Genomic DNA, 144,179 nt, shown 5'->3' with positions numbered 1-144,179 from the left:
GCGCGGCGAACACGGCCGGGTCGTGCGAGTCGAAGCTGAAGCGGTGCTGGTAGTGCTCGATCCTGGCGTGCAGCGAGCGGCCATACTTGCGGAACGACACAGAAAACAGGTGGTCTTCCTGCGCAGAGTCGCGGAGGAGGAATGTGCCTGTGAAAAGGTAATACGTTTTTGGCAAAAATTTCATTTTTGGTACACGCTTTTATCGCTGACTGTACTTTTCTTACGACAGACAACTAATGAGTATTAGTTGTCTGTCGTAGACAATTCTAAAAACCCCTAACACGATTAGGTTGCGTTGTTTCATCACAGAGTTCCTATGGCCGCCTCCTGTCTCCATCATCAGATCAGCTCGATGGTACCATAATATTGCATTGTCACCACATGTGTGTGCAAAGTATCAGCTCAATCGGAAACCGGGAAGTGGATCAAATTTAACTTGCAAGATTCCATTGTATGTTAGTTACATACAGGTCGACCTAATAAAAGCGTGTTAAAAATAAGGTAACCTCCTGAGACCCGGAAGCATTTGTTTTGTTTTTGAATTTGGAACTAACTCAATGAAAGTGTAAAATAATTTTTGGAATATGTACAAAAATTTGTACGCAGGGAGGTTAAGGTGTATTGGGGTTATTCCGAAGAAAAATTGTGCCTCCGAGTTTGCCAGCTAAAGTAGATGGCAGTGTACGAGGCCATTCGTTTTTCTGGTAAATCAAGACTTCACCGCATTATACAGCGCCATCAATTTCAGTTGTCAAACTCGGGGCATAACTTTGATCGACTTTACACATCTTACGATTAAACCAGTGGTTCCTAACCTGTGGGTAATTACCCCCGTGGGGGTAAAACTGGTATATTACGGGGGTAATAAGCTAACCTAATATAACAATACAACAAACGTACACGTTTTATTTTTTATTACCATTGGGAGGAGGGGTAAAATCAGGTTCCCTAGTTAGTCATAGGGGTAACCGAACTGAAAAGGTTAGGAACCACTGGATTAAACATTTTATTTTGGTTTATAGATAATATAAGTATGAACATACCTTCAGGTTTATTGTCCAATAGTCGTTCTGCTTCGTACCGGTCCATCTTGCCCCAGTAGAAAGAACAGGCTGTGATCTGTTGAAGGTCTGGTACTAGGCAATGTATGTAGTCCACCTGAGAAAATAGGGATGATGACACATGTTGAATTTTATAACAAAATCTAGTAAAATAGATAGCAAACGAGCAATTTATCACAATAATGTGGATATTAAAATAAAATATTGAAAAATTACAAAAATACAGGACCTGAAAGTTTCAAAATTTAAGTTTTTTTTTAACTTCCAAAAATGATAAAAGTAAGGGTACCATTCGATTCCTTACATTTCATCCAAAAAAATATTGTTTGGCAACTATATACATAAACGCAATATTTCACCGACAAAAACGCAATTTTCTTGTTTTGTCCATACTACAAGATGGGCTCCCCAGAGACCTTGACGTCACGTTCCCTTATCGTTTTGTATAGGGCGTTTCGCGAGTGAAGTGCGACTGTCGGCCTTTGACTACAATTTCTGACTTTTGTGTTACTTTAATGCAATGGGTCCCATATAGACATTTGATCCTAAAAACAAACCCGATCGATTGATACCATAAATGAAAATTAGTCATGTAGCCTATAATGGAATATATTAATAAATATTATAGGACATTCTTACACAGATTGACTAAGTCCCACAGTAAGCTCAAGAAGGCTTGTGTTGTGGGTACTCGGACAACGATATATATAATACTAGCGACCCGCCCTGGCTACGCACGGGTTAACAAATTATACATAAACCTTCCTCTTGAATCACTCTATCTATTAAAAAAAAACCACATCAAAATCCGTTGCGTAGTTTTAAAGATCTAAGCGTACATAGGGACAGACAGCGGGAAGCGACTTTGTTTTATACTATGTAGTGATAGTGAAGTGAATTATTCATTATTTGATGATTCCGATATAATGGAACAGATGGCGTTGTAATCCATACTCCCCCCTCTCATAATTTGTAATGTAATCGTTCGTTACCTGCGTGTGGACTTTAGTAGGTATAGGTTGAGCGGCGTGCGGCCCGGGCCCGGGCGGGTTCCCGGCCGCCAGCGGAGCCCGGAGCAGCAGCGCGCGCAGCTCCCCACCACACACCACCTGGGGACATACAGCTCATTACAATCTGCACAGGGTATACGCTGACAACTCTTCTTCCTCGCGTTGTCCCGGCATTTTGCCACGGCTCATGGGAGCCTGGGGTCCGCTTGGCAACTAATCCCAGTAATTGGCGTGGGCACTAGTTTTTACGAAAGCGACTGCCATCTGACCTTCCAACCCGGAGGGGAAACTAGGCCCGTATTGGGATTAGTCCGGTTTCCTCACGATGTTTTCCTTAACCGAAAAGCGACTGGTAAATTATCAAATGATATTTCGTACGTAAGTTCCGAAAAACTCATTGGTACGAGCCGGGGTTCGAACCCGCGACCTCCGGATTGCAAGCAAGCTCTTACCGCTAGGCCACCAGCGCTTCCAGTTCAGTTTATGATATAATTTTTTTTTTTTTTGTTCTATGATATAAATAAACACATTAATATCTACCTGGAAATGTGGATGTAATCGTATGGAGCCATCACTAGCTTGTGTGAGCTCACTCCTTCTGCCTTCTTGTGAGGACTCTGAGTCGCTACAAACAAATACAACTGTGTAAGTTTTCGATATTATTATGATTACTATTATTTATTTTATTTCCTTATTGGATTGCAAAGACATCAGAGTTGCGTCGTAAAAAAACCGGCCAAGTGCGAGTCGGACTCGCGCACGGAGGGTTCCGCACCATCAACAAAAAATAGAGCAAAACAAGCAAAAAAACGGTCACCCATCCAAGTACTGACCCCGCCCGACGTTGCTTAACTTCGTCAAAAATCACGTTTGTTGTATGGGAGCCCCACTTAAATCTTTATTTTATTCTGTTTTTAGTATTTGTTGTTATAGCGGCAACAGAAATACATCATCTGTGAAAATTTCAACTGTCTAGCTATCACGGTTCGTGAGATACAGCCTGGTGACGGACGGACGGACGGACGGACAGCGGAGTCTTAGTAATAGGGTCCCGTTTTTACCCTTTGGGTACGGAACCCTAAAAAACAGCCGTATTATTTTTAAGTTAACTTAGAAGTTTGATTTTTTCACAGCTTCAAGGGACTGTAGACCTAGATATATAGTTTTAATTTCAACTCGATACCTCCACGCGTTCCCGAGACAAAGGGTATTGACAGACAGACGGACGGACAACAAAGTGATCCTATAAGGGTCCCGTTTTTTCCCCTTGAGGTAAGGAACCCTAAAAATAATACTATGTTATAATAAAAATAAATAAATAAATATTATATTAGAAAGATAGTTTAGTTACTAGAATAAGTGTGAATATTTGTATGTCTCTACTGACAAAGCATGTGGAACTTAATACCTCTGTATACCTTTGTACTGACCGTGTTTTAAGCAAATAAATTTCTGATTTCTGATTTAGAATATAATATCTTACACAAATTGACTAAGTCCCACAGTAAGCTCAAGAAGGCTTGTGTTGTGGGTACTCAGACAACGATATATATAATATACACATACATAAATACATAGAAAACACCCAAGACTCCGGAACAAATATCTGTGCTCATCACACAAATAAATGCCCTTACCGGGATTCGAACCCAGGGCCGCGGCTTCGCAGGCAGGGTCACTACCCACTAGGCCGGACCGGTCGTCAATGTGTAGAATATTATGATACTTACGACCTGGGAGCCACTGAGAGAACGTAAACCTCAGCAGTAGAGTTGTCTGTTGGGTTGTCGCCTTCTGTAAAAAAAAAAAACAAATAAGAAATGTATATGTATAGTCTGTCAAGCAGGATATGTCAGTAGCAATGTAAAGCAAACTAAAGTATGGTATCCCTGGGAAACGAACAAAAAGCAGCAATGTACATCGAACAACGATGAAATGTAAACAAAACAGTTCCACTACCAGATAAGATATAAATGACACGCGATTTTCGAACAATTCAAACGTAGTCAGTAGTCAATAGTCAAAATATACTTTATTCATGTAGGCCTAGCAAGAAGCACTTATGAATCGTAACATACTTATAAATTATCTTAAGCTAATTATCAGAGCAATTTATTGATGTTATTATTCCATAATAATATTGGATTATTATACAAATCAAACTTAACACAAATTTAAGAATTTCACAAAAGGATCGTCAAACATGAAAAAAAATTGTATAAAAAAATACTATACTTCGTTTTTTTTTGGATTAGAAATTTGGTAAACAATCTTGACGTGTCTTTTAATTGAAAAACACATTTTAAAAATAAGTTACGGTAAATATGTAACAATTATGAATCTATTACGATCTTTTTTCTACTCCAGCACTTAAATGTGTCAATTAAATGACTGACAGTGATATCTAAAGCAATGTCATTTGAATGCTTTGTCTATAGGCTCATAAGATGACTGCTAGCAGTCATCTTATGAGTATAATACAACTGCTTTATTTTTTTTAAAGATACAAGTTCCGATCATCTTGATTGAAAGAGGTATGTTTTCATTTACAATAATAACTCTTTTTTTTTTAAATAATAACTCAAATTTTTTTAAATAATAACTCTTTTTTTTTTAATAATAACTCTTTTTTTTAATAATAACTCTTTTTTTTTTAATAATAACTCTTTTTTTTAATAATAACTATTTTTTTTTTTTTTTTTTTTTTTTTTTTTTTTTTTTTTTTTTTTTTTTTTTTTTGCTGCAGTTGTCATAGAAAAAGTAATGTATGCAACAGCTCATAATTGGTTCTTAAAATTCAAGGGTCTTTTTTTTTTTTTTTTTGCTGCAGCTGTCATAGAAAAAGTAATGTATGCAACAGCTCATAATTGGTTCTTAAAATTCTCGGGTCTTTTTTTACAAAACTCGACTACGTCTCGTTTTGTAACTTCGACCCTTGAATTTTAAGAACCCTTATTATATCACTGTTGCATAAACTACTATTATAGTCTTCTGCTTTCATTAGTAATAGTTATTGATTTTTAAAAAGTGTTTTTCAATTAAGACACATCAAGATTGTCTACCAAATTTCTAATCCTAAAAAAAACGAAGTATAGTCTAGAATGTTTTAGTGTTGCTAACCCGCGATTTTTCAAATTTGCCGCCTTTTTCTACTGACAATATTTGCTTAACCAAGTATAATTTATTTTTAATGTTTTTCTTATAGACTACTGTTATGGCCCAGCCAGACTCAGGTAGACTTTGGTAGCTTAGATTTAGATGGTTATAACGACTTAAGCTCACAGAGGCACTAGATTAAAAACATTAGGATAGAAGTTGCTGAGCGGGCGAGGTGTTCTAAATTACCTTGACACGCTCTTATTCTCTTAATAAAGTCGCGTCAAGATAATTTTGACCAACGGGCCAGTTTGGTTGGCTTAGCAACTTCTGCTGCTGACTGTATTCAATCTGTGTTACCCGTTCAACCGTTAACCCAGTGTCAAATTGTACTGGTAACCATGGTAACTCCAGGTTTAACCGGTTAACCCCGGGTTAGTGGAATGGTGCAAGTGGGCCTTAGAAGGTATAATTGTCATACCTCGGTTTAAGACGATGGTGTCGAGTTCTCTGCGTAGATCCCTAGCGCCGAGCGTTATAACTGCCGCCAACCTGATAGAATAAATAATACATATACTTGGTCAACCAGATCTTGACAGTAGAAAAAGGCGGCAAATTTGAAAAATGTAGGCGCGAAGGGATATCGTCCCATAGAAAATTTGAATTTCGCACCTTTTTTACTGACAAGATTTGGTTGACCAGCTATATTAACATAATTATAAGGATATCGTTCCTATGCTAAGGGGCTGTTCATAAATTACGTCATCTATTTTTGACGATTTTGACCCCCCCCCCCCCTCCCTAAAATCATCGAACAATCATTTTATTTTATTTTATTTATTCAAACAGAATGTATACAGTCTGACAGTATAAACCAAATCACTGTACAATTTAGAGTTACTTATACGCTACGGTACACAACACTACAAAAACAGTTTTATAAAATACCACTACCATCCAAAGCCTCGCAATACTTCAGACAGATACTACATACACTTGCCCATCGACTTGCAAACAAATCACTTTCAGGAGCCCATGACAGAAGCGCGTTCAGAAATTTTTGAGCGCGAATAAGAGGAGATTTTAGGTGTGCTGCAGTACGCGTTGCTGGAACTGCAAGGTTATGGTGTCTAGACCTAAGTTCCTGCTTGGATAGGAAAGGCACAGAGACCCTCACTATTTGTGCCACTAGGTCAGGGCAGTCGGAATCTCCGCGCAATGTTCTACAAGCCACTACCAGAAGATTATGGTTACGCCTCACTTGCAGAGAGTTGAATCCCAGGGATCCTAACAAAAATTTTGTAGGGTATAAAAATGGATAGAACTTGTAAACATTTTTGTACAGGAATCTTAGGAATGCCTTCTGTACCTTTTCTAGAAGCAAGGCATACGTACTTTCAGCGGGACTCCAAACAATGCTAGCGGCTTCGAGTTTATATCATATATCATGCTTCGAATGAGCCCGTTTCCTTCTACGTCATGCTACCATCATCCGATGTCCAGACCCCCCCTCCCTAATTTAAATTGACGTAATTTATGAATAGCCCCTAATCTATAAAGCAGATTGGGGATTTTATGTCATAACTAATATCTGGGAGACCGAGCTTTGCTCGGAAAACATATAAAAACTCAGAAATGAATAAGACCTAGCTAGATCGATTTTTCACCGCCGAAAACCCCCATATAGCAAATTTCATCGAAATCGTTAGTGTAAGGCCTGAGTGGACGCTCGAGTTGTGCGTGCAGCGGGGCGGGGCGTGCGGCGTGCATGTTAAACAAATGCAAGCGTGTAGGAGCGGCCTTAGTGCACGCTGCTCACATCACGCTTGAGCCCACAGCCACGCTGCACGCCCCGCCGAACGCTCCGCTTCGAGCGTCCACTCAGGCCTTAAGGCCGAGCCACACCGGCTGCGTGTGCAGCACACTGCGTGGCGTGCGCTGCGTGACGTGCGCAGCACCCCTGTCACACCGGGTGACGCGCACGTCACGCAGCGCACACCACGCAGTGTGCTGCACACGCCACGCAGGTGCACGCTGCAGCTCAGTCATGCGTGCAGTAAAATAAAATACTCCTGCGACAGTACCTACATCATGTTATTATAACTCCCGTTGCAAATGGAAGCAGCTCACCTAATGCCGCCATTGCAATTATTACACATATAACATGCCTGGTTAATACCTAACATCGATTTGTTCCTACAGGCCAAATTAAATTTATATAAGACGTATTTTTTTGTAATCTTTGTGCTATGTTGTAAATATACATGTATACAATGTACTGACGAACGATTTTAATTAGTTTTTCTTTTATCACTGAATCCATATTAAAAACCAGCACGCGCACCGACCGAGTTGTAAATAAATACAAGCGAGCTGCGCGTGTACACGCACAGCACCTATGCAGCACCGAGCTGTGCGTGTCCGAACCTGCTCGGTTCGCCCTCTCATAGGGAACGCAGTTAAACACAACGTCATCACTGCACGCAACGAAGCGACGTTGCCGCTCCGCTGCGTGGACGCGTGCACGCAGTACGCAGCCGGTTTGTCTCGTCGGAGCTGCGTTGCGTGCAAGCCACGCGTACGCGCACGTCACGCACACGTCACGCAAGCGGTGTGTCCTCTCTTATGAGTTTTCGTATTCTACAACGCAGCGGGACGCGTACGTGCACGTGCACGTCTACGCACACGCATCCGGTGTGGCTTGGCCTTTACACTTAGAGCCGTTTCCGAGATCCCACTACCGCTGACAGGGGAGTACTCACCGGTCGTCGGCGATGGCGTCGGCGACGCTGACGCGGCGGTACGCGGTGCACACGCACGCCGGCCGCCGCCCGCGCCGCCGGCACGAGCACTCGCGGGCCGACCATCTGCAACCAAACATGTAACGTTAACTGTCTTTTTCTCAAAAATGGACGGCAAAGTCGACGTTGCCGGTTAAAAAATAGGTCGCGAAGTGCGTAGTTTATGGTCATTCAAAAAATTAAAAAGTTAAAAACATTGCAGTCTCGATTTCGGGACTGCAATGTTGCATACAAATTCCATTATTTAACGAGTTCCAAACTTTAAAAGTTGAAATGGCCATATCAAATGAAGGCATAGGTCCAATTAAACAGCCAAACAGATGATCAGCACTTATTATTATAATGTTGGTACCGCGACTATTTAGGTGTCTCAAATACGTTGGCGTATTTTCAGCAGAAAAATACACTTCTTTTTTTTTTAAAGGCGGCAACCAAATCTTTTAATGGTTTTACTTTTTTCTGTGAAAATTAGAACGTTGCTTCTGTAAAATATTTCTATTTCTTGCACCATTTTTGAGAAAAGCACTATACAGGGTGGTCCAAACCTTGACGTCAAAAAATTTTTTTTAGATTCCTCTAGTCGTGGGCTATCAGAATATACCCCATGTATATTAGCCGATTTTTTGTAGTTTTCGAGTTATGAATTTTTGAAGTTTTTTTTGGTGAAAATTTTGGGGGTGAAGTAATTTACTCATAAAAAAAAACTATTAGATTTTTTAAGATGTTTCTTCTTGTAGCATACTCCTTAATAAATGACGTAATTATTAAAAAAAAAATCAGCGTCCTCACGTTGATACAAGTTGTAAAAAAACATGACAGAAATAATTTTTTTACACTCAGGCATGTCAAGCTTAGATTTTGCGCTTAAATAAAAAAAAATACAAGCTGTTACAAGGACTTCTGCTGATTTTAAAAACTGATAGACCCTAAGTGTTTTACAAAAAGGTAAAAAAAAGTGACACTTAATAGTCGAAATTTGACAGAATCGGCACTCAAAGGAGCTGAGGTCGAAAGTTCCCAAATTAGTGAAACACAAAAAAATACGGTTTTATTATTCCTAACTTTAATAAAACACAGAAATGACCACGATGCATCAATGTTGTGACATGCGATAAGCGAATCATCATTTGGGTAAGCTTAATCATTATCTTAACTGGACCGGTGTCGCGGCGGGTTGTTATCTACAAAGGGTTCATTTTTACCTGCTCCCACCCCGCCGACTACTGTCTCCATACACACTATTGTTTAATAAGTTCACCTCTTTACACACCCACACACACAAAACACACACACATAAACCCACCCACACACACACACACACACGCACACACACACGCGCACACGCACACCCACCCACACACACACGCGCACATGTACACACGCACACGCATTAAAGTGCGTGCGTGTGTGTGTGTGTGTGTGTGTGTGTGTGTGTGTGGGTGGGTGTTCGGGTGGGTGTGTGTGTGTGTGTTTTGTGTGTGTGGGTGTGTAAAGAGGTGAACTTATTAAACAATAGTGTGTATGGAGACAGTAGTCGGCGGGGTGGGAGCAGGTAAAAATGAACCCTTTGTAGATAACAACCCGCCGCGACACCGGTCCAGTTAAGATAATGATTAAGCTTACCCAAATGATGATTCGCTTATCGCATGTCACAACATTGATGCATCGTGGTCATTTCTGTGTTTTATTAAAGTTAGGAATAATAAAACCGTATTTTTTTGTGTTTCACTAATTTGGGAACTTTCGACCTCAGCTCCTTTGAGTGCCGATTCTGTCAAATTTCGACTATTAAGTGTCACTTTTTTTTACCTTTTTGTAAAACACTTAGGGTCTATCAGTTTTTAAAATCAGCAGAAGTCCTTGTAACAGCTTGTATTTTTTTTTATTTAAGCGCAAAATCTAAGCTTGACATGCCTGAGTGTAAAAAAATTATTTCTGTCATGTTTTTTTACAACTTGTATCAACGTGAGGACGCTGATTTTTTTTTTAATAATTACGTCATTTATTAAGGAGTATGCTACAAGAAGAAACATCTTAAAAAATCTAATAGTTTTTTTTTATGAGTAAATTACTTCACCCCCAAAATTTTCACCAAAAAAAACTTCAAAAATTCATAACTCGAAAACTACAAAAAATCGGCTAATATACATGGGGTATATTCTGATAGCCCACGACTAGAGGAATCTAAAAAAAATTTTTGGACGTCAAGGTTTGGACCACCCTGTATATGACTCGGCTGGAAGGCTACTTGCTGGCTTCGGATTCAATTAAACGGACTCCCAAGGTCGTCCGTTTAAAACGAATCCTCAGCCTGCAAGTAGCTACTTCCGAACCTCGACAATAATGTACTATTCCATTTCACCCTCTCGTATGCCATATCCTAAACCAGACACGAATTTCTGTATTTTATTACCACTCCCCCACTCCTTGTCACACTTGGTCACATTTGGCAAACCCCTGGTGGACGACACATTTTTTCTACGAAATTGGCCCATCGAATTAAGTATTATTAATATTTCATCAAAATATTCTTGACTAAAGAATCCCTTTTTCTACCCTTTTTGTATCCTTTTTCTGCAAATAATAGATTATTTCTATTTCTATAACCTAAAATCCTAAAATAAATATAATTATTTTTATAACCCAAAATTTATTAGGAAAGAAAATTAAACCATCGTTCCAAAAACTTGTTATTTAACTCTAACTGTACAGTACAACGAATCTTAGATGACGTTAGATGTCGACTACGAAATAACTCGCGTTTTGGTAAGAAATCTGATGTATGGAGTTACCACTCTTTCTATACTTATTTCTCTATGGCGTTACCCACAGACAAGACATCCTCTAGACTGAGCATAGTAACGCTACCCCCCCTGCCACTATATACGGTAGTTTTACTCCATCTTCGAGTCAAAGTGTCAGAATCCCGTGCCGTGATTGGTCCGTGTCTTTGAAAGGACCAATCACGGCACGGGACTCGCTCACCTCGTCCCCCGCACCCCAGTATTTTTGGCAGCATCGGTTTCATGAAATAATTGCTCTAAACTCCGTCTAGAGGATTCCTAGTCTATGGTGTTACCTGTCCGTGACAGCGCTGACGTATCTCTGCACGCTGCTCGGAGACTCCGCGTACCGCCGGCGCTCAAAGCCGCAGCCGCAAGAGCACTCGCCGCCTGTCACAGTCAACACAAACGTCAAAATGGTCTAGACCAGCAGTCGGCAACCTTTTAGCAGCGAAGGGCCACATAGTAGTTAACGAAGTTCACGCGTGCCGCACTTTGTTAATATGTTTGCCTATATCAGACATAGTCGTTTGTCAATATTACATACAAAATAGCCAGGGAGGCTCGCCGGCTGCAAGTGACAGGTTCACGGGCCGCAGGTTGCCGACCGCTGGTCTACTTACAGCGTTATTCATGGACGTCTGCTAAGTTAATCAGCTGATGATCGTCGTTTGTCCCTCTCTATGGCATAACGATAGATAGGGACAAACGACAGTCATCAACTGATTAAGTTAACAGCCGTTTATGAATAACCACTAATTTATATCCACCGGGATATGAACCCCTTTGACATCCTTTGGGTAAGGAACCCTAAAAATGGTTACAGTATAGGTAATAATAATAATAATATAGTTAGGACTTACTCTTCCTTGAAGTTTGCTGTCCCATGGTTCTGTCCTATTTTCACGATGGGGGGTTCGGCCAGCGAACTATCATCTGAAAATTAAATTATTACCTTTTTAAGTAAACATAAGGTAAAAAAGCAATAAGGATAAGGCTATACATGTGTTGACAGATTTATGTATATCATCTTCACTTTTGACAAATGTATTTTTGCGGATCCCCGGATTTGACATAATGATTGAAAGTCATCATAATGTAATGATTGTCAGATTATCATTAGTCATAATTCTGAAATCGTTAACTTTTCAGATGTTCGTAAGGTCATCCTATAGATAGGTTAGGTTAGGTTAGGTTTGTTTTATGGCAATCCTGAAAAGTTACGCGTTTCTGAGAAAAACCAAATTATGACTAACGAATATGCGGACAAACAATACATTATGACTTAAAAATTTATGGGAAACAATAGAGACCCGTATTTTTGATTCAAATCTTATACTTAATTAACCTGTCCTATCCCAAGGGCTCAAATATGAGCCGTAAATAAATTTTCCAGATTTCCCACAATTTTCAAAACCTCCCACTTCAACTCCCACGGCTCAAATGGTGAGCCATACTGGGAGTACTGGGAGACAACGACAAAATTAGTTTTCGGGTTGTGGGATCGGACGAGTTAAACCCATAACCCATTGTTTTGACTTGTCTTAGTTGGTCATATCATAAACCATAAAGGCAGGACATATTTGCATGAACGAATGAGTCAAAAGATGAGTCAAATTACTCTTCTAAGTTAATTGGAGAGTTGCCCATGGTATTAATTAACTGTTTGGCTGCGGCAACTAACCTAAATGGGTTAAATACTGACTCATCTTTGTTCACAAGCACTGCCACACACACCCTCATCATTGATTTGTGTATGGGAATTGCTATTGTGGCTACAGTTGTTATATGGAAAAAAAGTAAAAGCAAAAATATGACTGGAAAAAATGTGTGACAGATCCTAAACAAACAGACAAAATGTTAAAGAGGTCATCCATTAATTACATCACACAAAAGTTAGATTTTTTTTATGACTATACCTTTTGCAGACACTTGATAAATTGATAGATCTGTTAACTTGTAACTACATGAGGTAAGGTAATTGTACATGTATGTACACTTAGCACTGGTGTACATGACTAAATTGTTGACATTATTATATTTACTTAATGCGAAAGGATGTAATTCATAGCCTTATGTGCCATGGCATGTGTGTGTAACTTTGTTAAACAGTAAAAGTTAGAAAATGTCTCTTCAGTTGCTGACCAACTTTTTTTAACCAAATACAAGTTTGAACAAGTTCAATAACCTCTGACATACTACTACAGAAGCTTTCTTTGTGCTCCAAACTATATAAAAACATATATTAGCGTGCGCAAATGTCACCCAAACCGTAATAAAAGTCCAAAATTAGACTATAAATAGATAAACAAATCAAAGAAGTGTGTCCGCCATCTTGATTTTAAGTACTTAGCACGATTACTAAACTCGAAAGAATTCATTACTTACCTCTTATAAAACGGGACGATCTGAAGACGCGTCGTGTTCGAAATGTTTAATTAATATGAATTATTAATTAATTCGGTGGTTGTATTAGTCGTTCGTTTCTTCTTATAATAATATAAATAGTCCATTTTAAAGTACACTATGCCATGCGCGTACTAGAACAAAATCGTTATATCTATGCAACTAACACCATTATTGATATTATTTACATCACAAATTTACAAATATTTGAATAATCAGACACTCAAAATAGAAATACGCAGTTTTGTGACTGCTGCAATCTGACATTTTTGTTATGTTACATTCCTTCATACAGTTTAATTTCTGCAAGTTAAGAAAAACTAAACCTTTATACAATTTAACTTTAATGTAAAAGTGCTAAAATTTTAAATTTTGATGTCTTTTTACAACTAAAATAAGATAAGATTTGTAATTCTTCAGTTCTGAATAAATTTAATTACACAAAAACATTAGACGATAAAAGATCTGCGTGTAAAAAAACGTTATGTCGTGTAAAGCATACACTCGGTTTAGACTCTCGCGCGAGCCACGAGACGAGCCGCGAGCCGCGCCACGAGACGCGAGTCCACCGCATAAGCCCCCTCCAGACTATGCGCGCGAATCGCGGCGCGACTTCGCGGAGCGAACATACCGCGACGTTGACGAATTACTCCACACTCGCACACTTCGCGGTAAATTCGCAGTTTGGTTCGCGCCAAGATGGCGGAAAAGCATCAGCTGATCGAGTTTAACTGTCATTTATCTACGGCATCATACTTGCTGTGGCTATTTTTCCATTTTGTTTTGTTGTAAAACTGTAAATTATAGCCGCTTTATATAATATAATTAATATTTATCTTGTAAAGCTTTGGATTCCTCCGAAAACGGTGCCGTCATATGACGGCCGTCATATAGCGGCAGCAAAAGACGGCCGTCTTTACGGTGGCGACATGTGGAAAGTACCACGGCGTCATAACACACCGTCATCCACCAAGGTCAAAGCGGCAAATTTGAAAAATGTAGGCGCGATGGGATAACGTCCCATAGAAAATTTGAATTTCGCGCCTTTTCCTACTGACAAGATTTGCTTGATCATCTATAATTTACTTGGAGGATGAAATATCATCAGAAGAGGAAAATAATCGTAGTACGGAATCATTTATTCAAATCTCGTGTCATTTATTCAAAATGGCGTCACCGCTATCTAATAAAACGTTCACGAAACTATCGACAAGGTCATGACGGCCGTCATCTTACGTTACGTTGACAATCAACGTAACGTAACGCCGTCTAGGAAACCGCGCCATCTTGTTTACATAGACAACGTTCTAGTGACGTCAGTCAACGCTATATAGCGGCCGTAATATGACGGCACCGTTTTCGGAGGAATCCAAAGCATAACTGATCAGCCAAAGTAGTGAGTAGTGTGGAGTCTTACTAGTTCGCGCTTCGCGCCTCCTTTGACGCGGGCCGAAAAACCGACAAAAAAAGGGGAACAATGCGCGAAGGCGTGAAGAATCTGCGAAATCGACGCCACACTCGCGTTCGCGGCTTCGCGTCGCGTTTCACGCACGAGTATGGAGGGCCCTTTACACTCTCGTTCGGCTTGTCATTCGGTTATAAACCTTATGCCGTGCCGTTAGTGTTTAAATTATATTAGCTCGACGAGCTTGCGAGCCACGAGACGAGCCGCGAGCCCACCGCTTACACTCGCGTCTCGTGGCGTGGCTCGCGGCTCGTCTCGTGGCTCGCGCGAGAGTCTAAATTGGGGGTTATAAAAAAAGTGTAGTTTTGTCGATGTTGCCTCGTTTCGTGTGTGTCGCCATTTTGTTGGTCCGTGAAATTATTGAGTGGTGAAAAAGAAATTACTGTATTTTTAAACCCCGCGTTTTATGTGTATCGTCTGAAATGTCCAAACGACGAATCGAAGTCATGGACCCCTTCATTAAAAAGAAAAGGTTAGTAGCACGTTTATTTTTCCTGTGCCATGCTCGATTTATCACTTTTTTCCCATGTTTCAAAAGAAATGCAGTCCACAATACAATCATATCGTCTCTTTTTGGACAGGCTACTTATTTGGAATAGATAACTTTAAAAAATCAGTAAATTTGTTTTGTTCTGGCATCGTGTCGTAGGTTTTGATGGCAGCTTGACTCTTTGACCGGTTTGTTTTGTCATTACATCGATCCAACGATTTGTATAATTTTGCGTAAAACACTTTCCTCGATTCGTTTCCGTGTTTTTTCAACAAATCAGTTATACATTTATAACAAAGGCAATCGCTCTGTTCTGTTCCTCTTCTCGCATTGATATACATACTCGCTCCATTTACGTTAGTGCCTATAACATTTTCGTAATGAAATTTCTTTGGATTTTTATTGATGTCATTAATTATCCTTACGAATTTATAGCTAAAGCAGCTTGTTTGACTGTTTTGATAGTTACCTACCGGCCGCACTTCTTATTAAAAATCTGAAATATGCAACTGAATGTTTCAGAGAGGAAAAGGCGGCTGCCGCGGCCGCTAAAGGGGAGAAGGGGGAAAGTTCGGACAGTGGGGCTACACTGGGCTCTGCCATGCCGCCGACTGCCACCAGCACGCCGGGAGTCAATCCGCTTACAGGTAAATTAGTAATATTCTATCCTCCTAAGGCCCAAGGTCCTACCTATAGTACCTCTTCAGTTTGATGGATTTGAATCCTATTTCAATGGAACAGTCACTTTTGCTTTGTTTCGTTAAATTTTCCAACATTGCAAAATCTACTCTATTTTCTACACTAGCGGTTCTCAATCTTTTTTTTCGACGGAACCCTTTTGGAAAGCGAAATATTTGATGGAACCCTACAATACGGTGGCGGCATAGTAAAATTTTATCGAGGCGACGAAAGCATAGTGTTCTAAATTCTTGCGGAACCCCTGCAGGGGAACACACTGTTCTACACTATAGGTTTAAATTTCAATGGCAAATTTGAGTTTTTCATTTGTATGGCTGGGCCTTAAAATCAAAAAATCAAAATCAAATATCATTTATTATCAGGAAACTAAGGCCCATAGATACATACCTTACAAACTAACATACATACAATAATAAAAATCTTACAAGCTAAAAAATATTTCATAAGCCTGTTCCGGTGTAAGAGGTTAGCAATTGGCATGATGGTGCACCTACACCATGTCCTTTTCTTACCAATCCAAAGTAAAATAAAAAAGGTTAAAAGGTTTTTAAAGGGCAACGTGCATGTAACTCCTGTGGAGTAGCAGGCATACATAGGCTATGGTCATTGCAAACATCAGGCGGGCCGTATGCTTGTTTGCCACCAACGTGGTATTACGCCAATACAAAGTCAAAGTAAACTGGTAGGTAGCCATGCCCATAATACAAAATATTAGTCTTCAAAATCCTAAAATTAAGAGAATTCCTTTTTTCAATGGCAAAATGTTGAGACGCCGATCCAATACTATTGCGGCTCTATGCGACGTAAGCGCCAGCCGCCATAAGGTACCTTCTCCCATGGAATGTCACATATTATTATTTCATAACTTTCTGGAAAATTTTGTACTTATGATGCAATGAAAATAAATGTTTTTTATTGGTTGATGATGATGGATGACACAATATTTTATGTATAAAATAAAGCATATATGAAGTTTAATATCACTCACACAAGACATACAATCTTGGACTCTGGTTTTGAAGGGAAAACTTCAATCAAACACCTTTTTTAATTTTAAACTTAATTATAAACAGAAGTATGTTTAATCTGGCTCCACACAAATCATCTCTTCATACAAAAATTAGTTAAATATCTTATGTATTCTACGATAAGCCAACTGTTCGCTAGTTCTAGAAATAAAAAGCGACATTCACCGGGAAATTGAGTGAACACTGCTGTGTTCACTCAATACCCCTGCTGGGATCGAAACCGGTTTTTTACAAAAACTTAGAAATAACCATATCTTTCGAATTATTTTATACTCGAAATGTAGGACTCAGTTGTGTTTTTAGGTTACGACTTCGTATTATTATTGCTCAATTAGAAATAAAGTAATTAGCAAAGAATGAAAAAATACCGTTTCCGTTCCGATACAAAAAATACCGGTATCCGATCCCTGGAACACAGTAAATAAGGCTTTTTATACACACACATACGATGCAATTCTATAAAGTCTAATTAAATCAAGCTCCATTTTCCAACAAATTCTTTTTCCTCAGGTCTCCCCCACTCGCAGCGCTACCATGAGCTTCTTCGGCGCCGGCTCGGGCTCCCTGTGTGGGAGTACAAAAACGACTTCATGAGACTCCTGAACACGCACCAGTGCGTCGTGCTAGTCGGCGAAACTGGCTCCGGCAAGACCACACAAATACCACAGTGGAGCGTTGAGTTTGCAGCCGTCACTGCTGGGAAATCCAAAGGTGTCGCTTGCACACAGCCGAGGAGAGTAGCCGCTATGTCCGTAGCTCAGCGAGTCGCTGAAGAAATGGATGTGGTTCTCGGCCAGCAAGTCGGTTACAGCATCCGTTTCGAAGACTGCTCCGGACCGCACACCTTACTCAAATACATGACAGACGGTATGTTGCTGCGAGAAGCCATGTCAGACCCTATGTTAGATCAATACAGAGTGATTCTACTTGACGAAGCTCACGAAAGGACGCTGGCTACAGATATTTTGATGGGTGTGCTAAAGGAGGTTATTAAACAGCGCACAGATTTGAAGCTAGTTATCATGTCTGCCACGTTAGACGCCGGTAAATTCCAGCAGTACTTCGATAACGCTCCGCTCATGAACGTACCGGGTCGTACTCATCCTGTAGAGATATTCTACACACCGCAGCCTGAACGAGACTATTTAGAAGCAGCCATTCGTACTGTAGTCCAAATTCATATATGCGAAGAGATCGCTGGCGATATACTTCTATTCCTGACTGGACAAGAAGAAATTGAAGACGCTTGCAAGCGAATTAAAAGAGAAATAGACAATTTAGGACCGGATGCTGGAGAGTTGAAATGTATACCGCTATATTCTACCTTGCCGCCGAATCTGCAGCAAAGGATCTTCGAACCAGCGCCTCCGAACAGGTCGAATGGAGCGATAGGACGAAAGGTGGTTGTCTCGACCAATATTGCTGAGACTTCGCTGACAATTGACGGAGTGGTCTTCGTGATTGACCCTGGATTTGCAAAACAGAAGGTGTATAATCCTCGCATCAGAGTGGAGTCTCTATTGGTGTCTCCTATTAGTAAGGTAAGAAGCATCACTTGTTCACTGTTATAGTTTGTAGCTTTCTAATAGACCCCGAAGGCTAATCCTATTGTCTATTGTTAAGAAAAACCGCTCGTGCCACGTGCCACAACCACCTGCATAAAAAATCGGTACTTCGGTTACTGAGTGCCGGCGAGTCGGACGCTACAGAACCAGTCTAAAATGTGTCATCGAGATGCGTAACAAAGGCGCGTTATCGGAGAGCGCACCTACACTGGTTTTTTGAGCGTTGGACTAGCCCGCGCTCAGGTGCCAAATAGAATAATTAGGACCCTTTTTTGCAGGTAAGTAGCACGTGCGGTTTTACTGAACAATAGACAATAGGATAAACCTTCGGGGTCTACTAGAAAGCTACAAACTATACGTAATTATTACGATCGTACAAAATATTTATTTAGTTAAAAAAATCCTTAGAATTTAATGAATTGCACAGGCTAAAAATAAGCTGTAAAGTTCACGTCACATAATTTGTAGTGTTTACAGATTGTGGAAAACAAATTATCATTTAAATTTCAACATTAAATAAAGATAATTTGGCTTTAGGATACGGCTTGGTTCGAACTTAAAGGTACGTCAAAAATTTGCTAAAGATACGACATGGATCGAATATTTCACTGTCAAAAGCGACGTTTTTGCTTTGTTTGAGATATCGTATCTTTAGCAAATTTTTGACGTATCTTAAAGTTCGAATCAGGCCAATAGTCATGGTGTCATGGCACAATTATCCATTGTAGAATTATCGTCAGTTCGGAAAGAGAAGAGTCGTAAAATGTATTGGGCCCCATACATTCCACAACTCTTGTCTTACCGCACAGACTCTACTAAATCCAAAATGGTCTGATATTGAGAGCATGTGATCTCCATGGATGTACACTGCTTACATAGTCATTGTTTGAAAACAGCACATTTCTAGAACATGACGCTGAACAGCGTCTAACAATAACAATATAACTATAATCACTGACAATCCAACCTCTAGACTGAGCTTAGGCCAATTCTTTCATGAAACCGATGCTGCCAAAAATACGGGGGTGCGGGGGGGACGAGGTGAGCGAATCCCGTGCCGTGATTGGTCCGTTCGAAGACACGGACCAATCACGGCACAGGATTGACTCGAAGATGGAGTAAAGCTTTGGATTCCTCCGAAAACGGTGCCGTCATATGACGGCTGTCATATAGCGGCCGCAAAAGACGGCCGTCTTAACGGTGGCGACATGTGGAAAGTACCACGACGTCATAACACACCGTCATCCACCAAGGTCAAAGCGGGAAATTTGAAAAATGTAGGCGCGAAGGGATAACGTCCCATAGAAAATTTGAATTTCGCGCCTTTTTCTACTGACAAGATTTGCTTGACCATCTATAATTTACTTGGAGGATGAAATATCATCAGAAGAGGAAAATAATCGTAGTACGAAATCATTTATTCAAATCTCGTGTCATTTATTCAAAATGGCGTCACCGCTATCTAATAAAACGTTCACGAAACTATCGACACCGTCATGACGGCCGTCATCTTACGTTACGTTGACAGTCAACGTAACGTAACGCCGTCTAGGAAACCGCGCCATCTTGTTTACATAGACAACGTTCTAGTGACGTCATTCAACGCTATATAGCGGCCGTCATATTACGGCACCGTTTTCGGAGGAATCCAAAGCTTAACCCTTAAATGCATGACTTTTTCTTTTAGCCCGAAATTAATATATGTATCACATAATTGTTTGCCGATTCTAGGAAAAATAGTAAAAAAAATATAACTTCGATTTTCACTGCGAAATCAGTGTTAGAAGTTGAATTGGCTTAATCATATTTATGTAAATATGTAATTTTCAGTAATAGATATATGAAATTTTTTACTACCATTAGAAAGGTACACTATTTGTGATATACCTATGATAAAGTTTTTAAATATAAAATAATTACAAACCCCGAAAAATCTGCCCAAAATCACATACTAAAAATCATCAACTTCCAGGTTTTTCCAAGTTTTCCGACATTTCGTCTATAAACAAATGTAACTTTTATAAATTAAAATACTGCGTAAATTTATGTAATAATTCGGAAAATTTATTAGTTTTACTATTGAAATAATATACAAGAACAAATAGAATTTGTTTAATAATGCATAACATTTGATGTTTATGTTGTGTGTATAAATGCATCACTATGCATTTAAGGGTTAACGCTACCGTATGTGTGGCAGAGGGGGTAGGGCGACTATGCTATGTCTAGAGGTTGGATTGTCTGTGACTATAATATAACTGTGTCTGTCCAGGCGTCAGCCCAGCAGCGCGCCGGCCGCGCAGGCCGCACCCGACCCGGCAAGTGCTTCCGTCTCTACACCGAAAAGGCCTACAAAAATGAGATGCAGGACAACACTTACCCGGAGATCTTGAGGTGACTGGGTTGGTAGTAGCGGGGGCTATATTTACCAGGGATGCCGATTTTTTGACATCCGCGGATGCGGATGCGGATTTTTAATGGCTCACATCCGCGGATGTCAAGATAGGTACATAAAAAACGTCAAATATTACATTTTCGTAATTTTTATTTCAAAAAACCGGACTAGTGCGAGTCGGACTCGCGTTCCAAGGGTTCCGTACATTAAGTCCCACTCACGCTTGACTGCTAATTTCTAATAGGTTTTTTTGGCTAATGACTAAATTACCTAGCAGTCTAGCACTTACGCCGATGCTAAGACGTTCCTGTACCGACCTGTTCCACATCCGCATCCGCATTAAATCCGCATCGATTTTATGCGGATGCAGATGCGGATGTTGAAAATAATGCGAAAGTTCCGCGGTTGCGGATGCGGATGCGGATATTCGCAACATCCCTGATATTTACCTAGCTTTTGCCAGCGAAAAATGACAAATTTCATACAATCCCGCACTCGAAAAGTAAGCGGAGGCCTGGCTGTGGCCCTCGGGTCAAAATGATTGGAGATTCCCGGCGTCATAGAGAAAAAAATACATAGAGTGCTCACTCCATACATCAGTTTTAGTAACAAAAAGACTATTAGCATCTAGCATCAAGTAGCGGAACTATCAGTACTGCTACTTGACAATAGATGTAGCACCGACCGGAAAGTCTTATGCTGTTGAGATAAGACTTTCCGGTCGGTGCTACATCTATTGTCAAGTAGCAGTACTGATAGTTCCGCTACTCGATGCTAGATGTAGACACTGAAATTAATAGTCTGAACTGATGTATGGAGTGAGCACTCTTGTCTTTATTTCTCTATGCTAAAATAGTATCCTATGTCCTTCCTTGGGACTCGAACCTTCTTACCAAATTTTCGCCTTGAAACAAAACTATTCGGTAATCACCAGTTTTTTGGTAAACATCGTAAGAAAACCTGCGAATGGTTGACTAGTAGAGAACGCCTTATGGCATTAAGACCGCCTTTTATACTATAAGGTTTTTCTTTTGTGCAATAAAGATTTAATAAATAAATACAAATATTTATAAAGATTAATTAAAAATACTATGGTTTGTAATGAATGGTGTTAGATAACAATGTCTGAACTCTGGGGACTAGCTTAAACCCTAACAATGGGTCATCATAAACTGGTAATTAATTACTATTTTAGACATAATCATCATATATAAGGGGCAACAAAATGTTTTGTAAAAATTAAAAATAATGATATAACATGATAAAAATAAAATTATAGCAATCACGAATTGATGTTGCGTCTAAAAAGAATAGAATACTTTCACTTGATCCAAATTTATGCCTGTAACATGAAGTTTTTTGTTTAATTTAATTATATATTAATTCTATTCTTTTTAGTACCACTTATTAACACCAGTTGCACGAACATTCACTGTATCTCCCCTCTTACAGTTTTTTTTGGTTCTTATTTACTGACAACAAGTTTGACCAACTATAGTGTAAAATTACGCGTAAAAACTTAACTTTCTTAATGATTTATTTGATTTTTAGGGTTCCGTAGCCAAATGGCAAAAAACGGAACCCTTATAGATTCGTCATGTCTGTCTGTCTGTCTGTCTGTCTGTCTGTCTGTCTGTCTGTCTGTCTGTCTGTCTGTCTGTCTGTCTGTCTGTCTGTCTGTCTGTCTGTCTGTCTGTCTGTCTGTCTGTCTGTCTGTCTGTCTGTCTGTCTGTCTGTCTGTCTGTCTGTCTGTCTGTCTGTCTGTCTGTCTGTCTGTCTGTCTGTCTGTCTGTCTGTCTGTCTGTCTGTCTGTCTGTCTGTCTGTCTGTCTGTCTGTCTGTCTGTCTGTCTGTCTGTCTGTCTGTCCGTCCGTCTGTCCGTCCGTATGTCACAGTCACTTTTCTCCGAAACTATAAGAACTATACTGTTGAAACTTGGTAAGTAGATGTATTCTGTGAACCGCATTAAGATTTTCATACAAAAATAGAAAAAAAAACAATAAATGTTTGGGGTTCCCCATATTTAGAACTAAAACTCAATTTTTTTTTTCATCAAACCCATACGTGTGGGGTATCTATGGATAGGTCTTCAAAAATGATATTGGGGTTTCAAATATCATTTTTTTCTAAACTGAATAGTTTGCGCGAGAGACACTTCCAAAGTGGTTAAATGTGTGTCCCCCCCCCCTGTAACTTCTAAAATAACAGAATGATAAAACTAAAAAAATATATATGATGTACATTACCATATAAACTTCCACCGAAAATTGGTTTGAACGAGATCTAGTAAGTAGTTTTTTTTTAATACGTCATAAATCGCCTAAATACGGAACCCTTCATGGGCGAGTCCGACTCGCACTTGGCCGCTTTTTTTATTATAGCTAATGAATGTCCGTGCAACCGGTGTACACGTATCGTATGGTGCAGCGAACTAATGCCACCCGCATTGCCCGTTGCAGATCGAACTTAGGGTCTGTAGTTTTGCAGTTGAAAAAGCTGGGCATAGACGACCTGGTGCATTTTGACTTCATGGACCCGCCTGCCCCGGAGACCCTAATGAGGGCATTGGAGCTTCTCAACTATCTGGCTGCCTTGGGTAAGTTAACTTATCAATACATATTATAAAACAAAGTCCCCTGCCGCGTCGGTCTGTCTGTATGTTCGCGATAAACTCAAAAACTACTGTACGGATTTTTATGCGGTTTTCACCTATTAATAGAGTGATTCTTGAGGAAGGTTTTGGTATATATAGCTGGTCAAGCAGATCTTGTCAGTAGGAAAAGGCGGCAAATTAAAAAATGTGGGCGCTGGGATATCGTCCCATAGAAAATTTGAATTTCGCGCCTTTTTATACTGACAAGATTTGCTTGACCAGCTATAATTTGTAAAGGTGTTGTGTAAATTCGTTGAACTACCCGTGCGAAGCCGGGGCGGGTCGCTAGTAAATTATAAAACAAAGTCCCCCGCCGCGTCTGTCTGTATGTTCGCGATAAACTAAAAAAAAAACTTTCATACGGTTCTTACCTATCAATAGAGTGATTTTTAAAGAAGGTTTAGGTGTATAATTTGTTAAGGTTTACCCGTGCGAAGCCGGGACGAGTCGCTAGTCATTTAATAAATCTTACGAAAATTTTAGAAAGTTTTTTTTCGCAATGAAACAAAATACTCGAAAATATTTTAATCGAAACACGGTAAATTTTCATGGCTAGATCACAGTAATTTTATTATAATTTATAATAATTTTATAATTTACGACACTTTGATACTTGAATCTGTATCTGTTGCTTCCGACTTTTTGATACTTGAATCTGTATCTGTTGCTTCCACAGGCATCTGTCCATCGGGTTTCACGAAGTGATCGTGAACCTTATTCCAACGTGATAAGGTCTGCCAATGATTGCTGTGTTACTGTCAATATATTGTTGACTCCAAGCATAGAGAAAATAATAAAAGTCTTATGTTGTTGAGCATAAGACTTTCCGGTCGGTGCTACATCTATTGTCAAGTAGCAGTATTGATAATTCCGCTACTCGATGCTAGATGTCGACACTGAAAATAATAGTGTTTTTGGTACCAAAACTGATGTATGGAGTGAGCACTCTTGTCTTACTATATTTCTCTATGCTCCAAGCTATATTGCAGCCAAAAGATAGTTAACACAGTGATAATGGGTTTCCAGATGACGACGGCAACCTGACAGACCTCGGCGCGGTGATGGCGGAGTTCCCCCTCGACCCCCAACTGGCTAAAATGCTGATCGCGAGCTGCAACCACAACTGCTCCAACGAGATCCTTTCCATCACAGCCATGCTGTCAGGTAAGTGGAGCCTGTAGTCATATAGCAACCTGACAGACCTCGGTGATGGCGGAGTTCCCTCTGGACCCTCAAACTGGCCAAGATGCTCACAACTGCTCCAATGAGATTCTCTTCATCACAGCCATGCTGTCGGGTGAGTGGAGCCTGTAGACATATAGCAACCTGACAGACCTCGGTGATGGCGGAGTTCCCTCTGGACCCTCAAACTGGCCAAGATGCTCACAACTGCTCCAATGAGATTCTCTTCATCACAGCCATGCTGTCGGGTGAGTGGAGCCTGTAGACATATAGCAACCTGACAGACCTCGGTGATGGCGGAGTTCCCTCTGGACCCTCAAACTGGCCAAGATGCTCACAACTGCTCCAACGAGATCCTCGCCATCACCGCCATGCTGTCGGGTGAGTGGAGCCTGTAGTCATATAGCAACCTGACAGACCTCGGTGATGGCGGAGTTCCCCCTCGACCCTCAAACTAGCCAAGATGCTTACAACTGCTCCAATGAGATCCTCTCCATCACAGCCATGCTGTCAGGTGAGTGGAGCCTGTAGTCATATAGCAACGTGACAGACCTCGGTGATGGCAGAGTTAACCCTCGACCCTCAACCTGGCCAAGATGCTCACAACTGCTCCAATGAGATCCTCTCCATCACAGCCATGCTGTCGGGTGAGTGGAGCCTGTAGTCATATAGCAACCTGACAGACCTCGGTGATGGCGGAGTTCCCTCTGGACCCTCAAACTGGCCAAGATGCTCACAACTGCTCCAATGAGATTCTCTTCATCACAGCCATGCTGTTGGGTAAGTAATGTTAGAGTGAAAACAACATACAGTCAGCAGCAGAAGTTGCTAAGCGGGCGAGGTGTTCAAAATTACCTTGACACGCCCTTATTCTCTTAGAGCGCGGTCACATTAAGCGATTTGCGAGCGAGTTCTTTATTCTTTATTCAGGTAAACACTAAGTATAAGTGTACAGCTATAGCCAAGACACTTATACTGTTAATACATATGTAGTCAGTATCATAAAATTAGTACACTTGTATTACACATATTATCCACTTTTCGAACTATCTCTAGAATTAAACATACATATTATGCATTACTAAGTTACATAGAGATAAAAAAAAAAATCTGATATTAAGTAACATTGGTAGAGTTTAAAAATATCCTGATACTACGTACTAATACTACTATTTCGCTGCGTACTTGTCACACTGGGATGGGAGCGAAATCGCTGCGCGCTCGCCTCGCTTTCAACTCGCTCGCAAATCGCTAATGTGGCGCTCTTAACAATAAAGTCGTGTCAAGATCATTCTGAACACCTCGCCTGCTTAGCAACTATTGCTGCTGACTCTACATTAATGACATCATTAATCCTTGAAGTCTCTCGGACGATATATCGCGTCGGCAAAAAAACCGGCCAAGTGCGAGTCGGACTCGCGCACGGAGGGTTCCGCACCATCAACAAAAAATAGAGCAAAACAAGCAAAAAAACGGTCACCCATCCAAGTACTGACCCCGCCCGACGTTGCTTAACTTCGGTCAAAAATCACGTTTGTTGTATGGGAGCCCCACTTAAATCTTTATTTTATTCTGTTTTTAGTATTTGTTGTTATAGCGGCAACAGAAATACATCATCTGTGAAAATTTCAACTGTCTAGCTATCACAGTTCGTGAGATACAGCCTGGTGACAGACGGACGGACAGCGGAGTCTTAGTAATAGGGTCCCGTTTTTACCCTTTGGGTACGGAACCCTAAAAATTGGGTATAGTAAATACCTTATATTATACCTAGTATTTTTCGGAAATAGTTTTATCCAAGTTGCGATTTCTGCCATTCCCAATTTTTACACTGTAGCTTTCTTTCCCGAAAGCATTTGTATATTTTCTTATCACTACACCTTATAAAACAAAGTCCCACGCCCCGTTTGTCTGTTTGTGTATATGTATGTTCGCTATAAACTCAAAAACTACTGAACGGATTTTTATGCGGTTTTCACCTGTCAATAAAGTGATTCTTGAGGAAGGTTTATTTATATGTATAATTTGTAACGGTTGTGTAACCCTTGCGAAACCGGGGCGGGTCGTTAGTCATATTTATTAGAGATGCACCGGATATCCGGTTACTATCCGGTATCCGGCCTATCCGGCCGTTATTTTAGTATCCGGCCGGATACCGGATAGTGACCTACTATCCGACCGGATACCGGATAGTGACCTACTATCCGGCCGGTTACCGGATAGTAAAATTAACACATTTTGGGGTAAAAAATGGAATCTAAAAAACAGTCACGGTCATAATGCTAACGACACAGTAGATAGAAAGGAATACGTACCTAACCAATGTCACACAGTACACTTATTTGTTTACACAAAAATACGCGCGCGCACTTGTAACTATAAACGAACTTACTACGTAATGACATGATAAAACTCGTTACTATCCTAGAAATGTGTCCGCGCGAACGTTCACTACGAAACAGGTCGAAACCTGCACGACGCGCACCTGCAAAACTCAATATATAGGTATAGTTCCGCCGGCCGAATATCCGGCGGCCGGATACCGGATATTCGGCCAGTGTTCGGGCCGGATATCCGGTATCCGGCCAAACAACTATCCGTTGCATCTCTAATATTTATTTTTCAACTAGCGACCCGCCCCGGCTTCGCTTGGGTGGAACTTTGTTTTATAAGGTGCACAGACTATACATCCTCCAGACTGACCATAATAGCGCTACCCCCTCTGCCACAAATATACGGTAGTTTTACTCCATTTTCGAGTCAAAGTGTCTTTGTGTGACGTCCGTGTGTTTGAACGGACCAATCACGGCACGGGACTCGCTCACCTCGTCCCCCGCACCCCAGTATTTTTGCAGTTTCATGAAATAATTGCTCTAAACCATGAATCTAGTATAACTGGATTGGGCATGAGTGGTGGGGATAACTGACAGAACGGGATAGTCTTATGTATCTTTCAGTAGGAGTAGCAGCGAAAGCGCTATTATTGTTTGTCCTTGTCACAGTCTCACATCTTGTTTTATTCCCCACCGTAAATTGACCACCGTGATTGGTCGAATTCATTTGTTGCCCACCATAATGCGACGCTATGATTGGTCGAATTTATATGTTTTGTCCCTCACGGAGGCACGCGTAGACCACTTCTATAGGATGCTACCTTCTATGCTCTAAACTCAGTTTAGAGGATTCCTAGTCTATGATAAGGTGTATCGATAGCTTAATTATTTTCCTGACGAACCATTTTAGGCCGTTTTTTATTTTACCTTTATCTAGACTTCTAGAGAATTAGAATTATAACTACCTTCAAGAGAACATTATTCATATAATATTTAAAACTTTCGCGTTTTGAACACATATTAACTCGCAAACGAAACGTCGGTAAATAAATGTAATAAAATAAATTCGCGATCGACCCGTGTATAAATAAATATTGGTATATGACTTTCTTACACAGATTGACTAAGTCCCACAGTAAGCTCGAGAAGGCTTGTGTTGTGGGTACTCAGACAACGATATATATAATATATAAATACATAGAAAACACCCAAGACTCAGTAACAAATATCTGTGTTAATCACACAAATAAATGCCCTTACCAGGATTCGAATCCAGGACCGCGGCTTAACAGGCCATAAATAGGCATCAAACAGGCTTAAATAATAAGATTATTTTTAATTTGTATGTTACAGCACAAAACAGATACAGTACAGAAATCAATGTACATACAAAGTGCGCTCGAGCAACGCACACATAGACACTGCTCACAGACACGATATCTCGGACCGGTTGGGACCAGTGCGACCGCGAGTGTCATCCGCTTGAGACACGCGTCTGTGAACTTTTTTGTACAATAATGGAGAAACAAAAAAAAAAGTTATTATAACTGTTGAGTGGACGGTTGTTTAAATTCAACATTAAACGGTGAATTGTCGTTTTTTAAGCTACCAGTGGTTTCAGAGAGGTAAGTAGGTATCTGCTTGTATTTCGATGGTTCGTTTTAACGTCAAACAGAACAGTTAGGTAGGTAGGTAAGCACCCCGCCCCGGCCACTACTAGATACGAGTGCCACTACCACGATAGTTTTTTGTGCATAAATCATAGTTGACAACCCTAGAGCGACCGCCGAGCGTAGGTATGAAAAGTGAAGTACATACATGTGATTGACTTCTGTACTGTATCTATTTTGTGGTTACAGTGCCCCAATGCTTCGTGCGGCCGAACGAGGCGCGGAAGGCTGCGGACGAGGCGAAGATGCGCTTCGCACACATCGACGGGGACCACCTCACGCTCCTCAACGTGTACCACGCTTTCAAGCAGAGTCAGTATCATACCCAATCATCTGTTTAAAATCAAGTTGCGCAGACATCTTTTAGAAAAGTCTTAGCTAAGTCTCATAAAATTTTTAAAGCAGGTATATATTTATTTATATTTATATATATATATATATATATATATATATATATTAGTATATTATGTATGTATAAGTAAGTATATTATAGCAATAATAATATGTATATTTGAAATAGTATGTTGTACAACATAAAAAAATATGTTTAATATTAAACTGTTCGTACTTTTAATTTTTCTTGCACCTATTACTGCTTGCTCTCTGTTTGGCCCGAGGGTTAACTGGTAGAGAATGCCTTCAGGCATTAAGTTCGCCTTTTGTACATTTTTTACTGTGCAATAAAGTTTAAATAAAAATAAATAAATAAATCATACCCCGGTTTTATGGGGGCAATTGGGTACTTTCCTACTAGTCAAATCAGCTTCTTTTTTAGAACTGTCAAAACGATTTGCTAATATGGAATTTATATGAAAACGTGTGTAGTGACGTCACGGTCAACTCACCTACTTTTTATATTTCTATCCGATTTATTAAATAGAAATTGTGTTTAAAAACTGCTATCTATGTTTTTCTAATAATAGGGATGTTGACACATGTTGAATTTTATAACAAAATCTAGTCAAATTGATAGCAAACGAGCAATTTATCACAATAATGTGGATATTAAAATAAAATATTGAAAAATTACAAAAATACAGGAGCTGAAAGTTTCAAAATTTAAGTTTTTTTTTAACTTCCAAAAACGATAAAAGTAAGGGTACCATTCGATTCCTTACATTTCATGCAATAAAATATTGTATAGCAACTATATACATAAACGCAATATTTCACCGACAAAAACGCAATTTTCTTGTTTTGTCCATACTACAAGATGGGCTCCCAGAGACCTTGACGTCACGGCCTCTGGCCGTTTTGTATAGGGCGTTTCGCGAGTGAAGTGCGACTGTCGGCCTTTGACTACAATTCCTGACTTTTGTGTTACTTTAATGCAATGGGTCCCATATAGACATTTGATCCTAAAAACAAACCCGATCGATTGATACCATAAAAAAAATTAGTCATGTAGGCTATTGGGTACTTTCCTACTAGTCAAATCAGCTTCTTTTTTAGAACTGTCAAAACGATTTGCTAATATGGGATTTATATGAAAACGTGTGTAGTGACGTCACGGTCAACGCGCCTACTTTTTATATTTCTATCTGATTTATTAAATATAAATTGTGTTTAAAAATAACATCTATTTATGTTTTTCTAATAATTATCTGGTGCTTTATTTCGTGCACGGTGCGAAATAATTTATTTTATGTAGAGGAAAGTACCCAATTAGGAATATTACTCTACGTACGGGGCGCCACTTCCACAATCCGTCACAATCTGTCTACCGCAAACGAGATAGTCAAAATGTTGTTATCTAACCTCCCTATCACTCTTGCATATTCTAGCGATAAAGAGGCAGATAGCCGAGTTACGATTTGTCACAGTATGTATAAGCATAGAGAAAAAAATACATAGATTTCTAACTCCATACAGGGTGCCCACAAGGAGGCGTTCTATCCCCACTCTTATGGACCCTAGCAGTGGACCAACTTCTTGCAATCATGTCAGGCCAAGACTATGACACACAAGGATATGCCGACGACCTTGTAGTCATCGTCAAAGGCCCTTGCCTCCACACGATATCGAACATAATGCAGGGAGCTCTAAACACCATATTCAAATGGTGTCGAGAGAATGACTTGTCCATTAATCCGAGCAAGACCGTGATAGTACCATTCACAAGAAAACGGAAGCTCGAAAAGCTCACAGAACCAAGACTTAATGGACAAATAATATCATTCTCAGACGAGGTCAAGTACCTAGGGGTCACTTTCGACCAAAAGTTAACTTGGAACCCTCACCTGAGAAACATCATACAAAAAGCGAAAATGGCCATGTGGTCATGCTGTCGCATGGCAGGAGCAAGATGGGGCATAAGACCCAAAATTGCTATGTGGTTATACACAGCTGTAGTGAGGCCAATTATCACCTACGCTTCCGCAGTCTGGTGTAACAAAACCAGCCAAAAGACAGCAATAGACACATTAAACAGCCTGCAACGCACGGCTTGTTTAACAGCAACAGGCGCCTTCTCCTCGACGCCGGGGGCGGCCCTAGATGCACTGCTGGACATTATACCACTCCACTTGCAGGTGCAAAAGGAGGCCAAGCAGTGCATCTACAGTCTGCACGCTAAACAGGCCAAAATGGCGCTCTCAAGCATTAACCAAACTAAAGGCCTGGGTTTTTGCAAATAGAACCCTTAGCATGCCCACAGATGACACGCACACTCAATGTCACTTCACTAAACTGTACACAGTAGAAATACCTCCTAGAGACAAATGGTCTAACGACCAAATGTTCGTCGAAGAGGGAAGCCTCAATTGGTATACGGATGGTTCCAAGAAAGGCAATGATGTAGGATGTGGGATCTATGGTGAGAGACCTAAGCTCAGAGCTAGCGTCAGCATGGGCACACAGGCCTCAATCTTCCAGGCAGAAGTCTTCGCCATCAACAAATGTGCGGAGATCAACCTGGATAGAAACCTGAGACACCAGCATATCTACATCAACTCAGACAGCCAGGCTGCTCTGCTGGCACTAGAATCTCTTGAGTCAAACTCAAAACTAGTCCAGAACTGTAAATCAAACCTAAATGCACTGGCTAACTCCAACAAAGTCATACTTAGATGGGTACCAGGGCACTCCGACATTAACGGAAACTAAGAAGCGGATGAACTTGCTAGGAAGGGCGCAGACACACCCCTGGTCGGCCCAGAACCGTTTTGTGGAATCACAAAACGGGACGCATATTCTCTGCTCAACAACATGGAAAAAGCGAGAGCAATCGATTGGTGGAAGTTCGTTAGAGGACAAGAACACTCGAAAGCTCTAATCAAAGGGTTCAACAGCAAAACTGCTAAGGAGCTTTTAGGGCTCAAAAGACACAAAACTTGCGCGGTGACTAGAATTTTGACTGGACACTGCAAGTTGAACAAACACATGTTCCGAATAGGGAAAAAACAAGATGCGACATGCAGGTTCTGTCAGGAGTCAGAGGAGACTGCTATGCACATTCTCTGTTCCTGCGGACCACTAATGTCCAAAAGAAGTACCTACCTAGGGCGACACATACTGGAACCCTATGAGGTACAGAGCATTACGGCCCAAAGAATCTGGAGCTTCCTGGATTCAACGGGCATCAGTAGTGAACTTTAAAGGGCTGTCACAATAGATCATAGCTTGGTCGAAGCGACACTCAAAGGCCCACAAAACCCCAATAATAATAATAATAATAAACTCCATACATCAGTTTTGGTACATGCACATTGCAGTAATACTCCCTATTTAGTTCGATTAGTCTGCAAACGACGTGAATTGACGCGCGCGGGTACAGACCAATATCAACCTTCGTGCATTCCCACAAGGCTCACGATGACGCGCCGCGCATGATATATTTTTTTATATATCGTGCGCGATTACAATTTATAATTTAATAGTTTTATTTTAATTACTGGTCACTTCAGTATATTAGACTTACAAGATTGAATTTTCGCAATACCTAAACCATACCTACTTACTTTCAGACATGGAAGACCCGCACTGGTGCTACGATAACTTCATAAACTACCGCTCACTGAAGTCTGGAGACAACGTGCGCCAACAACTCTCCAGGATCATGGATAGGTACGCTAGAACATGTGGCGTCTCTACTAGTGTTGCCTATCTAGTATTTTTTTTTATTAGTATTTTTTTTCTACTTTTTTTTTTACTTTTTACTTTACTGTTTACTCATTTCTATTTTATAGAAAGTGGTCGTTTTATAGGTGAACCAGGATCTATTGAGGGTGCGCCATGTTGCGGAATTTCACTGGAACTAATTTTTTCATACTACACTGAATTGTCACCCTATACATGAGAATAACAGCGCCCTCTTGACAATTATCATATATTACTGGTCAGGCTATATATTATATTACTGTTTTATTTTTTAGATTATTATTCAAATTATTATTATTGATATTGTGTTGTGACGATCTTTTTGTGAATGCATTTTATTTTGACATGTAAAATTTAATGTACATTTTCAATAAGAAATAAATTAATCTAATCTAATCTAATCTATCCTCGTGCCGCCCAATGTACATTTAGATGTACACTCAGTTTCGATGGAATCTTCTTCCTCGCGTTATCCCGGCATTTGCCACGGCTCATGGGAGCCTGGGGTCCGCTTGACAACTAATCCCAAGAATTGACGTAGGCTCTAGTTTTTAGCGACTGCCATCTGACCTTCCAACCCAGAGGGGAAACTAGACCTTATTGGGACTAGTCCGGTTTCCTCACGATGTTTTCCTTCACCGAAAAGCGACTGGTAAATATCAAATGATATTTCGTACATAAGTTCCGAAAAACTCATTGGTACGAGCCGGGGTTTGAACCCGCGACCTCCGGATTGAAAGTCGCACGCTCTTAAAGCTAGGCCACCAGCGCTTAGTTTCGATGGAATGTCAACATTAATTTAAAAAAAAGTAGGTAGCTTTACATTAGTCTCGTAAATATTTCGAACAAATTAAATTCAACCTAATTCAAAATACAACAAGGTTCTAATTTCCTTGGCTATATTTTTTATGGTGGTGGGCGGCACGTGGTTAAAACTCGAGTCCTTTGAGTCTGCTTCAAGACTCGACTCAGTATTTCAGACTTATAAGCGCGAGTTCTTTTCATCTAGGAGATGTAAAATTCGTGTACCTAAGTACACATATCATACAATAATGCCTATGTTACTCAAGAAAACCCTATAAAATGGATGATGGCGTCTTTATTCGGAGGCTCGAGTCCTTTTGAGTTGCTCTTAAAAAAGACTCGGTAAAGAACTCGACTCGAGACTTAAAAAACTCAAAAGTTTTTTAAGCGCCGTGTTCAGATATTTATGAACGCCTTGATCGGTCCGATATATCTGATGGCGACTACAATGGGCGTCAAAAGTATCTAACCACCCTGGAATAACAAATATATAGATATATCTCTCCAGTTCGCGTTAAAAAGTATGAAACTTGACTATGACTAACGTTACAAGTGAATGAGTTTGCTAATCACCAACTCATGGAGCCGTACAACGCCATCTATCTAAGCTGCAGACAGTATAAGATATTTAATTACGAGCGATGAGCATAAAAAAAAATAGGCTGTGACAGACAGGCAGCCAGACCCACGAGTGATCCTATAAGGGTTCCGTTTTTTCCTTTTGAGGTACGGAACCCTAAAAAAGTAATGCTAATTTTGTATTATTCATTTTCAGGTTTAATTTGAAGCGGACAAGCACAGAGTTCACAAGCAAAGACTACTACATTAACATAAGGAAAGCGCTCGTCAATGGATTTTTCATGCAGGTAACTGTACCTATATTTGACTGCGCGACCACCGAGGGTTCCGTAACTTTAATTTTTAACAATTTTATAGTTTTCCGATTTTTCCCTGTACTTGTAGTGTAAGAAGATAATGCTTGCCAAATTTCATAGTTCTAGGTCAACGGGAATTACCCTATCAATTTTGATTCCCTTGAGAGTCTCGAAATATACGTTTTTTGCGGCATAAACGGCCGTATCTTTTTTTACGTAAATTAAAAGTATAATTTTTTCACAGCTTCAAGGACCTGTAGACTTTCTAATATATGATTTTAATTTCAACTCGATACCTCCACGCGTTCCCGAGATAAAGACTCTTGACAGACAGATGGACGGACAACAAAGTGATCCTATGAAGGTTCCGTTTTTGTCTTTTGAGCAGCGGTCGGCAACCTTTTAGCAGCCAAGGGCCACAGTAGTTAACGAAGTTGACGCGGGCCGCACTTTGCTAATATTTATGACTTTATCAGACATTGTCGTTTGTCAATATTACATACAAAATAGCCAGGGAGGCTCGCGGGCCGCAAGTGACAGGTTCCCGGGCCGCAGGTTGCCGACCACTGCTTTTGAGGTACGTAGTGATGGGTAGGACATCAATTTAAAATGAGTTTGTATGAGTACCTCATTTTCTAAAATGAGCTGTTACAATGTCTTACTTCAAATGAGGTGAGGTACTAGCATATTTTCAGCGTCGACTATTCCATTAATTCCAACGGCGACAAAAATATTTAATGTATATACATATTTATGTATTCATCACTTCCTTTATAAATAAATAAATAGTAACATTTAATTGGAGTGCAATTCTGGACGTTAAGAATAGAACTTTTAGGAGAAAGATAATTTTAGAATCAAGTAAAATGAATAGAGGAGTGAAGTAAGACATTTTTGCGGTACGAAGTACTGCGACAAATTAACAAAATGAGTGGTACAAATGAGGTGCCTCACGAGTGAGCGACTCAACACTAGAGGTACGGAACCCTAAAAATATCATCAAATTGTCAAAACCCTGTGTCATAACACCAAAGAAATTTATTAGGCAGACAACATTGTTGAATAGCTTTACTTGATAATTTTATAATATATTATTAAATTATTTGTTCTAGGTTGCCCACTTAGAGCGCACGGGGCACTACCTCACCGTGAAGGACAACCAGATAGTCCAGCTACACCCCTCCACGTGCCTCGACCACAAGCCTGACTGGGTCATCTACAACGAGTTCGTGCTCACCACCAAGAACTACATCAGGACAGTCACCGACATCAAGCGTGAGTACTGACAGTGCAGAGAGGGACAGATAGTACAGCTACACCCCTCCACGTGCCTCGACCACAAGCCTGACTGGGTCATCTACAACGAGTTCGTGCTCACCACCAAGAACTACATCAGGACAGTCACCGACATCAAGCGTGAGTACTGACAGTGCAGAGAGGGACAGATAGTACAGCTACACCCCTCCACGTGCCTCGACCACAAGCCTGACTGGGTCATCTACAACGAGTTCGTGCTCACCACCAAGAACTACATCAGGACAGTCACCGACATCAAGCGTGAGTACTGACAGTGCAGAGAGGGACAGATAGTACAGCTACACCCCTCCACGTGCCTCGACCACGAGCCTGACTGGGTCATCTACAACGAGTTCGTGCTCACCACCAAGAACTACATCAGGACAGTCACCGACATCAAGCGTGAGTACTGACAGTGCAGAGAGGGACAGATCGTGCCTCGACCACGAGCCTGACTGGGTCATCTACAACGAGTTCGTGCTCACCACCAAGAACTACATCAGGACAGTCACCGACATCAAGCGTGAGTACTGACAGTGCAGAGAGGGACAGATAGTACAGCTACACCCCTCCACGTGCCTCGACCACAAGCCTGACTGGGTCATCTACAACGAGTTCGTGCTCACCACCAAGAACTACATCAGGACAGTCACCGACATCAAGCGTGAGTACTGACAGTGCAGAGAGGGACAGATAGTACAGCTACACCCCTCCACGTGCCTCGACCACAAGCCTGACTGGGTCATCTACAACGAGTTCGTGCTCACCACCAAGAACTACATCAGGACAGTCACCGAGTTTCCTCACGATGTTTTCCTTCACCGAAAAGCGACTGGTAAATATCAAATGATATTTCGTACATAAGTTCCGAAAAACTCATTGGTACGAGCCGGGGTTCGAACCCGCGACCTCCGGATTGCAAGTCGCACGCTCTTACCGCTAGGCCACCAGCGCTTATAAATATTTATATAACCAAATACATACACAGGGTGGCTAAAAAATAACTGCATTCCCGTTGCCAGGGAGGTTCTGGGATTATACTGACCAACTTTTACTATGGGACCAACCCCCAAATCGCAAAAATCACTCACTCTTCCTTATTAGCGTGACAGTGACAGTTGCGTTTCGTTCGCTACTGAGCGACAGCGATTGGCATGTTGGCTACGGGGCCTGGCGGCCTAGCCAAGGTGACGATCGCTTGCGCTTCGCCATCGAATCGCTGTCTCTCTATCACTCTTCCATATTAGTGCGACAGTGACAGTTGCGTTTCGTTCGCTACGTAGCGTTAGCGATTGGCATCTTGTCTACGGGGCCTGGACTTTTAGAATGTGACATATAGCATAGAGAAATATAGTAAGACAAGAGTGCTCACTCCATACATCAGTTTTGGTACCAAAAAGACTATTAATTTCAGTGTCTACATCTAGCATCGAGTAGCGGAACTATCAGTACTGCTACTTGACAATAGATGTAGCACCGACCGGAAAGTCTTATGCTCAACAACAAAGTCTTATACATGACACCGTAAGATTGTGAACCCGTTAGTTTATAATCTAACGTAGGTTAGGTTAGTTTATAATTTCCCTACCGTCAGTTTATAATTTAACTAGCGAGATTATAATCTGACGAGTGTTTACAATTTTACGGTGACATACACAATAGATGTAGACACTGAAATTAATAGTCTTTTTGGTACCAAAACTGATGTATGGAGTGAGCAACTGAGCAATCTATGTATTTTTAGAAAGTGAAAACTTCTTTAGCGGCGCTGGGCACTTTTTGAGGTGGGGAAAAAATGATAAACTCAAGACAGCGTAAGGCGATCACGTGACCGTACGGGGCGTAAGGCGATCACGTGACCGTAAGCCCCGTAAGGTGGCCACTCATAATTTAGATGGCATTTAAATCAATAAAGAAAAACTCAATGTTATTAGACATTTATGTTGCGGACTCCTTTTCGAGACTCTTTACCTATGTTCAAATAATTTGACGTTGTCATGGCAGTATGTAAATAAACATGTCAATGAAAAAGTGTGATCTTATTTGAGGATGATAATAATATATAATAAATAAATAGAATACCTCCGCTAAACGTATGTATCGTGTTACCGGGCGTCGGTAACATAGTGAGGCGAGTTTTCACTTCTATCTGCACTCCCGGAGTGCAACCGTTGTTGCTTTTTTTCTCTATGCATATACTTAGCTAAGAATATAATTTTCGTTTCCAGCGGAATGGCTCCTAAAGATAGCTCCGCAGTACTACGAGTTAAACAATTTCCCCGTCTGCGAAGCTCGGAGGCAGTTAGAAGTCCTGCAAGCACGGCTGGATTCCAAGCCCTATCAGGACGGGTTCTAGGCTAAGCTAGACCTAGTTGTAATCTAGACCTTAATACACTGACACAGCGAGTGGCCAGAGATGCCTAAAATAGTTTAATACTAAAAATCTATTAAAGTTCTCAAAAACAACACTGTGACATAAGTAGTACACTACGATACAAGTGCGTAATATTCGCACATGTATCGTACAACGCACAGTACATGTGGCCCTTTAAATTTTCGACATAGTTACGTAATGTGCTAATTATCGCACTAGTGCGGAAAAGTAGCACCATATCATATGTACTGTGAACTATCAACAGTTTAACGTAAATAACTACATTTTGGTAGATTTTTGGAATTAAATTCCAAAAAGAACTAAACATTGAAATTTGCAACACATTGCGTACGCAATATTTTGTCGCAATAGTTTATAAACACCACCAAGGATAGTTTTGTCATGAATTTAATTTATAAGACTTATTTTTGTTGGTCAGTAAACAGAGTGAAAGAAGAATATGCAAAATTGCATAGAAATTTATCAGTGTTTAAAAACTATGATAAATATTTTCGTCATAAACTATACAAAATAATCTTACCTTGAAAATGTAATGTAATGTTCGCCCTATATGTTTTAATAAAATACATATTAATGTATTTTATTAAAACATATAATATGTCAGTCTCATATTAATGTGAATTTCATTCTATATGTGATTTTGATTATTAGGAATTATTGGTAATTCGTTATAAATGTTGTAACGCATTTGAAAATGGCAAAATACATTCTTCAGCCTTAGATCGCCTGTAATTTAAAAAAAAGTGTCGAGAGATGTGCTGAAAATAATGAAAATAAAAAATGATGTTGGCGTGTGAGCCATGTTTTTGAATATGAAAACCTTACCCTACAGATGGGTGGATCAACTATATCTTGTTGTTACTCTGTCCGGTCAGCCAAGAGACAATAGTAGCATAGTTTGTTAGAAGACATTGTACACCACCTTCTGACACGCTTGGTAGACGACCCTCAATGGAAAGGGTTTATAAGTATCACAAAAAAGCGTGTTTGGTGAATTTAAATGCCTAAAATTCAGGTTTTAAAGAGTGACCCAGGAGAACGTAACCATGGCAACGAGTCACAAGAAAAAGTTGATATACCCAGATATACAAAATAAAGAAAATACCACTCGTGATGTTATTCGTGTTCGCTAGGTTAGTAGGCGTTAGATATTTGTCTACTATGCGTGTGAGGTCACCAAACCGCACTGGAGCTACGTGGAGCCCTGTGTGCCTTGGTAAGTATAACTATTGATGTCTACTGTCAATTTTATTATTTTTAACAGCTACTGTAGGTACATAAGCTAGATGTATTTGAATGGAGGAATACCATAGTATACAGTCAGCAGCAGAAGTTGCTAAGCGGGCGAGGTGTTCAAAATGATCTTGACGCGACTTTACTGTTAAGAGAATAAGAGCGTGTCCAGGTAATTTTGAACACCTTGCCCGCTTAACAACTTCTGCTGCTGACTGCATAACATAAAAAGACAACTGGTAAAATGACAAGTGTGAAAAATAGTTATTTGTACAACAAGAGATCAAAGTTTGATATTTCTTCGAGTGCTTATTTTGAGTCCCGTGCAAGCGAAAGATTCTATAATAGATTCACGAGCGTAGCGAGTGAATCTAATTTAGAATCTTGAGCGTAGTAAGGGACTCAAAAGCGCACGAGATGTAAATAACTTTGATCTCGTGTAGTACACAACATTTTTCACCTCAGCAGTGAGAACATATTAGAGAACCCGAAAAATGTATTCCTTCTTCATCACTTACCTCTATTCACTCATGTTTTCTTAAGATATACCAACAATTAAATTTTCACCTCAGCAGCTCGAACAAGGGTACTTTGCTACTTAAAAACAGTGAGCAAAATCGCATTTTGCTCATTTTGTCTCTCAGTGAGCAAAATGCGATTTTGCTCACAAAAGAGGAAATTCGAAACGAGTGGCGATAAATTAAAACACGACCGAAGGGAGTGTTTTAAATCGACACGAGTTGCGAATTACCTATTCGCACGTGTATCGAACAACGTTTTACAGTACATATGGCACTTTAAAGTTTCGACATACGCACGAAAAGTGCTATTTTACGCACTAGTGCGGAAAAGTAGCCCCATATGTACTGTAAATAACTATTTGCTAGTTTTTTCATTCCTTTTTTATATGGTTGCCAAATATCTGACGCTCGCTCTGTATGTGGTATAAAAAGCTGTATTTAGGACGGATGTGTGGGCGATCAAAATATACGTTATATTGTAAGGCATTTGTGGTTTTATTCATCCATAATCTCCTTTCCTTTTCGACGCCGTGTCAAACACAAAAGCTGTCACACTGACGCCACGTCCCTGAAGTGTCAAAACTGAAATTGAACTTTATGGATATGCATAGCATATATAAAACAACTCAAAATTTGCATTAGATTACTTTGAATAAAATGCAACTTTGCTATCAGTTTTTGAAGTGCAAAGTAACCCTTTCCGAGCTGGTATGGTGAAAAGAATTTTAACCCAGTTAGCTCTACAATAAAATTGAACAATTTCATTGAAATTCTTTAGGATCTTCTGTTTAAAGATCTTTAGGAAATCTAGGCAGTATGACTGTCCGGGTAACTAGAAATTAGAAATTAAAAAGTGGCAACACTAGTGTCGGCCCTCTCAAATCAATTCAGGAAAACCGAAAAGGAGCTAAATTTTCTAGTAAAGCTAAAGCTAAACTCTAATGAAATATAATATTAATAAGTTGAGTGTTAAAAACTTTGTAGTCTTATTTTTTTCCCCTTATCTTATATTTACCCCACCTGACCCTATCACGTGATCTTAGCTTACTCTTAAATTGTGTTGTTTTTCACTGATTGTATTCGGGAGCCAGTCATTATCACAGCTTCGCACCAGAGAGTCGTGATAAAAAAAAATTAAGACTAACTTATAGGTAGACTACATAGGTTATACTAAATATGAATAGTTATATTGCGTGGGCGCTTTTCGGTGAGTTATACATTTATAAATACAGTAGAGTCCGGTTATAACGACGCCCAAGGGACCGCTGATATTACGTCGTACTAACCGGACGTCGCACTAAACGAACTGCCAATTTTAATATATTTTTTTAATCAAAATAATGACATCATTTTGTATTAATTAATACTTATGCGACAATCAATGAAGAAAAACATTTTAATTAAAATATTCATTTACGTTAGTATTACAACACTTTGTCTTAAATTTAATGCAGAGACTTGTGTGTTTAGAAGAAGCCACTTTTGTAGGTTCGCGTACTCACTCATCATCCGCAAATTACTCGAATCCCGTAAAATAAAAAGTCGTAATTTTTCGGGATCTAATCAAGGTGACAATCGTACATCGACAATCAAAAAATAAATAAGTTTTTTGTCAAACATTTCAATTTTGACTCAAGCCTTTATCGCGGACTGTTTTTTGTTTCAACAAGCAACCTATACTCAATTGAGACAATTCTTACAAACCCAAACTCAATTAGGATGCGTTGTTTTATCAAACAGTTCCTATGGCTCGAAGGTACCAAAATATTTCATTGTCACCCAACTTACATAATTATGTGTGTGAAGTTTAAGCTCAATTGAATAATGCGAATTGGGTTTTATTTAGTTTGCAAGGTTACGAATAGTCACAGTTTTTCATCTTGCTGCGTATAGGCAAAAGGGCGAGGGGAGTTGGGTGCGCGGGACGGAGTAAGCTTCTTACCAACAATTAATTTGTAAAAATTACGTCGCTCGTCGTTGTAACCGGACTTGACGGACGGATTTTGTGTCAATTTCCGTCGTTAAAAGCGGTCGGTCGTTATAAGCGGAGTCGTAATAAACGGTTGTACTTTCATAGTAGCTCATACTAAAACCAAACAAGTGCTTATACTTACGTCGCTATAAGCGGTTGGTTGTTATATGCGAAGTCGTACTAATCGGACTCTACTGTAGTACAGTCAACAGCAGAAGTTGCTAAGCGGGCGAGGTGTTCAAAATTACCTTGACACGCTCTTATTCTTTTAACAATAAAGTCGCGTCAAGATCATTTTGAACACCTAGCCCGCTTAGCAATTTCTGCTGCTGACTGTAATTTACTAATAAATAAAATTTGTAAACGATTCAATAAATTCGTAGTTTTCACCAGGCATTTTTCCTGCCTAATTTTTCATGACAAGTATAGGTACAGTCAGCTATCAAGTCATGGAACAGACTACGTGTCAAAAGTAGTATCTTCCATTCTCTAATAACTTAACAAAAAGAGTTAATATATAACAATGTACCTAGGACAATTAGATTGTGAGAGATAAGTAGGTACTTTTGAAATTGAACTGAAGATAAAGTAGGTACCTGCCACCTTGAAATACTTTTCCAAATAGAGATATGTAGCTGGTCAAGCAAATCTTGTCAGTAAAACAAAGGCGCGAAATTAAAATTTTCTATGGGACGATATCCCTTCGCGCCTACATTTTTCAAATTTGCCGCCTTTTTCTACTTCTTTGTCTTTTTCTGCTTGACCAGCTACATATCTCTATTTGGAAAAGTATTTCAAGGTGGCAGGTACCTACTTTTGGTGCTTTGTTTCAACTGCCACTATTGGCAGTGGGGTGACACTCCTCCTTTCGGGCATTATCGGCACCTTTCGGCTCAGAGGGCCTACCGCGAACCACGTTCGACGTGTTACCTCCCTGTCACACTTACGTACGAATTTACAAGTGCGACAGAGAGGCAACACGTCTAACGTGGTTCGCGGTAGGCGCTCAGCATTGCTCCGAGCAATTATTAGGGTTGACACCACTTGACGTCCTTTTGCGTGCACGACAAAGTGCACGACCACAGATAAGATAATTCTACTTCTCATGCAGAAAATAACTGTAGCACTATCAAATGTCTATAGTTACTTGTGTATAGTGAAAGAACTTATTGTGTACCTATAGTAAGAATAGGTAACATTTTACGTGATTATATAAATACTATTACCTACATAAATACTGATTTACCTACTTGACCTATGACTTGCGTATCGCAAAAGATAACATTGAAATGAAATTCATGTCAACTGCAGTCAGGCGTGGCTCACTCCGCGATTTCGTCGCTTTGCTACAGGTAGCTAAAAGTACATCCGTTCCACACCAATTTTGGGGAAAGCCAATAAGCCGCGCGTGACTCTGTCGCCACCTAGCGGCCATATCTGTTCTGTGCTGATCGTAACAGACGCGTTTTGTTAGAGAGTGAGTCTTCTGTACCTAAAGTCTATTTTTTTATTCGGTAGACTAAAATGACATTTCATAGTATGAGATGACACATGATGTTCATACTATGAAATGTCATTTCAGTCTACGGAATAAAAAAATAGACTTTAGTACTATTATTTATTCTGTGCTGCAGTTCAGTTTCTAGAAAATAATTGTTTACGATTTTACGATACGTATAAAACAAATCAAAAGAAAGGGGTGTTGCTAATAAATAATTTTTAAGAAAAAAAAAACCGACTTCTATGCGGCCCGGTGAAAGATTATTGTAGATGGTGCGCTATGTAGAAAAGGAGGTAAAACCACCCACTTTTCTAGTAGCATTTCGTTTCTGTAAGGCTCGCAGTTCTAACCTAACCTAACCCACTTTTGTTCGGTTCTGTGAGGATAGCAGTTCAAACCTAACCTAACCCACTTAACGGCGCATGCGGTGCGGTGTACGGGGGTTTGAGCGGGAGGGGTTTGGCCTCATCATACTTTATACCTACATTTTATGGTAGGTAATCATAGTAGTTTGTTTAGTTTAGGTATCATAGTGGTTTTCCGGGTCAAGGTCCGGGTCTGTGTCCGAGTCAGGGTCCGGGTCCGAACCGGATCCGGGTACGAGACCGGATCTGGATCCGAGTCCGGGTCCCAGTCCAAGTCAAAGTCGAAATTCGAAATCACCAAACATGTACTATGCGTCGTTGAAGAGTTCTGTTCTGATCATCATCAGCAGTTCCAGTTCATCAAATGCGACAATTTTTAATGTTAATGCTTTATTTTATGATGAAAATACAGAAAATTATATACGTTACGTGTGCCTTTAAGATTTGAGGAGTTCCCTCGATTTCTCATGGATCCCATGTTCAGAACTTGAGCTTGACATAAATATGGCTTAAAAACCTAACTTGCTTAACAAACATAACGAAAAGGAAAAATTGCCAAACGCGAGCTATGCGTCGTTAAAGAGTTTCGTTCTGGTCATCATCAGCAGTTACACTTCCTCAAATGTTACTTATTAAATGTATATGCTTGATTTGTTGATTAAAACACAACAATCACTATATGTATGCCTTTAAGATTTGAAGAGTTCCCTCGATTCCTTATGGATCTCATCATCAGAACTCGAGCTTGACAGAAATGTGGCTTAAAAACTAAACTTGCTTAACAAACATAACGAAGAGGACAAATCGCCAAACGTGAACTATGGGTCGTTGAAGAGTTCTGTTCTGATCATCATCAGCAGTTCCACTTCATCAAATGCGACAGTTTTTAATAAAAACGCTTGATTTTCTGATGAAAATACAAAAATCTCTATACGCACGCCTTTAAGATTTGAGGAGTTCCCTCGATTCCTCATGGATCCCATCATCAGAACTCGAGCTTAACAAAAATGTGGCTTAAAAACTTAACTTGCTTAACAAACATAACGAAGAGGACAAATCGCCAAACGTGAACTATGCGTCGTTGAAGAGTTCCGTTCTGATCATCATCAGCAGTTCCACTTCATCAAATGTCACGTTTCTGAATGTATATGCTTGATTTGTTGATAAAAACACAAAAATCACTATATGTATGCCTTTAAGATTTGAGGAGTTCCCTCGATTCCTCATGGATCCCATCATCAGAACTGGGTTTTGACAAAAACGGGACCAATCTGTATGCATATACATACAATCAAAAAAAGAATTTTCAAAATCGGTCCAGTAATGACAGAGATATGGAGTAACAAACATAAAAAAAAATAAAAAAAAACATACAACCGAATTGATAACCTCCTTCTTTGAGATTTGGAAGTCGGTTAAAAAATATGACGTCTTTCAATTTATAGTTGTATTTGAGTACAGGATGACACGCTAGACCGGGCCGGAGCTTCCGGCGCTTCGTTTTCTATGGAAAGCACCACGTGATCACCGATCAGCCGTCATAGAAAATGACATGTTGGACGCCTCGGCCCGGGCACGGCCCGGTCTAGTGTGAGTCATCCTTATATATTATATCATTAATGTCTTTATTTCAGCCACGGTCTCCTTCGCCACTCTGACGCAGGCAAGCCCTTGCAGGTAATATTATTTTCACCTCAGCAGCTCGAACAAGGGTACTTTGCTACTTAAAAACAGTGAGCAAAATGCGATTTTGCTCACTGTTTTTAAGTAGCAAAGTACCCTTGTTCGAGCTGCTGAGGTGAAAACTTAATTGTTAGTATATCTTAAGAAAACATGAGTGAATAGGTAAGTGATGAAGAAGGAATACATTTTTCGGGTTCTCTAATATGTTCTCACTGCTGAGGTGAAAAGTTTTGTAAACTACACGAGATCAAAGTTATTTACATCTTGTGCGCTTTTGAGTCCCTTACTACGCTCAAGATTCTAAATTAGTATAGAATCTTTCGCTTGCACGGGACTCAAAATAAGCACTCGAAGAAATATCAAACTTTGATCTCTTGTTGTACAAATAACTATTTCACCACACGCTCATAAAGGCTTTCTTTATACTTCAAAAGACGTGGATACGAGAGAGTTTTCACGACCGAAGGGAGTGTTTTAAATCGACACGAGTTGCGAATTACCTTTTCGCACGTGTATTGTACAACGTTTTACAGTAGATTAGTATTTTAAAGTATAGTGGACTGTTGTGTATCGTAAACCGTGTCTTAAGTTTAATAAACTGTTTTTTCTACTCCAGCACTTAAATGTGTCAATTAAATGACTGACAGTGATATCTAAAGCAATGTCATTTGAATGATTTGTCTATAGGCTCATAAGATGACTGCTAGCAGTCATCTTATGAGTATAATACAACTGCTTTATTTTTTTTAAAGATACAAGTTCCGATCATCTTGATTGAAAGAGGTATGTTTTCATTTACAATAATAACTCTTTTTTTTTAAAATAATAACTCAATTTTTTTTAAATAATAACTCTTTTTTTTAAATAATAACTCTTTTTTATTTGCTGCAGCTGTCATAGAAAAAGTAATGTATGCAACAGCTCATAATTGGTTCTTAAAATTCTCGGGTCTTTTTTTACAAAACTCGACTACGTCTCGTTTTGTAACTTCGACCCTTGAATTTTAAGAACCCTTATTATATCACTGTTGCATAAACTACTATAACTTCAGTGCCGATTATTCTTATTATACCTACACCCGCTATAATTTCGATTTATAGGACTCCTAATAATATTAAAATATTATGTATGAATATTCTGATTATAGGGAGGACGAATGGGTATGTCACGACGGCTTCTGCATCCCTTCAGAATGGCGGTGCGACGGCAGAGCCCACTGCAGCGACCGTAGCGACGAATCGCACGCCGTCTGTCACAGGGAATAGTAAGTGGAAACTTAAATAAAATAATTGTAAGTGGAAACTTAAATAAGGTAACACACGTAATGGGTCCAACTATTTACAGTAGGCTACCTGAGACAGTCACCTCAGCTCCTTCATTGATTAGTTTTAAGTCAAAACTAAAAAGTTGGCTTCTTGAGCACACGTTCTATAGTTACGACGAATTTATAAATGTTTAGTTAATTATTTTATTTTATTAACCCATTTACAGTTAATAAATAAATTGTATCATGATTTGACCTGTTATATTGGAAATATAATAAATAATATGACTATGACTAATATATGTAATCCTAACAATTTTAGTATTCTAAACAGAGTTTCATAATCTTTGATAAGTAAGTTAACTACATAGTACCTAAGTAAGGACCATGCACCCTAATGGGAAAGTGCGAAGTCGGTGGAGGGGGAAGTGGCGCTGATCGTCACAAACACAGGTAATCTTATGTAATGTTCGACATTAGTACTAGCGGCAGCCGCTTGAACTAATTTTACTCCATAAGATTTAACGTAGAAAGTTCGACTAAATGAGGGCAGCACCAGTCGTGCATGTGAGAAACATAGTATAAAAACAAAGATCACACTTGCATTTTTACGAAATAGTTCACTTTTGCTAAGGTAATACGTATATGGAAATAATAAGTTAGAACTGCTGTTTAATTACACAACTACCCTCCATGTATATTTCTTGACCATAACTGTCAGAACATTAGTAACGTAAATAAAGTATCTTATAATAATAAGCCATGATATTAAATTCGTATTAATTTGCGATTAATTATTCTATAATAAATTAAATTAAAATGTAGCAAATACATTTGTTAAATTGAATTATTATGATAACCGGATGTGCAGGAAACATCTTACTTGTTATTCCTACCAAGAAGTGGTGGAAGGGGTGAAGTCTGATCGAATATAAGCGGGTGTCTGACAGTTGTGGCTCACTTCTCAGTTGGAGAGCTAACAACGACAAACGAAGCTAAGTATCCATTTTATTGTGTTTTTATGACTTTTATGTTTTCTTTGTGTTATAGTCTGATGGTATGTACGTTACAACCTTTGATGACCTTTTAACAATTGCTATGTAACGTATATTCCAACTGATTACGGTGTAATACATCATGTAGCTTATTGCTAGATCTTTATTACTGTTTTAAATTATGTCAAGTGTGTACGGTAAGGTAGCCAGTACTAACTATAAGCCACCGATATCTATTACGCAGCGTACCTACTTGACTAATTAATTTAGCAATACAATTATTAAGATTTTTGTGAATTATGTGGTAATAAAGCCGATTAATTGTTCAGTAAATTTACAATATACTTTTACTTACAATTTGCTTATATAAATATATTACTTAAATAATGTTTACCATTTTTATATTCTAAACCTTGTAGTTGTCCCTATAATAAATACATTACTTTGTGCAATAACTAACTGATACTGCATTGCATCCTCATTTTATATTTTATTAATGATTATATTAAAGTAAATCTGACATCAGAAGTTGGGATGTTACACACATTCTATGCCTACAAAACTAATGTTTCAGGAGCAGTACGAGTCAACAGCGGGACGCTATCCAACTCCAAACAGACACTGTAAGCCGCGCTATCCTGGACACAAGGACACTGGTGTTTCACTTTCAGTGAAAACCCCAGGTGAAACAAGATATTTGGTATACTAAGCATGATGCTTTTTATGGAGAACAGCAGCAAGCAGCTCAAAAGTACTTCGCGAAACAGAAACTACCGCACCTGTGAGACGCTACGGAGTGGCGCCTGTCTGGAAGGATGACTGATGAATTATGTTGTTTCTGAACACAGTGGTAACTATTGAAAAAAAAAAAAAACACAGTGGTAACTATTAAAAATTTAAAGATCTAATAGTATAATGGCCATTAGGCGTTTCACGATTAGAAATTTCGACCATAAGTATACTGATCATTGCTTATTGGTAAATTAATTTGAGGTGTTTTGTGTAAAAAGTGACCAATATTCATTAAATTTAACTGCTTTCGTGTTAAAATACTACCTAGCTGAAACGATATGCTCAGTTATGATTAGTTGATTACTTAGGTGGAAACTACTAGATGACAAATAAATTTTATGATCGCTTTACAATATTATTTGCCAATTTATTGTTTTAGACGCCAACCTATCACTTTATGTTCCCTATAATTTTTCTGGGTGGCTTGATTTTGCTGCCAGTTTTTTTTTAATAATATGATGCTTATATTTGAGGCAAAAATATTTTTTTTTTTTTTTGGGCGCTAAAATATTAATGCACAGCCAAATTATATTATTATATGCCCAATGAAAGTTCCTGTTTAATATTTTAGTTGCCCGGTTAATAATAAGCCTTTTACATACTTACGAGAATACATAAGACAGCCAATAAAGCCAAACGGAATGTAGATAGGTGAATTACCCTTTTGGTGTCACTGGTTGCTATGTTTACAGTGAGTGAGTGAGTGAGCTATAAAACGATTGTATAATCCTGATACTATAGTATTTAACTTATATGCATTTTTTTAAATTCATACCTAATCTATTGCCATCATGAAGCATGATTGATATAAATAATACGTTTTCAAATGAATTATGCCACTGTTGTCCATCGGACAACGGAATAGCATAACAAACACGAAGGTTGATCGTACCCAGAACATCCTAGACCTCCTAGAGAATAACTTTTGTACGATAAATCCGCCTTTGTACGATAAGTTATTTTGTACAATTAAGATTCAACTAGCAGAATTTGGGTTTAAAGACAGTTACGGTGGAAGCTCTAAAACAACATTTTTATTTACTTACCACCAAAGCTTCAGCTAATTCTGATTAATGACTTTTAGGGTAGTTGTTTTGTGGGATGGCCGAACGGAGGTTAAAATTCTGTTACATTAGGTTTATATAAAAACCATAGGAGTGACCAACCTAGGAAGTTCTAATGGAATTAAAAATGGAAATGAAAAATGTTTATTTCTGTTAAATTTATAAAGGGTAATTTATAAAGGTTGAAATCTCATGGCAGGAGTACAAATTAATTTTTGACATAGGGCTCCCACATTTATTTTCCATTTGTCGCGATCTTGAGCGGTTACTCCAGCTATTTCCAGTCGAGTCCAGTTGAGCCAGCCTCCTTCTTAACTGACCACCTCCATGTTGAACTATGCCTTTCCGACCGTCTACTGCCATCTGAATGCCAAATTAAATCTGTATTAAACGGAAACGTTTGCGAATGATGATATAAAGCTTAGCTAGCTTAGCTTATTTATTGTTGTTGTAAACTTAGTGCACAAGAACTTAGTAAGTTTTACGGGGATTGGAGATCTTGGATCAGTAAATTTCATGTGTTGGCGTTTTTATATGTTAAATTAACTGGAGGACCCGGGTTCGATATCCGGTGGGTACATCTATTTGTGTGTTCATCGGAAGGATTTGTTCCTTAGCCGTGAATGATTTTTATGTATATAAGTATCAATATGTGACATATTATTATGTACATATGCATAAATATATTTATACATGTCTATCATCTTCTAGTGTCCAAAACATAAGCTAGTTGAGCTTGCTATGAAACTAAGAAGTTTTATATACTTAAGGTAATTTATGTATTATAAAGTTTACGTTGCACAGAACCGTGACGATTGGCGAAAATGAGAAAGATAGACATGAGTTGATCATCGATCGATTGAGAACTTCCAGTGATTCCTTCCAGCTAATCTTACAAAATAATAACCGATTAATAATTGCTGGAGTGTAGCCAACCCAGGGCGATACATGCTACCGAGGCTGACTTGATGTGATAAGTGCCCGTAGCATGGTGATTGTAGTAGGATAATTGCTGCCGAGCCTGTGAGCTCTCGCTTGATGTAAGTGAAAAAGTAGCAATATAGGGACCTGCTGCCGAGCTTGCGAGCTCTCATTTGATTAATGTGATATGTGATATAGTATCTGACTAATAAAAAAATAGTCATTGCATATACTAAGTTTAATATGATTGCAGAAATAAGGTACTTCGAGAACGAAGCACCTGTCAGTATGGCCGTGTGAGAAACATAGTATAAAAACAAAGATCACACTTGCATTTTTACGAAATAGTTCACTTTTGCTAAGGTAATACGTATATGGAAATAATAAGTTAGAACTGCTGTTTAATTACACAACTACCCTCCATGTATATTTCTTGACCATAACTGTCAGAACATTAGTAACGTAAATAAAGTATCTTATAATAATAAGCCATGATATTAAATTCGTATTAATTTGCGATTAATTATTCTATAATAAATTAAATTAAAATGTAGCAAATACATTTGTTAAATTGAATTATTATGATAACCGGATGTGCAGGAAACATCTTACTTGTTATTCCTACCAAGAAGTGGTGGAAGGGGTGAAGTCTGATTGAATATAAGCGGGTGTCTGACAGTTGTGGCTCACTTCTCAGTTGGAGAGCTAACAACGACAAACGAAGCTAAGTATCCATTTTATTGTGTTTTTATGACTTTTATGTTTTCTTTGTGTTATAGTCTGATGGTATGTACGTTACAACCTTTGATGACCTTTTAACAATTGCTATGTAACGTATATTCCAACTGATTACGGTGTAATACATCATGTAGCTTATTGCTAGATCTTTATTACTGTTTTAAATTATGTCAAGTGTGTACGGTAAGGTAGCCAGTACTAACTATAAGCCACCGATATCTATTACGCAGCGTACCTACTTGACTAATTAATTTAGCAATACAATTATTAAGATTTTTGTGAATTATGTGGTAATAAAGCCGATTAATTGTTCAGTAAATTTACAATATACTTTTACTTACAATTTGCTTATATAAATATATTACTTAAATAATGTTTACCATTTTTATATTCTAAACCTTGTAGTTGTCCCTATAATAAATACATTACTTTGTGCAATAACTAACTGATACTGCATTGCATCCTCATTTTATATTTTATTAATGATTATATTAAAGTAAATCTGACATGCACATAGCTTGACATAGCGAATTCCTATTAGACCTAAATTACTATACAAACACATTTTATTATAAAAATCTTTCATTTTGTTTGGTACTCAAAATAAACACTCGCAGCAAACCCAACTTTGCTCAGTTGCTTAAATGTGGCATTCCATCACAGAATTGCAATCCTATAGAAGTGGTCTACGCGTGCCTCCGTGAGGGACAAAACATACCTACGCAATATTTGTTGTCCACCATAATCCATACTAATTTATGGTGAGAAATAAAAAAAATGTGAGACTGTGACAAGGACAAACAATAATAGCGCTTTCGCTGCTACTCCTACTGAAAGATACATAAGACTATACCGTTCTGTCAGTTATCCCCACCACTCATTCCCAATCCAGTTTAATACTAGATTCATGGAATTTCTGTTGGAATTTGAGATAGAAAGGACCTTATTGTACTTGAAGCATAAGGTAAGGACCCTACTGTGATGGAAAGCGACAAATGATGTTAGGGTTCCGTACCCAAAGGGTAAAACAGGACCCTATTACTAAGACTCCGCTGTCCGTCCGTCCGTCCGTCCGTCTGTCACCAGGCTGTATCTCATGAACCGTGATAGCTAGAAAGTTGAAATTTTCACAGATGATGTATTTCTGTTGCCGCTATAACAACAAATACTAAAAACAGAATAAAATAAAGATTTAAGTGGGGCTCCCATACAACAAACGTGATTTTTGACCGAAGTTAAGCAACGTCTGGCGGGGTCAATACTTGGATGGGTGACCGTTTTTTTGCTTGTTTTGCTCTATTTTTTGTTGATGGTGCGGAACCCTCCGTGCGCGAGTCCGACTCGCACTTGGCCGGTTTTTTTTATTCTAGTTGCCACAAGAGCCGGTTCCGGTGCCAGTACGGCGCATGCGTGGACAGCGCGGCGTTCTGTGACAGCGTCCCGGACTGTGCAGACGCCTCCGATGAGATCCCACGACGATGCTATAAGGAAACTTTAATACAACAGTAAGTACAGTCACCTGCAATAAAATATTACTCTTCGAAGGCCGCAAAAATATGTCACACGCTATTATGGCTCCACAAATTAAATAAGATAGTGTCAGATATTTTTTTATTGCGGCCTTCGAAGAGTGACATATTATTGCAGGTGCCTAGCTCCTACTACCTGTTTAACAATTACTAGAGTGTAAAAGTAATTTAAATTGTGATGTGTTCGTTTAGCCTGTAGGTAGGTAGTGAACATTTTGAATGCTAATATTTAAAAGCATAAAGGATGCCTCACGCTAGAGCAGCCCGGGTCCGGGCCGGGGCAACCGACACTTCATTATCTATGACAGGTGACCGGTGATGACCTGATGCTTTCTATAGAAAACGAAGAGTCGGACGCCTCGCCCCGGACCCGGGCCGTTCTAAACGCGAGTCATCCTTTAATTTGGATTAGATTTGTAATTTATGTACATTCCTTGCATTGGTGTGGTGAAAGTGTGTTTTACCCTTCAACAAAGTTTCCACTCAATCTCTCGTTGGTGCAATTTTGGAATATTTCCATCTGCTCGAGTCTCAATAACAGTACCTACGGCGGAAAATTTTAACTTTGCTCCCTTAAAAAAAAATATTCTACTACATAGATGTAGTGCATAATTATTTTTCATCGTATTTGTACGGAAACTTACGAACGTGTCTTGCTATTTCAGTCAGTCTCGGTACAAAAAGTGAAAAAGTCATAGAAGGTAGCATAGCATCCTATAGAAGGTAGCATAGCATCCTATAGAAGGTAGCATAGCATCCTATAGAAGTGGTCTACGCGTGCCTCCGTGAGGGACAAAACATATAAATTCGACCAAATGATTGGTCGAATTTATTTGTTATGGTGGGCAACAAATGAATTCGACCAATCACGGTGGTCAATTTACGGTGGGGAATAAAACAAGATGTGAGACTGTGACAAGGACAAACAAAAATAGCGCTTTCGCTTTTACTCCTACTGAAAGATACATAAGACTATCCCGTTCTGTCAGTTATCCCCACCACTCATGCCCAATCCTAACTGGATTCATGGATCTAGGACTGGATCATGGATCAGGGACTAGATTCATGGAAAAAGTACTGAGGTGTCTGAAGTAGCATGACAAATACGAACCTTTCCGAGAAAATACGAAGGAAAACAATTATACATAGTCTACATCTGTATTATTATATTTAGTGACGAGTTCAAGTGCAAGAACGGCCAAGGAATATCAGCTGATCTGCTCTGTGACGGTGCAAAGAACTGCGCAGACGGTTCTGATGAGACGCTGGACGCATGCGCGGGGTGGTACTGCGCACCCAACCACTTCCAGTGCGCGTACGGCGCGTGCGTGAACGCTGACGCCAAATGCAGTGCTGTGAGTTAGAAAGAGCAAGAACATAATTAGAAAATGAAAAAATAATGTAAACAAACCAATTTATAGACTTAAATATTTCATTTGAATCAATTTATTTTTTAAGTATATGTTAATTATTATAAGATTTCAGTGAAAATCACCTACGTAAAAATTTAGGTTATATGTCAAATGCTGACATATTTGTTTACATTATTTGCTATATCTAAGAAACAATAGTTTATCTATATATATAAATGCAAGTGTCCTGACTGACTGACTGACTGACTGACTGACTGACTGATTCATCAACGCAGAGCCGAAACTACAAAAGCTAGAAAGTTGAAATTTGCACACTAGGTTGCATTGATAAAGTGTACAAGAGATAAGAAGCGATTTTGAAAAATTCAACCCCTAAGGGGGTTAAAAAGGGGATGAAAGGTTGTATGGGGTACAAGTTTTATTTTAAGCTAGGAATTTAAAACTTTGTAAAAATGTATTATATTAAAAAACAAGAAAACTAATTTCAGCGTTTTTGAAAATTCATCCCCCAAGGTGGTGAAAAAGGGGTTGAAAGTTTGTATGGAGATCAAATATTTTTGTGAGTGTGGGACTTGAAACTTTGTATATGGGGATATTATTATAAGACAAGAAAAGTAAATTCAGCGTTTTTGAAAATTCATCCCCTAACAGGGTTAAAAAGGGGTTGAAAGATTGAATCCATTACAAATGCTTTGAAACTTCTTAGAAAGGCATAATAGCCGATTACAAAATAAAGTAATTGCGACGTTTTTGGAAATTCAACCCCTAAGGGGGTTAAAAAGGGGATGAAAGTTCGTCTTGGGGTGCAAATTTCATTTTAAGCTAGGAACTTGAAACTTTGCAAATAGATATTAAATTTAAATACAAGAAAACTAATTTCAGCGTTTTTGAAAATTCATCCCCTAAGGTGGTGAAAAAAGGGTTGAAAGTTTGTATGGATATCAAACATTTTTTCGAGCGCGGGACTTGAATCTTTGTATTTGGGGATATTATTAAAAGACAAGAAAAGTAATGTCAGCCTTTTGTAAAATTCATCCCCTAACAGGGTTAAAAAGAGGTTGAAAGTTTGTATGTGGTTCAAATTTTATTTTAAGCTAGGTACTTAAAAGTTCGTAAAAAGATATATTATTAAAATACAAGAAAACTAACTTCAGCGTTTTTGAAAATTCATCCCCTAAGGTGGTGAAAAAAGGGTTGAAAGTTTGTATGGATATCAAACATTTTTTCGAGCGCGGGACTGGAATCTTTGTATTTGGAGATATTATTAAAAGACAGGAAAAGTAATTTCAGCGTTTTGTAAAATTCATCCCCTAACAGGGTTAAAAAGAGGTTGAAAGTTTGTATGTGGTTCAAATTTTATTTTAAGCTAGGTACTTGAAAGTTCGTAAAAAGATATATTATTAAAATGCAAGAAAACTAATTTCAGCGTTTTTGAAAGTTCATCCCCTAAGCTGGTGAAAAAAGGGTTGAAAGTTTGTATGGATATCAAACATTTTTTCGAGCGCGGGACTGGAATCTTTGTATTTGGGGATATTATTAAAAGACAGGAAAAGTAATTTCAGCGTTTTGTAAAATTCATCCCCTAACAGGGTTAAAAAGAGGTTGAAAGTTTGTATGTGGTTCAAATTTTATTTTAAGCTAGGTACTTGAAAGTTCGTAAAAACATATATTATTAAAATACAAGAAAACAAATTTCTGCGTTTTTGAAAATTCATCCCGTAAAGTGGTAAAAAAGGGGTTGAAAGTTTGTATGGATATCAAACATTTTTTCGAACGCGGGACTTGAATCTTTGTATTTGGGGATATTATTAAAAGACAGGAAAGTAATTTCAGCGTTTTGTAAAATTCATCCCCTAACAGGGTTAAAAAGGGGTTAAAAGTTTGAATCCATAACAAATGCTTTGAAACTTCTTAGAAAGGCATAATAGCCGATTACAAAATAAAGTAATTGCAACGTTTTTGGAAGTTCAAACCCCTAAGGGATTTAAAAAGGGGATGAAAGTTCGTCTTGGGGTGCAAATTTTATTTTAAGGTAGGAACTTGAAAATTTGCAAAAAGATATTAAATTTAAACACAAGAAAACTAATTTCAGTGTTTTTGAAAATTCATCCCCTAAGGTGACGAAAAAGGGGTTGAAAGTTTGTATGGATATCAAAAATTTTTTAGAGCGCGGGACTTGAATCTTTGTATTTGGGGATATTGTTAGAAGATAATACAAGTAATTTCAGCGTTTTGTAAAATTCATCCCCTAACAGGTTTAAAAAGGGGTTGAAAGTTTGTACAGGGTACAAATTTTATTTTAAACTAGGAACTTGAAACTTCATAAAAAGGTATTATTTTAAAACGAAAAAAAAATTCAGCGTTTTTGAAAATTTATATCTCAAGGTGTCACCACCGAAAGGGGTTGAAAGTTTGTATGGAGTTCAAACATTTTTGTGAGAACGGGCTTGAATCTTTGTACAGAGGCATATTATTAGAATACAAGAAAAGTAATTTCAGCGTTTTTAAAAATTCATCCCCTAAAATGGTTAAAAAGGGGTTGAAAGTTTATATAGGGTTCAAATTTTATTTACTTCAAACTTCGTAAATAGGTAGTTAGGTAGTAGGTCTTATTAAATAGAGGACATGAAAATCTTCTAAGGGGGTTGAGAGGGATTATGTCGAGAACAATTTTATTTAGTTAGGGGCTAGAAACTTCGTAGGTTGTGAAAGACAAATCTCATGCGTTGTATAATATTAATAATTAACAAATGATTAACCGTCCTACTGCAATATTTTGCTGCATAATGTTCTAAGCTAATGTAGAATATATAACCACCAATATACAAATCCACGCGTACGAAGTCGCGGGCAACAGCTATCTATCTATCTATCTATCTATATATATAAATGCACGTGTCCTGACTGATTGACTGACTGACTGACTCATCAACGCAGAGCCGAAACTACAAATCCTAGAAAGTTGAAATTTGGACACGAGGTTGCATTTGTAAAATGTATAAGAGCTAAGAAGCGATTTTGAGAAATTCTACCCCTAAGGGGGTTAAAAAGGGCATGAAAGTTTGTATGGGGTTCAAGTTTTATTTTGAACTAGGAATTAGAAACTTTATCAAAAGGTATAATATTAAAAAACAAGAAAACTAATTTCAGCGTCTTTGAAAATTCATCCCCTAAGGTGGTGAAAAAGCGGTTGAAAGTTTGTATGGAGAAGAAAAATTTTTTTGATTGCGGGACTTGAAACTTTGTATATGGAGATATTATTAAAATACAAGAAAAGTAATTTCAGCGTTTTTGAAAATTCATCCCCTAAAAGGGATAAAAAGGGGTTGAAAGTTTGAATCCATTACAAATGCTTTGAAACTTCTTAGAAAGGCATAATAGCCGATTACAAAAAAAGCTATGGGACGTTTTTTGGAAATTCAACCCCTAAGGGGGTTAAAAAGGGGATGAAAGTTTGTCTTGGGGTTCAAATTTTATTGTAAGCTAGGAACTTGACACTTCGTAAAAAGGTATTATAATAAAAGAGAAGAAAACTAATTTCAGCGTTTTGGAAAATTCATCCCTCAAGGTGGTGAAAAAGGGGTTGAAAGTTTGTATGCACATCAAATATTTTTTTGAGTTTGGGACTTGAATCTTTGTACAAGGGCATACTATAAGAATACAAGAAAAGTAATTTCAGCGTTTTTAAAAATTCATCCCTTGAAAGGGTTAAATAGGGGTTGAAAGTTTGTACGGAGATCAAACATTTTTTTTTCAGTGCGGGACTTGAATCTTTGTATAAAGGCATATTATTAGAATACAAGAAAACTAATTTCAGCGTTTTGAAAATTCATCCCCCAAGGTGGTGAAAAAGGGGTTGAAAGTTTGTATGCACATCAAATATTTTATTGAGTGCGGGATTTGAATCTTCGTATAAGGGCATATTATAAGAATACAAGAAAACTGATTTTAGCGTTTTTAAAAATTCATCCCTTAAAAGGGTTAAATAGGGGTTGAAAGTTTGTATGGAGATCAAACATTTTTGTGTGCGGGACTTGAATCTTTGTATAAAGATATATTATTAGAATACAAGAAAAGTAATTTCGGCATTTTTGAAAATTCTTCCCTCAAGTTGGTAAAAAAGGGGTTGAAAATTTGTATGGAGGTCAAACATTTTTTTGAGTGCGGGGCTTGAATCGTTGTATAAAGGCATATTATTATAATACATAATAAGTAATTTCAGCTTTTTTAAAAATTCATCCCCTAAAAGGTTTAAGAAGGGGTTGAAAGTTGGTAGAGAGTTCAAATTTTATTTAAAGCTAGGAACTTCAAACTTCGTAAATAGGTAGTTAGGTAGTAGGTTTTACTAAATAGTGGACTTGAAAATATGCTGGGGGTTGAGAGGGATTATATCGAGAACAATTTTATTCAGTTCGGGGCTTGAAACTTCGTAGCCAGGTTGTGTATAATAATTAACAAATGATTAACTGCAGTCCCTACTGCTATCGTTTTCTGCATAATGTTCTAAGCTAATATAGAATATATAACCACCAATATACAAATCCACGCGTACGAAGTCGCGGGCAACAGCTAGTATATTATATACCTACATTTATGTGTGGCCTATGAAACTGTTAGTTTAAGTAAAGTACCTATATAATTAGTTAAATAGGTTAAGTGTATAAAACTGAGCGCATCTCGCCATCAAACGTAACAATTTGGCGTGAATATAAATGTTTAGTAAGATGTAAATTTAAATAATAAAATAAAATAAAGATTGTAATGGCCCCTACACATGTATAGTCTGTCAAGCAAAGTATGTCAGTAGCAATGTACAGCAAAGTGAAGTAAGGCAACACTCAAAGAGCAGTATTGCACTAAGGAAAGCAGCAATGTACATCGAACCAAAACATGTAACTATCAAACCTCAAATTTTACAAATATTTACGATCAACGAGAATGATTGTACATTGTAGGCACCTTGACTGTGCTTAAGTTCATGCACAATCTTATTTAATAATTATATTGGTATTTGATAGCAACGATTCAGAAATCAGAATGTAAACAAACAAGATGGCTATCATTCACGAGCCACATTCCACAGATAAAACACAGATGACACGCGATTTTGGAATTATTCGAAAACAGTGTTGCTTTCAATTTTTTTCAAATTTTCCGCCTTTTGCTACAGACAAGATTTGTTTAACCAAGTATATATACGTTATACCTACGTACATTGACGTGCCCCTCCCCCGCAAAAATCGGCAGACTGTTTATTGTACAGAAAATGATAGACAGGGCGTCTCCAGTTACTAAATGCTCTAAGTGTAAGGCCTAAGTGGACGCTCGGAGCGGAGCGTTCGGCGGGGCGTGCAGCGTGGCTGTGGGCTCACGCGTGACGTGAGCAGCGTGCACTAAGGCCGCTCCTACACGCTTGCATTTGTTTGACATGCACGCCGCACGCCCCGCCCCGCTGCACGCCCAACAAGAGCGTCCACTCAGGCCTTACACTAAGGGTCTTCATTTAATATCTTTTATGTGGCAGGAAGAGCATTGGGACTGTGCTGACGGCTCGGATGAAGATCGCGTTCTTTGCAACAGAACAACCATCCCCAACACGACCCCCGAAAACGAGTGAGTTCGCCATATTTTTAGGTGATTCAAGATATACCTATTAAGGCCCCAGTTAGGGTTGCCAGATGGTCGGGATTCGGCGGGATTCTCCCGATTTTTAGCATGTGTTCCCGATTCCAGACGAAGTGAAAATTATCCCGAAAAACAGCTTCCCGTTATAAAAACAATAATTTCAAGTTCCGAACTGTCGTCGAGCGAGCAAGCGACCCGCGTCGAGCCCGTCAGCGCGCGCGCGGGGCGCGCGTGGCGAGATTGGGCAGAGCAGCTGACGTAGTGCCAATAATGTAAAATATCGTTGTTTTTAATACAATTTTTGATAGGTTTTTTTCCCAACTTAAGGCCCAAAATCCCGAAAAATTGATATTTTTTCCCGATAATAGCGGCTTTCGATCTGGCAACCCTAGCCCCAGCCCAGTACACAGTGGTGAAGGATAGGCCATCCCACGCCGGCGCCATTGTGTACAGGGGGGGCAATGATATACAATGGCGGACGACCGGCCGTCAGTTGACAGCCGTGGTGGACAATCGGGAAGTTGTCGGTTTTTTTGGCACACTTCAAAGGAATCGTGGCGTACCGTGGCCTGTGGTGTTCACACAGTCGCCATTGTTTGTTTAGTTTGACGTAAATACTACTAAATACGCTGCCAGTTTGACAGCTGGCTGGAGAGACCCGCTGTTGTGTATATTGTATGTATATGTATATGCACCATTGTGTGAACACCTACGTGATTTAGCCTACAGTTGCGCATTGCAAAGCATGGCTTGGCATGGACAATTGGACATTCCTTCACCACTGCCATATCTGTGCTGATCGTAACAGACGCGTTTTGTCAGAGAGTGAGTCTTCTGTACTTAGTACTATTATTTATTCTGTGGTATCGTTTGCAAATGTTTCTGTTTATTACAAAACTAATTTCGCGTTGTTCCATTTTCAGTCTGTCCGACATGTGCATAGTACCCGACGACCCCGAGCACGGCAAATACGAAGTACTTGACAGAGATTGGAACACAATTCAAGCGAAACCCGGTGACACGTTAGAGTTTTTTTTTCTACTCGCAGACTGCGATACGACGTACAGTCCTCTTTATCCAGGCGCGGCGTATTGCTCTAAAGGCCGGTCCCGACGCCCTCTGCATGAACAGAAGTGCTTACGTAAGTAAAACCGCGAGTCGGACTCGTCCACCGAGGGTTGCGTTTTTAGGGTTCCGTACCCAAAGGGTAAAAACGGGACCCTATTACTAAGACTCCGCTGTCCGTCCGTCCGTCCGTCTGTCTGTCACCAGGCTGTATCTCACGAACCGTGATAGCTAGACAGTTGAAATTTTCACAGATGATGTATTTCTGTTGCCGCTATAACAACAAATACTAAAAACAGAATAAAATAAAGATTTAAGTGGGGCTCCCATACAACAAACGTGATTTTTGACCGAAGTTAAGCAACGTCGGGCGGGGTCAGTACTTGGATGGGTGACCGTTTTTTTGTTTTTTTGCTTGTTTTGCTCTATTTTTTGTTGATGGTGCGGAACCCTCCGTGCGCGAGTCCGACTCGCACTTGGTCGGTTTTATTAGTTGTTATTGCGGCAACAGTAATACACCATCTGTGAAGATTTCAACTGTCTATTAGCCATCACGGTTGATGAGATACAGCCTGGTGACAGACAGACGGATAGACAGACAAACAGACAGACGGACAGTGGAGTCTAGGGTCCCGATTTTACCCTTAGGGTACCCCTAAAAAAGCGTTTATTACATCAAGTCCTTTTTCAAGTCACTTTAAATTTCATTCGATAGCGTGACGTGACGTACGCGTTTGCCTTAAGTCTCATTTCGTATGGGATTTTGAGTTTCCGTAACGTCCCGCTTGCCGCGCTTTTCGATTGGAGGGTTCCATATATTATGCGTGGCCCGACACGTACCTACTTCGCTTATTATTTTCGTAAATACCTAAATAATAATGCTGCTAATTAAATGATTTTACAGAATTCTGCAATCTGGACCTTCATCCCAGCATAACCTATTTCTGCGGAGAGGAGGAGTGTACCGAGTATCCTCTGCCAAGCGGCTCTGTGGTCCGCCCGCAATGTAAAGAATACTACATCTACCCTGGCGAGCTCAGGAACATGACTTGTATCTCAAACTCTTGGGACTACGTACCAACATGCATACCAGACATGTATAAGACAGTAGAAGGGGATACTATCACTTTACACATTGGCAAAGACCTAAAAATACATTTTAAAGGCTCTCAATACAAGGTGTCAATGGATTATGATAGGAAAACTATTTTGAGCGAAAGTGTGCCTGAAAATATTAAAAGTAGTACGGATAATGTGCCTAATGTACCAGTAAGCGAATCTGGCAGGCTAAATCCGGGTTTTCATCCGAGGTATGACCCGATAGCCTATAAAGAGAGGCAAGAGAAAAAAGAGACGGAAAGAATTGATGGCTAGATAAGAAAGTTAGGAGATTATTTTAATTTTATCGATCGATCATAATATCGCATGCGATTTGTTGCAAGGTCTGTATAGGCCTTTAATCCCATTTTATAAAGCTATATTATATCTTACAAGTTTATATCTTGAGGGTAACGTAGCAGATAACTTTGTAGTGTTTCCTATTTTATTTACATTGATATTGAATTGGTATATTTGAATAAATTCTTAATAAAATTAATTACAAAATACAGGGTGCTTCCTGTAACAGGAGCAATAAATTAAACTGTAGGCTGTACTCCTCAAACTGAAACATTTGTTCAGCAACTTTTGAAAATAACTCATGTTTTGATTTTTAGTACACTTTTAAGTTTATTCTAAGACGCAATGTATTGCAAATTTTGTTATGTTTAAAGCGTGACAAGCAACGTCAAACACACTGATGTCAGCGTACATTGAAGGCAATATTTATTTTGTATGAAAAAGAGGAAGTCTAAAGGATTCATAATTTTTAAAAGTTGCTGAATAAATGTTGGCCAGTTTGAGGAGTACAGCCTTTAGTTTAATTTATTGCTCCTGTTACAGGAAGCACCCTGTATAAGCGTCGTTTCATTCATCATCTTACCTCTACATTCTACTTCCAATTACAAATACAAGCGACTACTACATCTACGTGGTCCTACAAAAATCGATCCAGAAATGACGGAGATATGGAGTAACAAATATTAAAAAAAAACATACAACCGAATTGATAACCTCCTCCTTTTGAGACTTAGAAGTCGGTTAAAAAGTAGAACGGCAAGCTCGATTCTCCATACAAACGTAGTTACGCTATCATTTTAAAACGAGTAGCTAGTTTGCTCTGAAACTTTGTACTTACAGGATAAGGTATATCTATGTCTGTAATTCGTTTATAGCTTCAGATACCATAGGCGCACGAGTGATCCTATAAGGGTTCCATTTTTAGGGAACACTAAAAAAGGAAGGTTAGTCGAGGAAATGAGTCATGGAGTCCGGCCGAGGGCCGCTGGTATATTTTTTTTATAAATGCTTCGCGCGCTTCTGCTGCTAGGGTAAAGGCACCAGTAGTCAGCCTTATAACGACTTTTTTAAGTTTGAACGTTCGGCATTTCTACAGGATTAGTCGGATAATTAAACAAATGACATGGTTAGATCAATTGTTTATCATAGTTTTAAAACAAAATATTTAAAAAAATAACAATCCTCTTTATAATATCTCTAATTAAGTTTAAACAAAAAGTGGCACTTTTCTCCAGTAGTCAGCCTCCAAAATCCAGTAAGCAGCCTCTGTGTACCCAGTACTCAGCCTATATAAACTATTCATAATAATTAGATCAAAATTACTAATATTTATATCAAAATCAACGATATTATAATATACTTTTTTTATAATTTTTGTTATCGTTATTGTAAGGTAAAACACCCAATTATCGACACTTTAACGTCGAGATTCGAGCATTTTTTAAATATCTGGTTTCTTTATGATAATACATGATTCTTTAATGCACTGGGTAAAATTTTAGGGTTCATTCTATATTATTTTAAAGTAAAAAGAAGTGTAATACTAATAACTTAGGAAAAAAAACAAGATAGATTTAGGCTCTTTTTAGCCTAGTTATCGACTGCATAATTCCATATATCGACACCCAGTAATCGACATGTTCCAATAATCGTGATCTAGTAATCAACATGTTCTATTTATCGTCATCCAAATATCGACCTAACCCCAAACACCATTCCCAAAAAAAGTCTTATTCAGTCTTTTAATCGTTTTAATTTGCTAAATAAACAAACAGGGGCATGTTGGCATGTAATGGTTTGGTATCCTATTTCGTTTCTTCTTCTTATTTTCTTTATCTATTAGTCTATTTTGCTTTTTATTTTCCATCTCTCTCTGTTTTAACTGTCTTTTCTCTTCTCTTTCTTGGGCTTTAATTTCTTTTAGTCTTGCTGTTTCTCTTTTTTGTTTCTCTTTCACTTCATGATAATCCCTCCACGTTTTACTTGTGATGGCAGAAGGAACTTATCTCTTAATTTTCTTTTTTTTTCCTTTTTTATCCTCATCTTCTCCGGGCCAAAATAAATTTCGTTTAAATGGCGATGGAATATATGTATTTCCCACTTTATTTGCAACAGATTTTGATGTATTAGGGCTTATCATCTCTTTTAAAGGTGTTTTTTCTGCAGCACTTTGAAGAATACACATTGAAAAAGTTGAAGGTAACTGAAGTAAACCTCTTGCTTGCTTCGATGAACTTGGCTGATTCATGATCAAAGCTTCATTGGACTTTCCTTTGGATTCAGGTGTGAAGTGGTCTCTTTTGAAGATGTTATTTCTACTACAGAATTTTCATTGAGGGTAAATGTTAAAGTGCAGGTATTGGAAGCTGTCTGAAGTGGATTTATTACTTGGTTGGAAGAACTTTGCTCATTAACAATCAACACGTCATTAGACTTTTCTTTTGGTTCGGGTCTGGTCGTCTCTTTTGAAGTTGCGGATTCTGCGGCAGCTGAAGTTGAAGAGCAAGATGTCGAAGGTATTGCAACTGAATCTGTTATGTTGGAGCAACTTGGCTTATCAATAATTGATGTGTTATTTGTTGTTTCTTTTGATTCTTGTCCGCTAGTTAGGTTTGTCAGTATATTCGATGTAATGAATGAAACCACAACATCTAATAATTCGATGTTGTGGTTTCATTTAAAGGAACTGAACTTGTAACATTGTTATCACGATTTTATGCTACATTGGAAACATCTACTTGAATCAAGTCAACTTCAGCTTGCATGGATCGTTTATTAACGTGAACTGTATGTTGAACTCTCTGTTTATTGCTAGCCCATATTATATACAGTGACGTAGTCTTCCTCATTTAACCGAGAATTTAATTCATCTCGACCTTTATAAAAGAGTTCATTGAAAAACTGCAACTTTTCTGTCCCCAACTTTGCCACTATTTCCTTTTCCAATAAATTAAAAAAGAGTGCCTGTTCCGTTGCAACTTGCGGGTTTTGTCGAGTATCTTATCATGTAATGTTATTCTGGGTACACCAAACTTTTTTGCAGCAGTTGCAATTTTCTCTCCTTTTCTGACTGCTCTACCGCCTGTGCCACTTGAAGAGGCGTGTAATTCTTTTTAGGCGCCATGCCTGCAAAAAATGTCGGTTACTGGAACATGTAGACTAACATATAGAATATCCAATCATCGACACATCGGCTGTCGGTCATTGGAACGTATGGGATATCCAATCATAGACACGGCTGTCGATCATTGGAAGCAGTTTGAATATTTAAATGAAAGACCTATATATTTAGAGTGCTGAACAAGCTTAGCTAAATAATATAATAAAGTGCACAAAATAAAATAAAAAAACGTTTCGACATTTGTCGAAGATTGGAAAAAGCAAAAAAAAAATCTCCAATTACCGACAGGCGTGTTTTGGCATTCTAATATAACCTAACCCTTCCAATGAAATTATTAAAAAGTTGTGAATTGCTATCCTAATTTTATAAATAACTAACATTTTCGATAAAGCAAAACAATTAAAAGTTATGGGCAATAAATCTTACTCACCTCCTTAGCGATGTCACTAATAAAACTGGATTTCGTTGGAGATATACCGCGGTCGAAACATATCATTACGCCATTTTGTACAAAATGGCCGAATGTATGAAACGTCATCCGCAATGACAGCTAGATAATCCTCGTCTATTGTTTATGCTTCAAATGCGTTCAGAAATTAGAAAATACTGTTATTTTTTATTGTAAACTTTTTTAATGTCGGACAATGGTGCCTTGTCGAAGATTGGGTGTTTTACCTTAATTAGTTGTAGTTTTTAATTTTAGTTTTTGGTTTTAGTTTATAATTTTTTTGCATATATGTATTACTTACCTACTTGTTTACTTATTTAATAAAAAAAATCGTATAGGTACCTACAATTCTTATGACACGAAATTTGTTGGCCATAGATACTTAATTAACTAACACTATTCTTGCAAACTAAGAATCGCAATATTTATTTTCTAAGAATTAATCCGTCAAAAATTAACGAGGTAAATCAGGTAATATATAATTATGTTCCTAGTAGGTATTCGGTAAAAAAATAATTAATCGAGTCTATGCAGATCTAATTATCATTAATAAACAAAGTCATATACCGACCAGGAAAAAGCAAAATGGTAGTTATGTATAGTTAAAGTCAAAAATATGTATACAGTTTTGAACCTTATTTCAATGAGATAGGGTTTAAAAACGTGGACATATTTTTGGCGGTGACATACCAAGCAAGGTCAATGGCCGAGTACTGGATCCGCGAAACCCAGTGCTCAGCCGCATCAAAACGTTATTTCTAATGCGGCTGACTACTGGGTTTTACTTTAAATTGACTAGGGCATGCCTAACTAAATTTGAAAATGTAAATTTAACGGTCCTAACGGTCGCAATGGCTCGAAAATAATAAAATAAACGAATAACCCAAAGGTCAGCCGTGGGGGGCTGGGCACTGGATTATTTGGAAAAAAGTGTTATCCAGTGGCCAGCCCCCTCAATTTATAAGTGAAATATTGATATTTTCATTCAAATATAATGCAATTTAATAGATAAACTAATAAATAAACCAATGATTAACAAAAACAATAACTTTTAACATTAAAACATAGTTTTTCTTGCCTGTTAAGAGAACACCACGTGCAGTAAAAAATATGGCGGACATGACACTATTGCACTCGTCGACAAACAGCACCTGTATGAACGAGTATATTTCTTCCCCCCGTTCCCTCACCGCATCTGTCGTGTGACGTATTAACCAATAAGGAATCAAAGCTCCTATTTGAGTACTCGCGATTCGTTTAAACGAATATACCAGATATTTATGACCAATAAACGACTCAAAAGGCTGAATACTGGTACCTGGCTGGCCACTGGTGCCGTTACCCTATACACTAAAAAGTTGGGCGATGTCTACATGCCTAACCACTGAAAGGATTTTGATGAAAATTGGTATGGAAATAACTTGAGACCTGGGAAAAGACATAATGGGAAAAAGTTAGTTACTTATATTTAATAAAAAAATATCCCAGCATCTCCACCATTTTTGTAAATCATATAGTTGGTCAAACCAAATTTGTCAGTAAATAAGAACAAAAAAACTATGCTCGTCCTTTTCTTTTGGGTAAGTACTAGTGTAAGACAAAGATAGTATGATTCTCTCTGTCTATGCTTGAAATGAGACAGTCCTTTGACAAACTATAGATGGAGCGACAAAAGTGGTGGAGATGCTGGGATAACCTTTTAGAGAAGTGAAAAATCCTTTAGAATAGAGTCGTTGATTCCGGTAAAGACGTGCAGCGGCGGCTGCCTGCTCGACAGCAGGGCTTGGCGGGTTATTCCCACTAGTTACCACCAAGTTGTTACCCGTAGTAAACTACTGCGAATTTTATTTTCACCTTTTAACACTGCTAACTACTCGGAAAAATAATTCCCAGCAGTTACCACTGGTAGCAACTTGGTGGTAACTAGTGGGAATAACCCGGCTTGGCTCATGGCTTGTGCCCTGGGGAAGCTAGTTCTGCAACTTTGATAAAAAATATAAATAAGTCAGCCCACTGCACAGGACGTGGTATTAAAAAATTACAGAATAAGTGAATGAATTAATCAGTTATTAATTTTTAAAATATTCTTAATTGTTGTGAGTTTAACTTGTATCTTGGTAAACTTTAATTATTTGCATTTTTTCCTTGTACCGATTAAATTCTTAATTTACTGTTAGGTGCTATAATTGGCAATGTTTAACCGTAAGACCTGTCGAGATAAACCCCGTTTGGTGGGCAGACGCCGCACAGTGGATCCAGTAGAACAACCAAATTGGACAAAAAAAATTAGGTTTTTGATTAAGTATGAGCTTATTATGGGTAAACAATAATGTATTATACATATCGTCGGCTAAGAGTGTAAACCTGCTAAATCAATTTTAGAAATTGTTTTATACTTGTATATACTTTAAACTTTTAAAGTATATACAATTACAAGTATTAGGTACAAAATCCTCTATTTTCAAAAATTGATTAATAATGGAAGCAGGTTATATACACTCTTAGCCAAGGAAATTGTTTATTTTGTTTGGTTTGTGTTGTTTGTTTTTAATTAGAGGGAGTAGGGGGATATATGTGGGTAAATAATATAATATTTTGTTGCGTTGAGTCGTTACACTCGACGGTGGTCATTCATAATAATTGAAATCATTCAAAATAGTAATATAATATAGTCTATTCTGGTTCAACTAATGACTAATATTGTATTGTATATTATATTGTACTAAATCAGTTATTAAAATTAGCAAATTAGCACTCACGAAGGGGGGCTTACGACGAAAAGTAGCTAGTATTACTTAATGTATAGCCATTAAGGTAAACGTACTTGTGCTCGACGCGGTACCAGTACATGTCATCTTGAAACTTAAGTCATTGTCAATAGAGGTGACAGCAGGGTGTCATTTATTGGGCATTAGCATGTCGAGCACTAGTACGTTTACCTTAGTAGGTAATGACGTAAAATAAGTAGTTAGTTTTTTGATATTTTGTCCCATTTGCTTGTCCTGCTCGATTCACTGTGCGACGTGTTTCATATTTTCGAGCGAAAAGCGTATACCTATATTGAACAGTTTAAGATAAAATTTATCAAAACATGGACGTGTGTGTGCGTTTCGTGCTCGTTTTGTGTGTGACATGTGTTTTTAGCTTAAACGAAGGTATGTTGTGTATTTTAATGTCATGTTTTTGTTATGAGTGAATTGTACAAAAAATTAACACAAAACAAAACTGACTTAAACTGACTCGGAAACGAAAAATACGCAATTAACTTAATTTCCCAAAATTTTTGATTTTACTGTGTAGAGTTCCATAGTTAACTAGAAAACCTTAATAATGTGTAACTTTACTGAAAAATCAGTAATTTAATTTTGATTTATTATATTATTTTGTTAAGTTGATATATATGCTGATTTAAAATAAATCATCACCAGGCATCGGAGTTTTTGTCGCATGGTAAGACTAATAGCAAGCTATGGAGTCGACATTTGCCATAAATGTAAACTCTTATTCATACTCATACTCATGATTAATTTTATTTAATATGAGAATAGATTACTAAATAGTTACTACGTATATGAGTTTAATTTATTAAACCTCATTTGTTGCAATAGAGCCGAAAGTGAATGAAACTGTCACCTAAGAAAATAACCTTCCGCAATTAAAAAAGTTATGAATTAATTCTATCACTACTGTCATTGATTAGTTGTTTACTTGAAAGATAATTTACGTTTCAACACGTGTCCGTCTATACTTTCATACTTATTTAAACGAGAAATTGGAAAGATTAATCAGATGTGCGATTTGGTCGAATCAATTTTATCAGCGGTCAGTACCTACATAACATTAGGTCTTTCGCAGCGATGTAGTTTGTATAGTTGTATGTTAAAATAGTTGAAGTTATGAATTCATAATGTAATAGAAAGATATTTTTTTTTATATAATTTGACTAAGATAATATACACGACTGACCCCTCTAAAGGCATTTTAAGATAAATTAAATAAATGAGTATGAGTATGAATAAGAGTTTACATTTATGGCAAATGTCGACTCCATAGCTTGCTATTAGTCTTACCATGCGACAAAAACTCCGATGCCTGATCATCACATATTATGAGCGAATTGTACAAAAATTTAACACAATACAAAACTGACTTAAACTGACTCAGAAACGAAAAATTCGCAAATCGCTTAAATTGCCAAATTTTTTGATTTGGATTTATTGATTTATGTTGGAGCATAATTAAGGCTTCGTCATACAGGCGCGTTATCCGGGCGGGGCGTGAGCGGGGCGCGCCGCTTTCACATATAAAACGATCACGCCCGCCCGGAAAACGCCCCTGTGTGACGAAGCCTTTAATTACCCAGCGGGGAGTAACGTATGCAGTTATGCACCTATGTACATTAAGTAGCTATCAGTGTTTGTCTTACCCATCTGACCTTAGGTAAGTATATTTTATCCTTATTGTACAGACACTACAGATTCGACATGAGCAAGAATTCCAATAACAGGAAAAGTCTGTAAACAATCTCAACTAGTATTTATAATTTATTATACTTATATGTTTACGAAACAAAATACTATTTTTAGGGTTCCGTACCCAAAGGGTAAAAAGTACTAAGACTCCTCTGTCCGTCTGTCTGTCACCAGGCTGTTCTCATGAACCGTGATAGCTAGACAGTTGAAATTTTCACAGATGATGTATTGTATTTCTGTTGCCGCTATAACAACAAATACTAAAATAAAAAACGGAATAAAATAAATATTTAAGTGGGGCTCCCATACAACAAACATGTTTTTTTTTTGCCGTTTTTTACGTAATGGTACGGAACCCTTCGTGCGCGATACCGACTCTCACTTGACCGGTTTTTATCTGGGCCCCTATTCGACATGTGCAACTGTCAAATTTCGCGTCATTTGAAATTCAACTGTTGAAGTTCATTTGAAGTTCATCAAGTGCTGAAGTTCATTTGGTACAAACAATAATTTAACAAAAAACAACTTTGTTTTATTATTACTTTAAGGTTTATAATGGTTTGGTTTGGTTGTCACCTAACTGTGGATTGCTAATGTCAAATTTTGACAAGTAATGATTCCAAATGTAGACTTTTTTCTCTATGACCTTCGGCTCCATCTTGGAGTTTTTGACGTGCGAAAGGGTAATTTATAGCAAAGAGTAAAACTTTTTTTTTTCAGTACGTAAGTTTACATGAATTAATGACATCTTGTGAGCGATAGACTAACGAATGCGCTGTAGGCGATGCGGCGGCGAGTAGTGGAACTTACGTGACAATTTCCATCAATCAAAAAGGGGCTACATTGCTGATGGTCGATAAAGGCTATTAATAATTGAATTTTAACAGCAAGAATGCCTTATTGACAAGCGATCTTTTTGTTGAACCCACACCTACACGTCAAATAATGCTTGCTCCACACATTCTCCTATAAACGCTCAAAATTGTAAAAAAATGAAACAATTTACTCATCACCTCTCTCAACTCAAGCTGCCTATTTCTAAACCACGTTAATAAACCACAAGTTGTACCTTAACACATTTCGTAAACCACATATTCAGAAAAGTCCGTATTTTATTACTAAGTGGAACATGAATAGCTTGTATTACTTTTTTGGCATAAAAATAATCTAAATTAGTCAAAATATTTTGACTAAATATTGCGCTACTGCTACCTACTATATAGGTACCTACTACCTTAGTAACTTGGTAACTTTGTCAGTCACCAACTATTTTGATGCTACCTACAAAGAGCATCAAAATAGTTGGTGACTGACAGGTCAGGCTCCGGTCTTGGTAAGTAATATAGTCAAATACAGTAGGTCATAAGACCTAACATTACTACCAAGACCTAAAAGTACCTATTGTTTAATATGTATCTACTCAGAGATGATTTTTAATTAAAGGAGATTAAATACATATATGTTATTCAACTACAAATAAAAAAAATTGATCTATTTCAGTTTACACATTTTTTTTCGTTTAATTTTAATAAAACATTAAAGTTTTTAAGCATTCAACTTTATTTAATTTTCTTCACTTTATTATTTTCTGATATTTAGGTAGGTATGGTGTTTCAGGTTGGTAACAGGAAATAAGAAAACCACACCTCTCCAAAAACTCTGCTGGTGATTCACATCTGTAAGTTTAAATATGAAACATGATAAAAACACTTAAATTAAAAACTTAATGTCTGGGAGACCGAGTTTTGCTCTGGAAACATATAATAACCCAAAAATGCGCGTTTTCCCAGAGATAAAACCTAGCTAGATCGATTTTGCGCCCCCGTAAACCTCCATATAGCAAATTTCATCTAAATCCGTTTAGAGCCGTTCCCGAGATCCCCGAAATATATTATACATATAAATAAATAAATAAATATACAAGAATTGCTCGTTTAAAGGTATTAAAAACTTATAAATAAATTATTAGCCCTAAATCCTGGTAGTGAGTGTAGTGACCTACCAAGTGCGGTAGGGTGCCCTTCTGCAGGCTGGCCGCTTGCCCCGCTGGATAAGAATGCTGATCCGCATCATCAAAAGCATACAGATATAAAGCGCTTTGACAGCTCCTCATAGAGGCAACGCGCGCTAGGCCGCACGCCATAAATCTAAGCTAAAGTCTTAAATTCGAGATCATGAACATGAAATATTGTTCGCTATAATATTAAAATCATAGGTATTAGACCTATGATTTTACTATTATAGCGAAAAGTTAGCAGGAGACGGCCGTGCCGTGGTCGTGATAGGTACAGCATGCGTGGACCAGACAAGCAAACCCTGAATTATGTCCCTACCTATTTTACTATACCTTTGTTCACCATTATGTTCACCTATGTATATTTACTCTTCTTTCCAAGATAATCATCTTTTTCAAAATGTAACCCGTATAATCGGGCTGTATAATTGCCTCAATTTTTTTTACACAAAGTTGTATGTAATCTTAATTCGATAATTAATGATGTTTTACATATTTATCATATACTATTTTGCAAATTTTTCTTGGATATTACGTTATTTCGATTGACGTGTTTATTATTTTCGTTACTATGACAGCGTTTTTTTTTTCTTTTTTGGCATTTACTACAGTAGCCAGTGTCATGTCGATATAAAAACACTTTAAAAATGGAAAGGTTGAGTCCTCAATACAGTGACATTATAACTCAAACAAGAACCATCCAAAGGGGGGTGGGGGAAATTTCGTTATCTGCCTCTCTATCACTCTTGCATATACGAGCGAAATTTAATGGTGGCAGATAACGAAATTGGTTTCGCGGCAGGCCCTCTTTAAACAAACCGCCTTGATTCATCAATGTTATATTTATTAGGAACAAACGTTGACTGCCGACTGTCCTATATATTATACTACTCTTTGCTGCCCACTTCTAGCGCTGACGGTACACCGCGAAAATCAGTAAAATGCTGCAAATGGTGTTAAAGGTCTGAAAATCGGTACGATTGATCTTTAGGACATTTGAAACAATTTGACCCGAAGCGCCAACAAATAAAAAAAAACGAGAGGAGTTATGACGTCATGTTTTTTTGTATGAAATAAAAAAAAATGTTTAGAAACCTATCGTGTATGGTATTAAACGAAAGGGCTTTCTGAGCCAATGCTAAAAATATATCACATAGTTACATTTCATTCATTTTGTTTAAATTATAATAAAAATAGTTTTCAAAACATACCAAGTTTGGGCTTCTCCAGATACAATACCATAATTTTTTTTTGTAAAATATACCTCAAATTATCCCTAATATCCTCATATCTAACCCTAATAAAGCAATTTTGAAATTATTTACATTTAGGTTTTTTTTTTAATTTTTCAATTTTACAAAGTGTAATAATAGCCCTGCCGAATTACTTAATACGAGTAATAATGTCATTCGGGTAAAATAAGAGTATTGAAACTTGCTTTTTCTACTCCCGTACTTTTATTTGTCATTTAAAGGGTCGTGCACACACCTTTAAACTTATAGTTATCAACACAAGTCTTTAGTCTATTCCCCAAAAAAATATTTGTGCATACACGCAGTATCTTTTTGACACTTTTACGATACTTCGTGTAATCACCATTTAAAAAATATTGTATGGAATACATTGTTTCCAACCTAATTTTAGTTGTCATTTCTGACAGATGAGTAAACCATAGACATGTTTTGGTTAATGGTACGATTATTTTCATCTTTATAAAGCTGTATCTCCTAAACCGTGCGTCGTAGCACAAAAATAATCAAATTTTCGTTCCCCTTTGAAACTCCTAAGTAATATTTAGAAAACACGAAAAACAAAAAAAAATAAAGATTTTTTTTTTATAGGGTTGTATCTCCTAAACCGTGCGTCGTAGCGCAAAAATATTAAAATTTTCATTCCTCTGTAAGAAACCCTAATTAATATTTAAAAAAAAAAACACAAAAAAGAGATTAAAAAAAACAAAAAAAACTTTATAATGCTGTATCTCCTAAACCGTGCGTCGTAGCGCAAAAATAATCAAATTTTCGTTCCCCTAAGTAAGATTTAAAAAACACAAAAAAAGAAAAAAAAAGAAAAAGAGGAAGAAAAATATTTATAGGGCTGTATCTCCTAAACCGTGCGTCGTAGCGCAAAAATAATAAAATTTTCGTTCCCCTTAAGAAACCCACGCACTGAACAACCTATCACATTAGGACATGAAACAATCATCATCATCCATTTTTATTATTATTTCATTGCATTTCAAAGTAAGTGCTTGGTCGTAGAAAAAGTATTGTATGCAACGTTGTTTAACCGAGTCAAAAAATACTAGTGGCGTCTTTATTAACAATTTTCGGTTGTTGTTTGTTGTTATTGTTACTGACGCCACTCGCCTTTTTTGACCTCTCTTAAACAACAGTTGCATAAAATACTATTACATGTTCCTTTGGTAATATCTAAGCTTTAAGTAAGAAAAAGTTCTGATGAGTGGGGGGTGGAGAACTCGGGAAAGGGGGGACGTTAAAGGTGAGTTTTTTCGGTTAATTCTTTCTTAATTATTACATAGACAATTTTTACTACGACTTATAGATTCCGAGATATAAGCGACTTTCTGAAAAAAACCGTTATATATTAATTTTATGCTTTCTTTTTAAATATTTAATTGAGAGATTCATAGATCACACTATGTAAAACTGAAAAATAAAAAAAAACCTAAATGTATATAATTTCAAAATTGCTTTATTAGGGTTAGATATGAGGATATTAGGTATAAGATTAGAGGTATATTTTACAAAAAAAATTTTACCGTATTGTATCTGAAGAATCCCAAACTTAATTGGTATGTTTTGAAAATTATTTATATTATAATTAAAAAAAAATACTGAAATGTAATGATGTGATATATGTTTGGAATCGGCTCAGAAAGCCCTTTCGTTTAATACCAAACACGATAGGTTTTTAAACAATATTTTTTTATTCCTTACAAAAAAAGATGACGTCATAACTCCTTTCGTTTTTTTTTTATTTGTTGGTGCTTCGGGTCAAATTGTTTCAAATGTTCTAAAGATCAATCGTACCGATTTTCATACCTTTAACATCATTTGCAGCATTTTACTGAATTTCTCGGTGTACCGCCAGCGCTATATAGGTATACTTGGTCAACCAGATCTTGACAGTAGAAAAAGTCGGCAATTTTGAAAAATGTAGGCGCGAAGGGATATCGTCCCATGGAAGATTTGAATTTCGTGCCTTTTTTGCTGACAAGATTTGGTTGACCAGCTATATACATATTATACTACTCTTTGCCTACGCCTTTCCTTTAAACTTTTTTTAACAAGTTTTCACAAACAATTAATAATTTGACATAGACACATCAAGGCGGTTTGTTTACAAAGGGGCCTATCGGGGAGTGCGAAAATCGAAACTCAGCTATTTGCCTCTTTATCGCTCGAATATGCAAAAGTGATAGAGAGGTTAGATAACAATATTTCTAATTTCTGACTGTATTTTTCTTTAAATATTTTCAAATATAATTAAGTTGCGTTGTTTTATCACAAAGTTAAAAAGACTTAAAAGACCACTGTCTGTATCATCACCATCAGATCAACTCGATGGTAACCATAAAAATATTGTATTGTCACCCATATTACATATTATGTACTTATGTAAATTTTCAGCTTCATTGAACACCCGAGAAGTGGGTCAAATCTAGACACGCGGTAGCGTGTCCAGCCAAGTTCAAAGAAAAAGGAACTGGCGACGCAGCAACCGTGTGTAATATTACACGAACCATTTCGAGCTACTTTTGACCCCTTCACAACTTGAAACCTACTTAACCTACACACATGAAATTTGGCACATGTATTCAAGTCCCTTAGCTTGTTCAAAATACACTATTTCATAAACATAGCTCAAACAGTTATTGATAAATTAACGTTTAAAAACCGGCATTTTTGTGACTGACTGACATATAGATCAAAAACCTAACCCACTTCCAGGTGACCTAGAAACTTGAAATTTGGCATCAAGGTAGACTATTAGGTGTATATAGAAGGAAAAATGTGAAAATTGCAAATGATTGATATTTTGATGGAAAAAAAATAATTAATACTTATAGACCAAAAACCTAACCCACTTCTAGATTACTTAGAAACTTGATATTTGGCATCAAGGTAGAATATTAGGTGCATATAGAGGGAAAAATCTGAAAACTGGAAATTATTGATATATCGATGGAAAAAAACATACTTATAGACCAAAAACCTAACCCACTTCTAGATTACTTAGAAACTTGATATTTGGAATGAAAGTAGACTATAAGGCGTATACACTTTTTGACAATTAACCGCGCGTTAGCGAGGGTCTCCTTTTCAGCTTAGGCAAACTGCTTTCATGATGAATACTATAGTAATTTCTGTACAAAAAGTAATGATATCCCAACAAAAACATAAATGTGAAATGAGAGCCAAGTTCAATATTGAGAATATGTGTCGTTGTTGACTCGCCGACAAAAGAATTGAGATCTATATGGGTGCCAAGTTCTGTGCTGTGTAGAAAATCCTGAAATTATAAAGGATTTGTCTTGGCTAGTTTTTACGTATAGGCATATAGGTAATATATATTTTTCTGTTAGTTTTTCAAAAACTTGGTTTGTTGTTAAAAGGTAGACTATTAGGTGCATATAGAAGGAAAAATGTGAAAACTGGAAATTATTGATATTTCGATGGAAAAAAAATAATTAATACTTATAGACCAAAAACCTAACCCACTTCTAGATGACTTAGAAACTTGATATTTGGCATCAAGGTAGAATATTAGGTGCATATAGAGGGAAAAATCTGAAAACTGGAAATTATTGATATATCGATGGAAAAAAATAACTTATAGACCAAAAACCTAACCCACTTCTAGATTACTTAGAAACTTGATATTTGGAATGAAAGTAGACTATAAAGCGTATACAAAAGAAAAAATGTGAAACTGAAACTTTTTGGCAATTAACCGCGCGTTAGCGAGGGTCTCCTTTTCAGCTTAGGCAAACTGCTTTCATGATGAATACTATAGTAATTTCTGTACAAAAAGGAATGATATCCCAACAAAAACATAAATGTGAAATGAGAGCCAAGTTCAATATTGAGAATATGTGTCGTTGTTGACTCGCCGACAAAAGAATTGAGATCTATATGGGTGCCAAGTTCTGTGCTGTGTAGAAAATCCTGAAATTATAAAGGATTTGTCTTGGCTAGTTTTTACGTATAGGCATATAGGTAATATATATTTTTCTGTTAGTTTTTCAAAAACTTGGTTTGTTGTTAAAAACTAGCCAAGACAAATCCTTTATAATTTCAGGATTTTCTACACAGCACAGAACTAGGCACCCATATAGATCTCAATTCTTTTGTCGGCGAGTCAACAACGACACGTATTCTCAATATTGAACTTGGCTCTCATTTCACATTTATGTTTTTGTTGGGATTTAATTTGCATGATTTGATTGGAACCACATTGGACAGACAGACAACCAACGGGACAGATAAAACTAAGTAAAAGCTTGAAAAAATGTGGCTTTTTCAATTTCTATTGCAACTTCAGATGAAAACGGGGTCTCTATTGTTTCCCAAATAGTTTTAAGCCTAAATGTATTGTTTGCTCGAATTTTCGTTAGTCATAATTCATTTAGTTCAGAAACGCGTCACTTTTCAGGATTGCCATAAAACAAATCTAACCTAACCTAACCTATCTATAGGATAACCTAACTAAAATCTTGAAATGTTAACGGTTTCAGTTTTATGAGTAATGATAATATGACAAACAATACATTATGACTTAAAACTTTATGGGAAACAACGGGACCCCATGAAAACGTCCTTATTGAAGCATAAGGACCCTTAATTTATGGAAAGCCACATATAACAACCAATTCGAGGCTACTAGGTGGCAAAATACGACTCAATACGAGTAGGTAGGTCAAATACACGAGAGTATTAAAATAAGGATTTATATTTGGCCAAATATTCTTGTGACAAAGTTATTCTTCCTCGCGTTATCTCGATTTTGCCACGGATCATGAGAACCTATTGTTCTCTTGACAATTAATCCCAAGGATTGGCGTAGGCACTAGTTTTTCCGAAAGCAACTGCCATCTGACCTCCCAACCCAGAGGGTAAACTAGGCCTTATTGGGATCTGTTAGGCTGTTAAAGTTTAAAGTTACCTACTCGTAAGTCTCGTAACACAACATATAAGTTTCACATAACAAAATTACTTACATATATATATTATGTACCTAAATATATTACTTTTCTAAAAAAAGGACTGAAATCTAATGCTGCGAAGAAACGGTATTTTTGTTCGGCTTTTCTGTTGCTATTTTGGCATATGGATACATGGTAGAAGAAGTAAGTATGGAATCCTCCTCCGTTTTGCGTGGTCCGACGCACCTGGCCGGGTTTTCGCGATTTTCCGTCAATGTCTGTCAATACCTTATTTCTTACGAACACCTAAAATAATAAGTTTAAAATTAATCTCAATGTCTCCAGTTTGCTGTTCATTCAAACTGACAAAATCCAAATTTCTAAGGCAATATACGACCGCTGTCTTATATAAGCCATTAAAATTCATCATGAATAACCCCACGTTGCGTTGTTATAAATTTAATTAAATAAATAATTATTTTATTTAATTTATAACAACTAATTAGGCATAGCGTCCAATTTAGAATATGACACAGGCACTAGTTCTTACGAATTTTACCTTAATTTATTAATCAAAGGACCTGAGGTAAAAGTGAGAAGAGGTTAATAAGCAGATGCACCAGCTAGTCGCCGACGCTCCGCTTCCCCCGGGATTAGCCCTTAAGCCTGCACCTGACTGGCTCATAGGGGGCTATGAGCTTGCTGTTGCGTCAATTTTCATTTTTAGAAAAAAAAACTAGTCTACTAACTACTAACAACACAATAAATGCTTATTTTGCCGCATTCTTCACTATCTCTCCCTATTTCACTGCCATCTAACCCAGAGGACAAAAATATAGCTTATTGTGGCTACTGGCTACTCCGTCTTCCTCATGACTCATGATATTTTACTTCACCATAAAGTAATTGGTGTAATATCAAATGATATTTTTCACACAAGTTACAAGAAGTTCATTGCTAAGAGCCGGGGTTAGGACCCACGACGATTGGTTTAAAATTTAAACTTTATATATAATTTGTTACCTAGTAATTATACTAAATCTGTTTTCTTTTTGACATTTAGTGGTATATGTATTGCTGTATGTTTATTGTCAAGTTTTTTTTAATTCTGGACAATTGTCATATATTCGTTTTCATGATAGATCTACACCAACGCAACTGCATGTCATGTTCTTGCGGTTTATTTTTATAACGCCAAGATCGAAATTTGACTGTTAACTCCATCTTGCGTCGAGTAGAGGAATCAAAAAACTATAGAAAATAGAAATGCAGTTTACTCTATGCCATAGAATCCCCTTTTAAATGTCATAAATCCAAACATGGCGGCCATACCAATAGACAAACAAGTCTAGCGATGAAATGATTTGTTTACATGAGATTCACTGACAGATAATGATCTTTACCTATTCGACAACCCATGATTGTTCAGATTCAAATGAACTTCAACATGCGACGTCAAAAGTGGCATGTCGAATAAGGCCCCTGTTTGTATAGACCAGGTGATACCCCGTGAACAAGAGCTAGCCTTTGAGAGGCCTGTAGCACTGAAGAGAGTTATCAGAGCCTCGGAGAGAGGCCTAAAGGAGTCAACGGGAAACGTAGATGTACTGGTGTCTATGGGAAATGGAGGTATGGAAAACCATTTCTATTTTCCTTATAATCGAAACGTCCCGTTTCTTCATAGGTGATGTGAAAAGCAGTTTGTGTCACATGTTAGCAAAATTATATCCAATAGGGTATTTGACTATATTTAACATAAATTATTTTACTCCATGCATAAAATAAAGCGTCAGATGATTAGTAGAGACACGTAGACAGCAGTTATTTTTAGACAAAATTTCTATTTTAAAACCCGTATAAAACTATAAAGAGTAGGTAATTTGATTGTGACGTCACATGCTAGTGTTTCATAAATTCCATAGTAACAAATCGTTTTGACAGTTCGAAAAAAGGCACTGATTTTATTTATTCAAATACCATTATCCACCTTACAAACTATGTACGCTGGGATTATACAAGGGATTATAACAGTGTGTCCACACTTCGAGATTTTAATTAATTATTTTGTTAGAGAATTACTAAAAATTAGTTTTGATTAACTTTAATAACTGAGTTAGTGCATCGTGTTCTCGATCTTCAATTAATTCAGAATTACTTATTTTGTCTTGAGTGTCACCCTGTATTCAAGAATCCTTCGCTACGTTCAGTATGTTACGCCGTAAATATGTCATTTTGGTCCCTTGTGACACAATCTATTGTATGCTGACGTTCCAGAACCAGAACTTCTGCCGCTGAACCTAACCCCAGGTCTAGAGTACATCTACTACGAAGCGGCGAACGGGTCGATGAAGTTGCACCACACCCCTGCGACTTGGAGCGAGGCTCGACTGAAGTGCTTTGATGAAGGTGGGGCATTTTACCTTCCTAATTTTGAATGGTGGAAATGAGAAGATTTAATTTTATGAATTGCCAGTTAATTGGTGTAAGCAATTAAGCATATTATGCTCAAATTGCCATTCGATTTTATCCAGGCGCTATACTTACACTAATGCTAATACTAATTCCACGCATACTGTTCAAGAACAAAAAGTATCTTTCTATTTTTGTTGTGTCAATGGCCACAAGTTGCTACTGGCAACACTTTATTCTTCTTCTAAAACTATCATGGCCGCAACACATCACTGTACGGCTACATATAATTTGTGCTTTTGTAACAATAAACGTTTAAAATGTTCTTTCCGTGTATTAATTCTAACATAGAAAGTGGTCCTTCGAGCCGGATATGAACCAGCGACCCTAATAATTGTCATATTTTGCCCCAGGTGCGGAACTGGCGTCCCCAGAGAACGACGCCTTATTGGCGACCATAAGCAGAGTACTCCTGACGAGCAGGCAGCCACTGCTACACGTGTTCACCGGCATAAACGACCTGTACTCCAAAGGGTTCTTCACTTCCTTGAAAGGTAGCAATAAGCAAAGTCATTATCATCATTCGCTTGCCCTTATCCCGTTCATTTGGGCACAGGGCGGACACGCCATACATCAAAAATCATTTGCGTTTATATGTGTGCGCGGCACGTCTGTACACGCGTCATTGGTGTGGGTAAGTCGCTTTACTGAGAGGACGCCAGAAGTCCGCCAGATTCATGTCGCGGGGCGAGGTAATGCGAGTCGGTAATGCTGTTTGATGTAGGGGCAACAGATATTCGATATTCGGCCGAATAGTAGGGAACATTCGGCCGAATACCGAATATTCGGCAAAGTGGCCGAATAGTTGCCGAATATTCGTGGCATCTCTAGGTACTAATAATTCCACAGAATTGACAGATACACGTTCAGTATAATGTTTGTCGTAGGCATTCCGTTGAAAAAGATGTCAGCGACCTGGTCACCCCGGGAGCCAGACAACGTGAACCACTTCGGCAACTGTCTGATCATGCAGCGCAGCGGGCCGCTCCTGGACAGCAAGTGCGACGACATGTATCCTTACATCTGCTACAAGAGACAGCCGCCCAGCCAGATAAGTCTCTGCGGGACTACGGATACAGGTGAGATGTCAGCTCAGGGACAGAGTAAATAATAGTAGGTACAGAAGGTTCACTCTCTAACAAAACGCGTCTGTTACGAGAGATTATGAGCGCAAGCTCGAGATCCGTTCCGTAGCGCGGCAATTGCTATATTGCTAATAGACACTAAAATTGGTGTGGGCTGCATGTTCTTGTAGCGACGCGACGAAATCGCGGAGTGAGGCACTCTGGCTCAGATGTGTCGGTCTGGCCATAGCCGCCGTGCACGAAGCGCGCCCCCATATGTACTATTAGGACTTAGTCCGATCTTTTGGCGCGCGATATTTACGAGTATATGCCAGCGGCCCTTTGTCAGAGTCCAAGACACCTGCGCAATCTGACTTGACTGCCTGACAAAGGAGGCCTTTACGAACTGATGTGGTAAAAAGTATGTTATGATTTGCAGAATACGTTTACGACAAATTCACCAAGAGCTGTCACAAGATCCACCCCCAATTTGTATCCTGGCAAGAGGCGTACGCCACGTGCGCCCGCGAGGGCGGGCACCTGGCCATCGTGAATAGCGAGTACGAGGCCAAGACCCTGGCCCGGCTGATCAAGTCCGAGTGGATCTGGGCCCACATCGGGTTCAGTTACTGGAGGAAGGACTTGTGGGTGACTGTTCATGGTAGGTGTTCTGATTTTGATCATAAATTATTGCGTTTCATATTGACGCCATGTCAAACACAAAAGCTGTCTCGCTGACGCCACGTCACCGAAGTGTCAAAACTGAAATTAAACTTTATGCATATGCACGTAGGTCTATGTTGCTCTGTGGTCTGTGACCGATTAATCGGTCTTTGGTGTTGAACCTACGGTGCGGATATATCGGTCATTGGCGTCTAAAAGGTTAAATAATCATTATTTAGGTAAAGGAGAGCTACCAAACAACTTAGGAAACAAATCTACTTAATTATTTTATTTAGAGATGCAACGGATAGTTGTTTGGCCGGATACCGGATATTCGGCCTGACTTTCGGCCTAATATTCGGTATCCGGCCGCCAATATTCGGCCAGTGGAACTATACCTACATTTCGATTTTTCAGGTGCGCATTGTGTAGGGTTTAGAGCTGTTTTCTAGTGATGGTTCGCGCGGACTCATTTCTAGGTTCGAAATAAGTACGCGTGTAAGTCAGTGGAATGTTTAAATTGTTTTTCTCAAAAATGGACGGCAAAGTCGACGTTGCCGGTTAAAAAATAGGTCGCGAAGTGCGTAGTTTATGGTCATTCAAAAAATTAAAAAGTTAAAAACATTGCAGTCTCGATTTCGGGACTGCAATGTCGCATACAAATTCCATTATTTAACGAGTTCCAAACTTTTTAAAACTTCAAATGGCCATATCAAATGAAGGCATAGGTCCCTTAAACAGCCAAACAGATGATCAGCACTTATTATTATAAAGCCTATAACAGACTATCGCACCGCACCGCGACCTTGGGAGCGTTATGGGTAAGTGAGAGCGAGAAACAGATATCTCTTTCTCGCTCTCACTTATGGGTGCGACGCTCCAAGGTCGCGGTGCGGTGCGATAGTCTGTTATAGGCTTAATGTTGGTACCGCGACTATTTGGGTGTCTCAAATAGGTTGGCGTATTTTCAGCAGAAACATACACTTCTTTTTTTTTTTAAAGGCGGCAAGCTAATTTTTTTAATGGTTGTATTTTTTTCTGTGAAAATTAATGGAAAATTAGAACGTTGCTTCTGTAAGTTCTGTAAAATATTTCTATTTCTTGCACCATTTTTGAGAAAAGCACCATATATGACTCGGCTGGAAGGCTACTTGCTGGCTTCGGATTCAATTAAACGGACTCCCAAGGTCGTCCGTTTAAAACGAATCCTCAGCCTGCAAGTAGCTACTTCTGAACCTCGACAATAATGTACTATTAAATTAGATCCAATTTGTTTACTCCGAAATTAAGCAATCTTACTATATCCGGTATCCGGCCGGATATTAAAATAATGGCCGGATACCGGATAGTAACCGAATATCCGGGCATCTCTAATTTTATTAAATATTTGTCTATGAGCGCGCTGCTAATGTCGGGCGTCGCCCGACCTTTTTATAGGAGCGCGCCAAGGGCGCTCTGAATGTCGAACCGCGCCCGACCTTTTAGGGCGTAGGTAGCGCGCCGCGGGCGCTCTGTACGCCGGAGCGTGCGAGGCATTTAATATGCCATATAACTGGCATATAGGCACTTGGTGTAAGGCCTGAGTGGACGCTCGAGATAGGCGTGCATGTTAAACAAATGCAAACTTATAGGAGCGGCCTTAGTGCACGCTGCTCAAATCACGCGTGAGCCCGACGCCACGCTGCACGCCCCGCTGAACGCTCCGCTTCGAGCGTCCACTCAGGCCTTACACTTAATTTGTGTATTTTCGAAACGTTTCAGGTGAAACGCTGGCCGAGGCTGGCTACGTGGCCTGGGCCCCCGGAGAGCCTAACGATTGGAACGAGGAGCGCTGCGGGAGCCTCGCCACCGTCAACACTCTAGTGGACATCGACTGTCTGGACCACGCGCGGCCGTTTATTTGTGAAATATCCTCTATGTAATTAATTCTACCCTTTATAAGGCATAAGGGTGTCATAAATTATGCAAAATTGAACTCTATCAGTTTAAATTAAAGCTCAAAATCAGGTGGGAAATGTATTCCCTCTTATATTATATATTATAAAGGTTTAAAAAAATATTTTCTTAGATTTTGTTTATTTATTATTTAGAAATGTAAGTCGGGCAACAAGGCCCATCCCATATTACAAATACCTTACAGACTAACATAAATATGTATTTTATATAAACTCTTGTCGGATTCGGCAGTTTGGCCCGGAACCTCCGAAACACGACACCCTTCGGCCAGAAGTCGGCGCACTCGATGGTCGCCTGCAGCGGTCGAATAAAGCAAAATAAATTCGTCATAAAGCAAATTTGCTTTTTGGCACCATTTGGCACAGAATAAATAATAGTACTAAGTACAGAAGACTCACTCTCTAACAAAACGCGTCTGTTACGATCAGCACAGATATGGCCGTTAGGTGGCGACAGCGCCACGCGCGGCTTACGGCTTTCCCCAAAATTGGGGCGGAACGGATGTACTTTTAGCTACCTGTAGCAAAGCGACGAAATCGCGGAGTGAGACACGCCTGTTTTTGGTGAAGGACCTGCATATATCAACGAAGAAATTCAAAGGTGTATTGTATGTGAAGTCTCCATGGGATAATATATTCTTAATAAATGTTAATGCGAAGAGAAATAATAAAACCTTAATAGTTTTTCTATAAATATTTTATTCTCATTAATTAATAACATCTACTACATGATTAACTTAAAAAGCATTTTGTGCTATCATGGGAATAAATGCGACCATGATACCGCTTCTGGCTTCAGTTGCTTGTACTAAAATGACAAATCGGTTAACTACTGTCATTTTAGCATCTAAGATAAAAAAAATGGCTGATTATATATACCTCCTTTTTATAGTATTAGAAAAATGGTAAACATACATGTCTTTTTATTGAAAAACGCTTTTTTTTACTATTACTTATGAAACCAAAAGAATGTAAAAATATGTATATATGTTTGCTATATAATTGTTACATATTTCCATATTTGCTGTAACTAATTATTAATTTTTTGTAGTGCTAAAAAATCGAGGTATAGAAATATTACAATTGTACTTAGGAGTAACTTACAGATAAATTATTCAGAGTAATGAATAACTTAGATGTCCAACAGATAAGTTATTCAGAGTAATGAATATGTGCTGTCAAATTCTGATTTTTTTGTTTGAAAATTGGTTTAACGAGTTTATAAATCTTAATCTATAATTATGTATGTACGTTACGAACTATAAGCTATTTTTTATAGTTTTTTTCTCCATCATAAATGTGACGTTATCTATGAAAATTATTAACGATGCTCCGATAGTAATACAAAATACAATGTCGCGCGACGCTGTGCGGCGTAAGCGCCATCGACAATATGGTCCCTTTTCATAGATAATGCCCCAAATATTATACATTGTTCAGGGGCAAAAACCTGTCACAGATGTAGTGCATAATTGTTTACATCGTATTTTATCGGAAATGTTCGTATTTGTCATGCTAGTTCAGTCAGCCTCGGTACTTTTTGTACAGACAGACTGAAAGAGCAAGACGTGTTCGTACGTTTCCGTGAAAATACGGTGGAAAACAATTAGTGTAAGGCCTGAGTCACAAAATAGATACAGTACAGAAGTCAATCACATGTATGTACTTCACTTTTCATACCTACGCTCGGCGGTCGCTCTAGGGTTGTCAACTATGATTTATGCACAAAAAACTATCGTGATAGTGGCACTCGTATCTAGTAGTGGCCGGGGCGGGGTGCTTACCTACCTACCTAACTGTTCTGTTTAACGTTAAAACGAACCATCGAAATACAAGCAGATACCTACTTACCTCTCTGAAACCACTGGTAGCTTAAAAAACGACAATTCACCGTTTAATGTTGAATTTAAACAACCGTCCACTGAACAGTTATAATAACTTTTTTTTTGTTTCTCCATTATTGCACAAAAACGTTCACAGAAGCGTGTCTCAAGCGGTTGACACTCGCGCTCGCACTGGTCCCAACCGGTCCGAGATATCGTGTCTGTGAGCAGTGTCTATGTGTGCGTTGCTCGAGCGCACTTTGTATGTAGATTGATTTCTGTACTGTATCTATTTTGTGCCTGAGTGGACGCTCGCTCGGCGGGGCGTGCAGCGTGGCTGTGGGCTCACGCGTGACGTGAGCAGCGTGCACTAAGGCCGCTCCTACACGCTTGCATTTGTTTAACATGCACGCCGCACGCCCCGCCCCGCTGCACGCCCAACAAGAGCGTCCACTCAGGCCTTACACATATGTACTACATCTGTACAAAACAAACCCTCGTGACTCCGTCATACGGCCAATAGGATAGTACCATAGATATAAAAATATTAGATTTAACCAGTCATAAAACCTTTTTGGATCTGTGGTAAAATTTTATTGGGCGAATGACAAAGCTACGTAGTTTCTTATTATTACTTTAAATACCTAATAGGGTAGGTGCGTTAGTTTTCGTCCAGCTCTAGTTTGCGTCCATTTGAATCACTACATAGCAGGGATGTTGCGAACATCCGCATCCGCAACCGCGGAACTTCCGCATTATTTTCAACATCCGCATAAAATCGATGCGGAGCTTATGCGGATGCGGATGTCGAACAAGTCGGTACAGGAACGTCTTAGCGGCGGCGTAAGTGCTAGGTAATTTCGTCATTACCTACAACGAAATCGTCTAGATCCAGAAAAGTCGGCCAAGTTACTGTTTATTAAATATAACGCACCTATATTCTTGCTCAAATACTAAACGTTTCGTTTTTTTAAATAAAAAAATACTAAAAATGTAATATTTGACGTTTTCTAAGTACCTAATCTTGACATCCGCATCCGCGGATGTGAGCCTTTAAATATCCGCATCCGCGGATGTCAAAAAATCTGCATCCGCAACATCTACATAGTATAAAACAAAGTCGCTTCCCGCTGTCTGTCTGTCTGTATGTATGCTTAAGTAGATCTTTAAAACTACGCAACGGATTTTGATGCGATTTTTTAATAGATAGAGTGGTTCAAGAGGAAGGTTTATGTATAATTTGTTAACCCGTGCGAAGCCGGGGCGGGTCGCTAGTTTGAATATAAACCTACTTTGTTGCACAAATTTGGACTTATTACAATCCTTATTGTCTAAACAATATATCTATCTACATAATGATATTTTGCCAGTAGAAAATTAAAAATCAAATGTATTATTCGTTGATCTGTCAAGCCAGAGAAAAAAATACATAGAATGCTCACTCCATACATCAGTTTTGGTACTAAAAAGACTATTATTTTCAGTGTCGACATCTAGCATCGAGTAGCGGAATTATCAGTACTGCTACTTGACAATAGATGTAGCACCGACCGGAAAGTCTTATGTATGGAGTGAGCACTCTTGTCTTACTATATTTCTCTATGGTCAAGTGGACGAAAACTAGCATAATGACCCTATAACATCTGTTGACCGCATACAAGCTATGTACACGCGCCAAAAGGCTCCCTTTTTCACATTTAAAACACAAAATATATGAGATTATTAATTTGTATATACAGGTGTACTAATGTACTGTTTTGATCATTACTTAAAATAATTGTCTACATAATTTAGATATTAAATTCTGGTATCTTTTTGGTATACCAAGATATTGTATCTTCAGAATAATATGTGACGTTATCTATGAAAAGGGACCTTATTGTCGATGGCGCTTACGCCATTATTAACGATGCTCCGATATAAATACAATGCCGCGAGACCCTGTGCGGCGTAAGCGCCATCGACAAGGTCCCTTTTCATAGATAATGCCCCATATAGTTACTGTATCAATCATGTTTAGTTAAGGTGTCATGGACATCAAAATTTAATGTCAACTACCCAATGACTGACACTGAAAAGTACCAGTCGTTGGCATCTTTTTGGTAGGGCTGACACTACAGCTGCCTTGAATTCAGTTTGAAGGTGCCAACCCTGGGTAGGTGTTTTCTAAAATATGTAAATTGAATAGACAATTGCTAACATCTATACCTACACATTTAAATTACGTTCAATATCGTAATAGTAAAACAAATAAATATTTAAGATAATGATCTATATCTAAATACTATTACAAAATTATAGTTTCTACATTTAAACGTAGATCCCACAGCGGCGCACGCTTTTTTACTTACCCCAGATATATCTGAGCGGACAAGGTGCTTACAAATATCTGCACACAGCTCTGTTATCAAGGTGTTAACCTTTTGGACGCCAATGACCGATATATCCGCACCGTAGGTTCAACGCCAAAGACCGATTAATCGGTCACAGGCCACAGAGCAACATGGACCTACGTGCATATGCATAAAGTTCAATTTCAGTTTTGACACTTCGGTGACGTGGCGTCAACGTGACAGCTTTTGTGTTTGACACGACGTCGAAAAGGTTGGTATTCATAAGCCAATATGGTCTTCCGTTTTATACTATACTTGGTCAAGCAAATCTTGTCAGTAGCAAAAGGCGGCAAACTTGAAAAATCGCGGGCCAGCAACACTGTGTTCGAATAATTCCAAAATCGCGTGTCATCTGTGCTTTATCTGTGGAATGTGGCTCGTGAATGGCAGCCATCATGTTTGTTTACATTCTGAATCGTTGCTATTTCAAGAGAGATTTCTGTTGTCACTATTAAATGGGCCATTTTATTTAAAGTTGTCCCCTACACTTTTTTTTTCAAAATTGGGATTTTTTATGTTATTTCTACTCAGAATCATGAGCTCTTTTGATCCTAATAGGAGAAAAAAAGTGTCCCAAGATTTCCATACTTTTTTTATCTTTCCATTCCGAAACCGCCATACAAAGTATGAAAAAATGGTAACGGAATGGGAAAAAAACCTTGGGGCACTTTTTTTCTCCTATTATGATAGAAAGAGCTCGTGATTCCGAGTAGACATAACATAAATTCACAATTAAAAAAAAAAGTGTAGGGACAACTTTAAATAAAATGGCCTAAATACCAATAGGTATATTAAATTCGAGGTGCCTACAATGTACAATTATGCTCATTGATCGTAAATAGTTGTAAAATTTGAGGTAATGATAATTAATTAATTACATGTTTTGGTTCGAAGTACATTGCTGCTTTATTTAGTGCAATACTGCTCTTTGAGTGTTGCCCTACTTCACTTTGCTGTACATTGCTACTGACATACTTTGCTTGACAGACTATACATTTATTATATTATTATATTTATTATATAGCTGGTCAAGCAAATCTTTTCATTAAAAAAAGGCGCGGAATTCAAATTTCCTATGGGACGATATCCCTTCGCGCCTACATTTTTCAAATTTGCCGCCTTTTTCTACTGACAAAATCTGCTTGACCAGCTATAACTAAGTTAGTACGCACAGAAGATTAGTAAACACTAGCACTGAATAGTCTTTTTCTTGTGTTTGGGTGACGGCTGGTTTAGTGATCAACCACTGCATCGCAGGATTGCCTGTTGACAAACAATTATAGTTAATCGTTTTTAGGGTTTTCGGGGGTGTTACGCTGTGTGGAGACCCTAATTTGCATTAGCTTGCTTGGTTTGATTTTAGCTCAAACCAGCTTATATAATGAAAAATTTGGGGGCGTAGTCAAAATTACAGAAGTAAAAAAAGTAACAGTTTAGCAGTACAGATGTGATGCATAATTGTTTTTCATAGTATTTCTTTGGAAACGTTTGTATTTGTCATGTAAGTCATGTTATTTCAGTTAACCTCAGTACTTTCTGTACCGATACTGACTGAAATAGACTAGACACGTTCGTGCGTTTCCGTGAAAATACGATGGAAAATTGCTATTCATTGCATCTGTATGCTATGGTGGTTACGGTGGAGTTTTGGGGCTAGATATTTCACAAAATGGGGCCCACTGATTAACAGTCCGCCGGACGGTATCGGCCTGTCAGAACAAAAAGTTGACAGCTCCGAACAACTGACAGGCCGATACCGTCTGGCGGACTGTCAATCAGTGGGCCCCTTTAGTCACCGTCTTCAAAATCTAAGGAAGCCCCGTCGAATACTAGAACTTTTTTTAATGGCTCCATCATGATATTACGAGTAACATTTTAGTGCATGTCATAAAATAATTTTTTTAAATTTGAACTTTAATAGGTGCCAATAGAGTTCAATATTACAACTGACATATATGGCTTCGTATGAGAGGGCTAATGAGCTTTCGAGTGATTTCGTGTGGGATAGAGTAGGTGCGTTTAGGTGTCTCGCTCGCTCTCCGCTGGTGTGCTGAGGCCGCGGACTGGACTCGTGTGGCACACGGCAAGCAAGTCTACATTTTGATCCTAACGGCCCGGTCACGACTTTGCGCGACCGGCGACGGTGGCGGCGGCGACCATAGGCGAGAACGAAAGGTCCGATCGCCGGATCCTATGGTTGCCGCGGCCGCCGTCGCCAGTCGCGCAAAGTCGTGGCCTCGCCGTAAGGTCAGTGGGCGAGTTCAGGGTAGTCGTGTAGCGGCATAGACTAGGAATCCTCTAGACGGAGTTTAGAGCAATTAATTCATGAAACCGATGCTGCCAAAAATACTGGGGTGCGGGGGACGAGGTGAGCGAGTCCCGTGCCGTGATCGGTCCGTTCAAAGACACGGACGTCACACAAAGACACTCGAAAATGGAGTAAAACTACCGTATATTTGTGGCAGAGGGGGTAGCGCTGCTATGCCCAGTCTGGAGGATGTCTCGTCTGTGTGTATAGTTCGTTTTTTTAGCATTAGAAAGAAGGTAAGCGATCTTGACGCGTCTTTTAATTGAATAACGCTTTAAAAAAATTAGTAACTTATACTTCTGAAAGCAGAAGAATATAAATGATCGTATTAGATTCATAATTGTTACATATTTGCAGGGACTTATTTTTAAAACATGTTTTTCAATTAAAAAGACACATCAAGATTGTTTACCTTTTATCTAATGCTAAAAAATGCTGGTCATGTCTGCCGCATGCCGAATGACTTATGGGCCAAGATAACCACAGAGTGGGTGCCCCGTGACTCGAACCGGAGATCCGGCAGACCTCGTCGGCGATGGCGGGATAACTTAGACTCCTTTTTGAGCGACTGGCCAGATGTAGCTCAAAATCGGGAGGAGTGGAAGAAAAGGGGGGAGGCCTTTGCCCAGCAGTGGGACACAATAGGCTCGCAATAATAATAATAATAAAAACAACGAAGTGTAGCGGTGTATACTCACAGCCGGCCCGCACGGGTGGTGGCGCCTACATGTCGGGCGCCGCCCCCGCGGCCAGGTCCACGGCCAGGACCGCCGCGGGGGCGCGCGCAGCTGTATATATACTCACAGCCGGCCCGCACCTACATGCTACATGTGTATACTCACAGCCGGCCCGCACCTACATGCTACATGTGTATACTCACAGCCGGCCCGCACCTACATGCTACATGTGTATACTCACAGCCGGCCCGCACGGGTGGTGGCGCCTACATGTCGGGCGCCGCCCCCGCGGCCAGGTCCACGGCCAGGACCGCCGCGGGGGGGCGCAGCTGTATATATACTCACAGCCGGCCCGCACCTACATGCTACATGTGTATACTCACAGCCGGCCCGCACGGGTGGTGGCGCCTACATGTCGGGCGCCGCCCCCGCGGCCAGGTCCACGGCCAGGACCGCCGCGGGGGGGCGCAGCTGTATATATACTCACAGCCGGCCCGCACCTACATGCTACATGTGTATACTCACAGCCGGCCCGCACCTACATGCTACATGTGTATACTCACAGCCGGCCCGCACCTACATGCTACATGTGTATACTCACAGCCGGCCCGCACCTACATGCTACATGTGTATACTCACAGCCGGCCCGCACGGGTGGTGGCGCCTACATGTCGGGCGCCGCCCCCGCGGCCAGGTCCACGGCCAGGACCGCCGCGGGGGGGCGCAGCTGTATATATACTCACAGCCGGCCCGCACCTACATGCTACATGTGTATACTCACAGCCGGCCCGCACCTACATGCTACATGTGTATACTCACAGCCGGCCCGCACCTACATGCTACATGTGTATACTCACAGCCGGCCCGCACGGGTGGTGGCGCCTACATGTCGGGCGCCGCCCCCGCGGCCAGGTCCACGGCCAGGACCGCCGCGGGGGGGCGCAGCTGTATATATACTCACAGCCGGCCCGCACCTACATGCTACATGTGTATACTCACAGCCGGCCCGCACCTACATGCTACATGTGTATACTCACAGCCGGCCCGCACCTACATGCTACATGTGTATACTCACAGCCGGCCCGCACCTACATGCTACATGTGTATACTCACAGCCGGCCCGCACGGGTGGTGGCGCCTACATGTCGGGCGCCGCCCCCGCGGCCAGGTCCACGGCCAGGACCGCCGCGGGGGGGCGCAGCTGTATATATACTCACAGCCGGCCCGCACCTACATGCTACATGTGTATACTCACAGCCGGCCCGCACCTACATGCTACATGTGTATACTCACAGCCGGCCCGCACGGGTGGTGGCGCCTACATGTCGGGCGCCGCCCCCGCGGCCAGGTCCACGGCCAGGACCGCCGCGGGGGCGCGCGCAGCTGTATATATACTCACAGCCGGCCCGCACCTACATGCTACATGTGTATACTCACAGCCGGCCCGCACGGGTGGTGGCGCCTACATGTCGGGCGCCGCCCCCGCGGCCAGGTCCACGGCCAGGACCGCCGCGGGGGGGCGCAGCTGTATATATACTCACAGCCGGCCCGCACCTACATGCTACATGTGTATACTCACAGCCGGCCCGCACCTACATGCTACATGTGTATACTCACAGCCGGCCCGCACCTACATGCTACATGTGTATACTCACAGCCGGCCCGCACCTACATGCTACATGTGTATACTCACAGCCGGCCCGCACGGGTGGTGGCGCCTACATGTCGGGCGCCGCCCCCGCGGCCAGGTCCACGGCCAGGACCGCCGCGGGGGCGCGCGCAGCTGTATATATACTCACAGCCGGCCCGCACCTACATGCTACATGTGCATACTCACAGCCGGCCCGCACGGGTGGTGGCGCCTACATGTCGGGCGCCGCCCCCGCGGCCAGGTCCACGGCCAGGACCGCCGCGGGGGCGCGCGCAGCTGTATATATACTCACAGCCGGCCCGCACCTACATGCTACATGTGTATACTCACAGCCGGCCCGCACGGGTGGTGGCGCCTACATGTCGGGCGCCGCCCCCGCGGCCAGGTCCACGGCCAGGACCGCCGCGGGGGCGCGCGCAGCTGTATATATACTCACAGCCGGCCCGCACCTACATGCTACATGTGTATACTCACAGCCGGCCCGCACCTACATGCTACATGTGTATACTCACAGCCGGCCCGCACGGGTGGTGGCGCCTACATGTCGGGCGCCGCCCCCGCGGCCAGGTCCACGGCCAGGACCGCCGCGGGGGCGGCGCGCCCTCAGCTGCGCCGGTGCCGCCCGCCGCGCCGGCGACGCTCGCGCCGCACCTGCGGGAGGACACGACTGTTAGACAAGGACGGAGGGGCTAAACAGACTATATTTATTTATTTATTTACATAAGGAGATCCAACTCCATATTTTGTAACAAACTTAATACTATGAAATGCTATCTGAGTAGGTATAACAACTGTAAAAAGTAACAAATAATGAGATAGCTTAACCTAACTTTCACACGAATTTAATAAAGAATAGACCTTCTTTTTAAATAACCCTAACGAACTGCCAAATATATCCGCGTTCATACACTTTTCATTATACAACCTGCAAGCGCGTTTAATGTACGATTGCTGTGCATATTTAGTTCGACATATTCCAACACTGAACAGCAACACACACACACACATACATTGCAAACATGAAAGAGATAAGACTCAATCCAAAACTAAACATGTATATAGTTGTGCTGTCATATCCTTTCTTTTTCGCTGTCTGTTTATCGAAATTGCGCGTGTGTTATCTTTATCTATCTTTTATGGAATGCAAGATATTTTCTTGATCTCTCCCTAACTTTTCACTTTTCACTTTGGTAAAGTAACCTATGTGTTTGGTAACTTTTTAAACGTTAATTACTTATGTAGTCTTATTCTATATGCCGTAGTCTATATGCCGTACAGCTGCGATCGTGGCCCACAATAAATGGACTCGCCGGAAGATCAGCGCCGACTCTCGGGTCAGCATTATGCTGAGGCGAGCCCATTTCGTGGTAAACAATATGTAATTATGATTTTATAACCTTTATCATGTTACTTTTGTATGTTTAACTAGTTTATCACGAAAAATAAATGATTTATGATTTATTTATGATTTACTAGAGAATACGCCCCGACTGCAGCCTGCAACCCGCCTGTAGCCCAAGTTAACCGCCTCACGTCACCGAGAACCCCCATCGATAGACCGTCAGGAGTGTTTTGGCGCGATCCAAAGCGCGGCAAGATACGGCTTAGTGTAAGGCCTGAGTGGACGCTCTTGTTGTGCGTGCAGCGGGGCGGGGCGTGCGGCGTGCATGTTAAACAAATGCGCACGTATAGGAGCGGCCTTAGTGCACGCTGCTCACGTCACGCGTGAGCCCACAGCCACGCTGCACGCCCCGCCGAGCGAGCGTCCACTCAGGCCTTACACTTAACTAGGTATATCGCCTCATGTCGTGACAAGTCAGAACGGTATCGGTTCCACGATAATAATGAATCCAATCCTTCCGGCCAATTTTGGCCATGGCGACCACGACTCCTAGTTTGCTCGTGCGCCCGAAGATGGCTGACGTAGCCGATCTTTAACCCTTAAATACATGATTTTTTCGTTTTGCCCGAAATTAATATATATATCACATAATTGTTTGCCGTTTCTAGGAAAAATAGTAAAAAAAAATATATCATCGATTTTCACTGGGAAATCAGTGTTAAAAGTTGCATAGTCTAAATCATATTTTTGGAAATATATAGCTATTAGTAAGGGGGTATAGGAAAAATCTTAACTGCCAACAGAAAGGTACACTATTTGTGATGTTCCTATGATAAAATTTGTAAATATAAAATAATTACAAACCCCGAAAAATCTGCCCAAAATCACATACTAAAAATCATCAACTTCCAGGTTTTTCCAAGTTTTCCGACATTTCGTCTATAAACAAATGTAACTTTTATAAATTAAAATACTGCGTAAATTTATGTAATAATTCGGAAAATTTATTAGTTTTACTATTGAAATAATATACAAGAACAAATAGAATTTGTTTAATAATGCATAACATTTGATGTTTATGTTGTGTGTATAAATGCATCACTATGCATTTAAGGGTTAAGATGAACCTGAGGGCACGTGAAGTAACCAGCCACGTAGTGGTAGTGAATGGAAGCAGGCAAAGGGTCTATTCATAAATTACGTCATTTCAAATTGGAGGGGGGGGGGGGGGTCTGGACATCGAATGATGGTAGCATGACGTAGGTGGAAACGGAGTGATTCGAAGCATGATTTTTTAACTTCCAAAAACGATAAAAGTGAGCGTACCATTCGATTCTTTACATTTTATCCAAAAAATATTGTACATAAACGCAATATTTCACCGACAAAAACGCAATTTTCTTGTTTTGTTCATACTGATCTGACTGAGACTGATCCTTTTGTGAGAGGCGTTTCTCGAGTGAAGTACGACTGTCGGACTTTGACTATGATTTCTGACTTTTCTGTTACTTTAATGCAATGGGTCCCATATAGACATTTGATCCTAAAAACAAACCTGATCGATTGATACCATAAATGAAAATTAGTCATGTAGCCTATTATATTATTTACCATAATATAATCAAAAAGTTAAATAAAAAAACAACGGGTTGCACTCAGGGAGTGCCGGCAGAAGTGAAAACTCAATGACGAGTGCAAAATGCACTATGTATAATTGAGGTTAACGCCAACTAGCGTTAGCGTTAATTACTTGAAACCCCTAAGCACATCACTGTTAGTACACGATGGCATTTAAATCAACAAAGAAAAACTCAATGACATTACATGTAACAGTTTTTCATGTAATGTCATTGAGTTTTTCTATGATTTAAATCCCATCTAAATGAGTGGCCATCTTACGGTCACGTGATCGTCTTACGCTGTCTCGAGTTTAACATTTTTTTTCCCGCCCCAAAAAGTGCACAGCGCCGCTAAAGAAGTTTTCGCTTCAAAATATTTGACTCACCGATCCCACCTCGCCCTCAGCCCAGCGCTCGTAGGCGCGCTCCCTCTTCAGCCACTCCTGGTACTTGTACCACCACTCCTCCCACTTCACGTGGTCGCTCAGTCAGACCTGCCTCAGAGCAGCAGTGCAACAGTAACTCACCGATCCCACCTCGCCCTCAGCCCAGCGCTCGTAGGCGCGCTCCCTCTTCAGCCACTCCTGGTACTTGTATCACCACTCCTCCCACTTCACGTGGTCGCTCAGTCAGACCTGCCTCAGAGCAGCAGTGCAACAGTAACTCACCGATCCCACCTCGCCCTCAGCCCAGCGCTCGTAGGCGCGCTCCCTCTTCAGCCACTCCTGGTACTTGTACCACCACTCCTCCCACTTCACGTGGTCGCTCAGTCAGACCTGCCTCAGAGCAGCAGTGCAACAGTAACTCACCGATCCCACCTCGCCCTCAGCCCAGCGCTCGTAGGCGCGCTCCCTCTTCAGCCACTCCTGGTACTTGTACCACCACTCCTCCCACTTCACGTGGTCGCTCAGTCAGACCTGCCTCAGAGCAGCAGTGCAACAGTAACTCACCGATCCCACCTCGCCCTCAGCCCAGCGCTCGTAGGCGCGCTCCCTCTTCAGCCACTCCTGGTACTTGTACCACCACTCCTCCCACTTCACGTGGTCGCTCAGTCAGACCTGCCTCAGAGCAGCAGTGCAACAGTAACTCACCGATCCCACCTCGCCCTCAGCCCAGCGCTCGTAGGCGCGCTCCCTCTTCAGCCACTCCTGGTACTTGTACCACCACTCCTCCCACTTCACGTGGTCGCTCAGTCAGACCTGCCTCAGAGCAGCAGTGCAACAGTAACTCACCGATCCCACCTCGCCCTCAGCCCAGCGCTCGTAGGCGCGCTCCCTCTTCAGCCACTCCTGGTACTTGTACCACCACTCCTCCCACTTCACGTGGTCGCTCAGTCAGACCTGCCTCAGAGCAGCAGTGCAACAGTAACTCACCGATCCCACCTCGCCCTCAGCCCAGCGCTCGTAGGCGCGCTCCCTCTTCAGCCACTCCTGGTACTTGTACCACCACTCCTCCCACTTCACGTGGTCGCTCAGTCAGACCTGCCTCAGAGCAGCAGTGCAACAGTAACTCACCGATCCCACCTCGCCCTCAGCCCAGCGCTCGTAGGCGCGCTCCCTCTTCAGCCACTCCTGGTACTTGTACCACCACTCCTCCCACTTCACGTGGTCGCTCAGTCAGACCTGCCTCAGAGCAGCAGTGCAACAGTAACTCACCGATCCCACCTCGCCCTCAGCCCAGCGCTCGTAGGCGCGCTCCCTCTTCAGCCACTCCTGGTACTTGTACCACCACTCCTCCCACTTCACGTGGTCGCTCAGTCAGACCTGCCTCAGAGCAGCAGTGCAACAGTAACTCACCGATCCCACCTCGCCCTCAGCCCAGCGCTCGTAGGCGCGCTCCCTCTTCAGCCACTCCTGGTACTTGTACCACCACTCCTCCCACTTCACGTGGTCGCTCAGTCAGACCTGCCTCAGAGCAGCAGTGCAACAGTAACTCACCGATCCCACCTCGCCCTCAGCCCAGCGCTCGTAGGCGCGCTCCCTCTTCAGCCACTCCTGGTACTTGTACCACCACTCCTCCCACTTCACGTGGTCGCTCAGTCAGACCTGCCTCAGAGCAGCAGTGCAACAGTAACTCACCGATCCCACCTCGCCCTCAGCCCAGCGCTCGTAGGCGCGCTCCCTCTTCAGCCACTCCTGGTACTTGTACCACCACTCCTCCCACTTCACGTGGTCGCTCAGTCAGACCTGCCTCAGAGCAGCAGTGCAACAGTAACTCACCGATCCCACCTCGCCCTCAGCCCAGCGCTCGTAGGCGCGCTCCCTCTTCAGCCACTCCTGGTACTTGTACCACCACTCCTCCCACTTCACGTGGTCGCTCAGTCAGACCTGCCTCAGAGCAGCAGTGCAACAGTAACTCACCGATCCCACCTCGCCCTCAGCCCAGCGCTCGTAGGCGCGCTCCCTCTTCAGCCACTCCTGGTACTTGTACCACCACTCCTCCCACTTCACGTGGTCGCTCAGTCAGACCTGCCTCAGAGCAGCAGTGCAACAGTAACTCACCGATCCCACCTCGCCCTCAGCCCAGCGCTCGTAGGCGCGCTCCCTCTTCAGCCACTCCTGGTACTTGTACCACCACTCCTCCCACTTCACGTGGTCGCTCAGTCAGACCTGCCTCAGAGCAGCAGTGCAACAGTAACTCACCGATCCCACCTCGCCCTCAGCCCAGCGCTCGTAGGCGCGCTCCCTCTTCAGCCACTCCTGGTACTTGTACCACCACTCCTCCCACTTCACGTGGTCGCTCAGTCAGACCTGCCTCAGAGCAGCAGTGCAACAGTAACTCACCGATCCCACCTCGCCCTCAGCCCAGCGCTCGTAGGCGCGCTCCCTCTTCAGCCACTCCTGGTACTTGTACCACCACTCCTCCCACTTCACGTGGTCGCTCAGTCAGACCTGCCTCAGAGCAGCAGTGCAACAGTAACTCACCGATCCCACCTCGCCCTCAGCCCAGCGCTCGTAGGCGCGCTCCCTCTTCAGCCACTCCTGGTACTTGTACCACCACTCCTCCCACTTCACGTGGTCGCTCAGTCAGACCTGCCTCAGAGCAGCAGTGCAACAGTAACTCACCGATCCCACCTCGCCCTCAGCCCAGCGCTCGTAGGCGCGCTCCCTCTTCAGCCACTCCTGGTACTTGTACCACCACTCCTCCCACTTCACGTGGTCGCTCAGTCAGACCTGCCTCAGAGCAGCAGTGCAACAGTAACTCACCGATCCCACCTCGCCCTCAGCCCAGCGCTCGTAGGCGCGCTCCCTCTTCAGCCACTCCTGGTACTTGTACCACCACTCCTCCCACTTCACGTGGTCGCTCAGTCAGACCTGCCTCAGAGCAGCAGTGCAACAGTAACTCACCGATCCCACCTCGCCCTCAGCCCAGCGCTCGTAGGCGCGCTCCCTCTTCAGCCACTCCTGGTACTTGTACCACCACTCCTCCCACTTCACGTGGTCGCTCAGTCAGACCTGCCTCAGAGCAGCAGTGCAACAGTAACTCACCGATCCCACCTCGCCCTCAGCCCAGCGCTCGTAGGCGCGCTCCCTCTTCAGCCACTCCTGGTACTTGTATCACCACTCCTCCCACTTCACGTGGTCGCTCAGTCAGACCTGCCTCAGAGCAGCAGTGCAACAGTAACTCACCGATCCCACCTCGCCCTCAGCCCAGCGCTCGTAGGCGCGCTCCCTCTTCAGCCACTCCTGGTACTTGTACCACCACTCCTCCCACTTCACGTGGTCGCTCAGTCAGACCTGCCTCAGAGCAGCAGTGCAACAGTAACTCACCGATCCCACCTCGCCCTCAGCCCAGCGCTCGTAGGCGCGCTCCCTCTTCAGCCACTCCTGGTACTTGTACCACCACTCCTCCCACTTCACGTGGTCGCTCAGTCAGACCTGCCTCAGAGCAGCAGTGCAACAGTAACTCACCGATCCCACCTCGCCCTCAGCCCAGCGCTCGTAGGCGCGCTCCCTCTTCAGCCACTCCTGGTACTTGTACCACCACTCCTCCCACTTCACGTGGTCGCTCAGAACCTGCCTCAGAGCAGCAGTGCAACAGTAACTCACCGATCCCACCTCGCCCTCAGCCCAGCGCTCGTAGGCGCGCTCCCTCTTCAGCCACTCCTGGTACTTGTACCACCACTCCTCCCACTTCACGTGGTCGCTCAGTCAGACCTGCCTCAGAGCAGCAGTGCAACAGTAACTCACCGATCCCACCTCGCCCTCAGCCCAGCGCTCGTAGGCGCGCTCCCTCTTCAGCCACTCCTGGTACTTGTACCACCACTCCTCCCACTTCACGTGGTCGCTCAGTCAGACCTGCCTCAGAGCAGCAGTGCAACAGTAACTCACCGATCCCACCTCGCCCTCAGCCCAGCGCTCGTAGGCGCGCTCCCTCTTCAGCCACTCCTGGTACTTGTACCACCACTCCTCCCACTTCACGTGGTCGCTCAGTCAGACCTGCCTCAGAGCAGCAGTGCAACAGTAACTCACCGATCCCACCTCGCCCTCAGCCCAGCGCTCGTAGGCGCGCTCCCTCTTCAGCCACTCCTGGTACTTGTACCACCACTCCTCCCACTTCACGTGGTCGCTCAGTCAGACCTGCCTCAGAGCAGCAGTGCAACAGTAACTCACCGATCCCACCTCGCCCTCAGCCCAGCGCTCGTAGGCGCGCTCCCTCTTCAGCCACTCCTGGTACTTGTACCACCACTCCTCCCACTTCACGTGGTCGCTCAGTCAGACCTGCCTCAGAGCAGCAGTGCAACAGTAACTCACCGATCCCACCTCGCCCTCAGCCCAGCGCTCGTAGGCGCGCTCCCTCTTCAGCCACTCCTGGTACTTGTACCACCACTCCTCCCACTTCACGTGGTCGCTCAGTCAGACCTGCCTCAGAGCAGCAGTGCAACAGTAACTCACCGATCCCACCTCGCCCTCAGCCCAGCGCTCGTAGGCGCGCTCCCTCTTCAGCCACTCCTGGTACTTGTACCACCACTCCTCCCACTTCACGTGGTCGCTCAGTCAGACCTGCCTCAGAGCAGCAGTGCAACAGTAACTCACCGATCCCACCTCGCCCTCAGCCCAGCGCTCGTAGGCGCGCTCCCTCTTCAGCCACTCCTGGTACTTGTACCACCACTCCTCCCACTTCACGTGGTCGCTCAGTCAGACCTGCCTCAGAGCAGCAGTGCAACAGTAACTCACCGATCCCACCTCGCCCTCAGCCCAGCGCTCGTAGGCGCGCTCCCTCTTCAGCCACTCCTGGTACTTGTACCACCACTCCTCCCACTTCACGTGGTCGCTCAGTCAGACCTGCCTCAGAGCAGCAGTGCAACAGTAACTCACCGATCCCACCTCGCCCTCAGCCCAGCGCTCGTAGGCGCGCTCCCTCTTCAGCCACTCCTGGTACTTGTACCACCACTCCTCCCACTTCACGTGGTCGCTCAGTCAGACCTGCCTCAGAGCAGCAGTGCAACAGTAACTCACCGATCCCACCTCGCCCTCAGCCCAGCGCTCGTAGGCGCGCTCCCTCTTCAGCCACTCCTGGTACTTGTACCACCACTCCTCCCACTTCACGTGGTCGCTCAGTCAGACCTGCCTCAGAGCAGCAGTGCAACAGTAACTCACCGATCCCACCTCGCCCTCAGCCCAGCGCTCGTAGGCGCGCTCCCTCTTCAGCCACTCCTGGTACTTGTACCACCACTCCTCCCACTTCACGTGGTCGCTCAGTCAGACCTGCCTCAGAGCAGCAGTGCAACAGTAACTCACCGATCCCACCTCGCCCTCAGCCCAGCGCTCGTAGGCGCGCTCCCTCTTCAGCCACTCCTGGTACTTGTACCACCACTCCTCCCACTTCACGTGGTCGCTCAGTCAGACCTGCCTCAGAGCAGCAGTGCAACAGTAACTCACCGATCCCACCTCGCCCTCAGCCCAGCGCTCGTAGGCGCGCTCCCTCTTCAGCCACTCCTGGTACTTGTACCACCACTCCTCCCACTTCACGTGGTCGCTCAGTCAGACCTGCCTCAGAGCAGCAGTGCAACAGTAACTCACCGATCCCACCTCGCCCTCAGCCCAGCGCTCGTAGGCGCGCTCCCTCTTCAGCCACTCCTGGTACTTGTACCACCACTCCTCCCACTTCACGTGGTCGCTCAGTCAGACCTGCCTCAGAGCAGCAGTGCAACAGTAACTCACCGATCCCACCTCGCCCTCAGCCCAGCGCTCGTAGGCGCGCTCCCTCTTCAGCCACTCCTGGTACTTGTACCACCACTCCTCCCACTTCACGTGGTCGCTCAGTCAGACCTGCCTCAGAGCAGCAGTGCAACAGTAACTCACCGATCCCACCTCGCCCTCAGCCCAGCGCTCGTAGGCGCGCTCCCTCTTCAGCCACTCCTGGTACTTGTACCACCACTCCTCCCACTTCACGTGGTCGCTCAGTCAGACCTGCCTCAGAGCAGCAGTGCAACAGTAACTCACCGATCCCACCTCGCCCTCAGCCCAGCGCTCGTAGGCGCGCTCCCTCTTCAGCCACTCCTGGTACTTGTACCACCACTCCTCCCACTTGACATAGTCGCTCAGCGTTAGACCTGTCGAAAGACATTTCATATTAGCGGTACAAACAACTTCTTACTAGTAAATCGAGACATTTTCAATAGTTTCACTACAATCCTCAAAAAGGAATCTTCTTCTTGTTAGGGGCTATATAAGGCTCCAAAGCCTATGTATCACTGCGACCATCGCTGATCTATTGTGATCGCCACCTACTACAACTCTCGATCCAAACCTGCAACTTCAAACAGCTGCAGGATCTTTTTTGATCTCGAGAGACTTTTAACTCCTCCGGGCGCAATATGTGTCCGCCCAGGATTAAGTCACGAGTACGCATTAGGCAAGGGCGCTCTGTGAGGATGTGCAAGGGCGTCTCCTCTGCCTCCATACAGAGTCTAGTAAGTCTAAAAACCGGCCACGTGCGAGTCGGACTCGCGCACGGAGGGTTCCGCACCATCAACAAAAAATAGAGCAAAACAAGCAAAAAAACGGTCACCCATCCAAGTACTGACCCCGCCCGACGTTGCTTAACTTCGGTCAAAAATCACGTTTGTTGTATGGGAGCCCCACTTAAATCTTTATTTTATTCTGTTTTTAGTATTTGTTGTTATAGCGGCAACAGAAATACATCATCTGTGAAAATTTCAACTGTCTTGTCTAGCTATCACGGTTCGTGAGATACAGCCTGGTGACAGACGGACGGACGGACGGACGGACAGCGGAGTCTTAGTAATAGGGTCCCGTTTTTACCCTTTGGGTACGGAACCCTAAAAAGGAATTATTAGTGAATAGTTTTGTTGGGTCGAGACATTTCCTTCCCAGGCCTTGTTATATAAATATTTACTCATAATCTTCCTCGCGTTATCCCGGCATTTTGCCACGGCTCATGGTAGCCTGGGGTCCGCTTGGCAACTAATCCCAGGACAGGACACTAGTTTTCACGAAAGCGACTGCCATCCGACCTTCCTAGCCCTTATTGGGATTAGTCCGGTTTCCTGACGATGTTTTCCTTCACCCAAAAGCGACTTGATAAATAGAACGTACATAAGTTCCGAAAAACTCATTGGTACGAGCCGCGGTTTGAACCCGCGACCTCCGGATTGCAAGTCAAGCCACCAGCGCTTCAATATAAATATTAGAGATGCACCGGATATCCGGTTACTATCCGGTATCAGGCCTATTCGGCCGTTATTTTAGTATCAGACCGGATACCGGATAGTGACCTACTATCCGGCCGGATACCGGATAGTAAAATTAACACATTTTGGGGTAAAAAATGGAATCTAAAAAACTATAAACGAACTTACTACGTAATGAATGACATGATAAAACTCGTTACGATCCTAGAAATGTGTCCGCGCGAACGTTCACTACGAAACAGGTCGAAACCTGCACGACGCGCACCTGCAAAACTCAATATATAGGTATAGTTCCGCCGGCCGAACATCCGGCGGCCGGATACCGGATATTCGGCCAGTGTCCAGGCCGGATATCCGGTATCCGGACATACAACTATCCGTTGCATCTCTAATAAATATCTTCTGTCTGTCTGTGTGTATGTACTCACCTCGCAGATACCCGCGTTTCTTGTAGTAGTCGTAGCGGACTCGCACGTCGTCCCAGGACGGTAGGCCTCCGGGGGCCGCCGCTAGCAGCTCCTCGGGGTAGCTGCCGACCGGGGCCGCTTCTAGGCCTCTGTAACAATTATACAAGAATATGATCTATTTACAAATCTGCTTGCAAGTTCATTTTGAATCCATAATAGCAAATATCTATGAAGTGTATAAGATAAAGTCTAAGAAAAAACAGGACAATAGGCTAGGACATGACTAATTTTCATTTCTGGTATCTGGTATCAAAAGTAACAGAAAAGTCAGAAATTGTAGTCAAAGGCCGACAGTCGCACTTCACTCGCGAAACGCCCTATACAAAACGATAAGTGAACGTGACGTCAAGGTCTCTGTGAGTCCATCTTGTAGTATGGACAAAACAAGAAAATTGCGTTTTTGTTGGTGAAATATTGCGTTTATGTATATAGTTGCCATACAATATTTTTTTGGATGAAATGTAAGAAATCGAATGGTACCCTTACTTTTATCGTTTTTGGAAGTAAAAAAAAAATTAATTTTTGTAACTTTCAGGTCTTGTAATTTTACAATATTTTATTTTAAATCCACATTATTGTGATAAATTGCTCGTTTGCTATCTATTTTACTAGATTTTGTTATAAAATTCAACATGTGTCATCATCCCTATTGCGAGTCGAACTCGCCCACCGAGGGTTCCGTACTTTTTAGTATTTGTTGTTATAGCGGCAACAGAAATACATCATCTGTGAAATTTTCAACTGTCTAGCTATCACGGTTCATGAGATACAGCCTGGTGACAGACAGACGGACAGTGGAGTCTTAGTAATAGGGTCCCGTTTTTACCCTTTGGGTACGGAACCCTAAAAAATGTGCCTAGGAAAATAAGAAAAAAATGATGCTCAAATAGATGGCGCCATACCTTTGGCATACACTTGTGTAGATGGCGACACCGTTTGATATTTAACAATTTTAACACATATCAGTGAAAGAACATGGGTCAAAGTCATATTATGGTGTTCTAAGTTTTAGTCCTGTGTCAAAAGATGGCAGTAAATTTACTGTGACTACAAGCTGCGCGTGATGCGCATATTCTCGAGACGCCACCTTGTTCAGCTGTTATATAACATGACTCACGGGTAGGGCTCCGCAGCAGGCTCGGGCGCTCCGTCCGGCCGCTCTATGCGCACATGTAGGGCGCTGTCGCGGCGCGTGATGCGCATGTTCTCGAGTCGGGCGCTACGGTCGGCGGACCATTGCGCCATTTTGCCAAAACGCTCGGACAGGGTCAACCTGAACAACATAAAATAAGATTTCACTACATAAACTGAAAATCTTAATTAGATTCCAAAAAAACCGGCCAAGTGCGAGTCGGACTCGCGCACGGAGGGTTCCGCACCATCAACAAAAAATAGAGCAAAACAAGCAAAAAAAACGGTCACCCATCCAAGTACTGACCCCGCCCGACGTTGCTTAACTTCGGTCAAAAATCACGTTTGTTGTATGGGAGCCCCACTTAAATCTTTATTTTATTCTGTTTTTAGTATTTGTTGTTATAGCGGCAACAGAAATACATCATCTGTGAAAATTTCAACTGTCTAGCTATCACGGTTCGTGAGATACAGCCTGGTGACGTCTGTCGGTGGACGGACGGACGGATGGACGGATGGACGGACGGACGGACGGACAGCGGAGTCTTAGTAATAGGGTCCCGTTTTTACCCTTTGGGTACGGAACCCTAAAAAGTAAGACAATGTTGCCACACCACTAGCGCGTCTTGTATTTATGTAAAAACAAGTAAATAAAACTACTTTTTTAAATCGTAGGAGTAAAATTACCAATAAATAAATTATCTTAGCGTGTTTATTTATAAAAAGGAATTTACTATTTTACAAACAAATTATTGCAGTGGCAACATTTTTTGGAATCTAATTACGACTCGGAGTATAGTATAAAACAAAGTCTGAAGCGCTGGCGGCCTAGCGGTAAGAGCGTGTGACTTGCGATCCGGAGGTCGCGGGTTCGAACCCCGGCTCATGAACCAATGAGTTTTTCGGAACTTATGTACGAAATATCATTTGATATTTACCAGTCGCTTTTCGGTGAAGGAAAACATCGTGAGGAAACCGGACTAATCCCAATACGGGCCTAGTTTACCCTCTGGGTTGGAAGGTCAGATGGTAGTCGCTTTCGTAAAAACTAGTTCCCACGCCAATTACTGGGATTAGTTGCCAAGCGTACCAAAATGCCGGGACAACGCGAGGAAGATGATGAATGATGATTGATGAGTATAAAACAAAGTCGCTTCCCGCTGTCTGTCCCTATGTATGCTTAGATCTTTAAAACTACGCAACGGTCTTTAAAACTAACGGTTTTTTTAAATAGATAGAGTGATTCAAGAGGAAAGTCTATGTATAATTTGTTAACCCGTGCGAAGCCGGGGCGGGTCGCTAGTTAGTGCATAACGAACAAATCGATATAGAGCAAAAATAATACAGTCAGCAGCAGGAGTTGCTAAGCGGGCGAGATGTTCTAAATTACCTTGACACGTTGTTATTTTCTTAACAATAAAGTCGCGTCAAGATCATTTTGAACACCTCGCCCGCTTAGCAACTTCTGCTGCTGACTGTACAGAAACCGCAACTTTGTTTGAACATATAAAGTTATTAAAAAAATAAGTATAAAGCTGCCTACGATTGCAAGTCAGCACAATGCACTCTTGTTACTTGCACCATTTACTAACCCGGGGTTAACCGGTGAAACCTGGAGTTACCATGGTTACCAGTACAATATGACACTTGGTTAACGGTTTAACCGCTTAACCCCGGGTTAGTGTGATGATGCAAGTGGGCATTAGAAGTCAATTCTTTGACACAAACAAGATAAGAGCGTTGCCAGTCGGTGAGCTACGGGGGTAGAAAGAGAGGATATCTCCCCTCCCCCTCGCACCCTCACGCCGTCCCCCTCGCACTCACCTCTGCGGTTGCTCCGAGCTGGCATCCGATTCGCTGTCACTGTCACTATCGTTGAGCGCAGCGGCGATGGCGGCGGGCGACACGCCGCGTCTCCTCTCTCCCTCGCGCGGGTCGCGGGGCTCGCGCCGTCTCTCTCCCTCCCGCTTGATCTGCGCGGCGGGGATGGGCGCCGCGGCGGGGGGGCGGTTGACGGCCATTTGTGACCGCTGCCATTCTAACACCTGTGAACAAATTTTCTAATTAATTAAGTTCGAATATTAGCGAGAACTTTGATAATTTATCAGTGTTTTAAGCTGTTATTTTATATTTTAGCGCTTTGATTCCTTTTACCGGATCCGGTGAAATTTGCCGGATCCGGTAGCTTGAATATTGTACCGGATCCGGCCCGATTATTGGACCCGGCCGGATTACCGGGTCCGCCGGACCGGATTGCAATCCCTAGCCTGTTTGTTTCCTTGAACGTGGCGAATTAGGCTCGAGGTTGGCTAACGTCCGATCTCTAGCGCGGTCCGATCAAGAATCTCCCAGTCCCAGTGGCGGGTCCTCAAATTCTAGTTGGCAAACTTGCTTGACCAGTCTAGCAACATAACGACAAAACTGCCACCTCGTACCGAACTTCACCCAAGTTAAACAACTTGACGTTCCAAAGCCTTTTACCTGTCGTCTCGGTTCTACAATACGCCAATAGATGGCGGGGGTCTCAACACAACTTAACTATTAATTTACGTAGCAAAACATTGCTAATCGATATTATTCAGGCGTCTGAACCTATAAAGTATGAACTAACGCTGCAATACGTCCTTCGGAGTCACGCTGCGAGGTCTGTGATGGACATAATACAGCCAGGCGTGTCACTCCGCGATTTCGTCTCGTCGCTACAAGCACCCACAAGTAAATGCGGTCCACACCAATTTTGGTGTCTAGCCATAGTAGTTGCCGCGCACCGCTACGGAACGGATGCCTGCTCGCGCTTGCGCCACCTAGCGGTCATATCTGTCGTGATCGTAACAGACGCGTTTTGTTAGAGAGTGAATCTTCTGTACCTAGTACTATTATTTATTCTGTGTCCATTCCAGGGATGTTGCGGATGCCGATTTTTTGACATCCGCGGATGCGGATTTTTAAAGGCTCACATCCGCGGATGCGGATGTCAAGATAGTACCATAAGAAACGTCAAATATTACATTTTAGTAATTTTTATTTAAAAAAACCGGCCAAGTGCGAGTCGGACTCGCGTTCCAAGGGTTCCGTACATTAAGTCCTACTCACGCTTGACTGCTCATTTCTAATAGTTTTTTTTGGCTAATGACTAAATTACCTAGCAGTCTAGCACTTACGCCGATGCTATATAAGACGTTCCTGTACCGACCTGTTCCACATCCGCATCCGCATTAAATCCGCATCGATTTTATGCGGATGCGGATGTTGAAAATAATGCGGAAGTTCCGCGGTTGCGGATGCGGATATTCGCAACATCCCTGGTCCATTCTATGAATGAGCCAGGGTTCGAGTCCCCGGCCACCAGTTGTGGAGCTACATACCTTTTCCTCCCGGGTGCGCTTGCTGGCCTCTCGGGCCTTGAGCAGCTCGCGCGTGGGCTGCACGGCGCGCGCGGCCGACGCGGGCGGCCGCTTGGTCGGCGCGGGCGGCCCGGGCCTGGGGAACAATAATACATATCTAATACCTTTAAACGAGCAATTCTTGTTTATATACAGGGTGTAATCTAAAACGTGATACAAGATAATCAAACCTGAATCTTTTCATGATTTTGAACAACTTTTACTATGGGGTCAACTTTGTAAATTAACAATAAAAAAAATCTTTGCCATACATTTTTGTCTACCTCTCCTTGATGGGACAGCTCAATTTTTTTTTAATATTACAAAATTGACCCCATAGTAAAAGTTGTTCAAAATCATAAAAAGATTCAGGTTTGATTATCTTGTATCACGTTTTAGATTACACCCTGTATATATATATATTTCGGGGATCTCGGAAACGGCTCTAACGATTTCGATGAAATTTGCTATATGGGGGTTTTTGGGGGCGAAAAATAGATGTAGCTAGGTCTTATCTCTGGGAAAACGCGCATTTTCGAGTTTTTTATGTTTTCCGAGCGAAGCTCGGTCACCCAGATATTACAATATTAACTCACACTTATAGACGGGTCTTCTAACGCGACATTTATTCAATTACCTTTATTTACCGACGTTTCGACACAGGTCTCATGGTCATGGACGCGGGTAACCGATGTCCCAGCAAAATGTCAAAACAGAGATTTGTGCAACTACCCGACGAAAAGTGTATGGAAAAGTTTGGGGTAGACATCATTTTTTCAAACCACCCACTACACATGATGGTCGGTAAATAAAGGTAATTGAATAAATTTCACGTTAGACCCGTCTATAAATTAAATGTGAGTTAATATGTGTTCAAAACGCGAAAGTTTTAAATATACATTACTACAGAGTACGGAAAAAAAACAACAGGTTGCACTCAGGCAGTGCCGGCAGAAGTGAAAACTCAATGACTAGTGCAAAATGCACTATGTATAATTGAGGTTAACGCCATCTAGCGTTATTTCGTCGCATTACTTGAAACCCCTAAGCACATCACTGTTAGTCCTCGAGTTATATTAATACCGGTTGGAGCGAAGCTCACTAGATGGCATTTAAATTAATAAAGAAAAATACGATGACATTACATGTAACACGTCTTACGGTCACGTGATCTCACGCGAGTTTAACATTTTTTCCGAAAAAGGGCGGGAAACTTCGGGCGCGGCGGACGCGGTTTTCGTAACTAAAGTTTTGAAATTGTATTTTTAAAGGATTGGAGTCTGTATTTAGTGTATATATTTGTAGATTTAGACTTAGTTTTTAATATTATTTAGTAGTTTGGTGTAAATATAGAGGTAAGTGCTAATTATATGTAGTTTTTTATGGGGGACGGGGATAGCCAGCCCCCTGACCCTGGGGGAACGATTCCCTCAGGGTCGAAAACTTCAATAGATATTTTAATTTCTGCGATGGAATCATCGATGGATACTGATGCGTCAGTATCAAATACCTCGGATGTAACTTTAAAAAGAAAAATTCTTTCACGAATGTGTACAAACTGTAATAAAAGAAAACGCAAATCTGGTTCAACCAAAAATAAAAATACAGATTGTGTTTGCGTTGCTGAAGCAAAATTAAAAGAGAATGATACCATTTATCAACAGCCAATAAAAAAACCGAATCCCATTGTAAACTTGACCTCTGAAAATACAAATGCTCTTAATAACTCTCCATCTACTCATGTGCCTGTTGGTCGTGACCGCTACCAACAGTCTGACATTGCACCTTTTGTTGTACATGTTCAAAAAGAAGCCAGCAGTGATGGCACAACTCTCCATCCCATAACTTTTGGTCGTTTTATGCGACAAAATAACATTCAAGGTGTTGTCAATGGCAGTCTAAAGAGAATAGGCAGAAATAGAGTAAGCATTGCATTTGCTACATTCACTGATGCTAACAATTTTTTAAGTAATGATAGCTTAGGAATAAATAAATACAATGCTTTCATCCCAACATTCAATGTCACACGCATGGGAGTGATTAAAGGTGTTCCACTTGACTTGACTGATGATGAAGTTCAGACTTCTATTAACCTGCCAATTGGCTGTGGGCCAATTATAAAAATAAGAAGAATAAAAAGGAAAATTGTTGTCAATAACAATACTCAATTTGTGAATACTGGTACCGTTATACTTACTTTTGATGGGCAAGTATTACCAACCCGGGTGTACATGTGCTACATGGCTTTGCCAGTAGAACTATATATATATCCTACCGTTCAATGTTTCCTTTGTTGCCGCTATGGGCATGTTAAAAATCAGTGCCGTTCAAATCCAAGGTGTTTCAAGTGTGGACAAGGTCACTCTGGTGATTCTTGTGATGTAGAGGAGGATGACTATCAGTGTTGCTTGTGTAAAGGTTCACATCAAGCCACTAGCAAAAAATGTTTAGAATTTAACAGACAAAGAGCTATTAAAGAAACTATGAGCAAAAGTTGCATCTCTTACATGGAAGCTTCCAAAATTCACCCGCCTGTATCTAGGGTCTCATATGCTGAGGCCTTGCTTGCAACTCCATTGTCATCTTCCTCACAAGCACAGCATGATTCACAGAGTAACCAGGATATAATACCAGTGTTCAATAACCAATCTTATAAAAAAACTGTTTTTCTTAAACCCAGGGCTCCTGTAAAGTTAGGCAAAGGGTATGATAGGAATGCTCATTCTGAAATAGTAAAACAACCAGTTATTCATAGGGAAAAACCTGTTTTTAATAGTAATAACAAAGAAGAAACGCTTAGTATTGATGCCATAGTAAAAGCTCTTATGAATTTAATGTCCCAATCTAACACAGTATCACCGTCCAACGTTGCAGCAGTTATTAATGCTTTATACCAACTCAGAAACAACAATAATGGATCAGAGACCCTTAGTGGTTCAGTGGAACGTTCGCAGTCTAATCAATAGAAAACAAGATTTAATACATGTAATTAATAAACATGATCCCTTTCTAATCTGTCTTCAAGAGACATGGTTAAGAAAGGATTCAGTGTTTAAAATACCAGGATATGTCTGTCTGAGAGAAGACAGACCTGATGGGTATGGTGGAGTGGCCATACTTGTCAAAAACTCATTAACACTCTATTCTATCACTCTACCTGTACATAGTGATGAATTATCTGTTATAGCAGTGGTTGTAAATAGCATTTGTTTCGTGTCATTATATTATAAAACACCTAATAATAATATTTTTAAAGAAATTGAACAACTTTTTAAGTTCTTACCTAAACCGTTTGTATGCTTAGGGGATTTTAATGCTCACCATGAGTTCTGGGGCTCTGCTCAAACTTTATACTATGGCAAAAAATTGTTGGAACTAATTAGCTCACGTAATTTATGCATATTGAACACTGGATCTCCAACTAGGCTCGCTCGAAATCCAAGTGCAATAGATCTGTCCATTTGTACTCCAGATCTTGCTTCATCTCTATATTGGTCAACTGCAGTTTCCACGTATGGTAGCGACCATCATCCTATTCTCATTACCTTTCCTTTTTTTAAGAAACCTCAAAAGCATGTCAGACAGCCCCGTATAAAACACAGGCTGATTGATGATAAATGGCATCAGTATAGAGAGGCTGTAGAACAAAAAATTAATAATTTGCCAGAAATAAGCCATTTGAATATATTAGACAGTTCACAAGCATTTGCAACAGCTTTGGTTGAGGCTGCTAATGAAACCTTTCCTTTGAAAAGTAGTGGTCCAGAATTCATTCCATCCCCACCTTGGTGGGATTCAGATTGCACTCTTGCAGTTAAACAAAGAAAGGAGGCAGAGAAAAGGTATTGTCAAGAAATGACTGATAATAACTTTGATAACTACTTAGAAGTTGCTAAATCCACTAAAGAATTACTTAGAACAAAAAAGTTTGAAGGGTGGCATAGGTTTTGTAAATCGTTAAGTCCTAATGTTGCACCATCTATAGTTTGGCAAAACATTAGAAGGTTTAGATCGGCATTTAAAGACACACAGAGTAAAATATCCCCACTTTTAGCAGAACAAGTCATGGATCGTTTGGGTCCACCTTATGTCCCAGAGCATCCTATGATTCTAAGGCCACTCATGTTATCTAATAATAAGGTTGAAGATGTTTTAAATTCTCCTTTTTCACTTTTTGAATTGAAAGGTGTACTTTCGTCAACTAAAGATTCTGCACCCGGTGAAGACGGGATTCCTTACTCTTTCTTGTCAAAACTTGACGATAACAGTCTTTGTTACTTCCTTAATTTGATTAACAATGTTATGATAACAGGCTGTGTTCCTAAAGAGTGGAAGACTCAAACATTGATTTTAATTCAGAAGCCGAATAAGCCCAATTCAGATCCCACATCGTATAGACCAATAGCTTTATCAACTGTATTAGCTAAAGTTGCTGAACACTTAGTAAAAATTCGATTGGAATGGTTTATAGAACATAATAAACTTTTATCTTGTAATCAATTTGGTTTTAGGAAAGGTAAATGTACTCTTGACAGTTTAAGCATTTTTACCACAGATATCAGAATAAGTTTCTCTAGAAATGACTTTTTAGTTGCTGCCTTTCTAGACATAAATGCTGCGTACGACAACGTCAACATTTCAATCTTAAAAAATAAATTAATTCAACTAGATGTTCCTAACTTTTTGATTAATTTTATAATAAATATGTTGCATGAAAGGTATATAAAGTATCCATTAGACCAGTCTGGAAAAGAAGTAATTAAAAGAACAGTTTGGAAGGGCCTGCCACAAGGATCTGTTTTGAGTCCTTTATTATACAACATTTATACTTATGATTTGGAACTTTCTGTTGAAGGGCAAGTAAATGTTCTTCAATATGCCGATGATTTGCTCCTATATGTTTCTGGGCGATCTTTAGAAAACATTAGTAATGTATTATCATCATCTTTGGGTGCCTTAAATAATTGGTTAAATAATAATGGTTTAGATCTTTCGCCCTCTAAAAGTTCTGTTGTAGTTTTTTCTCGAAAGCAAAATATTCCTCCTATTAACATAAATTATAATGGTACTCCATTGGTAATTAAAGATAATGTAAAATTTTTGGGAGTTATATTGGACCGTAAACTTACTGGACTTCCTCATTTTGAAAATGTTGCATTAAGATGCGAACGGAATCTGAACATTTTAAGATGCCTGACAGGAGTCTGGTGGGGGGCTCACCCTTTTACTATGAGATTGTTATATAACGCTTTGATTAGAAGTGTTTTAGATTATGGCACTTTCCTTCTACACCCTGGAAATGTTAAAGCGATCAAAAAAATTGATTCTATTCAGACTAAAGCTTTAAGGTTGGTTACAGGTGCAATGAAATCGAGTCCAATAAGTTGCTTACAAGTAGAATGCTGTGATCCACCCCTTGCGTTTAGAAGACAGTTTCTCTGTGATAAATTCTTTTTTCGTACTCTGCAACTGGATTCTCATCCACTGATTTCAAAAGTAAAGCAATTAGCAGAACTGGTAGGATCCGGTAATTATTGGGCCCATAAGGATTCTCCTTGTCTTGTTAAGAGCTATAAAAAATATCAAAGTTTAGAAGCACCCACTTACAGAAGCGCGACTCTCCCTTTATATCAACATGACTACAACAGTCTAATTACAAATCCAGATATTAGATTGAACATAAGGTTATCTAAAAACGATATTAATCCAAAAATGGAATTTATGAACCTTCTTAATAATGAATGGGCTAATTGGCACTGTTTGTACACAGATGCCTCCAAACATGGCGATAGGAGTTGCGTTGGTGTTGGAATTTTCCATTCACAATACAAAGGATTACAACTTATCAAATTGCCACCTGAAACTTCCGTCTACACTGGTGAATGTTATGGTTTACTTAAGGCTATAGAATATATACTTATGCTGAAGATACCTAAAACCATAATTTTTTCAGACTCTCGCAGTGCTTTAGAAGCCATAATGAGGTTCCCATTTAAGTCTCATAAACAGTCTCCAGTTGTTTTTAATATTAGGAATCTTTTATATAAATGTTCACAGAAAAGTTGTGCTGTCGTGCTGGCTTGGGTACCAAGCCATGTGGGTATTCCTGGCAATGAAAGAGCTGACCAATTGGCAAATGAGGCTATTCACCTGGGAGATATTGTACCATACCATAATTATTGTCATGACTTAATAAATTTGTCAAAAGTTTATTTGTATGAGGATTGGAATGGGATTTGGAATAAGGAAACCTCAAAAGGTGAACATTATAGGCATATTCAGCCGTCAATTCCAAGGAAACCCTGGTTTAGCAAAATATTTTTTTCGAAAACTGTAACTTCTATTTTGTGTAGAATGCGCCTGGGACATGTTTGTTCCCCGGCGCATTTACACACAATAAACAAAAAACCGGATCCTGATTGTCCTTGTGGTGAATATGGGGACATGAACCATATTTTCTTTGCATGCTCTCTTTATGATCGGTCTGATTTCCTTTCCAGCCTTGAATCATTACGCATACCATTTCCTACATCCATAATTTGCTTGTTATTTAGTAACTCGTATGATATTTATAAAATTATATCAGTATTTTTAGAAAAGAATGATATAAAAATATAGTATACATATAATATAATTATATATATTACAGTAAATCCAATCCTTTCCTTTCCAAATTTTCGTCTTATCCGTATTTCCTAATTCCTTGTTTCCCTAACTTTTAATACCTTCACAACTTGACATTGGCTAACCTAACAAAAGCCAAAACAGAGAGAAAAAAAAAAAAAAAACATTTTTTCCCCACCTCAAAAAGTGCACGGCGCCGCTAAAGAAGTTTTTACTTCAAAAACAGTACAGAGGCAAGGAAGTAAGGGGTTGCCGGCCGAACGTGGTGAGGCCGAACAGTTATGAAGCCAACAAGCCCTTGTTAAATAAATAGTACTCACGGTGGCTTGGCACCTTTAGGTCCGGGCGGCGGCCCGGTCGGTTTCTTGTTCTTCGCCGAGCACACCGAGCACGACTCGTCCGAACAGCTACTTCCTGACGACCCGGAGCCAGACGACTGTTACATGAAAAATATAATGAATGAATGAATGAAATGAATGAAATCGTTTATTTCAGGCAACTAGTGGCCCATACATAAATACCTTAAAACTAGCATACATATTATAAAAATATAACTAAACACCAAAAAACACATTATGATTGCGATGCATTACGCAACCCCGCAGTGTCAGGGAACCGGCCGCGGAACCGCCGAAACTTGACACCCTTCGGCCAAAACTCCTTGGTGAAGGTCGCTAGATGTTCAGTCGGAACGGTCACCACAAACGAATTAAAATTCGCATTGTGTCGAGATTCCAAATTCCAACTTCGCGACCCTCAGGATGAATCCGGTTTTTGCTTTCACATACTTTACGATATCATCGACCTTCGTAAGGTAGTGTAGACGGGACACATACAGCAGCGTCGAGGGTGTTGCAGGACGCAGCAAATGATTGGGTCCGGTCGGTGCGGTACCGCACTGGTTCCTTCTCTTCTCCACCTTTTTAAAACCATCTTCGTGTTAACTCACATTACCGACGTTTCGACACAGGTTTCACTGGTCATGGTCGCGGCCAACTAAAGTCTCAGCAAAATGTCAAAACAGAGATTTGTGCAACTACCCGACGAAAAGTGTATGAAAAAGTTTGGGGTAGACATCACATTTTCAAACCACCCACTACACATAATGTTAATTATTGTCAATAGTCCGACACGAAACGAAACGTCGAAACGTCGGTATATAAAGGTAATTGAATAAATTTCGCGTTAGACCCGTCTATAAATGTGAGTTAATATGTGTTCAAAACGCGAAGGTTTTAAATATTACATCTTCGTGTTGTTTAGCGCGTTTCATTTGTGAGTATCTGTGCCCCATTAGCCGGGTACACACAGAACGAGCCGCCTCGCGAGAAAATTCTCCACATACGGAGCTGCTTCGTGCGGAGATTGTCTTGTACATTGGGTACTTGGGAGATTCGCATGAAATCGTTTTTAATTCCAAGCACCGCTGAAGCGTGAACTCGGCTTTCACAATACATAATACGCAAAAAGTTACGAGTTTGGCATGTTACACTAAGGCCCGAGTGGACGCTCTTGTTGGGCGTGCAGCGGGGCGGGGCGTGCGGCGTGCATGTTAAACAAATGCAAGCGTATAGGAGCGGCCTTAGTGCACGCTGCTCATATCATCCAGAAACTCACAGGAACGTCATGGGGCGCCAGCGCTGCCTGCCTAAAGACCACAGCTATGGCCCTCGTCTATTCGACGGCAGAATACTGTGCACCTATATGGATGAACAGTGCACACGTGGCCACAGTTGACGTCGAGCTCAACCATACGATGAGGATGATCTCGGGCTGCATCATGCCAACGCCTACTTACTGGTTACCGGCTTTAAGCAGCATTACACCACCAGGAATTCGCAGACAAAAATGCCTATGAAGGGAGATCACCAAAATGTCTGGAAACTTATTGCTGCCTATCCATCAAGACCTGGACAACCTCAAAAATAGCCGACTCAAGTCCCGAAATCCACCAGCCAAAACTTTCCATACACGTAACCTGGCATGGAATGATAGTCAAGCGTGGGAAAAAGAATGGGAATCCCAGCAGCATAATTTAGACAACTCCATCTTTGAGTTTACCACACGGGAACGGCCCAAAGGATTTAACGAAAGCCGACAAATATGGTGTGCACTGAACCGTCTAAGGACTGGTATCGGCAACTGTGCTTACCTCTGGCACAAGTGGGGGTGGAGCGAGTCGGCGGCGTGCGAGTGTGGAGACCCAGAACAGACCATACATCATATGGTATTTCAGTGCCTTGTTACCAGATATAATGGTCCAATTGAGGATTTTAAAAACCTGACAACAAACGCGAGTTTGTACCTGCGGAATTGTACATTTTGATGTTAAGTGTTGTTTTAATAAGTGTGTGAACCTATTGCCATACGATAAATAAATATCACTTGTGAGCTCGACGCCACGCTGCACGCCCCGCCGAACGCTCCGCTTCAAGCGTCCACTCAGGCCTTACACTTAAGGTGCGATACCTAAAAGCGGTTTCAATAAAAATGGAAGCACACCTTTCTAGGATCCGGCGGCGACGGCGGGCGGGCGGCCGGCGGCGGCGCGGGTCGCGGTCGCGCGCGTCGCACGTCCACCGCGTCGCGTCTGTCGCGTGTGTCGCGCGTGTCGCGCGTGTCGCGTGTGTCGCGCGTGTCGCGTGTGTCGCGCGTGTCGCGGGTGTCGCGTGTGTCGCGAGCGTCGCGCGGGCGAGGAGGGGGCGAGCGCGGGCGCGGCGAGCGGCGGCGACCGCCCAGCGGGAGCGGGCTGCGTCTGAAAGTGAGATACGTAGAAAATGTTTACTCCGACGAAATAAGGTAAGCAAGACCATATTGGACATAAAAAAAACCGGCCAAGTGCGAGTCGGACTCGCGCACGGAGGGTTCCGCACCATCAACAAAAAATAGAGCAAAACAAGCACAAAAACGGTCACCCATCCAAGTACTGACCCCGCCCGACGTTGCTTAACTTCGGTCAAAAATCACGTTTGTTGTATGGGAGCCCCACTTAAATCTTTATTTTATTCTGTTTTTAGTATTTGTTGTTATAGCGGCAACAGAAATACATCATCTGTGAAAATTTCAACTGTCTAGCTATCACGGTTCGTGAGATACAGCCTGGTGACAGACGGACGGACGGACAGCGGAGTCTTAGTAATAGGGTCCCGTTTTTACCCTTTGGGTACGGAACCCTAAAAAAGAGTACAACAGGCGGACTTAATGCCACTATAGGCATTCTCTACCAGTCAACCATAGGGCAAAATAGAAAAGCATCAAGGTGGGTGCAGTAAAAAAAAATTTAACAAAGCACATTTGTGATTTTAGCTCCAGAAATAATTGACCGAAGCGTAACGAAGGTCTACGTTTTGACTCGGGCATTTTGCTTTTGTATGTCCGGATGTTCTCCTCTACAGGTCGCAATTCTTAACCGATTTTCGTGAAATTTTGTGACCGAATTCTATGACTAAATAAATTTTTTTTGTCGATCCGGTTTTTGGATTTTTTTCAAAATGGCGGAGTCGTGATAGCTCCCGCCTAAACAAATAGTCGTATCGGTATCATAAGAGTTTTTTTCTTTTTGAGATATGGTTATAGATTAAATGGCCAAAAATTCAGAAAATTTGTATCGCTGGTTTTGGCGGTATTTAGATATTTAGTTTTTACTTGAGAATGAGTAGCTAAATTTCGTCAGCTTTAGTAAGAACTATAATGGCGTATTTTGCAAACGTTCGCTTTTTTGTTTGCATCGGCAGGTCCCTGGTTCCATCCCCAGTAATTGTATACTGCTACATAACTTTTTGTATTTTTTTATACTTAAATTTCGTATAGTTGTTTTTTATTTTATTTTTTTATTTTGAAAAAATGAAAAATTTCGCATTTTTTATTTATCAAGCGCGTGTTAAGCGTATTCGTTTCATTGTTTGTAGCTTTATGTAGTTTTTAATTTTTTGTTTATATTACATGTACTATACCTATATTTTAATAAATATTTTTGCCATACATTTATTCAGTTTTAAGTTCCGCTCGCGAGGTCTACAGCTCACAGAGCCACTAGTGAAATAGTTGTCAAACCTGGGCGACCGGCGGGGGCTGCGGCGCGGCGAGCGCGCGTGGTCGGCGCGGCGCGGAGGCGGCGAGCGCCGCAGCGGGCTGCGCGAGCGCTGCGCCACTAGCGGGGACCTGCGCATCGTCACACACGTCAAACATCACCGCAGAATAAATAATACAGTGGAAACTGGGTTAGTGGAAAACCTCTTTAAGTGGACCCAAGTTCTCGGTTCCAGTCCCTTGGCAACGAATTACCTCTATAAGTGGAATTTTGGGACCTCCATAAGCGGAATCCATTTTTTCGAAAACTGGAAGCAACCGTCTCCGAAACCTCTATGAGTGGAATAGCTCGGCGTTATAAAATTTGTATTTTTAATAAACCGTCACAAGGAGGGTAGTTTGTTTCGTTAACATTATAAATGGTTCGTGTTTTAACTACGTATTTTGTATGAGATCACACATCGTTCAGTTTGGTTCTTTTAGCCGTGTGGTAAAATGTGACTCAGGTCAACAAACCAAAAAGACTGATTTATATGTACTAACTAACTACAGAAGATTCACTCTCTAACAAAACGCGTCTGTTACGATCGGCACAGATATGGCCGCTAGGTGGCGACAGCGCCACGCGCGGCTTATGGCTTTCCCCAAAATTGGGGCCGAACCGATGTACTTTTAGCTACCTGTAGCGAAGCGACGAAATCGCGGAGTGAGCCACGCCTGACATCACTAAACTGCATAATAGGGTATGACTACTAGTCAAATCGGTTTCTTTTTTCGAACCGTCGAAACGATTTTGCTATTATGGAATCTATAGGAAACACTAGCATGTGACGTCACAATCAAATAACCTACTCTTTATAGTTTTGTACGGGTTTTAAAATTGAAATTTTGTCTAAAAATAACTGCTGTCTACGTTTATTAATCTTCTGGTGCTTTATTTCATGCATGGTGTAAAATAATTTATTTTAAATACAATTGAACACCCTATTTTATCATGAGAAAAAATAATTCGTGTTAGTGCGATGAAACTATAGAAAAAAACCTTAAGAATATAACAAAATCTATATATCGCCGCTATACTTACTCAACCTCGTATCTGCAACACTCATTTGATGACAAAAACACCCGTATTCCGAATGAATGAAAAGCGACATTTCCATCAAACGATTGTTGCAGATATGAGATTGAGTAAGTATAGCGACGATATGTAATTATATCTTATAAAGTTGGTCTAACCAATTTGTCAGTCAGTAATAGGGTTTGCTCCCGGTACTGGTTTTCTATACAAATAAAGTACCGGAACCGGGAAATTTCCGGTTCTCGCCATACAAACTCAGTACCGGGAGCATTCCCTAGTCAGTAAGAACCAGGAAACTATACGCATCCTTTCCTTTGGGTGCTAGTACTAGTGTAAAGCTTCGGTTTCCTCCGATAGCGGTGCCGTCATATAGCGGCCGTCTCCATACTAAATAATACGGCTAAATATGGGTGTCGTAGTATTTGTATGGAGACGGCCGCTATATGACGGCACCGCTATCGGAGGAAACCAAAGCATAAGACAAAGATACTATGATTCTCTCTGTATATATTTGAAATGAGACAGTCCTTTGACAAACTATATATATTAGGATCTGTACATCGAAAAATTCTAAATCCGGCAATCATTTTATGACTTTAGACGATTTATTTTTAAATACGACATACGAACGACACACACACGCTCTTTCTTACATTTTTCCTTTTTACATAGAATAGTCATAACCATCAAATATCAGAATATACTTCTACATAAAACCTAAATACGTCCATCACACGGCGACCCTGCCATCCCAAATAAACTAATTTTAACCCTTTCGACGCCGTGTCAATCACAAAAGCTGTCACGCTGACGCCACGTCACCGAAGTGTCAAAACAACACACAAACACAAACAAACAAAACTGAAATTGAACTTTATGCATATGCTCTGTGGCCTGTGACCGATTAATCGGTCTTTGGCGTTGAACCTACGGTGCGGATATATCGGTCATTGGCGTCCAAAAGGTTAATTTACCAGATCTCTGATTCCTTTATACCCTAAAGTATATAAAATATATTATATTTTTCTACAATTTCTTGTCAGACTGCCATTCGTGGACCTTATTAGCAGCATAGATGGTAGGACCCTAATAGATGTGCTATACGCGTGCGTCCGTGAGGGACAAAACATAGGCAATGCGACACTATGATTGGTCGAATAGGCTGTATATAATTAACTGTATATAATTAATATTATACAAAACAAATTTGTTTACTTTATTGATTGTCAATTAAGTAGTCTTAGTTATAAATTATTATTTATTATGCTTAGCCAAATGCAATTATGCTATAATAATGACATTAAATATTATTTTTTAGCTTTAAGTAACAAATATTGTACACCATTAAGATGGTAGGCTATGGTTTTAGTACTTATAAAATGTAACACCTTTTTTGTATACCTATAGTCACAATAAATATATTATGATTATGATTATGATTATGAATTATTTGTTGGCCACCATAATCCTAATTTACGGCGGGGAATAAAAAAAAGTGAGACTGTGAAAAGGACAAACAATAGCGCTTCGCTGTTACTCCTACTGAAAGATACATAAGGCTATCCCGTTCGGTCTTTTCCCCTCACCCCTCATTATTAGCAGTGGGTACCTGGAGCGTCTGGCGGGGGAACGGGAGCGGCGCGGGGAGGGGGACCTCGAGCCGTCCAAGTACATCTGCTTGTAGCCCGTGTGGCGCCATCTGCAGAACAGTACGCGCAACTTAGCCGTCAGTCTAGGCACAGTATAATAAAGAGTACTAGCGTACAGTATGGACACTCCCTGCCTCCCGTTGAAAGTGCCGCCCACCCGCTCTCGGTTACCTCACAGTTACTACAATGTCTTATCTCACTCACACAAGCATGGTACGCGTTCACCTACACGAGCTTAGGCTGTGGGCGTAGGAACGCGTTTGTTTCATACATTTGATCGCCAGTGTCCGAGGTGTGGTCACAGACTACATATATACAGACGCTGCTATCCCATACATTCAAATGTGACCGCCTAAAAGCGCACCATTACCAGATGGCGTCACTGAAAAAGCACTGTTGCCTATCATGGATACAAGATGGCGCTGTGTCACATCCAAATCATAGAATTCCTAACGACATCTATACGTCTTCATTGAAAGTTAGTTGACATATGTCGTTGCCAACGATTAGAAGTAATCAACAGATGTCGCTTTATAGCGTATTGAATAAATCATGAATCTAGTTTAAAACTGGATCAAGCATGAGGGGTGGAAGGAAATGACCGAACAGGATAGTCTTATGTATCTTTCAGTATGAGTAAAGAGAGTTCGGGCACTTAAGGAGTACAGGGAGGGAAGGGAGAGGCAGGGTACAGAGAAATAGCGTAGCCAAACGGTATAACCATAAAGTAATTTCGGAAAACGATACTGTGGTGATGATAATATTTATATATTATAAGAATGCTACATAAGTCTTGCCGAAACTATTTAAACCGGCTGAAAATAAATACCTGTCATAATAATTTTGCGCATGCTACCATTGGTGCATGGCAAAAGGATTAGACATTACTACTGGCGTAAGTCCGTCTATATGCCACCATGCCACTGGTACTTGAGCGTTTCTTTATATTTTTTTAATCCAATTGCTCAAAAAGTTTAGTTTTTGTAGCTGCAAATCGTGCGTAAAGTTTGATTTTTTTACACTAGTGCTAAAAAGTAATCTGATTGATACATTTTAAATAAATGAGTATTATGCGAGACCCGCTTATAAATGACCCACCTGAACAACGCGCGATTGGGCATAAAGGAGTATTATTCGAGACCCAATAGTATTACTTGAACAACGCGCGACAGAATGAAGCTGACGTTCGTACAATACACTTTATACACTTAATATAAATGTAATTAATTAGATATATATCAATATAATGAAATAACAAAAGATTCATGTTTTTTTACATATAGCTGGTCAACCAAATCTTGTCAGTAAAATAAAGGCGCGAAATTCAAATTTTCTATGGGACGATATCCTTTCGCGCCTACATTTTTCAAATTTGCCGCCTTTTTCTACTGTCAAGATCTGGTTGACCATTTTTATGTTCTGAAAATTAATTTTATTAATTTTAATAATACAATTTCTCTTCAATTGGCATAATGCTGACAACAGTGACAACAGAATCCACATTGAAAAAAATGGCAATTAAAAGTAAAACTTTTTTTATTCCCTTCCCGCCTTTTTTATTCAACATTTAAAGTGATTTATGTTTGTAAGTAATTGCCAAGAAAGCATAAGTTATTAAATAAAAATGAGTGATTCAGACGATTTTGGAGTTAATTTAACGCCACCAGATATCAAAGCAAAGGCATCCGTTGTAAGTGACAGGGCTATAACCGCGAAAATCGAATTTTGCAAATTGCGGGCATTTTTCTCTGTCACTCTAATTACGCCTGCATTGGAGTAATAGAGAAAGATCCCCGCAATTTGCGAATTTCGGTTTTGGCGGTAGCCCCTCAGTATATTTCCGGAAAAATCGAAAGCTCGGTACTCGTGCAAAATGACATACTTCTCGCACTTATATCGAAAACTACTATTTTTTGCCATTTTTTATATTGTGATCTTTTTTGCCACTTTTGTGTTATTTGTACTCAAATTCACGAGCTCTTTCGATCCTAATGAGATAAAATACCTCAATTCATGCTCAATTCACTCTTATCGTGCCTTCTAAAAATTTACGATACAAGTTGCATTGCAATAACTATAAAAAAAAGTAACTGATTTGACTAGTACGAAAATACCCTATTGTAACAATACGATGCGACGTTGTCGAGTTAAACTGGACTCGCTTCGCAGTAACTCATAGCAGTTTGGCAACGTCGCGTCGTGCTTTTATTTTTAAGCAACAGATTTGTACATGATTTGTACGATCTTAGTACCTATACATACACAGATATGTTTTCATAACGTTCCTTTTCAACTTCTCCCATGGCAAAACCCGTACCTATCAAACCTGAAATTATTATACAAAAGCATTTAATGTTTGTTTTAATAAACTTTTTCTGTTATAATTAGAATAAATCTATCTAATTTTGCGTATATTGACCAGGCAGGTGTTTGTATCACTAATTATGTGACCTATAAGTATAGACAGACAACAGCGTGCACAGAAACGTCAAAAACGGCATCAAGTAATGATTATTGCTATTTTAAAATTAGTCCCCTACTTCAGGGTAATGTTATACGCCTGTTCCTTAAAAAAGCTGAGGGCCTACCGCGAACCACGTTCGACGTGTTGCCTCCCTGTCACACTTACGTACGAATTTACAAGTGCGACAGAGAGGCAACACGTCGAACGTGGTTCGCGGTAGGCCCTCAGAAATGGACACTGAGGCATAATTATCATTATTTTGGAATTTAAGTACTATATAATATTATTTGTAGTCTTTTGGAATATCATATTTTATTTGAACTAATAATATTGTATAATAATAAATCATAAAAGCTCTATTTAGGGACAAGAAAGAACTTTCAACGGCAACACTAAAAATAAACTGTCAAATAGTCAAGTCGCCACAAAGCGGCACCGCTTTGCTTTGTTTCTGTTTATACAAACTTATTAATTTCATATTATAGCTTCATTTGAACTATAGTACAAGTACGTGAATAGAATACCTAGACGTGTCTTGCTTGGTGCAGTTGCGTAGGTATGCTAAAAGGAAAGTTGGAAGACCGATGTGGCGCTTTAAAGACTGTGCTAAGCGTGACATGTGCCCAAAATGTGGGAGGTCGTGCCGCTCACGCATCGGCCTCCACAATCACCAAACCCGTTGTCTAAACAGCAATGCATAAATCGTCTGCAATAGACGAAAAGACCTGTGATGATGACGTGAATTGCCGATGTAGTAACGGAACACTACTAATGGTAAAACCTACATATTAATCTGACAGTGTCTACTGTTTGCCAATAAATGATAAAATTGATAAAAAATTAACACTTCAGGTAAGTTTGTTTTGAATACAAAGGTTAATTAAATAATTTATCACCACACCAACTGGTAAAGGCCCCCTTGATTGTTCAAATACTAATGAGAAAATTGCATTTATCCCACATGTGGGGCAAAGTAATCAGATCTAAATTTTGAGTTTCCTTATGTTAGCTGGTAGAATTTACTTTTAAATGATGATTTTGAATTATAAATTCTTTATAATGTTCATGTGGATTTGATTTTTTTGGTATTTTATAGTTGGTATTTTCCCTGCATTGGCATGGTGATAAATTCTGTGTTTCATTAGGTGGCAATGTTTGTTTAACCCTCGTGCCTTGAATTCTCACAACGCTCAAGATTCCACTTCTCGAACCACTCGCTACGCTCATAGTTCAAATCTTCTGCTTGCCCTGGAATCAACATTAGCATGAGCGGTTAAACAACTGCTTTGCCCCCTTGCCCACTAATAACTATTGTCAAGTTTTATTTTAACCCCCCATGCTAATATTGATACCCGAGCAAGCAAAAGATTCCAAAGTATTTAGAGTTAGAGCAAGAAAGAAGAAAGGTACGTCATAATTTCAAAGATGTTTGACATTTAAAATAACACATGTACTGCGCAGGCGATCAATATCGCTGCATACTTTTCTTGGTCTAAATCTATACAATGGTTAGTGTTTGCAAACAGACTCCAATGTGAAGGCAATGTGTATTAAACTTTATTGTGATATTATTACATTTTATATATAAAAAATATGTTTCTGATTTCAGGACCCAGCCTCTAGCCACTAGAAGTTACAATGTATGCAACAAGAGAGTGAAGATGAAATAGTCAATGCATCTCTGTACAGTCGCCATCAGATATATCGGAACGGCCAAGGTGTTCACAATATCTGAACACGCACTCTAACGCCCTGACAATAGAGGCGTGTTCAGATATTTGTGAGCGCCTTGGCCGCTCCGATATATCTGATGGCGACTGTACCACAAGTAAAATATTTTGAGTGGAAGATGGTTGAGATTGATTCCTGTTTCAACGGACAGACACATGCTATGAAGATTCTCTTAAAAATAATAAAATACAATTAATAAATTCAATGTTTAACATGATAGTGACTTTATTTTGTCTACCCACTAACAACCAATTTGTTCAATGCTGGCGGGCAATGGCGGTAAACTTAAATATTTGATGTGGTATGAAGCTAAATGTTTTGAACATAATGGCAAGCCACTAAAAAGTTTTAATCCTAGATTAGCCATTAAACTGTGGCTACCAGTCTGATTTGTTAATTGTTATATAAGTACAGTCAGCGTCATATAGTAGGTAGCATCCAAAGTATTCAAATAGTTCGGTACACCATATTATTTGTATGGCGTACTGAACTATTTGAATACTTTGGATGCGACCTACTATACGACGCTGACTGTACTTAATTTAAATATATATAAATTGTATATTATTTCTACGGCCTCCTAGCTAGTCAGTAGTGACAGTGACCCTGCTCTGCTATGTGCTATGAAGTAGGAGGTCCTGGGTTCAAATCCTCATAGGACATTTATTTGTTTTTTAAATTAAATTAAAATTAAATTAAATTAAATTTATTTAAGACCAACAAAGGATCAATTTCGTTAGTGACACATTTAATCTTACAACTAATGTTAGTAGGTACACACACACAAACTTATTAACTAACTACATTAATCATTATATTTACATATTTATTTATTTATTTATGCACATATGGAGTGCACCACAGTGGTTCAGGTAGGCCCCATCAAACCTGCCTGCATACATGGCTAGGATGCTGTTGGTGCTGTTCCTCACCCTGCATAACAATGAAGTGGCTCTTTTGCGCATAATGGCAGCAAAACTATCTACGCGCGCCTCCGCAAACATTGTTGACGCGCTGCAGTAGCGAGGAAGCCCCATCAGCACCCTAAATGCATTATTGTACTGTACACGCAGGGCACTGTACTGCCTTTGCGTGTAGTTCACCCACAGGCTGCTTTAATTGTGTGTGTATATATTAATGGTCTATATCTATTCCCATCTGTCCACACCTCTTGTATGGCGGCGGGGACAAATGGGCCACCACCATGGGACACCATATTAATACACTTTTAGGGGGATCCGAACCTAGGACTTCCAGCTTTGATATGATCATAAAATATAAGATATGTATGTAAGGTCAGGTGGGGTAACTGGGTCTACGGGATAAGTGAACCTATACGTCAGAAATCAAAAACTAAACATTGTAGCGTGATGTTACCCAGTCGGTAAGATAGTACTTATAGGCTGGATACATTTTTTCTGAAAAATATGAGGGTAGATCACATATGTGAGAAAGGAGGGTATGCCAAAAAAATCAGTCAGCTGCCCGTCTAACATCGAGTTGTCGAACAAATATTCCTGCTGCTGTAAATATAATAAATAAAAGTGCTTAGGAGCTGATTTTAAAGGTAAGTGCAAGGTTATAGTTAGTGTTCCGTTTCCTTGGCGTTATTTTATTGAAATACCGTTGATTTGTAGTTTTATTGATAGTGGAAAAAATATAACCTATGATATATCAAGTAGGGGAAGTGGGTCTAGTAATACCGGGTCAAGAGAAACATATGTCCCACTTTCCCTGTATCAGATGTAACAAACATTTTCATTGCCTGTAAAAAATTATAATAAATTTTAAATCTGTTATAATCAAATCGTAATAATTTAGAAATTATAATGGTAGCAACATTAATTTAAAGAGATTCAATATTTTTGAGCTTATGGATATTTTTAGATGTGCCATGAAGTCCCAGGATATTTTTAGCAGATGTTTTAGGAAAACGTCTCTTTGTATAATATTAATTATCGTTTTATTTTTATAATTAGGTTTAAAATATACAGTGTGTCACCAGCACCCGGGTTTATAACCGGACAAATAATTTTCAAAATGTCTTTTGATACATATAACATTCAATAATGTACCGTTATTTTGATATTAGTATTTGATATCGACATAAAACCTATAAAGTATTTAAAATAAAACTTATTTCCCATTAAGTATGCAAGTATGAATTCAGAATGTTTAAAAAAAATTACATGTTGCATACCAATTACTCTCCGTAAGATGACGATTAAAGTAACTACGTAAGTACTTACTATAATAACCTAATGATAAAAACGTAATACAGGTGTATTTTCACAAAAATAATTGCGTTAATTATTTATCTTTACCCTGATTTGCAAAATAAATCGTTATTTCTCGTAATATATTTCTAAATAAGGACTTCAACTATTTATTTATAAAAAACACTACCAACGGTTGTCAACGACTGATTGTGACCTATATGTTTCACTTGCCCCATTTTGGTAATGTCAACTCTGGTAGGGAAACTAGATCCTATATCAATGCAGTAAGTAATATTTTGGACTAAGATAATTATCCTTAAAATGTTGTTCCACGAGATATTCTGCTATCGCTAAAGATTGGCAAGTAATAAAAACAGTTTCTCTTACCCCAAAACAAGGGAAAGAGAAACTAATTGGGTCTATGTGGTTTACTTGGTAATTTCAGCTTTATACAGTGCATGTGGAAATTTAGATGAAAGGGTACGTTAAGCTTAATATTATACCATTATGAAACACTTAATTAAAAAACGAAAATATGCTTTAGAACTGAGTAAAATCGTTTTATAAGTAACAACAAGTAAAGTATGTTTCACTTACCCCACCTGACCTTATTTACATTTACACATTGTATTATTGCTCTCATACATATAGGGATATTTTTTTAAATGTCGGATGTCTCTTCTCTTTTGAGCATGAATAGAAGCAGGGGATAACTGACAGAACGGGATAGTCTTATGTATCTTTCAGTAGGAGTAGCAGCGAAAGCGCTATTATTGTTTGTCCTTGTCACAGTCTCACATCTTGTTTTATTCCCCACCGTAAATTGACCACCGTGATTGGTCGAATTCATTTGTTGCCCACCATAACAAATAAATTCGACCAATCATAGCGGCGCAATGCGACGCTATGATTGGTCGAATTTACATGTTTTGTCCCTCACGGAGGCACGCGTACACCACTTCTATAGGATGCTACCTTCTATGCTTTTGAGCAAGTTTTTGTCACCTGCCCTGCTATTCAAACTACTCAAGAATTTACAATGTTTTGTTACCAAGTAGGTCGATTAGTGTAAGACTGTCCTAAAATATATGTATAGCTATATGAGGACAATTTTGTAATGCGTAAGGTTAAGTAAATTAATATACAAACAGCAACACTCCTAACTGTACATCGGTACAGTTAACACTTAACAGTGTGGCTGATGATACCATGTAGGTTTAATATATTTTAATTATTATCACGTTTCTAAGAAAAATAGTACATTATTGTCGAGGTTCGGAAGTAGCTACTTGCAAGCTGAGGATTCGTTTTAAACGGACGACCTTGGGAGTCCGTTTAATTGAATCCGAAGCCAGCAAGTAGCCTTCCAGCCGAGTCATATATTAGTGCTTTTCTCAAAAATGGTGCAAGAGATATTTTACAGAAGCAACGTTCTAATTTTCACAGAGAAAAGTAAAACCATTAAAAAGATTTGCTTGCCGCCTTTAAAAAAAATAGAAGTGTATTTTTCTGCTGAAAATACGCCAACGTATTTGAGACACCTAAATAGTCGCGGTACCAACATTATATTAATAATAAGTGCTGATCATCTGTTCGGCTGTTTAATGGACCTATGCCTTCATTTGATATGGCCATTTAAAGTTTTAAAAAGTTTGGAACTCGTTTAATAATGGAATTTGTATGCAACATTGCAGTCCCGAAATCGATACAGCAATGTTTTTAACTTTTTAATTTTTAGAATGACCATAAACTACACACTTCGCGACCTATTTTTTAACCGGCAACGTCGACTTTGCCGTCCATTTTTGAGAAAAATTATATTATTTATTACTTAATAATGTTGATATGTTGTCTGTGATATGATCATAAAGTATGAGGATTTACTACAGTGACATCTATTGATAGTCTTTCTCAAACAATCGAGCTATTTAGTGTGTTACAACGGCAAGAAACTAACTGTCTAGTAATGCGATAGATGGCGCTTAGAATAGTTCATGCCATTATTTATTTATTTTTTTCTGCGTCGATTTACTATGTGTAAATGGATGTTTTAAAAGGTTTTTGTTGTAATATGCTAAATAAATTAGAACTATACATGTTAATTTAAAAATTGGCAAGATTTGAAATAACACTAATATATATTTAGGCCCAATGGTGCTCTGAGTGACATCTCTTGGATTTTTGTGGAACTAAGCGAGGCTTGTATGGGCCGATTACTCTATACTATACTTACTTTATGGTGTGGTCTAGGTAAAGCTAATAGGGTATTTGACTACTCACTACTAGTCAAATCAGTTTCTTTTTTCGATGTGTCAAAACGATTTTTCTACTATCGAATTTATATGAAACGCTAGCATGTGACGGGACAATTAAATAACCTACTCTTTAATAGTTTCGATACGGGTGTTAAAATAGAAATTGTGTCTAAAAATAACTGATGTCTACCCTTCTCTATCAATCTTCTGGTGCTTTACACCGGACACGTTGTCGTTTCGCCACTACGCTTTTCAGCTACATACCGGGAAACCCATGTTATCGGCCACGACCGTAGCTTAGCGGTGAATGTGTTAACCAATTGAGGGGGGATTTAAATCTTCTCGGGGCAGAGGTGTAGGGTTGGAGCCGGTCTACCTAGCTTTATTTGACGTTCATAAGCGCATTGTAATTATGCCTACTTGAATAAACTATCTTTTATCTTATCTTATCTTAACCAGAATAGCAACTTCAGGATTGAAACGCTACCACAGAATAAATAATAGTACTAAGTACAGAAGACTCGCTCTCTAACAAAACGCGTCTGTTACGATCAGCACAGATATGGCCGCTAGGTGGCGACAGCGCCACGCGCGGCTTATGGCTTTCCTCAAAATTGGGGCCGAACGGATGTACTTTTAGCTACCTGTAGCAAAGCTACGAAATCGCGGAGTGAGACACGCCTGACGCTACGCGACAAAACGAGGCCTACGCGTACTTATTATCAAACACTGTCAGCTACACATCGCACCGTGTTTTTACCACCCCTAATATTAGACAGCCGGGCTAGCACATGATTGGCGCGACAGTATCTCGCGGCGAGATAGACTACTAGTCCCTCTTTTATTAACGTAGTTAGAAAACGAGGGGTAGTCTATCTCGGCGCGAGATACTGTCGCGCCAATCATGTGCTAGGCCTACAGGACAGCTTAAACATATGTTCTATATCGTACTAAGGTCATAAAACAATGTGTCGAGCTCAAATAACTAATATGTGATTTCCTAAACCAAAAGTTATCTTTGTGTTATTATCATTCAGCATTTTCTCTTTTGAACTTTTAGACTTACAAATGTATTTAAAAATAAAACCGGCCAAGTGCGAGTCGGACTCGCGCACGAAGGGTTCCGTACCATTGCGCAAAAAACAGCCTGGTGACAGACGGACGGACAGCGGAGTCTTAGTAATGGGGTCCCGTTTTTACCCTTTGGGTATGCAGCCCTAAAAAAGGGAACTATTAATATAGGTCCCGTTTTTACCCTTTGGGTACGGAAGCCTAAAAAACGGAACTATTAATATAAGAAATTACCTAAAAAAAAAACATTCATAGCTACAGTCAATGCCTGTTTGTTTTGAACTTAAAATTATGAATTATGATTTTGATGGAGAACGTAAAAAATAGTAAAAATACGATGCAATGTGAAAAAAGCAAAGCACACAAAAGGTGAGGTGAGGCGGCGGGTGTACTTTGGGGCATTATCTATGAAAAGGGACCTTATTGTAGATGGCGCTTACGCCGCACAGCGTCGCGCGGCATTGTATATATATCGGAGCATCGTTAATAATGGCGTAAGCGCCATCGACAATAAGGTCCCTTTTCATGGATAACGTCACATTTGATTTGACTATACATTACCTACATGAGCTAAGTTTAATGTGGCTAATTCCGTCATTGGGGATTTTCCGTCCACGAGCGTATATTTCCTTGATTTTTTTTTGCTGAAAAAAAAAACATCTGCTTTTGATTGCTGAAACTAAAAGCAGTCGCTGCTTTATCGATGAAATTATCCATTTGTACCGTTGCTCGAGAAAAACTAGAAGACGGAATAGTCCCTATGACGGAATTAGCCACATTGACCTAATGCATTTATGCTTAGGGCAAAATATATTATTGACAGGCTTTACATGCGTCGCTTAACTTCAAAATAAGACTGACATTGTCACTTTTGAACTGTCAGTAGCCTCAGGGGTCATCCATTAATTACATCACACGAATTTCTAGGGTTTTTTACCCCCCTCCCCCATTGTCACACTTGGTCACATTTGGCAAACCCCTCCCCCCTGGTGTGACGTCACATTTTTTCACGAAATCTGCAAATCGAAGTAGGTTTTTGTACCTATTATTAATATTTTATGAAAATATTTTTAATAAAATAAATATTAGTCTTAAACGAATAAAAATAACTATCTTTCCAAAAACTTGTCATTTAACTATACAGCGAATTAAATAATTTAAATAAGTTTTTAATTTCTTTTAGTAATAGGTACACGGTATATATCTTGTTTGTAAATAGACGTGTGCGCCGCGCCGGCGCGCCGCCGCCGCCGGTCTTTTTTGCCACGCCGCCGCCGCCGATAAATGATCGGCGTGAAATCGGCGTGACCTTGAGTGTTGTTAACTAGCTATTCCGAGTTGGCATCTGGATATCAATATGGATTTTTTGTATAATATATGTTACAGTTGTTAAATATAGGTACATCAATTATTAATTAAATGAAACAGAATAGCCAGTTACACAAACTATTTGACACACCAATAAAAATACTTAACTGAGTTATCCTAAGTATTCAAGAAAAATTAAGGAGCAATAATTTATGAAGTAGGATTTTTTCCTGTTAATTGTGAATTCACATTGCCTCACATACGAAGGCAGAATGTTCCATCATGAAAATACTTACAACTAGGCAACGAAAACAGGGCTCATGTAGTGGAGTCAAGCAAAAATCTGAGAACATTGGTGTGCGAGTTTTCGAGACCCTGAGTTTCCTAAAAAAATTCGTGTGCCAAAAATGTCTAGAAGAAAGAGACAGAGTGACAATACTGTAGATTCACTGTCAATCTGCCCCTGCAAAATGCTTGCCCCACGGAAATGTGCAAGCTGTAAATGGGTAAAGCAACATTATTTTGTCACTCGATGTTATAAGTTCTTGTAACAAACTGTGCTACTATTGTCGCCTTCCTGACGGGATTTACATGAAATGGCGACTCCTCTGAAGAAAGTTGAAGGTGAAAGTTCTAGAGAGGTCTTAAGAACAACCATTCCAAGACCAAAGTAAGGCGATTACGTAAAAGCGAGTTTATATCTTGGGTTGATAACCAGTGCCGGTGGTTGCACTGCCGAGATATTTACGCCGCAAATCTGGCATGGCTAAGAATGATATGGCTAAGGCTAACCTCGACAAGATCAGGAAGAATACAGGTATTCGGCGTGCAACTAAAGTGCGCTTGGTACGAGCTCTCGTGTATATTCCAGCTTCCAGCGCTTTTGAGATCTAGTGTTAACGAAGATTGCTGCTTATACCTTGGACAGCTAGAAGACCAAACCCCTCCATTATTTCTCAGAGAGCTCAATATCGCCACTCAGATCTTCACAACATGCAATCGGTGAGCCCTTAGATTCTTCGGACATATTAACCAACGCATGATGTGGAGAAAAACATGAATTTAGGAATTAATGGCAAACGTGCTCGAGTTGGAGCATGTGTGAGATCGTAGACCGCTATGAAGAGGTCGACTTGCGGCAGTCTGACCGCACAAAATGGACACAAAGTACATGTTGGCGTAATCCTTAGCAATATGAAAACGAGAAAGAAGATACGTCTCAGTGAGCCTGGTGCTTACTGCTTGTACGACAAGAAAACCAATAAATAGAAGCCATAGCAGTCCACTATGTCTAGCAAACTTCAAGGATATTTGGAGTTTTGTTTTGTTAAAGTACGTCATTTTTAATACGGTAAGCCAATGAAATCATGAGAAAATTGAGAGTTACCGATCGGATCGAAGGTCATTGGGACCAGGTAATCCCTTAATGCAAGCCAGTTAGTAGAGAAATTTGAGTTATTATAGCTATGTTATATTCATTTACAAACCCTATTTTACTCACAGTCTATTCAAAACCATACGTAGTTCACTGACCAGCAATCTAGATTGATCAAATTTTCAAGAAAAACAACAAATTAATGATTTTTCTTAAGAAACCTGAAAGTCAAGGTCACGCAGATTTCACGCCGAAAACACGCCGCCGCCGCCGATTTTTTGGCAAACGCCGCCGCCGATCATTTTTTAATCGGCGCACACGTCTATTTGTAAATAAACAAAAAAAAAAAAAGTGACGTCACAAAGTTTGTGACTCCCCCCTCCCCCCTGTCACAACATGTCACATTTTCTTGACCCCTTACCATGAGTTTGACACTGACATATTCGCTAACGTCTGCGTAACTTACGTTCTATACTCGCTCGCACTAATATGCCAGTACGAGCGAGATGCATAGAAGTAAGTTATGCGCACGCTAGCGAATATGTCAGTGTCAAACTCGTGGTAAGAAAAATGACGTTATATCTAAGCCTCGTGAAATTGCCATACGATCAAATTTAGAGTTAACGATTTTCCTAATACAAGGGCTGGTGGCCTAGCGGTAAGAGCGTGCGACTTGCAATCCGGGGGTCGCGGGTTCAAACCCTGGCTCGTACCAATGAGTTTTTCGGAACTTATGTACGAAATATCATTCGATATTTACCAGTAAGTTTTCGGTGAAAGCCAATCATCGGAAACCGGACTAATCCCAATAAGGCCTAGTCTATCCTCTGGGTTGGAAGGTGAGATGGCAGACGCTTTCGTAAAAACTAGTGCCTTTGCCAATTCTTGGCATTAGTTGCCAAGCGGACCCCAGGCTCCCATGAGCCGTGGCTAAATGCCGGAACAACGCGAGGAAGATGATGATTTTCCTAATGGGTGACTTCCTAGCAAAAAAAATCGATTTTTCAAAAACCATGTTGATTTTCTTAATTTTTTGTTTACGCGTGCATTATTAGATACGTAAATATTTAATTAACACAATAAATTTACAACTTGATCAGATAAAAGTTACATTTTGTACGGTAACGCAGTAGAAAAAGGCAAAAATGGTGTGTCCCTGATTTTTGTATGGGAGATAACTTTTTTTCTCCTGCGTTACCGTAGAAAATGTAACTTATCTGATCAAGTTGTTAATTTTAATGTGTTCTTAAATACTTATGGATCTAATAACGCCCGTGTAAACAAATAAAGTAAAAATATCGACATGGTTTTTGAAAAATCAATTTTTCTTTGGTATCCAAATCAGGGATGTTGCAAACATCCGCATCCGCAACCGCGGAACTTCCGCATTATTTTCAACATCCGCATCTGCATCCGCATCCGCATAAAATCGATGCGGAGTTTAATGCGGATGTCTAACAAGTCGGTACAGGAACGTCTTAGCGGCGGCGTAAGTGCTAGGTAATTTCGTCATTACCTATAATGAAATCGTCTAAATCCAGAAAAGTCGCCGAAGTTACTGTTTATTAAATATAACGCACCTATATTCTTGCTCAAATACTAAACGTTTCGTTTTTTTTTAAATAAAAAAATACTAAAAATTTAATATTTGACGTTTTCTAAGTACCTAATCTTGACATCCGCATCCGCGGATGTGAGCCTTTAAATATCCGCATCCGCGGATGTCAAAAAATCTGCATCCGCAACATCCCTGATCCAAATGTTAGTGAGGACGGTACCTGTTAGGGTCCTTCTCTTCGACTTGTAGCAGCTTCCGGTCCCAACTGCCAGGTGACGCCTGCCGTGCCCTTTTCATCACGTTGTCTATTTCCTTGCGGCGTCCGGCCGGGTTCGATGGATCTGGGTAACAGTCATCGGTAATTTAGAATAGAATAGAAATAATTTTATTCGTGAGCACAAACACAAAATAGAAACAGATGTAACAGAAATAACAGAGATATAACAGAGAATAAAAGGATAAAGTGCCACGAAATGGTCTCATCTTAGCATGTTGCTGGCGACTTCCAGCGCTGATCTTCCGATGAGACCATCCGGTGAAACAATCACGACAGGTAACAAAACAAAATTAATATACAACATACAAAAGACAAAGACAGCAAAAAGATAAAAATACATTACAATAAATTATAAGTTACTATGTACAATGTTGGGTCGAACCCGTCTTGGCCGTACATTGCGCCTGACAGCTAGCACCATGCGGCAACTATGCAGAATTTAATGTTGATGTAATGATGACTTTCCACATTTCAGCACAAAATGTGAACCAATTAAAAAAAAACAACGGATTGCACTCAGGGAGTGCCGGCAGAAGTGAAAGCTCAATGACTAGTGCAAAATGCACTATGTATAATTGAGGTTAACGCCATCTAGCGTTAGCGTTAATTACTTGAAACCCCTAAGCACATCACTGTTAGTACACGAGTTATATTAATACCAGTTAGAGTGAAACGCACTAGATGGCATTTAAATCAATAAAGAAAAACTCAATGTAACAGTTTTTCATGTAATGTCATTGAGGTTTTCTTTATTGATTTAAATGCCATCTAAATGAGTGGCCATCTAAATCTTACGGTCACGTGGTCGTCTTACGCTGTCTCGAGTTTAACATTTTTTCCCCACCTCAAAAAGTGCACAGCGCCGCTAAAGAAGTTTTCACTTCAATAAAATAGACAAGCACAGCTATACATCTACTTGTCAATGATTACTGGATACAGGCAATATCAGTTGACACAACTGCCACCCTGCTTATAGAATAATAATAATTTTATCATTACAAACATCATGCAGTTAGCTTGGTCTGGTGTTTCAGTACAATGTATAGGGAGTATTACTGCAATGTTTTGCCGCCAGAGTGCAGCACTAACGACTTTAGTATACCATAGAGTAACTTATACATACTGTACCTTCTGTTTTTTGACAAGTTTTCACAGGCAATCAAATATGACATTGATACATCAAGGCGGTTTGTTTACAAAAGGCCTACGAGCACATGATTGCATGGCTAACTGACATTAAGCGTTAGAGCTCACCGGTCATCCTGGAGTGCTGTGGATTCCGATCCATGTGAAGCCTGTTCTTGGAGGCGGCCTCCGCGGCGCGGGAGACCGACCCGTTACGCCGGGAGCTCGACATCCTGACACACGGACAAATTGTGTTAAAGCAAGAAATGTTATATAAACTGATTCGTTATATATTGGGCGTGTGTCATGTTTCATCATACTGACAATTGTCACTTGACAATGACTTCACCGTTGCTGAGAAAAGTACAGCAAATTGTCAGATGACGCTTGTCAAGTTAGTGAAATAGGAGCGGGCGGACTTGCACGTTCTCTAGGATACAAAGGGACGTTGTCAGATGACTACTGTCATATTGGCGGAGTATTATAGTGATAGAGATTTAAAGCCAGATCTTAATAATTTAATTTCTTCTAATGTATTATTTTGTTGTTTGTTTATCCCAGATGGTCGAAATAAATGTAAATTTAATAAAAAAAACGAACTAGACACACCAAACAACACTTTCCAACAACAATGTTTTCATCAGATGTTCCAGATAAAATATTACACCTGATACACTTAGCCGACTTTATATTAACATTCCAGCGTACAACATTTACTTAAAATGCCCTAATTATACAAGAAAATCTAAATATACTTTCACAAGATGGCCGCCCAGTTATTGATCTGTCTTCTAAATGATTCAAGAGCTTACCTTGAGGATTCCGACCGAGGGTCGGAAGGAGCGAGGGCTCCAAACGCGCGCGACGCGAAGGGCGATGCCCTGCCACGCGGCGGTCGCACGGCAGCCGGCGGCGCTGCAAGACAACCGACATACTTATCAAGCGGCGCGCGATGTTACGAACGCGAATGCCTCGCGAAAAAAGGCAACTACGCGAACCGAAAAAGCCCACGTGAGGCAAACATGCAGCCTCCGGGCGCTCGCGACGAGGCCTCACGGTATAGGCCGTACGCGATGCAGGATCACCTCCAGATTCCTTGGTATGCGTCCTTTCCTTCATTTCCTTGTAGCCAAGCTGCTGAACATCAAACATAATAAATCCACCTTAATTAATCACAATACAAAGTTACGAACCAGTAGTAAAAAACACCTAAACTTTTCACTGAAGTTCAATGATATTCCTCGCTGCAAGTCGCAAAATATGTATTACGCGACAGCGACACACCTTTCTCCATCAGAGACGGCCATTTTGTTTTTGCGATGCGAAATGCCGATGCCGATTTCATTGACCTTTCTCACGCTACGTTTTGTTATCATCAGAATATAATATTTGTTTATTTTGTTTGCGTTAATTTGTCCTAATACTTCTGTTGTAAATACATACAAGTATATTTATTTATTTATATTGTAAGGTTTACGCAATAGATTGAATGTGTTATTATATTTAAATTATTTGTGTACTACAAAATAATTCAAAATTTGAGCAATTATTTAATTCACAGCAATAACAAAACGTAGCAAGATGTCAGTGCTGCCAGCCCGGAATTAAAAAATGTGCCAGAATTAAAATATTTTGTGCTATAATAAAATGCTAAAGTGTACAGAGCAGGGATGTTGCGAATATCCGCATCCGCATCCGCAACCGCGGAACTTCCGCATTATTTTCAACATCCACATCTGCATCCGCATCCGCATAAAATCGATGCGGATTTAATGCGGATGCGGATGTGGAACAGGCCGGTACAGGAACGTCTTAGCATCAGCGTAAGTGCTAGACTGCTAGGTAATTTAGTCATTAGCCAAAAAAACCTATTAAAAATTAGCAGTCAAGCGTGAGTGGGACTTAATGTACGGAACCCTTGGAACGCGAGTCCGACTCGCACTTGGCCGGTTTTTTGAAATAAAAATTACTAAAATGTAATATTCGATGTTTTTTATGTACCTATCTTGACATCCGCATCCGCGGATGTGAGCCTTTAAAAATCCGCATCCGCGGATGTCAAAAAATCGGCATCCGCAACATCCCTGGTACAGAGGGCCTACCGCGAACCACGTTCGACTTGTTGCCTCCCTGTCACACTTACGTACGAACTCACTAGTGCGACAGAGAGGCAACACGTCGAACGTGTTTCGCGGTAAGCCCTCAGATCAGGTGACAATTTATTTTGGGGATGCAAAAAGTTATTAATTTAGCATCTAACATACTAAGTTGGTATCCTTGCGGGAAATAGTTGCCAGCCCAAAATATTAAAAAAAAATCAGTACATACGGTAAAAAAAATCTTAAAATCAATGCTGGGTTTGGAATAAATTTCATCCCTGCATTTCAAATTTCAACAAGATGAAATACAAAAAAAAAATCTAATTTCTTTAGTTATATATTTTACACGGATTTAGAGTGATATTTTATAATTAATAGGTATAGTTTTCGAAGTCTGACAATGACAACGTCATCGGCAAAAAGCAGTAACAACTTCGCACAGGAGGGGTGGGCATGTTTGCTTCGTAGGCATATTTTTCAGTGAGTAGTTGAACCATACAAAAATGATGCCGTCGTTTTCAGACGTACGTATTTAAACTTTTGGTGCAAGTAAAAAATAGTAATTATCTACTTAAATAAGATATTCTTTTGCTGTTACCAGAACTGACCTACCCATAACACTGAGACAACCGGCATCAGCACGCTACAGCTACAAGGTAGGTGTCAATTTGAACAATATTAGGTATTTTATTAACAAACCCTTTGCCAACAAACTGTCCTGCAGTTTGGCTGAAGAAAAATTGGGTATAGTTGGTCAAACCAATTTGTCAGTCAGTAAGAACCAGGAAAACTATACTCATCCTTTTCCTTTGGGTGCTAGTAGGTACTAGTGTAAGACAAAGATAGTATGATTCTCTGTGTCTATGTTTGAAATGAGACAGTCCTTTGACAAACTATACCTATTTCTCCTGAAAAATGTTTTTTTATTTTTGGATTTTCCTTCTCGTGAGTTCGGTCAGAAAATTCGGGACTAGGTCAAATTATAAGCTGGTCAAACCAATTTGTCAGTAAATAAGAACAAAAACACTATACGCATCCTTTTCTTTTGGTTGCTAGTACTAGTGTAAGACAAAGATAGTATGATTCTCTCTGTCTATGTTTAAAATGATACAGTCCTTTGACAAACTATATATCTATCTATCTATCTATCTATCTAATACCTTTAAACGAGCAATTCTTGTTTATTTATATATATATTTCGGGGATCTCGGAAACGGCTCTAACGATTTCGATGAAATTTGCTATATGGGGTTTTCGGGGGCGAAAAATCGATCTAGCTAGGTCTTATCTCTGGGAAAACGCGCATTTTCGAGTTTTTATATGTTTTCCGAGCGAAGCTCGGTCACCCAGATATTATAAATTAAATGTCCTGTACCTAGGGTTTGCACGACGGATCTGAAATATATGGGAAGATCCGCGGATCCGGATCCAGATCCGGATAATTTCATACATTTCAGATCCGGATTGCAAACCCTACCTGTACCTGAACTGAGGGCAAACTGAGGGTGTACCGCGAATGAATAAGGGGTTTCTAAAACTATTTTTTTTATTGAAAATTGTAGAGGTGTTTTCGGATGTAAAAAAATATGCCCCTCCCATGTCTAACTTTTGAACCATGGGTCCAAAAAAATCGGCAAAGTAGCGCTGAAAACTATGTGACTATAGCCACATAACACTGATTTAAACTTTCACGATTTTTACACATTATTAAATTGTACAACGGGACTTAATCGCGTATCTAAGTTTTAAGATTTACCTCCGACGTTTCGAGGACGGCGTTGTCCCCGAAACGTCGTTTACGCGATTAAGTCCCGTTGTACAATTTAATAATATAGCCACATAGCTAACATGATCTGTTAATCAAATAATAAAAAGTAGGTACTCCCTTATTATGCCACATTATGCTTTGTAATACCATTACGCTCCGACTGTTGAGCCATTTAGGGTCCTAGCTAAATTGGTCGTTCAATACATACGCTATGGTCGGTCCAATTTAGCTAGAACCCTAAATGGCGTCGTAAAGGCGGAGGTTCGGGCCGCGACAGAGACAGAAGACCGCGGCCGGAGACCGCGACCGTCACTTAACATTAGGCGAGACAGAGACAGAAAGACGCGATTCTGTCGTCTGTCTCTGTCTCGCCGCGAACTGTCGCTTATATGTTGCAGGGATGTTGCGAATATCCGCATCCGCATAAAATCGATGCGGATTTAATGCGGATGCGGATGTGGAACAGGTCGGTACAGGAACGTCTTAGCATCAGCGTAAGTGCTAGACTGCTAGGTAATTTAGTCATTAGCCAAAAAACCTATCAGAAATTAGCAATCAAGCGTGAGTGGAACTTAATGTACGGAACCCTTGGAACGCGAGTCCGACTCGCACTTGGCCGGTTTTTGAAATAAAAATTACTAAAATGTAATATTTGATGTTTTTTATGTACCTATCTTGACATCCGCATCCGCGTATGTGAGCCTTTAAAAATCCGCATCCGCATCCGCATCCGCGGATGTCAAAAAATCGGCATCCGCAACATCCCTGATATGTTGCCTATCGTCAAGTGACGGTCGCGGTCTCCGGTCGCGGTCTTCTGTCTCGGCCGCTTGTCTCTGTCGCGGCCCGAACCTCCACCTTAACAATCACGGAGCGTGACTGTACATGATTACTACTACCACAGAATAAATAATAGTACTAAGTACAGAAGACTCACTCTCTAACAAAACGCGTCTGTTACGATCAGCGGGCTCAGCACGGATCCATTTTTATCCACTATCACTATGCCCGTCACTTTCGCACTTACCTACTTGTTAGAACGTGACAGGCATGGTGATAAATGATAAAAATGCGACCGTGCTACTAGGGCAGCACAGATATGGCCGCTAGGTGGCGACAGCGCCACGCGCGGCTTATGGCTTTCCCCAAAATTGGGGCCGAACGGATGTACTTTTAGCTACCTGTAGCAAAGCGACGAAATCGCGGAGTGAGACACGCCTGCTACTATACTAACCAAATTCTGACAGAATGGTAACTACGCAACCTTATACTGAGCATGGCCCGACATGCTCTTGGCCGATTTGAATGAATGAGTAGTAGTGAGCTTGGTAACAGTGAACGAATTGAACCCTGTTCCGCTGCGTGGTTGCCAAACTTGCCCCTCGTGTTTGCAAAAACATGTTTTTAATTAGCAAACTTTCCGCTAATCCACATTTTGAGAATTTATGACAGACGTAGGTACATCATTTAATAACTTTTTAGGGTTCCGTACCTCAAAAGGAAAAAAGGGAACCCTTATCCTTAAATCCTTATAGGATCACTCGCGCGTCTGTCTGTCTGTCCGATCATTCTCCCCAGTCCCCCTTTATCTCCGAAACTACTGGGTCTAAAATTTTGATGTGATGATTTGAAGATGTCAGGAAAACTTGTTAGAAATGTGGAGTCAAGCGTGAGTCGGACTTAATGTACGGAACCTTGGAACGCGAGTCCTATTCGCACTTGGCCGGTTTTTTTATATTCGATATTAAAATATGTAGATCGTCTCAGTAATTTACTACCCAAACATCCTGCTTTAAACTGACCGAGCATCAGCGAAGGTCTCCGTTTCAGCTTGGGAATAAATGCTTTCGTATGTCCGGATGTTCTCCTCTACAGGGGGCCTACCGCGAAAACCGAAACTCGCAAATGCGGGGATCTTTCTCTTTTACTCTTTATTATACCAATAAGACGTGCCTAATTAAAGTGACAGAGAGAAATAACCGGCCAAGTGCGAGTCGGACTCGCGCACGGAGGGTTCCGCACCATCAACAAAAAATAGAGCAAAACAAGCAAAAAACGGTCACCCATCCAAGTACTGACCCCGCCCGACGTTGCTTAACTTCGGTCAAAAATCAAGTTTGTTGTATGGGAGCCCCACTTAAATCTTTATTTTATTCTGTTTTTAGTATTTGTTGTTATAGCGGCAACAGAAATACATCATCTGTGAAAATTTCAACTGTCTAGCTATCACGGTTCGTGAGATACAGCCTGGTGACAGACGGACGGACGGACGGACGGACGGACAGCGGAGTCTTAGTAATAGGGTCCCGTTTTTACCCTTTGGGTACGGAACCCTAAAAATGCCCGCAAGTGCCGAACTTCGATTTTCGCGGTTATCCCAACCGATTCTCGTGAAATTTTGTGAGCAGGTTTGGTAGTTAGATAGATTGATTCTGTCGTTTCGGTTTTTGGAAAAAGTTCATAATGGCGGAAATTGGCATAAAAGACTTAAGCGCCAATAGGGTCTATTTTGGACTCTTTCGCTTACCTACTCGAGTTTCAATATGGGCATAAAAACAACAACTTTTCCCACTTTAAAAC

The 144,179-nt window shown here is 40.3% G+C and overlaps 4 protein-coding genes across 5 annotated transcripts in view; 2 read left to right on the top strand and 2 right to left on the bottom strand.

Annotated features, from left to right (window-relative positions):
- Positions 1-13,444, bottom strand: part of LOC134659523 (suppressor of cytokine signaling 5-like) — a 20,469-nt gene extending 7,025 nt beyond the window's left edge. The window contains exons 1-10 of the mRNA XM_063515186.1: positions 13,140-13,444; positions 11,615-11,687; positions 11,048-11,141; positions 7,930-8,034; positions 5,649-5,719; positions 3,802-3,865; positions 2,612-2,696; positions 2,054-2,170; positions 1,044-1,158; positions 1-147 (exon numbers count right to left, since the gene is read on the bottom strand). The exon at positions 1-147 is cut by the window's left edge and continues 32 nt beyond it. Coding sequence (XP_063371256.1) covers positions 1-147; positions 1,044-1,158; positions 2,054-2,170; positions 2,612-2,696; positions 3,802-3,865; positions 5,649-5,719; positions 7,930-8,034; positions 11,048-11,141; positions 11,615-11,639 — 823 coding nt within the window. The 5' untranslated portion in view covers positions 11,640-11,687; positions 13,140-13,444. The remainder of the gene's footprint in view (positions 148-1,043; positions 1,159-2,053; positions 2,171-2,611; positions 2,697-3,801; positions 3,866-5,648; positions 5,720-7,929; positions 8,035-11,047; positions 11,142-11,614; positions 11,688-13,139) is intronic.
- A 1,488-nt stretch (positions 13,445-14,932) lies between these two features.
- On the top strand, positions 14,933-38,125 carry LOC134659509 (putative pre-mRNA-splicing factor ATP-dependent RNA helicase PRP1). Of its 2 annotated transcripts, XM_063515166.1 has the most exons (11): positions 14,933-15,094; positions 15,635-15,759; positions 17,350-18,380; positions 20,677-20,798; positions 23,258-23,394; positions 24,478-24,615; positions 28,826-28,948; positions 32,602-32,701; positions 34,314-34,404; positions 35,526-35,688; positions 37,938-38,125. In XM_063515166.1, exons 1-11 carry the CDS (start codon positions 15,045-15,047, stop codon positions 38,063-38,065), a joined length of 2,208 nt encoding a protein of 735 aa, XP_063371236.1. In that variant the 5' UTR covers positions 14,933-15,044; the 3' UTR covers positions 38,066-38,125. The 2 variants fall into 2 exon arrangements, with proteins under 2 accessions (XP_063371236.1, XP_063371235.1); XM_063515165.1 differs by lacking the exon at positions 37,938-38,125 and having other exon boundaries at positions 35,526-36,110.
- Positions 38,126-81,727: 43,602 nt separating this feature from the next.
- LOC134659881 (hemolymph lipopolysaccharide-binding protein-like) lies at positions 81,728-84,485 on the top strand. The gene is made up of 3 exons (XM_063515589.1): positions 81,728-81,915; positions 82,340-82,561; positions 84,325-84,485. Exons 1-3 carry the CDS (start codon positions 81,741-81,743, stop codon positions 84,483-84,485), a joined length of 558 nt encoding a protein of 185 aa, XP_063371659.1. The 5' UTR covers positions 81,728-81,740.
- An 18,253-nt stretch (positions 84,486-102,738) lies between these two features.
- LOC134659880 (serine/arginine repetitive matrix protein 1) lies at positions 102,739-139,079 on the bottom strand. Its single transcript, XM_063515587.1, has 13 exons — positions 138,545-139,079; positions 137,862-137,965; positions 136,551-136,671; positions 122,310-122,399; positions 119,647-119,754; positions 118,281-118,348; positions 118,096-118,157; positions 115,914-116,029; positions 108,952-109,066; positions 107,411-107,631; positions 105,573-105,728; positions 104,417-104,544; positions 102,739-102,887 (listed from the first exon to the last, which is right to left on the bottom strand). The coding sequence occupies exons 2-13, from the start codon at positions 137,962-137,964 to the stop codon at positions 102,739-102,741; spliced, it is 1,437 nt and encodes a 478-aa protein (XP_063371657.1). The 5' UTR covers position 137,965; positions 138,545-139,079.
- Between the last annotated feature and the right edge of the window lie 5,100 nt (positions 139,080-144,179).

Source organism: Cydia amplana, chromosome 25, assembly GCF_948474715.1.
Source record: "Cydia amplana chromosome 25, ilCydAmpl1.1, whole genome shotgun sequence".
Taxonomy (NCBI): Eukaryota; Metazoa; Arthropoda; class Insecta; order Lepidoptera; family Tortricidae; genus Cydia; species Cydia amplana.
The sequence above is the reverse complement of the archived record's forward strand: the minus strand, read 5'-3'. Positions and strand labels throughout refer to the sequence as shown.

What these genes read in the sequence shown, in the direction of transcription:
- LOC134659881 (XM_063515589.1), top strand. Translation starts at nt 81,741, where the DNA reads ATGTCAGCGACCTGGTCACCCCGGGAGCCAGACAACGTGAACCACTTC. An exon ending in CTGCGGGACTACGGATACAG is followed by an intron (nt 81,916 to 82,339) that starts GTGAGATGTCAG and finishes TATGATTTGCAG; the next exon opens with AATACGTTTACGACAAATTC. An exon ending in CTTGTGGGTGACTGTTCATG is followed by an intron (nt 82,562 to 84,324) that starts GTAGGTGTTCTG and finishes GAAACGTTTCAG; the next exon opens with GTGAAACGCTGGCCGAGGCT.
- LOC134659880 (XM_063515587.1), bottom strand. Translation starts at nt 137,964, where the DNA reads ATGTCGAGCTCCCGGCGTAACGGGTCGGTCTCCCGCGCCGCGGAGGCC. An exon ending in AGCCCCCGCCGGTCGCCCAG is followed by an intron (nt 118,349 to 119,646) that starts GTTTGACAACTA and finishes TCTCACTTTCAG; the next exon opens with ACGCAGCCCGCTCCCGCTGG. An exon ending in CTCGCCCCCTCCTCGCCCGC is followed by an intron (nt 118,158 to 118,280) that starts GCGACGCTCGCG and finishes ACGTGCGACGCG; the next exon opens with CGCGACCGCGACCCGCGCCG.
- LOC134659509 (XM_063515166.1), top strand. Translation starts at nt 15,045, where the DNA reads ATGTCCAAACGACGAATCGAAGTCATGGACCCCTTCATTAAAAAGAAA. An exon ending in GTACCACGCTTTCAAGCAGA is followed by an intron (nt 28,949 to 32,601) that starts GTCAGTATCATA and finishes ACTTACTTTCAG; the next exon opens with ACATGGAAGACCCGCACTGG. An exon ending in CTCTCCAGGATCATGGATAG is followed by an intron (nt 32,702 to 34,313) that starts GTACGCTAGAAC and finishes ATTCATTTTCAG; the next exon opens with GTTTAATTTGAAGCGGACAA.